The sequence below is a fragment of the Protopterus annectens genome, chromosome 10.part0 (genome assembly GCF_019279795.1).
Source record: "Protopterus annectens isolate FY-2018-M chromosome 10.part0, PAN1.0, whole genome shotgun sequence".
Taxonomy (NCBI): Eukaryota; Metazoa; Chordata; order Ceratodontiformes; family Protopteridae; genus Protopterus; species Protopterus annectens.
In genome coordinates this window covers 1,775,573,791-1,775,717,969 of record NC_056744.1, presented here as the reverse complement: position 1 = coordinate 1,775,717,969, position 144,179 = coordinate 1,775,573,791, and positions in this window count along the sequence as shown.

Here is a 144,179-nt window from a genome sequence, read left to right as displayed (position 1 = left end):
TCTAACTCAGCCTCTCTGTCTCCATTGTAACTCAATGGAATGTGGTCTATAACTGCAAAATAAAACTTGGTGTGTCCTTCCTGCAAACACATGTGCCTAACCAAGGCATTATCCATGTTTTTATTTTTAATGGCATAATAATGCTCATACATCCTATTTTTCAACTGCCTCTTAGTCTTGCCAATGTAAAAAGCCATGCAGGATGCAGACCTAACTAAATAAACAACAAAGGTAGAACTGCAAGTAAAATGACCTGATATCTGCCACATTTTATCACTGGTGCTAACCTCAAAAAAGGCCCTTCTTGTATGTGTCTGCAAAAATTACAATTTTGACACTTAAAAGTGCCTATATTCCGCCCTCCCCCTCACAAGCAGAATTTTCTTTCTCTAACAATTCTTTAAAATTCTTTGCCCCTTTGTTAATAAAATTCAGATTAGACCCTATAATAGACATCAAATCTCCATGTGCACCTAAAATTCTCCAATTGTTGCAAATAATGTTTCTAATTGCCCTAATATGGATAGTAAAAACCAGTGGCATACAAATGGACCACTCTTTCTGTTTAGAAACATCTTTTTCCCTTTCTACTGTTTGACATAATAAACTCTCAACAATTCAAGGAGGATAACCCCTGCATCTAAACCTGTTGTGCAATTCACCAACAAGATTGTCCAAAAAAGTAACTGTCCCTTCACTGTATTGTGCTTCATGTAGGTGAGGTGCATACTTGAATAGTGTAACAAACTGTTACTAGCAACATTTTTATAGCTAATAACTGACCCCAACTTAAATGTCTGACCACATTTAAATACTTCCCGAGACAAAAAAGTAATCTTAGTGGTGTCACTAACATGGGTGAAACTCAAAAAATTGGTACTGCCATTTAAATGCTTGATGAAATCCTCTAATTGTTCCATGTCCCCTCCCCAAACAAAAAATAAATCATCAATAAAACGATAATAATGCTTAACAAAGGAGAAGCCTGGTAGTTAAACCAAAACATACGTTTCCCAATAATTCATAACAAAGTTGGCATAATTAGGTGTCATTCTAGCTCCCATGGTCATCCCCTGGTCTGCAGAAAATACTCTCCATTAAAAATAAAAAAAATGTTACTCAAAATGTACTCAATACATTCAAGCATAAACTTGCATTCACCCAGTTCCAAAATGTTAATGTGAAGCAACATGTGTTCCACCCATTCTACACCTAAATCGTGTGGAATGCATGCGTATAAAGGTTTGACATCTACTGTAACTAATAAATCATTGGGACCTACCTCTCTATCCTTGATTTTAACTAAAAAATCAAAATAATCTTTAATAATGGAAGTACTGCTTGGACTAACTTGAGCAAAGCTCTGTCTATAAATTTAGACAATGGTTCCAATTTTGAAGCTGGAGTTGACACTATAGATCTATATGGTGGGTTTCGCTTGTCCTTGTGGATCTTGGGTATTCCGAATAAATTACTTATTCTCGGTTTTTCTACTTGAAGGAAAGCATAGTATTTGAAATAACCCCCCCCCCCAGCAGATTTTCATTTAACCACTATGAGTCTGTATGCCTTGAAAATAGTACTTTTGTTAACCTTCTTGTAATACATTTCGTCCCCAGTAATGAATGCATACAGTGCAGTCGAGGTCTGAGTGCAGACAATCTCTCTGGTTAACAACCATTGCCCTCCCCCCTCCTTTGTCCGCTTAGATAACTATGATGGATTTGTCTGATTGAAAGGATACAAAACATTTTTTTCTCTTGCTCAGACAAGTTATAATATTTATAACCACCACCTTTTTTACTTAACAATTCCCTAATCTCTCTTACACAAACCTCTTCAAAAGTCTTGATAAAGGGGGGTTAAATACACTGGGGACCACCAAATCATCCAGCTGCGATGAATGTTTGGACAGGTACATACCAAAAGGGGTGTTATACTCAATGATTGGACTAATGAGTCCTGAGTACAGAGGAACAATTATGTGCCTGGATCTAAATGCCATACCCTTCAATATAAGTTGTGTGATGGAAAAAGACTCCCTTACAATAATGGATACATGTTGATCTAAGGGCAGTTTGTTGTCAGCATAGGTTCCCAAACCTTAACTACGGGATCAGTTTCCAGGCGGATGTTATTAATGTGGTAGTTACAAGGGGAACCATCCACATACTTGGTCAGCTACAGTACCTTAACATTAGCTTTGACCTGCAAGAAGTAAATACTAAAGACATGTCCTTAGGACTAAAACTTGGGGCACAATGCTAGTGTCAGATCCTTTGGCAGAGGTAGAGCTGCCCACCCTTACTTCCTGTGCTGCATTTGTGGGTCAGTTTGTTATCCAATGAGTTTCATAAGAGTTCACATTTAGCTGGGAGAGTTTATATGTGATAGCCAAGTGTAGGATAGTGACAAATGCCTTTGTGAGGTTCGGATAGGCATTGTGCACAGATTTGCCCTTGTCCATTGCCTCAGTGGCTTTTTCAAAGAAGTCAACCAGGGTAAGTAAATAATATCTACCCTTAATGATGCTGAACTCAGTCGAGAGCCTTTAGGTTCAGAGGTAAGTACAGACGAACTGCCATTGTGGGTCACTGTAAGCCTAGCCACTTTTCCTTGTGGTGCTCAAATTAACCTACCCCATTTGGTGTTAGACTGGCCTTACCCATCCCATGCTTGATAATTATATATCAGCCCTAGTCAGAATAACTGGGATCTTACCATAGATAATTTAAAGGGATCCATGCACAGGATAAAGCATTGAGGAACTGTCTCTACCCATTAGAAGTACAGGAGTCAGTTTCTGGGGTAAATTTTCTATTACCCTTCCCCAGATAAAATTGAAGTTGAATATGGACAGAGATGAACTTTGCTTTATGTGACTGGGGAGTCTGTTCCAGAGCAGTGGTATCCCCTGCAAAGATATACCTTTCCCTTCAAACCATTCTATTGATGGTGCAGAAGAGATTTAGATTCTTAGACCAAGTATTTCTGATGCCATTTGACTTGCTGATGTGCAGTAAATCCATCAGTAATGGGTCAGAGGATGCCTTGTATGTCAAATCCAGGTTACCTTTTAGCAGTCTATAGGATACCAAGTATAGTGACAGAGCTTGGAGTCAGTTTATGTAGGACATATTGTTTAGACCTTCTATTTTTTTTAGTAAGGTATCTCTGTGGGAGTTCCAGTTATTGCATGAGTCTGGACAGATACATGGAAAGGAGGCATTACACTCAATGACTGGCCTAATGAGGGCTGAGTAAAGGTAACAATGACATACCTAGATCTACATACCTACATCCCTATTTATTAGTTTCATAATGATCCTTTCTTTAGCCTTGTGAATAAGCTGGCTAGGCTTATGAGTCTGTAATTACTTGGATCTGTTAAAGGCCTGCCTTTGTTCTGCTGTCCTCCATTCATCTGGCACAAAGCCTGCTTTGATGTTAATGTTGAATAGTCAGCGAAGGGGGTCTGACAATTCATGTTCTGTGGCTCACAACATGGGTGATACCTAGCAGGTACACGAGATGTTCACGTTCTGTGGCTCACAACATGATGATACCTACCAGGAGCACTAGATGTTCACGTTCTGTGGCTCACAACATGGTGATACCTAGAAGGAGCACTAGATATCCTACCCTATGAGGGGTCTATATTATCTGATCGAAGAATCTCTTCTTCGAACACAGAATAATCGACACATGTACAGCGAACGCTGCAAACTGCGAATGGCCACATTCTCGAATTTTTCCTCGGGAAAAAATTCAGTTGGCCGTTATTGGGAATTGTCCTTTTCTTCAATGTAGAGTGATCTCGGAGTTTGTATATTTAGTTGGGGGTGTGTGGGGGATGAAGCCCCCACTTAATTAGTGTTTTAAAGTTTGTTTTTTATTTTACGGCCACATGAATTTTTTTTCCCCAAGGAAAAAATTCGAGGATGTGGCCGTTCCCGGTTTACAGCATTTGCTGTATACATGTCAATTATTATGTGTTCAAAGAAGAGAATCTTTGATCACATAATATAAACCCCCCTGTCAGCTTCAGGCTAGAGAGCCTGTTCTGTCCTGTGCATGTCACGCAGTAATCTGAGGGGAATTTAGATTGTGGAGGCATGCTTCCACTCTGAGGGCAGTGAATAGCAGAGCACAAAAGAGCCACAGCAGGGTGGGGTGGGGTGGGGTGGGTGGAGAGTGCTGCATTATGGCAACAGTACACCACCCCATAGGATTAGTAATCTGACCCACTTTCTGCCACCTGACTCTTGCAGCTAAGTTGGTTAGGATCCCCAGACAGGACCAATCTTTTATTAGGCTTGTACCTAGCCCGGAGATTTCTAAGTCTTGTTAGAGTGAAACAAATGCGATAGAGACTAGGCTTAAAAAGACCCCAGTGGTCATTAACCTTTGAACCTATGCTGTTCTGGTACTCAAAATACCCCACCATCCCACCCACATATTCATTATCTGTTTTTGCAGTGTTTATTTTCAGCTTGATTTATATCTGCTTTGGATATGTTAGGGTTCTTAGAAAATCTCACTTCTGTGGATTTATTATGCACCACTTTGCAAGATGATTCAGTCTGACACAAGAGAGTTTGCTATTTGCTCTAGTTATCCTTAAGAAGAATTCTACAGCCATGATTTTCACTACATGAACTATTTTGTGGCCTTTTATATTTACTTATGTTTAGGATATTGTTGGGGTTCATAAGCACTGTACCCCATAGAATGGGACTGCTCTGCAGTTCTATGTGTGATTTATAATAAGTCCTACATGGACAAAGGCCTTGTACATGGTCTTATTCCATTTTCTAGCCACAGCAATCTATGCATGGAACACACACTCAAACAATGGACACTGCTTATTACCCAGAGTATGGCATGCTGGTCCACAGATGGGATAATTCCACTATATCCACGCATAGAACACACACTCAAACAATTGGTACCACTTATTACCCAGGGTATGGCATTCTGTTCCACAGATGGGATCATACCACTGTAACCATGCATGGAACACACACTCAAACAATCAACACTGCTTATTAACCAGAGTATGACATGCTGGTCCACAGATGGGACCATCCCACTGTATCCACGCATAGAACATACACTCAAACAATCGGCACCACTTATTACCCAGGGTATGGCATCCTGGTCCATGGATGGGATCATTCCACTGTATCCATGCATGGAACACACACTCAAACAATCGGCACCACTTATTACCCAGGGTATGGCATCCTGGTCCATGGATGGGATCATTCCACTGTATCCATGCATGGAACACACACTCAAACAATTGGCACCACTTATTACCCAGGGTATGGCATCCTGGTCCACAGATGGGATCATTCCACTGTATTTCTCATTCATCAGGCAGATCATTGAGTATATAGTCCCCTTTGATATGAACCTTCCCAAATATTTGAAACACACTAAGAAAATAATGGGTCTAAATAATAAAAACTAAGTAGACTGTCTCAAAGGCTAGACTCTCTCCATGGCCTGGTACTTAACTATATGAGGTAAGTATTCACATTTGTTGAGTACATGGCCCGGTGCTTAACTGTGTGAGGTAAGTATTCACATTTGTTGTGTGCATGGCCTGGTGCTTAACTATGTGAGGTAAGTATTCACATTTGTTGTGTACATGGCCTGGTGCTTAACTATGTGAGGTAAGCATTCACATTTGTTGTGTACATGGCCTGGTGCTTAACTATGCGAGGTAAGTATTCACATTTTTTGTGTACATGGCCTGGTGCTTAACTATGTGAGGTAAGTATTCACATTTGTTGTGTACATGGCCTGGTGCTTAACTATGTGAGGTAAGTATTCACATTTGTTGTGTACATGGCCTGGTGCTTAACTATGTGAGGTAAGTATTCAAATTTGTTGTGTAGTGTATAGGTGTAACCTGTGTCACTGCTTGTCAGGCTTTCGATTATCATTGGAGTAAGATCCGAAAACAGAATAAATGCTTTGAGGTACATGGCGGTATTGTTTTCTATGCAGATTAAAGCTAAAATATTGGTAAGACAACAGAAAAGTCTATGTGCCGTGTTAAAAATATGCACTGTCGACAGCAAAGATCCATCTTTTTAATTAAAAAATGGTAATAAGGTGTACATACTGAAGGTAAATATGGTTCTTGGTAGGAAACAAGATTTAGTAGCGTACACTACTGCCCATAGCAATGATCGTTTAACTTTTACCACCTATTTTATTTATTTTTAACTTGTAAATGAAGACAGATGATCTGATCTGCAGGATTGTGTGAGAGGGATTGCCTGATTAGCACACAGGGTCTGACTGATGACAACACATCAAAAGATACCTTCATTGAGAATGCAATGCATTGATTCGATGTAAGTGGGCAGATGTTCTAGATAATATTGTAACAAACACAAAGTGCTGTAGATTGTCTGATAATACCATAGGGGACAGATAATAACCCATGAAGGACATATTTTAGTGAAAAAGCAAAATACTTGCACTTTGTGAATTAGACAACCATCTCAGATTACACTGCAATAACTATAAGATACTACGGATTGCCTGATTGTTTGTGAAACCATAAAGGCTGAAAGCAAAAATAAAAATGTTTTGTGTGTACATGTAAGTATGTATGTGTTTGTGTATATGTGCATGTGAATGTGTGTGTGTGTGTGTGTGTGTGTGTATATACGTGTGTGCGTGTGTGCATGTGTGTATGTGTGTTTGTGTATGCGCGTGCACACGTGTGTGTGTGTTCAGAATATGTGCATGTGTGTGTGTGGATATTTATGTATGGAAGGTATAGTTGATGCATTGTAGCCATGGTTACAAGAAAAATTAAATCTTTCAAAGTACTGAAAAATTTGGCTATTAAGATGCAGGGTAGATAACTGCTACATGATGAAATTATGCTGGCTAGTGACTGCTGGAAGTATTCTGAAGTTTGATTATTTGTCTGACCCTTTCCTGGACTAAAACTGATCTCCTGGCTGCAACTCACCTGAAGCCACCAAATCTTGCCTGGTTTATGTCAGATGTAAAAAATGATTTGTTATTTCTCATTCTGAGGAAGCACCCTTCTAATATGGAACATCTCTATTAGGATGTATATGTGTGACTAGTTAAAAGTGCTTCCGTAATACATAAAGCATCACTTAAGATGGAATATTAATACTATTTTAAACAAATTCTGACAGTTATAGAAACCAACTTGCAATAAACAGTATTTCCCACCACTCAACTTTATTTAACAAAATGGATGCATTGTCATTACTTGTTATTTATCAGATAAAACAGTGATAAAATTTCAGTTCCACTACCAGCCATCTTAAGTTTTAAATGTGAATTTAACAGACATTTGTGCAATCTTTTTTAATTGTGTTGTGCTTGATGTAATTCAGCATTGAATACCACAGTGTTTTTGAACTGTATAGAGGCAAAACAGACTTCAAACACAATTCCTTTTGTTTATATTGTAGTTTCACCCATATTATCAGCTTACCCTATGCTTTGTTGTGTTGTTGACACAATAACATGGTTTGAGAGATAGATTCAGACTTCAGATAGAAGTGAAAAAACACGATCAACTCAGGATAAGTCAAATTGCCAAAAAAGGCATGAATTTCACTGAACACCAGCATAACTATGTTCAGTTAATGTAAACAGAGCATCTCAGACAGTGAAAATCAGATAAAGCTACTAAGTATCAAATTACCAAATACAGAATAACAAGTGAGTGATATAAAGTATGGGCCACACACAAACTCCAGAATCATTTTTTCAAACTTGTCAGCAAAACTCACAGTAAGCAGCAAATTAATTAAAGGAAAAAGATTTTTTTTTCAATAACAAATATTGGTTTGCAGGCCATTAATAATTTAGAGTTAGAATATTATGATGCAGTGTGCTTTTGGGAGGTTGACTATTATTTTGAATGAAAATATTATTGTGGTTGAGTCAGGAATATCATAAATGAAGAAGTTTGCATGCAACACAGAAAATAATGTTGGTGCATGCATTGATATCATATGGTGCATGGATGACATTTTGCATGAAAGAAAAAAAATATTTGTAAGTGATTATAGAAAGCACCATTTGGTATTGTATTAATTTCTCAAGTGAAGAGTATTTTACCAGAACTATAGAAATGAATGATTGACATTGCAAGTAAATAAAGTGAAAATGAAATGACATGCAGTGAATGCCAGCACAGTAAGGCATATTACCCTATACCATACTTAATAAAGGAGATTTTAATGTCAAAATACCTTTTAGCAAACCATCATGTTCTACAAGGTATTTTAACACTGTTATTTTAACTTTATTGTACATGTAGCACACCTTCACATTTTGACCATTAGCACCATTTTAACACAACAGTGAGTGATGTTCTTTTTGTTTATGTATTTTGTGTGTGTGTACTTACTCTAGAATGTACTTTACCCTTATGCAAATTTAGTTTTACCAATTAATTTCGACTCACCCAAACATTCAGTGAGCACTTCTACGAATACATTTCTCCCCATGGTAAAGACATACTTTATCAGGAGTTTTCATTTTGTAGGTATTATCTTATTGTGAGTTCGTTGTGATTGTTTTCCTTGAGTGTTAAGGCTACAGAAGAGCCTTGCTACAGGTCTTTACATTACTATGATGGAAAACAAATATCCAGCATTGTCAAATGTGTGCAAGAAGCAATCTTTGAATAAAAATATCAAATTTACCTTAAACAAAAACAAAATAAATGATCACAAGAAGCATACACATATTCATAAATCTATTTTATTTAATAAACTGTAGTAGCATTCTGTTTAGAAAAAAAATATTTGATTTATCATATCTGCACATCATCAGTGTCTATACAAACACATGCAATCCAGTCTTACATTTATTAACTAAATAAACATCCTCCACAGAAAATGGCAGTAACAGGTGTACCATCCTTAGTTCATAATTTTGATCAAGACAGTAATTTCAGATTAAGTTCAGATATAATTCTTCATCCAAAAGAACATTCTCTAAATTCACCTGATCAGTTCTTAATGGCAAACTTCATTTTTGAAAATGACCACCAGAAACTAAATCTTTATGTTAGTGTATCCTGAGACAAGGAGTCTCTCAGGTCATTGAAACTGAAAGGTCAAAGGTTGTTGATAGCCAATGTTTCTCTGTATCAGAACTTCCTGTATTCCTTATTGATGACAATGTTTATTTACTATGTATTTATTTAAATTTGTTATCCAGGGTATAGCACTGATCTGCATGTTGGGGAAGAAAGATATGGTGAGTTTTACTTTTATTTTAAATATCTTTTGTCTTCTTGATGAATGTGCAATCTAGGAGTAGCTTGTGGACTTGTCCCCATATTGGGGGGGGGGGGCAGGGGGCATCATGCCACTGTGTTGTTGATTTGTTACTTTCTAAAGACAATGACATTTAATCTTGAGTTTCTTTAAATTATATTTCCAGTGTGTGTGGTCAGCCCTGCAGCATCATTCTTTTTAAATATCATAACTTATTAAAATGGTTTATTTTTCTTTTATTTATAGTCATTATTTTGAAAATAGCAGTTAGAGGTTCTGTGAATATGGAAGCAGAGGTAGAAGAAGGCGTGTTTGTAAAGCATGGAGGCTTCAGTAACAGATATACAGTTGCTGTCACTTGTCTCTTTTTTTTTTAGAATTTTTTATTTGCTGTACCAGGTACTTGCCAGTTTCCTAAGTTTCTGGGTTTAAAAATCAAACAGGCTCAGTACTTGACATTATTGTGACATCCCTGCTCTGGGCCAGTGATCAAGGAGTCTCAATACCCACCACGGACAATGGTGAGCGACATTCACTTGGAACAAAAATAGACACACACAGTATTGCCAGATGTAGATCTCTGCACCAAGCACAATTTCCCATTAGAGCACACAGGGAACACACTGACTCCCCACTGACACAGCTGTAGAGTTGAATCCTCAGCCAAGTGTTCCATCCAAGTCCTCCACCACCCTCTCTATGAAACCAGTGCTCTGTGTCCATGCTCCAAGTAGCTGACACCCACACTCTTTGAGATTTGATTTTCACACACACATGCGCACTTAGGAAAGGCTCGTACAAATTTACCAGCTGTGCACCCTCTGCCCAGACTATAAGGTAGGTACTGCCACCAGAACACTTCAAAGGCAGGTACTCTAAGGCTCTTAAAGGGTACCCAATTATACAGAGTAAAATGAATGCTAATACAAATGGTAGTGTTTGACCAATGCAGCAAGGCTTTCAGAAGTGACCACAGTATCACCAAATAAATATAAGTACTCTCAGAGGTTAAAATATTTTCTAAAACACCAGCCACAATCTTCTTTCTTTTGGCTTATACCTTTTAGGGTTCACCACAGCGGAACTCCCGTCCGCAAATGTTTGGTAGTGGATTTTTATGTGCCGAGTTACCAGCCCTGATGCACAAACTTTAATGAAGGCACACCCATTCACGCATGCCTCCACACAGAAGATGCTCCAGCTGAGAATCGAATGGGACAACGTCTTGCTGTGAGGTGACAATGCTACCACAGCACCATTACCGCGGGACACCACAATGAAAAGTTTAAATATATTTAATAATAAATAGTAAAAGAACTTGAAAATACTAAATATCCATTTACAATAAACACCAGAGTTTCAATCACAGGAACACAGATGGAAATACTCACTCAGATACAGAAAAAAAATACCTAACTAATCTTACTATATTTTCCTGACTAATCTAAAGAATTACCATTTCCTACTTACTAAATAAAGCAAGGAAAGATACATTGGTTGAGTGGCCTTGTCAGCTCCAAAAACAAACTATTCTGAGACTTCTGTCTAATCTAGTATTAAAAGATCATTTCAGTGCTAGATTACAGAATGACATCACATACATCTGGTCATCTGACTTTTGATACCCACACTACCACGTTTGATAGAAATTGTGCCAGAATTTTGGAACTATGTGTTACCATACATACAGATAGAGCTTTGCTGAGATGTGTTATAGAATCTGGAAGCTATAAAATAATCTCAAAACTTCTACCCTTCCAGGGTAGCAATTAGTTCACTCCTTAGGACAATACGTTTTGTCTCTGGATCTGATTAGAACTGTAAGATACAGTTTTTATGGCCTAAACCAGGTAATTTAATTTTCAGACTATTTTTCAAAGTTATCTGGACTGAGATTGACCTCTTATCCTCCAGTATCCTCTGTTACAATATATTCATTTCAACAGTTAGAATACAGTCTGACATACAATTGTATTTCTTATCTGTCTAGCAGGACCAGCTGTTGGTACCTTTTTAACACAAGCAGCTTTACAAATACATTTTCAGCACAAGCACCTGTACAAATCAGTTTAATATACAAACTCCAGCTATCCATGCTGGCATATGTTACACATCCACTTCCCTACTTTTCCTGGCATAGCTGGAAATGCCTCACATCATCACACTTATAGAGAGGAAATTTCAAAGGTGAGTTATCCCTTTTTCTTGCAGTACAGCTCAGTGCTCCAAGGCAGTAAGTTTACCTCCTTTGAAGTATTAGAAGCTAAATTTTATGGTTCTCAAACATCTGTTAGCATCACTGATAAGGAGCTTTACATTTTTGGCATTATTAATTTGTTTAAACATCTCTTTCAGGGATAGAACTGCAGGTCCTTCTATTCCTCATGTTTTTTTCCTATAGTTTTGTTGCCATCATTTCCTTCACTGTATTAATTTCCACCCTATTTCTGGGGGCATCCCCTCCTGTACACAGAAATGTTACTTCCTCTTTCTCTCTTTATTTATTTATTTATGTTATCTTTTGCTGACCAGGTTAGTCCCACAAAGCTAATGGGTAGGTGGTATTTATACCTGTGGGAGAACTTTGGCCAGGGCATTGGAGAATTTTCCCTATTACTTTGGAAATGGTTATGTATGACCATTATGAGAAGGCTTTTTTATGATACAAACAAAGTTAATATATTCCTTTTAGGGGTTATATGGACTATATGTTTAACAAGATGTGAGTAATTATTTTATAAAAAGTTGTGGGACTAAATGTTTATGGGCAAAAAGGGTGGAAAAATGTTTGCATATATTTTCAAAAAATAGATTTGTACTGAGTTTTGTTTCTTCTTCTTCTTGTGTTTTTCTTTTTTTAGAAGTATATTGTATGCGTGGGAAAAATATCTGTAATATGTACATTCTTGTTTTGATGTTTCAGTAAAAGTCCCCTACTCCTTTTTTAATAAGTGTCTTGGGATCTTATACATTCACCGGAGCTACCACCAACTCAAATTGAGGGGATCTCAGTTTTACATCTCATCCAGAGGATGACACACTCCTATACATCTGCGAAATGAAATGTTCCACAATATATTAGAAGTGCCACTATATTCTTTGCATAAACCCAGTTTAATTTATTAATGTACACTAAGTTGTAAAAACAGTGCCATATTTAAACTATGTCTGTGTGACATCTGTAGTGTTTTCTTAATGTACTATGTACTATGCAAATTTGTACAACACATAAAATTGAATTGCTGTTGCTATATTTCTCTGAAGCCATGTGAGAAAAGTGAAATAAATGTCTTTTATCACTGCTGGAACAAATATATTACTGAAGTAATCATCACTTAATTAAAAAAAAAAATTACATCACTTTATTGGTAATAATATTTCCTAAATGCTTTTATATTCTTCCAATGTGCAGTAATTGAATTCAATATTGCACAATGTTTTGGAGCAGTAAAATTGAGTTATTTGTATAAATGGAATTTATTTCAGTACAACAGTAGTGATGTATTTGAAGTATTTCTTGTGCAATACTGTTAGCATGTCTATGAATGAAGTATATTTAATTATGCACTGTGCAAAAATTAAAATAGTGGTACTGTATGCTTACTGCAGCTGTGTTAGAAAACTGAAATAAGTGACATTGTATTCTTACTGTCACTGTGTTAGAAAACTGAAATACATGGCATCATATTCTTATTGCCACTGTATTAGAAAACTGAAATATGTGGCATTGTATTCTTACTGCCACTGTATTAGAAAACTGGAATATGTGGCATTGTATTCTCACTGCCACTGTATTAGAAAATTGAAATATGTGGCATTGTATTCTTACTGCCACTGTATTAGAAAACTGGAATATATGGCATTGTATTCTTATTGCCACTGTATTAGAAAACTGGAATATATGGCATTGTATTCTTACTGCCACTGTATTAGAAAACTGGAATATATGGCATTGTATTCTTACTGCCACTGTATTAGAAAACTGGAATATATGGCATTGTATTCTTACTGCCACTGTATTAGAAAACTGGAATATATGGCATTGTATTCTTACTGCCACTGTATTAGAAAACTGGAATATATGGCATTGTATTCGTACTGCCACTGTATTAGCAAACTGGAATATATGGCATTGTATTCTTACTGCCACTGTATTAGAAAACTGAAATATGTGGCATTGTATTCTTACTGCCACTGTATTAGAAAACTGGAATATATGGCATTGTATTCTTACTGCCACTGTATTAGAAAACTGGAATATATGGCATTGTATTCTTACTGCCACTGTATTAGAAAACTGAAATATGTGGCATTGTATTCTTACTGCCACTGTGTTAGAAAACTGAAATATGTGGCATTGTATTCTTACTGCCACTGTATTAGAAAACTGGAATATATGGCATTGTATTCTTACTGCCACTGTGTTAGAAAACTGAAATATGTGTCATTGTATTCTTACTGCCACTGTATTAGAAAACTGAAATATATGGCATTGTATTCTTACTGCCACTGTATTAGAAAACTGGAATATATGGCATTGTATTCTTACTGCCACTGTATTAGAAAACTGGAATACATGGCATTGTATTCTTACTGCCACTGTATTAGAAAACTGGAATATATGGCATTGTATTCTTGCTGCCACTGTATTAGAAAACTGGAATATATGGCATTGTATTCTTACTGCCACTGTGTTAGAAAACTGAAATATGTGGCATTGTATTCTTACTGCCACTGTATTAGAAAACTGAAATATATGGCATTGTATTCTTACTGCCACTGTATTAGAAAACTGGAATATATGGCATTGTATTCTTACTGCCATTGTATTAGAAAACTGAAATATGTGGAATTGTATTTTTACTGCCACTGTATTAGAAAACTGGAATATATGGCATTGTATTCTTACTGCCACTGTGTTAGAAAACTGAAATATGTGGCATTGTATTCTTACTGCCACTGTATTAGAAAACTGGAATATATGGCATTGTATTCTTACTGCCACTGTGTTAGAAAACTGAAATATGTGGCATTGTATTCTTACTGCCACTGTATTAGAAAACTGAAATATATGGCATTGTATTCTTACTGCCACTGTATTAGAAAACTGGAATATATGGCATTGTATTCTTACTGCCATTGTATTAGAAAACTGAAATATGTGGAATTGTATTTTTACTGTCACTGTACTATAAAACTGAAATACATATTTTCATCACAGGAGTAACAATTTAAACATAATTGTGTATAACACAATAAATCAAAATAGTGCCAATATGTTCTTATTGAAACATGTTTTCATCACAGATAGATTAACAAACATGTCCTTACAAAGTCTTACCACTAACTTGTTCCTATTTCTGTGGTGCAATGGTGCAAGGTTTGATTCTCTTACTCCCCCATTGTGTAACAGTGTGAGTCTGAGCAAGCCACTTAATGAGACACTGCTCCCAGGCTGAGTCTGAAAAGGTCCACAGAGATCAGTACTCTAACGTGAAAAACAAATACAAATAAAATTGTTATGTAGCTGCATAAAGTTATGACTGTACTGTGTATGATTATCTAAGCCTGGTGAGTTACGACGGGGAGGTCAGACTAAATACAATCCATTGCCAAAGGTAATGGCAATCTATTCCAATATTTTTTGCCAAGAAAATCCAGGGGACAGAAACAACTTGAGATCTGTCAAAATGGCACCAGAAGATAAGACCTTCAGGTCCCAGAATACTACAGGAGAAGCACAGAATGCAAGTATAAGTAGAGTTACTTATAGGTTATAATGTGGCTGAATTAATGCTGAGAGGACGCCCATCCGCTGCTGATGGGTTTGGAGATAAAAGGAAAAACCAATGTTAAAACAGTTGTGCACTATTTAGAATGTAAGAAATATGAATCAAGGAGAACATGGGATGGTTAAAGGTGAGATGACAAGAAAACATCAATATCCTGTGAAATAGTGAACTGAAATGGACGGGAATGGATCATTTTACACAAGATGGTCATCAGACTTTCTACTGTGGATAAGAATCCTATAGAAGAAATGGATTAGCCCCTATGGTCAATAAAATGGTACCAAAGTCAGAGCTCAGTTACAATCCAAAATGATAGAATGATCTCAGTCATAAACTTTGGCAAAGCTTTCAAAATTACAATGATGCACATCCGTTCTCCATCTACAGATACTGAAGAGGAAAAGCTGAGCAATTTTGTGATGATTTGCCACAACTTCAAAATATAACAACCAAAAACAATATTACATCCATCGTAGGTAACCAAAAGCAATGTTACATCCATCATAGGCAACCAAAAACAATATTACATCCATCATAGGCAACCAAAAACAATATTACATCCATCATAGGTAACCAAAAACAATATTACATCCATCATAGGCAACTGAAAACAATATTACATACATCATAGGCAACCAAAAACAATATTACATCCATCATAGGTAACCAAAAACAATATTGCATCCATCATAGGTAACCAAAAACAATATTACATCCATCATAGGTAACCAAAAACAATATTACATCCATCATATGTAACCAAAAACAATATTACATCCATCATAGGCAACCAAAAACAATATTACATCCATCATATGCAACTGAAAACAATATTACATCCATCATAGGTAACCGAAAACAATATTACATCCATCATAGGTAACCGAAAACAATATTACATCCATCATAGGCAACCAAAAACAATATTACATCCATCATAGGTAACCAAAAACAATATTACATCCATCATAGGTAACCAAAAACAATATTACATCCATCATAGGCAACCAAAAACAATATTACATCCATCATAGGTAACCGAAAACAATATTACATCCATCATAGGCAACCGAAAACAATATTACATCCATCATAGGTAACCGAAAACAATATTACATCCATCATAGGTAACCAAAAACAATATTACATCCATCATAGGCAACCAAAAACAATATTACATCCATCATAGGTAACCAAAAACAATATTACATCCATCATAGGCAACCGAAAACAATATTACATCCATCATAGGTAACCGAAAACAATATTACATCCATCATAGGTAACCAAAAACAATATTACATCCATCATAGGTAACCAAAAACAATATTACATCCATCATAGGCAACCAAAAACAATATTACATCCATCATAGGTAACCAAAAACAATATTACATCCATCATAGGTAACCAAAAACAATATTACATCCATCATAGGTAACCAAAAACAATATTACATCCATCATAGGTAACTAAAAACAATATTACATCCATCATAGGTAACCAAAAACAATATTACATCCATCATAGGTAACCAAAAACAATATTTCATCCATCATAGGTAACCAAAAACAATATTACATCCATCATAGGTAACCAAAAACAATATTACATCCATCATAGGCAACCAAAAACAATATTACATCCATCATAGGTAACCAAAAACAATATTACATCCATCACAGGTAACCAAAAACAATATTACATCCATCATAGGTAACCAAAAACAATATTACATCCATCATAGGTAACCAAAAACAATATTACATCCATCATAGGCAACCAAAAACAATATTACATCCATCACAGGTAACCAAAAACAATATTACATCCGTCATAGGCAACCAAAAACAATATTACATCCATCATAGGTAACCAAAAACAATATTACATCCATCATAGGTAACCAAAAACAATATTACATCCATCAATCATAGGCAACCAAAAACAATATTACATCCATCATAATTAACCAAAAACAATATTACATCCATCATAGGCAACCAAAAACAATATTACATCCATCATAGGTAACCAAAAACAATATTACATCCATCATAGGTGATTGGAGTGCTAAAGCTGGTAGCCAAAGAACAAATGGAATAATAATGTTACAACGTGGTGTAAGAAATGAAGCAGGAGCTAGATTAGTACAATTATGCCAAGATAATTTGCTGGTCATAGCAATAATGCGCTTTCACCAGCCGAGGAGAAGCTGAACAGTTGAGAGGTAGACCTATCACCAAATGGTCAGTATTGACATCCAACTGACTAGATACTTGGCAGTGAAAGAGTTAAAGCACAAAAAAAGACATTACAACGGAAAAAAGACATTCATTTGATTGTGGGTCAGACAATAAGCTTCTCATTTAAAGTTTAAAATCAAATTAAAGACAACAGGAAATTCTCCCATGCCAACTAGATATCAGTTTGATAATATTCTTTATGAAACTGTAGTGGAGGTAAACAGATTTAAGGTATTAGATATGGTAGATAGAGTGCCTGGAAAAATATGGATAGAAGTTTGAGTTGTAGTCTAAGAGATGGCAACAAAATAACAGTCCAAACTGAAAGATTAAAAATGGAAAATGGCAGTTTGTGGCAGTTTTAGAGCTGGCCGAGGAAAAAAGAAAAGCTAATTGCAGTGCACATGTAGAAAAATATGTTAAACTGAGTGCAAAGTTCAAGAGAATAGAAATAAGAGATTGCAGTGCAGAGAAATGAAAGAAGATAATATAACTGGAAAGACAAATCTCTTCAAGGAGATTGTAAATGTTAAGGGAAACTTACATGTAAAAAATGCGTAATAAAAGATAAATATGGGAACGACCCAAAAAAAACAGAAGATATTAAGAAGAGCTGTCAACCATATACAGAAGAAATATATATTAAAGAGCCTGATATCACTGATAAATCCAATGTTATGGCTTCTCAACTAGAGCAGACACTCTGGAGACAGACGGCAGATGAGACACCCCACTAATCACAATGCTACAGGAAGTGATAGGTGAGGTTTGGCTTGCGGAATGCTTGCTGTTGTGGGAGGGGCTTATTACAGAAGTCTTAAAGGGGGATCACCCTGTCTTTGTCAGATGGTGTTCTTGGATCTGAAATACTGAAACCAAGTGACTGATAGGATTTGAGGTTACCAAGTAACTGTAAGTTTTGGACTTGCTCAAAATCCAAATATGCTTGTATGACTAGAATTCAGCCTTGGCTATTTTTATGTCAGTCCTGCTATCTCTTTTGATGGTCTTTGGCCTGTTTTTTTTTTACTTTTGACTACTTCAAGGTTGTCTCCCTTTGGTTTGGTTTTCAGTTCATATGTAAACGCACAAAATGGAATGCAGTATCCACATCCCTCCATTAGCACATCATGGTGGGGTTGTTTTGGGTGTATTCATGGCTGATATGATGACGTGTTAAAGGATCTAGAAGTCTGCCATTCTAGCTCCTCAAATATCCAGGATCTCATACATCTAAAGTAAAACCCCTCTATAGCTCTTTTCAGCTGCAACATGAAAATTTAAAAAAATATGAAATCTGTGTGGTCACCTACATTGCTGTGCTACACTGAGATTTACGGGGGCAAGCAAACAGAAACTCTCCATACAAACATTTCCTAATAGTGAAACTCAAAGGCACACAGCAACAGCAAGATGAATTACTTGAATTGCGTGTATGTGTGTGTGTGTGTGTGTGTGTGTGTGTGTGTGTGTGTATATAAATATATATATATATATATATATATACATACCTTTAGGTTTTTACAACTTTCTGAAAAAACAAAATGAAGACATGATTTATAGGTAGATGCACAGAAGACCCAGAAAAGAGGACATCTGACATCTGCTATGTATTAGCACATTGCATGTGAATTCGTCTTTCTCAGATGCAAGCTAGGAAGGTTGCAGACATCACAGCAGACCAGACAGGATTTTTAAACTTCATGTTTTCACTGAAAATTGAATTTTTAAGCTAAAAATAGAAAAAAACAGCTCTCACACAAACTCAATCATGATGTGATAAAGAAGGAAACATAATGTGGTTTGTGCATTCGATTTCATGGCATTCCTCACTGTTTAAAGCCTCTTAGCCTTGGTGTGGTTATAGGGAAGATTTTTTTTCTGAACTGCAAATAATTCTGTTTTGAAAAGGTTAAGAGGTGCTCCAGCATTGTTGATTGAGATAATAGTCCAAGTAACAATCTCAGACTTCTAAAGTAGCCCTGGTTTATTTCAACTAATGAAAAAGCAAATAAACACAAATCAGGATGAAGTATCCCCTTCAAAAAGAAGCAAAAATGTCCAAAAGTCATATAAAGAGGATACACCAGGACAATCGAAGCCAACCAATATCCGAAAATAAACTTTTATTGAGACAAGTATAAAAATGAGTGAGCGCTTTCACATCTCCTGGACGCTTCATCAGACTTAATTAACCATCACTACAACACATCTTTATACAGTAGTAGGATAGCTCCTATTGGAGAACAGATACAATATTCAATCAGGAAGGTAATTAATTAATAAAAAACAAATGCAGGGTAAATAAAGCACTCTGTTGCTAGTAGGTGCTATACAACTTATGCAATCAACATTAAAAACATATGTAAAAAATACTAAAATATATATATATATATATATATATATATATATATATATATATATATATATATATATATATATATATATATATATATATATATATATATATATATATATAAGGTTCCCTATCAGAAGCCTGAAACACTATAAGCCTGAAAATCAAAATCCTGAAAACTATAGACTGAAAGTTCAAAATCCTGAAAGCCCAAAATCCTGAAACTCAAAATCCTGAAAACACAAATAATGCTAATATGTCACTATAAAGACACTAATATCTACCAACTGACCCTGACCCTAACCCTAACGCTAAGGTCCGTCACTGTCGCACACTCACCTGACCCGCGCCCTAACCCTAACTCACTTAAACCGCCCCTAACACTAACATAAAACCAACCGCACACTTACCTGAACCCAACGCATGACCCAACACCACAGGGCTAAGAATAGCAAAGCCACAATGACGTCAGTATGTCCATTTTGTGTTTTCAGGATTTTGAATTTCAGGATTTTGGGCTTTCAGGATTTTGAACTTTCAGTCTATAGTTTTCAGGATTTTGATTTTCAGGCTTATAGTGTTTCAGGCTTCTGATAGGGAACCATATATAATTACAAAAGTGCCTGTGCATATCAAAACTTAATACAGAAACATATAAATGTAAAAATGAGGAAATACACACACTAATAAAACACTCCAAAAAACTTTCAAAACCAATATATTATATAGGTTTAAAAGCTAATTACTTATGTTTAAAAGGCCTGTCTGCCAAGAAAGGTCTCAAAGAAATTTTATCATTAAGGCCATGTCCTCTATCCGCTGCTAGCTTAAATATCCATTTGATCTCTCTCTTCTCTACATTATTATGTATGCAGCCTAATCTCTCAGTCCTATAAACATGTTCCAACACTAGGAAAGTAAAAGTATGTGTACTGTCTCTATGTAGCACATGGTAGGCTAGTGCATTGGTCTCATCTTCTTTATTAATGGCATAAATATGTTCCCTAATGCGTTCCCTTAGAGTTCTAGTGGCCATGCCTACATAAAAACATTGACATTTATTACACTGAGCTAAATAAACCACATTCCTGGTTTTACAATCGGCATATTTAGCGAACTCATACCTTTTACCTGTATCTGGATGTATGAATTCATATGAATTCTTAATGTAACTACACTGATTACAGGTGCGACATGCTTGGGGACCTATCCTTTGTGATCTCAAACCATCATGTCTATTATGGTCATAGCATAGTAACCTCTTCAGAGACTTGGTGTTCTTATAACTAAATGAGGGTTTGTCTCCTACTATTCTCATAATATCTTCATCAAGTTGTAGAATATTCCAGTGTTTTTTAATAGTGTCAACTATAAAAGAATTATTATTGGTGTATGATATTGCTAACCTTCTTTTACTAGTGTCAACACGGTTATTATTAGTCCTGGCTGAGGGCATAGTCCTATTTATATATGGTTTATCCTTACCATCACGCTCTGTGCTAAATAGTCCACTGAGTTCTCTCTTATGATAGCCTCTACCTATGAATTCATCCTCCATATTTTTAATAGCTTATTATGAGAATAGTAGGACACAAACCCTCATTTAGTTATAAGAACACCAAGTCTCTGAAGAGGTTACTATGCTATGACCGTAATAGACATGATGGTTTGAGATCACAAAGGATAGGTACCCAAGCATGTCGCACCTGTAATCAGTGCAGTTACATTAAGAATTCATATGAATTCATACATCCAGATACAGGTAAAAGGTATGAGTTCACTAAATATGCCGATTGTAAAACCAGGAATGTGGTTTATTTAGCTCAGTGTAATAAATGTCAATGTTTTTATGTAGGCATGGCCACTAGAACTCTAAGGGAACGCATTAGGGAACATATTTATGCCATTAATAAAGAAGATGAGACCAATGCACTAGCCTTCCATGTGCTACATAGAGACAGTACACATACTTTTACTTTCCTAGGGCTGGAACATGTTTATAGGACTGAGAGATTAGGCTGCATACGTAATAATGTAGAGAAGAGAGAGATCAAATGGATACTTAAGCTAGCAGCGGATAGAGGACATGGCCTTAATGATAAAATTTCTTTGAGACCTTTCTTGGCAGACAGGCCTTTTAAACATAAGTAATTAGCTTTTAAACCTATATAATATATTGGTTTTGAAAGTTTTTTGGAGTGTTTTATTAGTGTGTGTATTTCCTCATTTTTACATTTATATGTTTCTGTATTAAGTTTTGATATGCACAGGCACTTTTGTAATTTTATATATATATATATATATATATATATATATATATATATATATATATATATATATATATTTTAGTATTTTTTACATATGTTTTTAATGTTGATTACATAAGTTGTATAGCACCTACTAGCAACAGAGCGCTTTATTTACCCTGCATTTGTTTTTTATTAATTAATTACCTTCCTGATTGAATATTGTATCAGTTTTCCAATAGGAGCTATCCTACTACTATATAAAGATGTGTTGTAGTGATGGTTAATTAAGTCTGATGAAGCGTCCAGGAGACGTGAAAGTGCTCACTCATTTTTATACTTGTCTCAATAAAAGTTTATTTTTGGATATTGGTTGGCTTCGATTGTCCTGGTGTATCCTCTTTATATGACTTTTGGACCTGGTTTATTTCAGACTAGTTTCGGCCTCTACCTAATTGATGTAGACTTAACTTTTAGTTTTATGAATGACTAGTAGAGAAAATGCAGACTGTGGTAAATTAAAACATTAGAGTGAACTAGCATCCTAAGACATCTGTCAGGTTTGTTGGTAAGATTTAAACAACTAATCATTCCTTGTTTGTATCTTAGACCTGGTAGCTAAGCTGACCAGCTAACGTGTCAGATAAGCAGATTGTTTAAGACAACAGCCTCCATGACTACACCACAATTACCAGCAACACCTGGACTAAACTAAATAAAAAATGTTATGGACCTTTGCCATTAAGGAAGCATTTGTTATTGTTTACTGATTATTTCTGGAGGTTTCTGGCCATTGAAAGAATACCACCCATTTAAATATCTACAGTTATCCCAGTCAGGGTTAAAGTGTTTTCCATTTTTAGCATTCTAGTTGCTTGAAAGACAGACAATGGTCTTCCATTTGTTAGGCAACAATTTACAAATTTCACTGCATACATATAAGAATTCTGAGAAAACATTCAGACTAGCTTGCATCAAAAACATTCTTTGGAAACACTATGTCCAGCTGTTAAGGGAATATAATACCAAGTATGTGCTACTACAGGACAGATGCCAACTTACTTGTTGCTCAGATTTGTATTCAAGTCTAAAATTCCATCTCTTCTACTACCAGTTCTTGAGATACAACTCCCCCAAGGAAAAAAACTTACCAAGCACAAGTGCTTGACACATCAACCCATAGAAAATATTAAATGTAAGCAGTTTTTTTTTGCAAGGGGGCAAACTCCTACACCCCTATGTGGAAGATAGGACCCTACATCAACTCAATGGTCGCACAAACATAAAGAAGGGAGAAATCTCTCAAAAGAAAGGAATAACTTCTGGTGCACACAGGAACTGTTCTGGCAGTGATTTTATATGAAAGATAGCTATCGCAAGACATTGTTTTTTTCAAGAAAGTTCTAGAAACATACTATAGGGTGATGCACTTTGATTTAAATGTTGATCCATTAACTAAGTCACTGTGGATACAGCATCAAATGCCAAGAAGGTCACCCATTAGAACCAGATGACTTCTGGTCAATCTCAAAGACAGCATATTATGAATGCCAATTGATTTTGAGTGTTCGCTGGTTTTAGAGTGTTGTCAATAATGTTATTCTTAATACCTCATAGTACAAAATTAAAACTGATTGGTGTTTGTCAAATGGTGAGGCCTGCCTCCATGGGAGGACCAAACTAATTAGAAAATGTTATGTACTTAGTTAAAAAATATTTAGTATTGTTTTTTATTTGTGTAAATGTAGAAGGTTAGTAATCAATGAATATATGTGTGTAGTAAAAAAAAAAACAATCTCATCATATCAAATATTTTAATCAATGTCAGATGGCTTCTATACAGTGCAGCATATCTGTTTTTAATGTGGAAATAATTTCTAGGGATGACTGAAAAACTTTTTTTTTTGGTATGAGGGATGATGATTGAGAATCTGTGGTTTATATTGGATTCTTGCATCCTCTTGATGACTTTTCCATGAAATGCATATGATGAAAACCAGCAGATCAAATAGGCATATCTTATTTTAGTTAGGAAGTATAGAGAACGACACCTCCTGTATTGAGCTTTTCTGCAATGTAAAATGCTTTCACATATTACGGAATCAATTTGCTGTTCCTGACTAAATGGACTTTGTGGAAAAGCAGTTCAGTTATATATACCATACTTTGTGCATACATCTATGTCAAAACTATTTTAAAGAGAAGAAAAGTTGTAAAAATTATTTATTTATTATTTTATTTATTTACTTAAGTTTGTTAAATGCAATGGTAACAGGCCCTTGGCCTTTTCAGCAGAGACCTGGGGGCATCTGTACAGTGCAATACACGGACTATATGTAACATCTCATTTTTACATTTTGTTGCTACTTCAGCAATACATGCTACAAGGACGGCATTGCACATTATTGGTAAATATGGAACAATGGCTGACCTTAGGGGATCAGTTCCAGACTTGTATATTGCTAGTTACCCCATTCAGAAAGAAGTTTGTGTATAAGCGTCAAGCAGAAAATCAAAGCCACAGGTTCACTAGGTATATAGTAACACACAAATCAGAGCCGGAGTAGGTTTTTTGAAGCAACATGTCCCTAGTATTGCCTGTATTCTATCATATTTTCATGGTGGTCCTTGATGAAGATTTTGTGTAAATGAATGAGAAAGAAGCAGTCAACCATTATGGTTTCCTATTCAGGTTCTACTTGAAATGCTGTTTGAGGGTCATATTGAAAGACTGAAGGATATTGTGCCGAGTTCGTTTATGAGGTGTAGAGTACATTATACCAGGCTTCTGTAATCATAATTGTGAGGATAATCCGATATAAATTTTGCAACCCCATGGCAGGCTGTTCTAACTTACTGTTAGGTGGAATTGGCAGTAATGAGGAACTTGAGCAGTTAAACAGACATGGAAGAAAGAAGGGTCTTGTGATTAAGCATATTTGCACCATCATGAATTGATGGTCACTATAAAGTGTACCTAGATTTTATTTGCTTATTTATCTGTTTATTTTTTCATTCCATGTACCTGCTGACAATCAAAACCCTACAATGACTGTCCACATTAATTTGCATAACCTTGGCAACAGCCATTCAAGGTTCAGCCATTGTCCGGGCAGTTTTCTGCCACAAACACCTCCACCTGGTGGCTGCTGAGTGCAGTTACAGACGTGAGGGCTTATTATCCTTTCCAAGTGAGTGAATGTTTGGATTCCAGTGCACGTTCATTAATACTATCATGCAGGCACAGCTTGGCAGAGCGTTGTCTATTTGCACACACCCACCTTCATTGACTGCTCAAGTTGCGATTTTGGGTCTGGATCATTTGGGTTACAGCAACGGCTTTATCCACCTGTATCATGAAGCCCACAAAGCTTGCCTAGCTTTTGATTTCACTGATGGACAGTTCTATTTATGTACTGGTCAAACCTTTAGGGTTGGGTCAATGGTTATATATAGTATTTTACAAACAAGAACTAATTCCAGCACACTGTTGTCTTCGTCAAGCGTGTGTGTGTGTGTGTGTGTGTGTGTGTGTGTGTGTGTGTGTGTGTGTGTGTGTGTGTGTGTGTGTGTGTGTGTGTGTGTGTGTGTGTATCTGTGCATATTGTGTGTGTCTGTGCCTATTGTGTAAGTACAGATGTATATTCTGCATTAACCAGACGCCAAGACATTAACATTTTCTACCCATTTTTCATAGGTTCATAGGTTCATAGGTTGGTACTAGGCTGCCGGCCCTAGGGCCTATACAAGCCTAGCCATAACAATTCCCTGGCTATTTCTTCCCACAGTATTTACTTCCCTGGACCCCTGTCTAGCAGGGTGACTGATGTGATCCCCGGGGTGAATTTCCTATCTCCCATCCAATCATCCAGGTTCCTTTTGAAGAGGGCCAAAGAGGCGCTCAGCTTGTCATGTATTGGCAGTCTATTCCAGAGTCTGGGGAGTCTCTGGATCAGGAACCTATCCCTTCAGCATGTTTTTCAGGGTTATGAATGCATTGTTGCAGAAACTGATTCATTTCAGAGATTGACTGCAGTAAGTATTGCAATGGAGTGTTATTTATCATTGAATGTTTGAAGTGCGTTCATAAAGTTTAAAGCGGAGATTATAATTTGGAAGTGATGGTGAGACCTGACCAGACCAATGAATGGACTAGCTTCTTTCAGAAGGATACCTATAGATCCATGTGGTTGCATTATCTCATATGCTGATGTGGCAGAGTTGTTGGAAAAGGATTTGATGATTTACCAAATCAAAAGTCTTCAATAATTTTAAGACGATAACAACACCATGTTTGCGTTAACCACTTTTGGTTGCATATGATTTGTAAAGTGAGAAAGACCGTTTTGATTCCATGCACAGGGCACAAGCCGTCTCGAGAGGGAGAGAGTAGGTAATAACCATTTAGGTGGATGTGAGCCTGCTGTGAATGCACTTTTCAGTAGTTTGGAGGGAGGTAAACTAAACACACACATAAAATGTTAATTTTATATAATAAAACAGACTGCGTCAAAAAGCTGCATAGCAACAATGTTGAAGTGTTGTGAGCTTTTAGTTTCTCCTACAAATGTGTATATTTCGGGAGGAGATGCGGCATATTGAAATCATATGATTTGATCATCCCCTTCCCAGACTCTGTCAAGTTTCCTGCAGCTTTCAGTTAGATAACAACTTCCAGTGCTCTTTAAGGTTTGGTTAGAATGCGCCTTCTCAAAAGAAAAGTTCAACAGTGAATTCTCAGGTCAAGGACGAACATGTGATGTAAGAGCTCTTGTTTATGAAATAGGGGAGCAGTAAGGTGATCTTCTGATTGGTTCAGGTGTAGTAGGAAATGCTGTGTGATTGGTTAAAGGATGCTTCTGAGCATCATGTTTTGCTCAGGATGGTCTGCTAATACAATTGTAAGCACAGTTGCTGATGTTGCTTTGTAAAATACAGAATGTAAGTAAATTGCACTGTGCTCATCATATTTATCACTGCTTCAGCAGCCTTAGCTATATGGGTTATATCCTGCAAAGGATACAATATAACAACTGGACAGCTTCCAAAGATTCAGGGCACCTGCCATGTACCCAAACCATCAGTCAGCTTGAGCTGGGCAGACTAGAGCTTTCCTGCCACTGAAGAAAGGGATCTCCTGTGCACTTTAGATGATTGACTGTCAGCTTGAGCAATTCCATTGCTGGGAAGATAAATTCCCTTTGGGGAAAAGCCTTCCACATTTAAAACATACTGTTTAATTGTACTTGCCTGTTTAAGAAAGTTAATTTTATGCTAAGAGTTTGTGTTTTAATGGACTGTCATGAGAGTTAACTGTACATTTAAAATGGAACTTCACTTTTTTCTGTCACTTTTAAAAGTTGTTTAAAATTTATTATTATTATTTATTTATTTAACATTTGTTTACCTGGAAAGTCCGACTGGACATACGTTCTTTTTCAGTGGAGGCCCGAGGAGAATACCTCCACATTGAAACATACAGAAATACAATATATAAGTCGAATACATAGGGCACAGAAGTTAAAATACTATCTAGATACAGTTTGGACAAGCAGTAATACAAACAGACTAGTTAAAGAATATCACAGTTTAGCTAATATACAGTAATTCTTAACCTAATCGATAGAATCAGAAGATTAACAGTAAGTGGGGAGACATTGCATCATTAAACCTTTCTGTATAAGAAAATAGAGAGACCAATACCACAATTACACAAATTCTGAACACAGTTTACTAAGAAATTGAACTAAGTCTTAATATGCCATCAGCTCTACAGTGTTATAGTGCTATGGAACATTAGTTTGCAGAGAGACATAGTCAACAGAATAAACAGAGGGGATGTATTTGTCAGTAAGTGAAACAAAGTAGCATCATAGTCAGAGGGAGAGCTTAGTCTGGTGCCGATCAAACACAGCCATTTATTGAATAAGTGGCTTTTTAGTCTTGTTTTAAACTGGGCTAGTGATGTAACCATTGTAATGTTTTATGGCAGTGCATTCCAGACTTTACCTATATAATTTGAGAAGAGAGAATCTCCAGTTTGGTTTTTGGTTATATTGATTTTTATGTGATGTTTGTTATTGGATCTTAGGGTTCTGTTAGTGGCATATGGTTGAAGAAATACTTGTAGGGCAGGTGTTTTCTCAGGTTCATAAAGTATTTTATGGGCCATTGTTAACAGGATGTAGTGAAGGAGATTGGGGGGCTCTAGCCAGATGAGTTGCTTGAGTGCTACATATGGTGAGCTCTAGCTGGTAGGTTTGTAGCATATCTAGCAATTTTGTTATTAACAACATTCAAGTTTTGCTAGCTCAGATTTTTTTAGATTTGTAAAATTGAACCACTTTTATTGTGGTGAAATAGCGTTTATTTTACATTTGGAAGATGGATTAGTGTTTTAAAGTGCCTTTTTATTGTATTTATGTGTGAAAAATGTGACATTTTAAATGTTACCAATAATTGCTACTTGTTCCCTGGGAAAGAGGCATCATTTTCAGCTTGACCATGGCACAAACTACTGGTCTTTTCTTCCAGCTACAAAAAGAAAAAGTTATGCAAATAACCTTTGCCCCCACAGCAAGCTAGCAATTTGCCTCAGCCACAGGTTGGTGACTCTGTTGTGGCCATAACTTGCACCTCAGGCCACCCATCTTTTATCCCAGATCTCTCTGGTGTAGCACCTACACCCATTAAAGACTGAGGCTTAGACATGTCCTCTGAAGCTGTTAGGGTCCCCTCAGTGGGCAAGAGAAAAGGCACTTATGTTGGTCCTTGTAGAGGGAACTGTTTAGTCAGAATCTTGTGCTCATTTGTGGCAAAGCTGCTTCCATTAATAACACTCAAAAAGAAACATTCAAATAAATCTCTATCTAATATTCCTCAAACTTCCTTAAATAGGAGGAGTTTGCTGGGTCTAGCTCAGGGTTTAACCCAGGCTATTGATCCTTCTTGTAAGGTGGTTTCTGGTAAAAGAAAGAGGGAAACCTTTTCCTGAAGAGATTCAAGATTCGGAATCTGGACAGGAAGTTGAAGGGAGGGTTTTCTCCTCAGTTTTCTGATTCAGACTCAGAGAAGAGTTCAGTTTCTGATCCTCCCTGTGGGGGGGGGGGGTCTCTTTATCTGAGACTATTTCTATAATGTGACAGTGTTTTCAGTGGGAGATCACTGGGGTTTATCAGTCCCTCAGAAAATACTATGAGCTTTTACTTCCCATCCCCCACTTCTATCAGCTGTTGAGGATGTGTGTGTGTGATTTTGTGTGTGTGTGTGTGTGTGTGTGTGTGTGTGTGTGTGTGTGTGTGTGTGTGTGTGTGTGTGTGTTCCTTACAGTTACCCTGTATGGTTGCCACCTATCTATTTTTCCCGGACTATCTGGTAATCAAATTGATTCTCCGGTAGTCTGGGAAACTGTACAAACTCTAGTATTCTATTTCAAAAAAAGAAACAGACTATCGGAGTTTATTAAATCAGCTGATTTACTACGCGTCTTTACAGAAAAGCATAGAAAATCGGCTAAAAGCAGTTATCAGGAATGGAAAAAGAGAGCGTTCCCATCCACTGATGTCATAGTGATGTCACAAAATGGGCGGAATGTGGGTGGGACAGGGGGTGGGAATGGGAGGGTTACAGGTAATGCAAGGGGTGTGGCCTTACTCCAATTTTAGCCACAATGAAAGGTGGCAACCCTATCGGCCTTCTGCCCCTAAAAAGGCAGCTAGACTGTATCAAGTTCCTTTGTCTTTTAAGTTTTTATATATTTTTCCCAAACCTGATGCAGCAGTTGGAGCTTCAGTTAATCCTCCTGCGGATAAACATTTGGTTAATTTCAATCCTCTTCTTTCTGACAAGGCTGAGAAGATTATTGATAAATATGGGAAAAAATGTATGCTTCTGCAACTTTGATTTTTAGAATTTTGAATTTTCTGTAAAAAAATAGCTCTGAATCTAGATCTATTCAAAAGGATTTGCACAAAGACTTGGTTTACTGTGAGGGAATACTTCAGGATTTTGAGTCTCATGGCATCTATGATTCTCAGGATACCCCTGGCAAGTCTCAACATGAGAAAGATACAATGGTATTTGATGTATCTTCGGTCCCAGCACCAACATCCTTTGTGTTTTCAAATCCCACTGCTGGAATTTGTCATACGATAAATCACTTGGTAAAGGCAGAACATTTCCCAAAATAAAGGTCTTCCCTTCTTCCTCCCTGTCCAAAGTAGTCAGTTGTCACACATGCCTCAAACTTTGCTTGGAGAGCAGTGTCAGGAGAGATAAAAGTGCATGGCATGTGGGACTCCAAGGACAGATGCAAGCACATAAATATGCTTACCTTGATCAAGTTACTCAACTCTGAATCATCCTTGGTCCTTGGGACCTCTTCAATTTGTTACAGACAATACCACAATCATGTGGTACATCAACAAGCAGGGGGGACTCAGATAATAACCCCTTTGCAGTCTAGCCATGTTAGCGTGGGATATGGCTTCCCAACACAAACTCACTCTAGAAGTTTCCCTATATTCTGTCAGAGCAAAACTATGTGGCAGACAAGCTGAGAAGGACAAAGGCAGACCCTCACAAATGGAAACTAGATCAGGGGTCTTCCAAAATTTGATCCATCTTTGGGGAGTTCCTTACACAGACCTATTTGCCTCCTCTCAGAACAATCAGCTGTCAAGATTCTGCCCTAGGACTCCATACAAGAAGGCCTGGATAACAGAGGCCTTTTCTTTTCCTTAGTCAGAAATGTTCCTGTATGATTTTTTTCACCCTAAAGATTTCAAAGAAATCCCCCAAGATCATTGTGGTGACTCCGTTCTGGCACAGGCAACAGTGGTTCACCCTTATTTTGGAAACAGCCAGGGGCAATTACCGCAAGCTTCCTCACAAAATGGATTTACTTACACAAGATCAGGGATGCCTGATATACCCTGACCCCAATCAACTTCAAATGAATGCCTGGATGACAGAATCTTACTTCCTTTTAGTTGCTTGTTTCCTGAGGACATGCAGCAGGTACTAATGGAGGCAAAAAGCCTGCTACTAGAAAGTCATATATTAGCAAATGGGAGATGTTTTCTAGTTGGTGCCAACAACATAACCAACACCCATTCAGGGCTATATGTTTTACAATATTACTGTTTACTACTATCCTATGGTGTTTCCCACTACTGAATCAAAGTTCATTTATCAGCCATTTCCGCAAATCTACCCTTGGATCCTCCTCGTTCAATGCATTCCCCATGTCAGGAAATATTTTTGAAAGATGTTTTGCATAATCGGCCTCAAAGAAAACTGGCGACCCCTTCTTGGAATCTTAATTTTGTGTTAAAGAAGATAACACTTGCCCAATTTGAACCAGCTAATCTGGCAGACTTGAGGTGCTTAACATGGAAAACAGTTTTACTGATTGCTATGACCTCTGACCTCTGCAAGAAGATTATATCAGTTGAAAGATCTTATAGTAAGTCAACCCTATCTCATCTTCCACAGAGAGAGAGACTCTTTGAGAACTAATCCTCCTTTTATCCTTAAATTTGTATCTACATTTACTTTAAGCCAAACTATCTACCTCCTCATTTTTCTTTCCGGAACCTAAAAGTGAGGGAGAAGAGATGTACCATACCTTGGCTGTCCATAGATAACTAAGGGACTATACTCACAACAACAAAACAATTCCAGGCAGGTCAAGACCCACTGGTAACCTAGAAGTGAGGGAGAAGAGATATACCATACCTTGGCTCTCCATAGATAACTAAGGGACTATACTCACAACAACAAAACAATTCCAGGCAGGGTCAAGGCCCACTGGTAACCTAGAAGTGAGGGAGAAGAGATATACCATACCTTGGCTTTCCATAGATAACTAAGGGACTATACTCACAACAACAAAACAATTCCAGGCAGGGTCAAGGCCCACTGGTAACCTAGAAGTGAGGGAGAAGAGATATACCATACCTTGGCTCTCCATAGATAACTAAGGGATTATACTCACAACAACAAAACAATTCCAGGCAGGGTCAAGGCCCACTGGTAACCTAGAAGTGAGGGAGAAGAGATATACCATACCTTGGCTGTCCATAGATAACTAAGGGACTATACTCACAACAACAAAACAATTCCAGGCAGGTCTAGGCCCACTGTACGAGGGCGTATACTCACAACAACAAAACAATTCCAGGCAGGTCAAGGCCCACTGTACTAGGGCGTTGGCTTCATCTATGACTTTTGGGAAGAGTTGGATTGCAGAAGTATTCCAGAAACAGCAACTTGGTCCTCTGTACATACTTTTACAACCCACTATAAGCTTGGTTTATCTCTCCTTGTTTAGACCAGGCTTTGCTAGGACCATTCTGCAGGGGATCCTAAACCCTTCTCCTTCCACCTCCCAAATGTAGTAAGCTAGGATAATCTAGCCATTTAGTTAAGGCTACTGCAGTACAGTTGTGTAAATAAACTTACTATAACAGTAAATGTTTGAATGATCACTGTTGCAGTAGCCACTCTATCTCTCCTTCCCTGTTGTTTTTTAGGTGTGGACATTTATTTTTTGTTGTTCCCACCATTGTCCTTTTAGGGTTTAGCCTCCTTCTCTCCATTGTCATGAAAGCTCAGAAGGGCTTGGTGCCCAAACCGGTCTTTTTAGTCGGCTCGGCTTAAGATGAATAATGGGTTGAGCACTTGGAAGGTGGTCTGTATCTTTGGAAGCTGTCCAGCTGTTATATTTTCTTAGCAGGATAGAACCCATATAGCCAAGGCTACTACAACAGTGATCATTCAAACAGCTACTGCTTATGATAAGTTTACTTACACAACTGTACTTTCCACCAATCTGTTTTATTTAAATAAGCTGCAGATTTTCTTATTTTTACATGGGAGCTATAACTTCTAGTGCTTTTGCTATGTTTCACAGTGTCATAAAGGTAAGTCTACTAAATCTGAAGCTAACGTGTTTGTATGTGCAGCCTTCTACTGCTGGTTTGTTTAGCGTGAACACAATGGAGTAAGCCTGTTATTTTGGGATGCTGAAGACAAATAACCAGGAAATAAAAAAATGTAGTCAGAGACAGCAATTTTAATTTGTAGTATTGTTTGCTAAGGTGACAGTTTCAGGAAGTAAACATTTTCAGGTGAGTCAGTGGTAGCAGAAAAAAAGAAAAGAAGACTTGAACTCAAACGTCAGGCAATAGTTTGGCACTGCACAAGAATGTGCCTTGGAAGAAGAGTCGTGCTTTAGATGCCACATGGCTGAGATGGTTTCAACAAGTGGGATCAAGGTTGTAGCAAGAGATAAATTTAAAATGCAGATGAACAGTAAAATAGAATCTGAAAATAAAGCTGGTACTGGTAAAAAGGGAAGCAAGGCTGCGTAGTACAGGAAATGTTTAAATGTGCTGCTTATAGGTTCATGGGTGAGTTCTAGGCCACCTGTCATTATGGGCCATTTTACACCTAGACATTTACCCTAACATTGGTGAGTTCTAGGCCATCTGTCATTATGGCCCATAATGACAGATAACATTGGTGAGTTCTAGGCTACCTGTCATTATGGGCCATTTTACACCTAGACATTTACCCTAACATTGGTGAGTTCTAGGCCATCTGTCATTATGGGCCATTTTACACCTAGACATTTACCCTAACATTGGTGAGTTCTAGGCTATCTGTCATTATGGGCCATTTTAAGCCTAGACATTTACCCTAACATTGGTGAGTTCTAGGCTATCTGTCATTATGGGCCATTTTACACCTAGACATTTACCCTAACATTGGTGAGTTCTAGGCTATCTGTCATTATGGGCCATTTTACACCTAGACATTTACCCTAACATTGGTGAGTTGTAAGCTACCTGTCATTATGGGCCATTTTACACCTAGACATTTACCCTAACATTGGTGAGTTCTAGGCTATCTGTCATTATGGGCCATTTTAAGCCTAGACATTTACCCTAACATTGGTGAGTTCTAGGCTACCTGTCATTATGGGCCATTTTAAGCCTAGACATTTACCCTAACATTGGTGAGTTCTAGGCTATCTGTCATTATGGGCCATTTTAAGCCTAGACATTTACCCTAACATTGGTGAGTTCTAGGCTACCTGTCATTATGGGCCATTTTAAGCCTAGACATTTACACTAACATTGGTGAGTTCTAGGCTACCTGTCATTATGGGCCATTTTAAGCCTAGACATTTACCCTAACATTGGTGAGTTCTAGGCTATCTGTCATTATGGGCCATTTTACACCTAGACATTTACTCTAACATTGGTGAGTTCTACGCTATCTGTCATTATGGGCCATTTTAAGCCTAGACATTTACCCTAACATTGGTGAGTTCTAGGCCATCTGTCATTATGGGCCATTTTACACCTAGACATTTACCCTAACATTGGTGAGTTCTAGGCTATCTGTCATTATGGGCCATTTTACACCTAGACATTTACCCTAACATTGGTGAGTTCTAGGCTATCTGTCATTATGGGCCATTTTAATCTGAGACGTTTACCCTAACATTGGGGAGTTCTAGGCTATCTGTCATTATGGGCCATTTTACACCTAGACATTTACCCTAACATTGGTGAGTTCTAGGCTATCTGTCATTATGGGCCATTTTAAGCCTAGACATTTACCCTAACATTGGTGAGTTCTAGGCTATCTGTCATTATGGGCCATTTTACACCTAGACATTTACCCTAACATTGGTGAGTTCTAGGCTATCTGTCATTATGGGCCATTTTAAGCCTAGACATTTACCCACACATTGGTGAGTTCTAGGCTATCTGTCATTATGGGCCATTTTACACCTAGACATTTACCCTAACATTGGTGAGTTCTAGGCTATCTGTCATTATGGGCCATTTTAAGCCTAGACATTTACCCTAACATTGGTGAGTTCTAGGCTATCTGTCATTATGGGCCATTTTAAGCCTAGACATTTACCCTAACATTGGTGAGTTCTAGGCTATCTGTCATTATGGGCCATTTTACACCTAGACATTTACCCTAACATTGGTGAGTTCTAGGCTATCTGTCATTATGGGCCATTTTAAGCCTAGACATTTACCCTAACATTGGTGAGTTCTAGGCTATCTGTCATTATGGGCCATTTTAAGCCTAGACATTTACCCTAACATTGGTGAGTTCTAGGCTATCTGTCATTATGGGCCATTTTACACCTAGACATTTACCCTAACATTGGTGAGTTCTAGGCTATCTGTCATTATGGGCCATTTTAAGCCTAGACGTTTATCCTAACATTGGTGAGTTCTAGGCTATCTGTCATTATGGGCCATTTTACACCTAGACATTTACCCTAACATTGGTGAGTTCTAGGCTATCTGTCATTATGGGCCATTTTACACCTAGACATTTACCCTAACATTGGTGAGTTCTAGGCTATCTGTCATTATGGGCCATTTTACACCTAGACATTTACCCTAACATTGGTGAGTTCTAGGCTATCTGTCATTATGGGCCATTTTAAGCCTAGACATTTATCCTAACACTGGTGAGTTCTAGGCTATCTGTCATTATGGGCCATTTTAAGCCTAGACATTTACCCTAACATTGGTGAGTTCTAGGCTACCTGTCATTATGGGCCATTTTAAGCCTAGACATTTACCCTAACATTGGTGAGTTCTAGGCTATCTGTCATTATGGGCCATTTTACACCTAGACATTTACCCTAACATTGGTGAGTTCTAGGCTACCTGTCATTATGGGCCATTTTAAGCCTAGACATTTACCCTAACATTGGTGAGTTCTAGGCTATCTTTCATTATGGGCCATTTTACACCTAGACATTTACCCTAACATTGGTGAGTTCTGGGCTATCTGTCATTATGGGCCATTTTAAGCCTAGACATTCACCCTAAATTACCTTGTCCATTTCCCCAGATCTATATTTATATACTGCCCATAAAATAGTGATTTTTGGGGGTTATGACATAGAGACTTTATAGAGGATACTATGGAGGGATTTAGATGATTCCCCTGTCCATAAATGGTATAGGGTTAGCCCTGGGGTAAATTTCCTTTTGCCCATCCGTAAATCCAAGTTGGGACTGAATAGGTTCAGGAAGTCCCTCCATACTACTCTGTTGATGTGACAGAAAAGATTCGGTTTCCTGAATCAGGTTTGTCTGATACCATTTTCTGTATTTTCTTCTTCATGTTGCCTGCCAACCATCTGCCCTCCCATGACATGACTGGCTCATTAGTTCACCATTTGCAAGAGTTGGCCATTAGAAGCCATCATCCATGCGGCTATCATGGTTTTATTTCTTTGTTTCCCCATCGTCCAGTTACGCGTACAATCCTACATTCTGCATCTCATGATATATATACATATATATATATATATATATATATATATATATATATATATATATATATATATATTTTTTTTTTTTCATCTCCATGCACCTAATTATGGTCACCATGCATGAATGTAGAATGTTCTAGACTCATCTCATAGCACCACTTGCTGCTCTACCAGTCCCTATGTAGTGTCAGCAGAGCAGGGGGTCTGTCTATCTCACTCCACCACCCCAGGATAGAACAGCCAGCATCAGCTGCTAATTACCACGCTGAACAGCTGGATTTTCTACTACTGAAGTCAATAGCTGACCCCAGCTCATCTGGGTTGTAGTCAGAGCTTAATCCATCTGTCCAATGGAGCAGGTGTGAAGTGGGAAAAGGTGTGGAATGGAAGTGGAATGTTGGAAAATGGGAAGGTGGTGCGGGATGGTATGAGAAATGTAAGTAATGAGACTAAACATCAACAGAAGAAGAATTTGTATATAATTTATAATAACATTGTACAATAACAATATTGCTCTCTGTGTGTGTGTGTGCGTGTGTGTGTGTGTGTGTGTGTGTGTGTGTGTGTGTGTGTGTGTGTGAGAGTGTGTGTGCATGTGTGTGTCTGTCCGCGTGCATGTGTGTGTGTTTGTGTTTGGGTGTGTGCGCGCGCGCATGTGTGCATGTGTGTGTCTGTGTGCGTGCATATGTGTGTGTGTGTGTGTGTGTGTGTGTGTGTGTGTGTGTGTGTGTGTGTGTGTGTGTGTGTGTGTGTGTGTGTGTGTGTGTGAAGGGGGTTGGGATGGTGTAGTCATTACTCTTTTTTAATTTTCCTCATGATAAAATCTCAGAGATGTACACAGGAGGCCTTTTAGTTTTTTGGGGTTGGGGCAGTGTAATAATTGTTTCTTTTGTTTTCCTCACAGATGCTAGAGGTGTGCAAACAAGGTTACTATAGCTTTTGTAAAGCTAGTGTACTATCTAGGAGCAACAAGCTGGAATACATTTCTGTGATTAATATTTTTTAATTTCATTATAATTAAACATCAGCCATATAAACATGTGGCTGCCTTTAGCAGTAGGGATAAGGGGATGTTGGGACATGCTATGTATATGCATGACAACAGTCAGTTAAAGTACAGGACTCTTGCCATTTGAACATCTGCCTTCATGCCACTCAAACATCAGAGGGATGCACAGGCAGTGACTTTTTTGGGGTGGGGGGATATGGAGGCCAGCATAAGAGAATGTAGTCATCCCCTCAAAGATTTCTCGTTAGTTTATTGAGAGCTAATATTTTGTCAGCTTTGAATATTTGGCCTTAGGCACAACTTGTGTCTTCTTTGAAAGAAAATAAAAATTAGACTGAAATTCTTTTCTTACTCATGTTTTTTGTTCAGGCCACCACTGGATCAAAAGGTTAAGAAAATGCTCTAAATGTTCCTGATAGCATTGTGACTCTGTGGCTTCTGGGGTACTGGTGGCCACACCTCCTCAACCACTTCACGGAGTTATTTTCTACATGGTTATTAATGAGCGGTCTTGGCCATGAAACGATTTAAGGAGAGCTAAAGCTGAAGGGCAGCACAGACGTTCTCTCCTTAATCATCATTTTCATTCAAGCCGTCATTGGAAGACAAAGTTGCAAAAAAAGATTTCAAAATGCACTTCAGAGCACATAGAAAGCCATAACTTTTTGAAAATGCTGAAATGCAAGTTAAAATGCGAAAAAAGGAAGAAAAAAGTAATGTTCATGGTATGGAGAGCCCTGGATATGGGGAAGACAGGATGGAACACTGGGTGATATGTGTGTGCATGTGTGTGTGTCTGTGTGTGTGTGTGTGTGTGTGTGTGTGTGTGTGTGTGTGTGTGTGTGTGTGTGTGTGTGTGTGTGTATGTGTGTGTGTGTGTGTGTGTATGTGTGTGTGTGTGTGTGTGTGTGTGTGTGTGTGTGTGTGTCTGTGTGTGTGTGTGTGTGTGTGTGTGTGTGTGTGTGTGTGTGTGTGTGTGTGTGTGTGTGTGTGTGTGTGTGTGTGTGTGTGTGTCTGTGTGTGTGTGTGTGTGTGTGTGTGTGTGTGTGTGTGTGTGTGTGTGTGTGTGTGTGTGTGTGTGTGTGTGTGTGTGTGTGTGTGTGTGTGTGTGTGTGTGTGTGTGTGCGTGTGTCTGTGTGTGTCTGTGTGTGTGTGTGTGTGTGTGTGTGTGTGTGTGTGTGTGTGTGTGTGTGTGTGTGTGTGTGTGTATGTGGAAGGGTGAAACAGTAAGCAGTGAGGTGGCGACATAGAACTCTTAACCTGTGACATCATTTTCCCTAAAGCCAGCTATTTAAATAGGGTTATTGTAATGTATCATCACTGCAAATAAATGTCAGCTACTCTCAATGCCCAGCTGTGAAATGGGACAACATATTGTTTTATGAAGACTAATCAAGTTGCAAGAGTATTGCAGCTACTGTTTATCTGTGTTTACTGCACATAAAACTCTGCAGAATTAACTAAAATGTTGCTTAGGAGGGTTGGCAGTGAAGGGGTGATTCTTAGATTGGAAGTGTCCTGGGGCCTCCAACTTGACATTTGCGGGACACCCCCAAAATGCTAACAATGGCCCTGGAGATTATCTACGGTTTCTCTTCTGCTTTCCTTGGTGTTTGTTATAACAGTGAGAGTGGACAGAAACCGCTATCAGTCGTTTACTGTCCTGCCATGAATTTCAGCCATCCAAAATAACTCTGAAGGAACCAATACTGGCTGCTTATACCTTGTTGTTGTATGCCTGCTGTGACAACATGTCCCTGCTGTCTTAAATTCTTAGGAGAAGCAGATCTATGGGATTCAGAGGTGGGTTATAGGCCCCTTCTCATCTTTTGCTGTCCCATTATTTTTCTTAGTTCCTGTTCCATCAGGCCTCTAAGAAATATCAGTCTTTCTTCTTTCTTCCCCCCCTCAATCTGATATCATCCCCCTCTGATCTCCAGTGGAATGTTCAAAAGACTATCCAGTATCAGTAAACAATAAGTCCGCTCGACCCAGTCTCAGCTGACCTGGTCTACTGTGATCCATGTATGACTCTGGTAAACAAACTGAATTAATAAAATAAATAAACTCATGCCTCCACCAGTCACTCAGTGGGACAGTGCACAATCATTACGGCAACACTTTAACCATCAACTAGCATTTATTTTGGGAATTGGATGGCGTTAGTTATTTGCTTGTTTGTTTAACTGGCTGCAGTTGTTTTGCTGGGTAAAAAGGGCTACCCTTGTAATCTTCTGTCTTAGCGACTGGTGGAAATCTTCTTTACAACAGTGCATTGGACTTTGTTCTGTCACTAACAGCTATCAAGTAACTTATGTATCTGTTGACATCAGCTCATGGCAAGTTATCTAGGGCATTCAAACTGTCTCTCTGAGCTGTAAATGCCAACTTTCTGATCCCCTATCTAAGCTATTGTTAGTAAACATTCTTGCATATAATTCATACTGTTTGTTCCTTATATAATGACTGAGTGTGCCCTGTTCTGTGCTCCTGTCTCACGCTGTTCAACATTTCTACATGGCTCACAGCTACACTTGGCTTGATTGTTTTATTGACAAAGTTTATGTAACTGGATATTTGGGTTGTGCTATTTAGATATTCAAATAAGCCCTTGTTTCTAGATAAATTCTGCAGTATCATTTATATCAAACTGTCATCCTAAATCCTTACAGCTATGGTTTAAAGACAATCAGTGTTATTTACCAAAAACAAATCTATACACATGAATGTCTTGTTAACACTACCTTTGTATGTTAGGAGTTTGTAAGTCAGTCCTACGATTGTTTCTGTTTTAAAAAGGTGTTACCAAGACTCCCATTAGCTAACAGTAATCAAACAAGTCTTAATATTGTACAGCATTTCCCTTTTCTATGTTGTTTTATAATGTATTAAAACCTAATGGACCTATCTAATCCTAACATTGCCCACAAAGACAAAATTTATTCTGGTGTAATTTGCCCTTTTTTCTGCTTAACTTAATGCTGCATAAATTCTTTGCACACTTTGAAAACAGTCATATTACACTGATCTCTGTCCCCACATTCTGAAGAGTTCCCGACTAAAGGGCTCTGCATATAATTATGTTTATGGCTCAACAAAACTTTTAACAGGATTTACCGAATTCAAAGCTATTGATTTCTGTATGGTGAAGCTGGTCTGTTTATTCAAACAGGTGTTAACTGAACCAAACAACAGCGCTAATGGAATTAGGCGTTCATGTATGCGACAATGATGATAATGGTGGGGAGGTGGAACATGAGCATACCTGGTAGGACCCGAAAGATGGTGAGCTATGTATGGGCAGGGCGAAGCCAGAGGAAACTCTGGTGGAGGTCCGTAGCGGTCCTGATGTGCAAATTGGTCATCCAACCTGGGTATAGGGATGAAAGACTAATCAAACCATCTAGATGATGATGGTGTGTACAGAAGCTTAATAAATGCAGAATATCTCAGCTCTTCAGTAAATTATCCTGATTGTCTAATCTGAAATGTGCAAAGTGCCATTCATTTTGTCAGGCCAACCCGCAACATATGTTTCCAGTAGTAATGCAAACCTTAGAGCCCCTAGCTGATGTGATATCTAATGCAAACTGATGGTAACATATCTTCAGCTCCTCTTTTCATAAGAAAACAGGCATCTTAGTTAAGCTATTTTAGATCTGGGACACTGGAGAAAGCTAATTTCAGAACTACTTTGGGAAAAAGAGTAAATCTGTATGGTAAATCTGAAACATGCACCTTTACCTACACCTGCAAAGATCTCTTTAAAAATAAAGATGGACATTAGTTATCATGGAAAATAATGTGCCTCAAGGGAAAACGAATCATATCTCCCCCCACTGACATTTTCTACAATATACTCTTAAAAGGTTTATCCAGACCATAGTTATTTATTAAAGTTTTCTGATGGTCATAGCTAGCAGCTCAGTTTTGGCCATGGCGCTGACCCTACCAGTCGTCATTATCACACTGACATTAATGGGTGTTTACCACTAGGGGTGGTATCACTCACACTGACTGTCTCTTCCCCAGCTGCTTAAGTCTGTTCCCATAGAGTACTCTGATGTGCTTGTGACTGGCAGTTTAGAATTTGTGTTTTCTTCTTGCACTTCATGCAGCTCAGGTCTGTTACCTGATACTATGTCAGCACACCTTCTGCTGATATCATTAAACTCCTTGTTCTGCAGCTACTGACCCAACCTGGCATGACAGGAGGCATCTAGATTATCCATCAATGACAGGCCATGGAGCATACAAAGCAATTTAGTTGATATCAGGACATGGGTATCTGTTTACTGGCCTGGCATTTTGGCACCAACAGTAGCCTTGATTAAAACAAGTGACCAGAATTAACATGTTTCTATTCCTGTGTATAAACTACTTGTGAAATGATAGGCAGCACAAAACAGGCCAAAAAGTAGCCCTGTGTTTAAGTGACTACAGCAGTTCTGAGCATGACTTGGAGCAACTGCTAAGCGAAGAGGAGATGGAGGTCGACCAGAATCATGTTAAGTGGTGAGAGTTTTCTGCATATATGTATTAAATATTAGATGCCTAAATTGTTGAATTTCTGCTGTCAAATTCTGTGTTTTAAAAGACTTTATAGGTGAAGCACTTCTGTGGCAAGTGTGGATTTGGTCTTGTTTAATGAAAGTGAACCATGTTATCAGTAAATCACTGTGTTTTGCATACTTTCGCATTTCCCCATGGAGTTGGCAGGGGGTGTGCGGGGGAGGGAGTATAGATACCCTGAAAAAAACATTGGGTGCGATATTTACATTTTATTCTGTTGTGAACTTTTTATTTTGCTATTTATTTTGTTTTTTTTTTTAGTTTCCCTGGCTTTCAAAGGCATTAGATTTCAGTAGCTTGGGTTCACATTATTTGACAATTAAATCAATAGTGTGACACTTCCTTGTATTTGAAGTAATCCTCACTTTACCCCCTCTCCCCTGCCAGACAGAGTGGAACACAAAATACTTGTGATGCCTTTCGGATATGTTTTATGTGCATTTACATTATACTTGGTCTGTACCTGTCTCTCATGCTACTAATAGCTCATGTCCATGCCCACTAGTGAAACAATTTCTAACTAGGCTATCACAGTCACAGGCAGTTCATATCAAGTCCCTTGGCATAAGAGTTAGTGATGTGAGTGACCACTCTCCAGCTTTGCACTCTGGTGCACTTCACTGCTCCTACTGCAAACTAAGTGCTCAGAGGTAGAATCTTGTCACTCGACCCAGCAGTCCTTCAGATCCTAGCCATGAGGCAGATAGACTGATATTACATCATCCCTTTTTGTATCTGATGCTGTCTTCCCCTTGTTTAATAAAACTTCCTGCTTCTACCACTGATGACGTCATCCCCTTGTTTAATAAAATCTCCCTGCTTCTATCACTAATGATGTCATCCACTTGTTTAATAAAACTTCCTTCTTCTATCATTGATGATGTCATCCCCTTCTTTATTAAGACCTCCTCCTTCTATCACTAATGATGTCACCACCTTTTTTAATAAACCTTCTGTTTCTATCACTAATGATGTCATGCCCTTGTTTAACAAAACTTCCTTTTATCACTTATGACGTCATACCCTTTTTAATTAAACCTTCCTGCTTCTATCACTGATTATGTCATTCTCTTGTTTAACATCACCTCCTGCTTCTATCATTGATGATGATGACATCAAGCTCTTGTTTAATAACACTTCCTGTTTCTATCACTGATGATGTCATCCCCTTGTTTAATAAGACCTCTTGCCTCTATTTCTAATGATGCCATAGTCTTGTTTAATAGAACCTCCCTCTTCTATCACTGATGATGTCATCTCCTTGTTTAATAAAAGCTCCTGCTTTTATTACTGATGATGTCACCCCCTTGTTTAATAAAACTTCCTGCGTTTCCATGATGATCTCTTCCCCTTGTTTAATAAAACCTTTGGAATGCTGAACTCTGTTGCCCCAGCTACGAAGCACAGGAGAAAGAAATGAATGGAGGAAGAATATTACCCACATTCAGGAACCCAAGAAAGAGAAAGACACACCATGGAGAGAACACAAGGTATGTAACACTTACCATTGGGAGTGGGTATTGCATGGAGTTAACACAAGGTATGTAACACCTGCCATTGGGAGCAGGTATTGCATGGAGAGAACACAAAGTATGTAACACCTGCCTTTGAGAACAGGTATTGCATGGAGTTAACACAAGGTATGTAACACCTGCCATTGGGAGAGGGTATTGCATGGAGAGAACACAAGGAATGTAACACCTGCCATTGGGAGCGGGTATCGCATGGAGTTAACACAAGGTATGTAACACCTGCCATTGGGAGTGGGTATTGCATGGAGAGAACACTAGGTATGTAACACCTGCCATTGGGAGTGGGTATTGCATGGAGAGAACACAAGGTATGTAACACCTGCCATTGGGAGCGGGTATTGCATGGAGTTAACACAAGGTATGTAACACCTGCCATTGGGAGTGGGTATTGCATGGAGTTAACACAAGGTATGTAACACCTGCCATTGGGAGCGGGTATTGCATGGAGAGAACACAAGGTATGTAACACCTGCCATTGGGAGTGGGTATTGCATGGAGTTAACACAAGGTATGTAACACCTGCCATTGGGAGCGGGTATTGCATGGAGAGAACACAAGATATGTAACACCTGCCTTTGAGAATGGGTATTGCATGGAGTTAACACAAGGTAGGTAACACCTGCCATTGGGAGTGGGTATTGCATGGAGAGAACACAAGGTATGTAACACCTGCCATTGGGAGCGGGTATTGCATGGAGTTAACACAAGGTATGTAACACCTGCCATTGGGAGTGGGTATTGCATGGAGTTAACACAAGGTATGTAACACCTGCCATTGGGAGCGGGTATTGCATGGACAGAACACAAGGTATGTAACACCTGCCATTGGGAGCGGGTATTGCATGGAGTTAACACAAGGTATGTAACACCTGCCATTGGGAGCGGGTATTGCATGGAGAGAACACAAGATATGTAACACCTGCCTTTGAGAACGGGTATTGCATGGAGTTAACACAAGGTAGGTAACACCTGCCATTGGGAGTGGGTATTGCATGGAGAGAACACAAGGTATGTAACACCTGCCATTGGGAGCGGGTATTGCATGGAGAGAACACATGTTATGTAACACCTGCCTTTGAGAGCGGGTATAGCATGGAGTTAACACAAGGTATGTAACACCTGCCATTGGGAGTGGGTATTGCATGGAGAGAACACAAGGTATGTAACACCTGCCATTGGGAGCAGGTATTGCATGGAGTTAACACAAGGTATGTAACACCTGCCATTGGGAGTGGGTATTGCATGGAGAGAACACAAGGTATGTAACACCTGCCATTGGGAGCGGGTATTGCATGGAGTTAACACAAGGTATGTAACACTTGCCATTGGGAGCAGGTATTGCATGGAGTTAACACAAGGTATGTAACACCTGCCATTGGGAGCGAGTATTGCATGGACAGAACACAAGGTATGTAATACCTGCCATTGGGAGCAGGTATTGCATGGAGTTAACACAAGGTATGTAACACCTGCCATTGGGAGCTGGTATTGCATGGACAGAACACAAGGTATGTAATACCTGCCATTGGGAGCAGGTATTGCATGGAGTTAACACAAGGTATGTAACACCTGCCATTGGGAGCGGGTATTGCATGGACAGAACACAAGGTATGTAATACCTGCCATTGGGAGCAGGTATTGGGATTAACATAGCAGTTACCAAGCTGCTGTTAGACAAAGAATGGCAACATACTTCTCAGGCAACAGTAGCAACTAGCTTCTTTAACCAACCCACAGCATGTTTAGTGCAGCATCAAACTTCACTAAAGGGAGAAGCAAAGACCCTATGCTCAGTTGATGACTGCCTTCCCCTTGGCTTTAGGGACATTGAATGCCAACACTATCAGTACCAGGTTTAGGAGAGTCTCTCTTTCAACAACACCCCTACTGATGTTCTTTTCTGCTTAGGACCAGCCCTCACCACAAGTCCCTAGACCTTCCTTCTATTTCTATTTACATGACTGAAGAAGCTCTAAAGTTCCTATTGAGGACAACAAAAGACACAACTGCACCTTGATGGATGGCCTTCTATTGAGAAAAGACATAACACCCTCAGTCCATGGCCTTCCCCTTAAAGTCCTCAGAGTACAAATAGATCCATTGACTTTTTTTGACATGTGTATTAAAAAGGACATGAAGGAAAGAGTGTGTTGTAAAGGGCTAAAAGGAATACTGAATATTTTTGGTGCACAAGAATAGGCCTAAATCAGAAGTTTAACTACAATACTGTGACCTTCCTTTATCCTTTAGCTAAGGTGTGTGAGAAGCTTCTCCACAGACATCTCTTGTGTATAGTCTATCATATACTGCCCTATAACTGGCAGCTTGGCTGCAGAAATGACCGAGAGGAAGATGTAGCCCTAATTAAAATAACATGGATGAGGTAGAGGCCTATGAAGCTATCTTCTTGGATCTTTTCAAGGCATTTGTGGCAGTTTATCATGGTTGCTTTCTTTCAACCCTCAGTCTCCATAACTTATTACAGTCTTCAATCCAGTGTATCATATTTCTCTTCCATTTACTGACTTTGATATACATAACATAGACAGCAGTCTACTTAACACAGAATTTGTGATAAGAGACCTTGGGACCCAGGTGGACAGTAGTCTGTCCTTTGATAGTCACATCTCCAGAGTAGTCAGGAAGTCCTTCTACATGGCACACCTCATCATAAAAGGGTTCTCATGCAGGAAAAAAAGAGGTAATTGTTCCCCTCTACTCGACACTCATTAAACCATTATAGAGTACAATGCCCCTTTTGGAATGTACATCACAAGACATATACAGCAGCTGGAAAGGCCACAGAAGTACCTCACAAGGAGGATTACTGGCCTCAAACAGATACCCTACACTGGCCGTCCCAAAAACTCCAGCTTTACTCCGTAGCATATCACCTACTCAGAGGTGATCTCTGCCTAACATATAAAGCTATGTCAAACCCAGAGCTGTTGGACATGCTACACCTAAAGAAATCCCAATCCCTCTGAGCTACATGGTCTAGGGACCTAAACCTTGTCACCACAATAAACAGGACATGCTGGAGGGATAGATTCCTGTCCCAGAGACTTCCCATACTCTGGAACAGGCTACCCATCTATGTCAAGCAAAGTTCTTCATTAGCACTCTTCAAGAAAAATCTTGATGATTGGATGGGAAATAGGAAATACACCCTGGGAATCACTTCTGTGTCTCTGCTCAACAGTGGCACAGGAAAATAACTTTCTTGAGTGGCGTAAGCCAGGGAACCTTGTTGACTAGGCTTACATAGGCCCTTGGGCCGATAGCCTAGTACCTACCTATGAACCTATGAACCTATAAAGCTAAGAAAGGAGCCACAGATCTTTTGTAATAATTAATGATATCAGTATAATGTCAGGATTTTTTATTCACTTTTTTGTTCTGGTAACACCTTTCCTTCATGCAAAACAAATTTCCCCGAAAGCTTTTCTATGTAGCTGCAAAATGATATTTTACTTTATTATATTTTATTTTCCATTTGTAAATCTAGGTCACTTCTCTACACAGTCATAAACAACTGCTAAACATGATTGACTTCAGAAAGCAAAGTCATCACAAGTACTTTCCTTTTTTGTAGAAACAAATTATTAAATATGTGAGCATGCAATTATGATGACAAAAGAGGTCAATGTAATATGTCCATATGTGGCAACCATTTCATTTCTATTTATATTTCACCTATCTTTAAACTGAAGTTATTTTTCGTGGTCTACTCAGATAACATTCTATTTTTCCCAGGACCTTCTCTTTGAAATAATACTTTCTTACAGTCGTTCTAAATCTATTTCTATGTACCACCCATGCCTTTTCTAAATCTAGTTCTATGTACCATCCATGCCTTTTCTAAATCTAGTTCTATGTACCATCCATGCCTTTTCTAAATCTAGTTCTATGTACCATCCATGCCTTTTCTAAATCTAGTTCTATGTACCATCCATGCCTTTTCTAAATCTAGTTCTATGTACCACCCATGCCTTTTCTAAATCTAGTTCTATGTACCACCCATGCCTTTTCTAAATCTAGTTCTATGTTCCATCCATGCCTTTTCCAAATCTAGTTCTATGTACCACCCATGCCTTTTCTAAATCTAGTTCTATGTTCCATCGATGCCTTTTCTAAATCTAGTTCTATGTACCACCCATGCCTTTTCTAAATCTAGTTCTATGTACCATCCATGCCTTTTCTAAATCTAGTTCTATGTACCATCCATGCCTTTTCTAAATCTAGTTCTATGTACCACCCATGCCTTTTCTAAATCTAGTTCTATGTTCCATCCATGCCTTTTCTAAATCCAGTTCTATGTGCCACCCATGCCTTTTCTAAATCTAGTTCTATGTTCCATCTATGCCTTTTCTAAATCTAGTTCTATGTACCACCCATGCCTTTTCTAAATCTAGTTCTATGTACCACCCATGCCTTTTCTAAATCTAGTTCTATGTTCCATCCATGCCTTTTCTAAATCTAGTTCTATGTACCACCCATGTCTTTTCTAAATCTAGTTCTATGTACCACCCATGCCTTTTCTAAATCTAGTTCTATGTATCACCCATGCCTTTTCTAAATCTAGTTCTATGTACCATCCATGCCTTTTCTAAATCTAGTTCTATGTACCACCCATGCCTTTTCCTCCTTCACTGTTCTCCCTGAAAATGTGTAATCCTTTTACACTTTACCTCATTATCTTATATCTCTTTATTATATCCCCTTTCCTCCAAAGTGAATAATAACCTGTCTTCATATGAATGCTGATCCTTACAATATAGTGGTTTATTCCAACACTATGTTTCCTTTGTCACCTTAACTTCTTCTGAACAATCTTCAGAACTGAGCACACTCTTCCAGACATAGCCTCACCAATGCCCAATCAATGGAATTATGTCATTCCTGCATCCCACCCCCCATCTATGCATCCCAGCATTCCTTTGGTCTTTAGCACTGCTATCTCTCCCATTAATCATAGTAATTCATTTTAGGCATGTACTAATCCCCCAGCCCTTTCCTACTTGGCCTCCTACTTGGATGGAGCAGTGGTGCAGCTGTAGCATTGCTGCCTCACAGCAAGAGGTTCTCCAGTTCGATTCTCAGCTGGAGTGCCTTCTGTGTGGAGTCTGCATGTTCTCCTTGTGTTCGTGTGGATTTTCTAAGGGTACTCCGGTTTCCTCCCATGTTGTAAAGCCATGTATCTAGAGCATTTCTCCCTGGGCTCTGCTGAAAATTGGCTTTATTCCAAGTAAGACTTTCCCAGTAAACAAGTGTTAAAATAAAAAAAAAAATACTTCATGGTTTCCAATACATTCCCATCTGTATTGTACATTTTTGAATGTTGTAACTAAAGCACATAACCTTCCACTAATCCATAATATATTGTCTTCTTTTTCTTTGTCTGTTTCAATGTACTACATTAGCAAATGGCTTTACATATAGAGTTATGATCACATCACCAATCATAGCTGTAACAGCTTGGCCCTTGCTGAAACACAGCATGTGCTTGGCAAATGGATTTCAAAAAATCCATATCCAGAGCAAAGATCAAATGGTAAATCCTGAAATACATTTCAAGAACAAATAACAAACTGTGGTTATGACTGAAGACCCAGTTATAATTCTTTGTAATACTTTGAGCATTAGCTGGTGTTTGTGTGGTAGACAGTTGTGTACTACAGCTCTTAAAGCTGCTATATTTCTGGTGCACTTCCCTGGTGATTTTATTTTGTAGCTCTGAGATGCTGCAGCTTTTAAAGCTGTTAGTTAATTGCTGGTGCAACCCGTTGTTGCAATTTAGTGCAGAATATTAAGGCTGTGCACTGTCAATGAACTCTGTTTTGTAGTCCAAAGTTTCATTTTTCTCAGTTTGCATTTGCATATTTGTATTACATTGAGCAAATCTTTTAAAAAGACAATGCCCCAGATCACCCCTGAGATGGGTGATTGAGCCTAGCATGTTTACTTAGTTAAAAGAAGACACTACTTGTTGCAAGTTGTTCTGTGTTTCAGCAAGGGTCAGGCTGTTACAGCTTTTAAATTTGTCAGCTGAGTCTTGATATAGCTTGTTTCAAACTGCTGTCTGTTCAGTAGTTCAAAACTACATAATAATAACCTTGATATGTGCATTGCAACGTTGGTACAGATTTTTTATCATCACAAAGTAATCTCCACATTCCATGTAGTATATTTTCTTTAGAAGGCATTTAGCTGCAGAGTTCTTGCTGCACACGCTGTTCACATATACATATACATATACATATACATATACATATACATATACATATACAGTAACCTAAAGTAAACTAGGTATGTTAAAATTCTGTTTTTCCTTAACTGCAATTTAGATTTTTGATGCTTGCTTTGTTCTGTTGTAATTGCAAAATCCCTAGCTCGTGTTCACATTTTGCACAACAGAAAGGGTACCGCAGAACAGCTGGAACCGGGCAAGGGGCAAACCACCCTGAGAGAAATGGCTGGTAAGAATGCAAAACTAAATGGCCGAGCAGTAACTGTGGTTTAGATGCCTTATGATTTTAACACTAGTTTGCCACACCTGCCTCGTCTCAATGAAACTGTGTTTGTTTGGAGGGAAAAATAAAGATACAAAATACTGAGAATCTAATACTTTTGCTTTTCTATTCCAGTGTTGATGTCATTATATACATAGAGTGCTTTTATATTTTCTTGCAACACTTTTGGTTAAATGTTATTTTTGGCATATGATTTACAGAAATACAAAAAAATAATACTTAGTCAACCAAAATCAATATTCTGCTTATCTTCTATGTGAAGTTCAAGTCTTACAGATGTGATTTAGACAAACCTGTATGGCAAAATTTATGATGTAGCTTGCTGGTGTTGAAACGTTTTGGGTTCTGTTTTACATTAGCTATTAACTTCATACATGACTTTTATTTTTCACAGGATGTTTGCATAATTCCCATGATGCACTGCAAACAAAGGATAGCTACATTTTTTCTACCTCCTTTGTGAAACATTTGACCAGGTTTTGTTCTGGTACCAGCTATTGAAGCAATTGCACTGGGCTTGTATTTATTGTTTCTCATTTGCATATTTGCTTTGAGACATTTCCTATGAAGCTTGTATGTAACATCTGCATGCACCACAGTTTCTGTACTTAACAGAAGTTGCACACCTTGAAAAACTGATAAGTTATGAGTCAATGAAATGTGTATTTGATAATATTTATGACTTGATGAAAAGTGTGTTGGACTCTTTGTTAACTTAGATCCTTTTCATATATAGGTATTACCTTTCATGGGAAATGTGTTAAAAGGAAGTATGTATAATTATTACCCTGTGGTTTAACAAGAATGACTGCAGATGTGTAGCATTTTTTTCCTTTGCCAAATTCTTTAGAAACAGTTTTATTTCATACCCACTTTTGGCACTGGGGCAAAGAATGTGTTTTTTTTGCTTTTTTGTTATAAAAACTGCTTTGAGATGCTCTTCTGTAAAGTTTCTTAAATATTTTCTGGTGTCCAGTTTCATTTTTTGCATTTTTTATTTCAGTTATATGTATAAATGCAGATAATATGACAGCTGTCATTCAGCAGAATGGGTCTGTGCCAGGTATTCTTTCTGATTTTGCCTGGTTTTACTGATCTACAAAAGAGGCAAATCTGTACCATCATGGTCCAGGGAAAAGTCACTTTAATAAGAATAATAAATATAAAAATAGCATAGAAACACTTAAAGCAGGTGGAGCGCTTTTGTCCGTTATTCATCAGACTTCATTAGAAAAAAATACTCAAAGTAAACCAGTACCTTTATAACCTCTAATAAGAACTCTAGCCAATCAAAAACCTGACGAGTCACGTGACTAAACTTAACTGTTACTGACAATCACATAAATAAACTTCCTAAAGTGATGTCAGCGCTGAAATAATACCAGATAATTAAGTGTAAATATCAAAAACATAATTAAAAACAATACTAGAACACAATTATGTCAGCCATGATTGTGATAAAATATTACAATAATTATAATTTAGCTGCCCTGCTCTTTAAAACACTGGAGATAGAAATATTGTCATTTAGTCCAGGGGGCTTGCCCATGTTTATTTTGAGTTGCCATAACAACTCCTTAAATTCTAATCTAGTTTCCCAGGATCCATCCCTGGGATTGCAAGACACTTGCTCCAAATTAAAAAAGCAATACCTGCAGGCAGAACATGAGGTGGAATGCCAATAAAGCACATTAACCTCTTTAAAATGTAAGTCACATTGTACATGTGCTCATAAATGCACTTCCTCAAAGTTCTCTCCATTTTGCCTGTGTAAAAACTAGCGCAGGCTATACACTTAGCCAAGTAAACAACCCCCCTGCTATTACAATTAAAATGTCCAGTGGACTTGATAGTAACATCCCTAGCCTCCAAATACAATTCATGGGAATCACAGGAATCAAACATAAATTCACACTGGTTACAAAAAACACACCTAAAAAAGCCTGACCTTTTGCTACTTTTGAGAGGATTCACATAAACAGGGTGGTTATGAATAATTTCTTTTAAATTTCTACCCCTCTTCCTTACAAAAAATGGGCCTACAGGAATGGTGTTCTTTAACTCAGGGATGTGAGTTAGAACCCCCAATATTTTTTTGGCAATCCTCTCAATGTCCCTAGATTTGGAATTAAAGGTATAAACAAAAGCATAGCTAAAAGAATTGTTCCCTGGGAGATGAATTGGCTAGATATTTAAATCCACCCCCAAAATGGGGCAAAACGTACTGTTCCGATTATCCAATTACATTGTAATGTTTGAAAGTGTGTGGTTTGTGTGTTAGTACTACCGATTTCTTTCCCAATGGCTAGCTGATCAATCAAATTAATAGGGTAACCCCTGTCCTTAAATAACTGTTTGATGAAATTCATCTCCTGGACAAAGGACTCCTGGTCAGAGGTCATTCCAGATGCCCTGATCATCTGGCCCTTTACAATACCGTTCTTCTGATAGAAGGGATGTTCACTAGAATAATGCAAGTATGAATCTGAAAAAGTGCCCTTCTGGTAAACCTTAGAATGGAACCTGCAATTAGTAAAGTCCTTGTAAACAGTCACATCCAGATAATTAACACTCTCTGTGGAATAAATGTGAGTAAATCTCAAAAATGTGGTCATGTTTTCAATTTATTTATTTATTTATTTATTGCATTTGTTAACCGGGGAAAGTCTACTGGGCCTAGGTGAGCCCATTTTCAATTGAGGCCCTGGATGAAAAGCTCCACATAGAATAATGGTACATACAAGAAACAACACAATGTACATTGTATATACAGTCCCAGTGCATGAAAATAAATATAAGCCTAGTGGTACAAGTTGTTCACAAACATTACACACAGTCATTATGTACAATTGGATCTTTGAAGATGGAGTTAGGTAGGATTACAGTTTTGATTGTTAATTGTTGGAGTTTTGTAGGCACAGGCAGTTGCACTGAGCAGGTCAGAGAGAGCTCAGAGACCAGTGGTATTGTAGAGGGTTGCAGTAGTGAATCAGGTAAATTCATGTAATCTGTCCAGAGACCCCTTCCATATCGAAAACATATCATCCAAAAATGTATATAAGTGAAGGTACAAAATTAGAATATGAAAATAAAAATGCTGAAAAATATTTAACGAATGAATAAATAAAATATGTGCTCAAGAAAATAATGTCTTTCATGCATTTCTCTGCATGTAAGTTACACTTTTTGTGCTAAAATAGTGGAGGTAGCATTGTACAACTCCACTGCCTGGGCAATTTGTAGCAACTAGAGCAGGCCCCAGTAACTGTAACATTTTGAACATTAAGCCGACGATCTGAACTTGTTAAAATTCAGTAGTTATCTTCAGTGTGATTATTGAAAGTGACACAAAATTGTAAAGAATGTTTGAAAACAAAAGGCAAACAGAAAAAAAATACCTTTATTCAGCTGCGTTTACTGTAATTGTGTTCTTCCTACTTTATTACCTTATTTTGCTTTGCTGCTTGCTCTTAAGTGTTCAAGTGCTTTTATTCTGCATTTATTAGTGCTTGTTAATAGCCTGATTATATTTGTCTGTTATTCTAAGTCTCTTAGTTTTGGTTTTAGCACTTGGGCTTCAGGCCAATTATTTTACATTTAAGAAGGTTTTTGTAGTCTATACTCTTGTGGACAGACCCTTATCAAAACCCTCTCTCCATAAGTCCGCCCAAGTTTTCAGAACACTATGTCTGGGCAATTTCCATCAGTTTCTCCTGCCAGCCTGGTTGACATGGACATACTGAGACAGTGTAGCAACTGCCTCGTGTTTACTGACATCCCCCTTCTCCTAGCACATAATTCTTCTACTTGTGAGAAATACATGTACATCAGTAACCTGGAAACCATGCTCTCTTGTGCCGCAGTCTGTACTCCTGACAATGATAAGATTGCCAGCACAAACACCACACCACTCACATCACATAGCCAAGCATAACACACACCCACCTATGCAGAGGTCCTCAACAAAAACTTACCTAAACAGCAGAGACCTCCAAAACACATTCACAAACATTTCATACACAACATCAAACATCTCACATTGCAGACAACATGCCAGTGTCTCACAAACACAGCCCATAATGCAAAACAATAAGCCATCACAGCCCACAAGACATAACAATAAACCAAACATACTAGTCATTGGTGACTCAGTTGTGAGACACACCAATGTACCCCTCACCAGGCTCAACAAGGAGAAGGCCACAGTCAGTTATCTGTCTGGTGCCAGAATACGCCACATCACGCATACACTTAAGTCTCTCCACAACAGGTACAAGTATGACTCTGTCATTGTCTATGTTGGTGTGAATGACTTGAAATGTACCTCCCTGGACTACATGAAGAGAGACATGATTCAGCTCTCAGAGTACTTGTCCCAGGCAGGTATGACCCTAGCCCTAAGCAGCATCCTACCTTCACCAAGAATGATACCACAATAACAACAAAAAATAATTGACTTCAACAATTGGATTAGGTTCTGGTGTCATTCCAAGGGGATCCAGTATCTGTCTGCCTGGGATGACATGGTTGGCAGATCTTGATGCTTTGCCAGAGGTGGCCTCCACCTGTCATCACTGGGATTCCGGATACTGGCCAAGGCTCTCACCTTCCCCATTGTGTCTTTTTTAGGCAATGTCACAAAGACAACTCGTCCAACATAAAAGATCTGTCAAAAAGCAAATTGAAGGTCATGCTGCTTAATGCTAGGAGCCTTAACCTGAAAATGCACTCAGTGGAGGCTCTCCTTGCACTGGAAGATGCTGATGTTGGTGCAGTCACGGAAACTTGGTTCAGGGCTGCAGAGAGCACCCCTGCCTTACCAGGCTATACCTCATTCCACATATTCAGACCCCAAATTGAGGTCGGGAAGACTAAGGGTGGTGGAGTCTCCATCTTCATTAAGGACAGGCACACCTCCAGGCTGGTTTGCCAGCATGTTGCACTGGATCACTCCAGGTGCAACATGACAGTTGGCAAGACATCCATCCAAGTTATAACCAGCATTAGACCCCCTCCATGACTCAGGACACCCATTCCTCTTACCTGGATCTACTTGACTTCATCAAGTTACCTCCTAAAACCCTGATCCTTGGGGACTTCAACTACTCCACCATAGACTGGGTGAACTATTCCTGCACTAATGCACTCACTCAATGATTCCTTGACTTCATCAATTCTAATGCACTAGACCAGCTTAGTCTCATCCCTCACAAGGGGAGATAACATTCTGGACTTGGTTCTCACCAACATGGGTGACCGCTGCACCACTCCCATAGTATGTTTCTCCCAGGTGAGATCAGAACATCAGACTGTCTCATTCGAAGTTTCTATCCCATCCAACCCCTGCCCAGTCATAATCAAGCTAAAAAATGTCTCAAAAGCTGACTAAAACCTCCTAAGGGAGGGTATTAGTAACATCACACCACCACCACCCTCAGAGGATGCAGATATCTATGCTGAACAGTATGCCAATGCAGTATACAAGCACCTGTACACAACAGAACTAAAACCTGCTCCTCAAAGAGAAACAAACCTGTTTGGTAGACATCCTCTATCAACAGGCTTTACAACAAAAGGAAGAAACTGTTAGCCTCAACAAGCAAATTAGATCACTAGTGAAAACCTCCAAAGCCAATTATGAATCGAAACTAGCCTCCAAAACAAAGGGAAACAACAAAGCCTTCCTCGGTTATGTCAGGAACCTCCATGGCAAAGCCCAAGTTTGTTCCAAATTACTACTTAACAGTAACCCTTACACTGATACTGTTGACTTAGCCAACCTGCTAACAGATAGGTTCAGTGCAAACTTCACCCCCCCGTCCCTCCCAAAGGCCCTTTTGACATCCCTGATACTTGTCCCACACCTCGCATCTCCATAGATCAAGTGTTACAGGCCCTATCCAAGGCAAGGAACACAGCTTCTATGGGACCTGATAGCATCCCAGGCTGCATTCTGCACCATCTTCAGCAAGAACTGGCTTTGCCATTGAGCACCCTATTCAACCACAGCCTAATTGCAGGCTTCATTCCAGCAGAGTGAAGAACAGCCATTGTCATCCCCTTGCATAAAGGTGGTGCCACTACTGACCCCGGAAACTATTGCCTCATTAGCTTGACAAGTCTGATCTGTAAAGCCATTGAGCATATTATTATGGATCTCACAAACAAGAAAATAGGCAATCTCCAAGCACTTGACCCCACCCAGTTTGGATTTCTCAAGGGCAGATCTTGCCTGTTGAACCTGGTTGACTTCTTTGAGACTATCACCAAAGCCGTGGATGAGGGAAAGTCAGTACATACAGCTTACCTTGACTTGGCCAAGGCCTTTGACACAATCCCCCACTTGGGCATCATCAAAAAGCTAAAACAACTTGGCATAAATTCCTATCTAATCAGGTGGGTGGCCAACTGGCTCACTGACAGGACCCTCACACTCAAAATAGGCACCTCTACCTCTGGTAGGAGATCTGTCACTAGTGGAGTTCCCCAAGGATCTCTCCTGGGACCCCTCTGTTTGGCATCTACTTCTCAGAGGTCAAGGCAAAGACAAAAGGCCTGTGGCTGACCAAGTTTGTGGGTGACTGTAAGTTAGGTACTGTCATTGACTCCCCAGATGATGTTAACATACTGCAAGAAGGTCTCACAGCAACAAAGAACTGGTGTCAAAGTCATGGCCTTAAGTTAAATGCAAAAAAATTTATTATTATTTCATTTGGCAAAAACATGGACCCTACTGATTACCACATCAACGGTACCTACCTAAGCAAAAAATATGTGATGAGAGACCTAGGTATTCAGGTTGATAACAATCTCACATTCAACCATCATGTAGTGACAGTGGTCAGAAAAGCCTTTACTTGGTTCATTTCATAAGCAAAGGGATTGCATCCAGAAAAAAGGAGGTTATTACCTCTCTATACTCCTCTCTCAATGTACCAGTAATTGAGTAAAACATCCCGTTTGGTATGTACCTCTCCAAACATCTGCACCAACTGGAAAGGCCACAGAAATACCTAAAAAAGAGAATCCATGGCCTCCAACACGTGTCTTATGGGGACAGGCTCAAATCACTATCACTCGACTCGGTATTGTACAGATTGCTCAGAGTTGATCTGTGTCTCGTCTACAAGGCAGTCTTAGACCCTGCCATACTAGAGATGTTCCATACCTGTAACACTAACTTCTCACACATTATCCACTTGAAAGGCCTGAATGTAATATGCAGCATCAACAAAACCTGCTTGAGAGACAGGTTTGTCTCCCTGAGGCTGCCCCGTTTCTGGAATCGACTTCCCATACATGTCAGACAGAGTAACTCACTGACCCTCTTCAAGTGCAACCTTGATGAGTGAATGGGAAACCATTACACTTCCACCTGTGTCCCTCATTGACAGGGTGACAGGCGCTGACTGAGGTTTCTTTTTGGGAATAAACTCTTGGCTAGGCTTGTAAGGGCCCCAGGGCCATTAGCCTAGTAACCTCCTATGATCCTACGATCCTATGAGAGGATGATATTCAGGAATATTTGTATTCAGTACAACTAAGATAATCTTGAGTAATGCTGCTTAGTAGAAAAGCATTATACTGGACTAATTCACATTGAGCTTAACTGTGAAAATTTTGGTTTGAATGAGCTGACCAAACTTTGAAAAGGGACATTAAAATAATTATAAAGTTATATAAAACTAGGAAATTATGAAATAAAAGCATTTAACTTAAAAGTATGAAAAAATACAAGCAGTGAGAATAACAACATTATATAGTAAAATAAATGAATAAACTTTAAAAATGATATAAATGGAATTCTAAGGCAGCTAAGATGGATAAAGCTCTGGCTCTGGCCTTGAGAACTGGGATTTGATTAACCAGTATAGTATCTGGAGGCACTGGCTGGGAGATGGGGGGATGTGTGGCAACTGCAGGTGAACTCAGCTGAGGGAGGGGATGAGGCTGATTCCCTCCTGCACCAGTCTTGTCCCACAGATTAACATGTACAGCTGAATGCGTACTCACTTCTCCCAAGCAGGCATTAGCAGACATCACAAACACAGCAAGGGAGGAGACATTAAGAAGTACCATTTCTACGGCCAACTCTCTCTCCCCAGTGAATAAGGAATGGGTGCATTTGCATATGCCTGGACAGCAAAACAAATAAGCTACAGGCTCTTGTCATGGTCTGGGAAGGGTTTCACAGCAAAAGTGTGCACTGATGGATATGGAAAGGGGTCTAGAAGATGGTCAGGACTTTGGAGAAATATAAAAAAGTGGAATTTCAGTATATCTGAGGGTTGTTATCTGGGATAATAGATAGAGCAGAGTAAGAATACACAAGCATTTAAAATATAAGAAGTAGACAAAATGTGTATTGGAGAATATTGCAGTGTATAGAAAGAATTATTGAGATCATAGTTTTGCACATCTGGAAAAAAATGTAGAATGAAGCCAGAAATTTTGTTGAAAGAAATGAACTAATAAAATATTACTATCTGGTCAGTTGTAGAATAGCAGATGAGAAGCATTCTTTATGTTACATACATTAATTATTAGAAGAGAGAAAGAGAGATTGGAAGGGCGTAAGGAGACAGAGACAGATAATGATCTATATAAATGTTCAACAGTTTGGAAAGATAAAGGGACACAAAATAAGAAAAGCTGGTTGAATTTAACTGTGATATAAAAGTATAACAGAAAATGCAAAAAGAGGATATGATATTCTTCTGTAGAGGTAAAAACAAAGAGATATGTTTTGTTCAAACTAGCAGATTTTTTTTTTAATTTAATCGTAGTTAATTTTATTTAACATTTGTTTACTGGGAAAGTCCAACTTGGAACTAAGCCAATTTTCAGCGGAGGCCTGGGGAGTAAAGCTCCAGGCGCATGTCTTTGCAATGAGGGAGGAAACCGGAGTACCCAGAGAAAACTCACATGAATGAGGGAGGGCATGCAAACTCTGCTCAGAAGGCACTCGAGCCAAGAATCGAACTAAAGAACCTCTTGCTGTGAGGCAACAGTGCTACTGCTGCACCAGTGCACCAACCACTGCAATGTAAACATTCATATTTTTATGGAAAACAGGACATTCTGAGAGGCAGTGAGTGGGGTTGCCTGTCATTTGATGATGGAAAATAGTTCAATGACTATGCAAAACTCTTGAGTGGCTATTATCCAGACCAAATTTAAACACGAAGATGGGTTTCCTTATACTACTGAAAATGATATTTGTAATATGGAGTATGGATACACTGATATAGCAGTAATATGGAGTATGGATACACTGATATAGCTGTAATATGGAGTATGGATACACTGATATAGCGGTAATATGGAGTATGGCTACACTGATATATTTGTAATACGGAGTATGGCTACACTGATATATTTGTAATACGGAGTATGGATACACTGCTATATTTGTAATACGGAGTATGGATACACTGATATATTTGTAATATGGAGTATGGCTACACTGATACATTTGTAAAATGGAGTATGGATACACAGATATATTTGCAATATGGAGTATGGCTACACTGATATATTTGTAATATGGAGTATGGATACACTGATATAGCTGTAATATGGAGTATGGATACACTGATATATCTGTAATATGGAGTATGGATACACTGATATAGCGGTAATATGGAGTATGGCTACACTGATATATTTGTAATACGGAGTATGGCTACACTGATATATTTGTAATACGGAGTATGGATACACTGCTATATTTGTAATACGGAGTATGGATACACTGATATATTTGTAATATGGAGTATGGCTACACTGATACATTTGTAAAATGGAGTATGGATACACAGATATATTTGCAATATGGAGTATGGCTACACTGATATATTTGTAATATGGAGTATGGATACACTGATATATTTGCAATATGGAGTATGGCTACACTGATACATTTGTAAAATGGAGTATGGATACACAGATATATTTGCAATATGGAGTATGGCTACACTGATATATTTGTAATATGGAGTATGGCTACACTGATATATTTGTAATATGGAGCATGGATACACTGATATATCTGTAATATGGATTATGGCTACACTGATATATTTGTAATACGGAGTATGGCTACACTGATATATTTGTAATATGGAGTATGGATGCACTGACATATTTCTAATATGGAGTATGGATACACTGATATATTTGTAATTCAGAGTATGGATACACTGATATATTTGTAATATGGAGTATGGTTACACTGATATATTTGTAATATGGAGTATGGCTACACTGATATATTTGTAATATGGAGTATGGATACACTAATATATTTGTAATATGTAGTATGGATACACTGATATATTTGTAATACAGAGTATGGCTACACTGATATATTTGTAATACGGAGTATGGATACACTGCTATATTTGTAATATGGACTATGGATACACTTATATATTTGTAATATGGAGTATGGATACACTGATATATTTGTAATACGGAGTATGTTTACACTGATATATTTGTAATACAGAGTATGGATACACTGATATATTTGCAATATGGAGTATGGCTACACTGATATATTTGTCATATGGAGTATGGATACACAGATATATTTGCAACATGGAGTATGGATACACTGATATATTTGTAATACGGAGTATGGCTACAGTGATATATTTGTAATACGGAGTATGGCTACACTGATATATTTGTAATATGGAGTATGGCTACACTGATATATTTGTCATATGGAGTATGGATACACAGATATATTTGTAATACAGAGTATGGCTACACTGATATATTTGTAACACGGAGTATGGCTACACTGATATATTTGTAATATGGAGTATGGATACACTGATATATTTGTAATACGGAGTATGGCTACACTGATATAGCTGTAATATGGAGTATGGATACACTGATATATCTGTAATACGGAGTATGGCTACACTGATATATTTGTAATACGGAGTATGGCTACACTGATATATCTGTAATATGGAATATGGATACACTGATATATTTGTAATACGGAGTATGGATACACAGATATATTTGCAACATGGAGTATGGATACACTGATATATCTGTAATATGGAGTATGGATACACTGATATATCTGTAATATGGAGTATGGATACACTGATATATTTGTAATATGGATTATGGCTACACTGATATATTTGTCATATGGAGTATGGATACACAGATATATTTGCAACATGGAGTATGGATACACTGATATATCTGTAATATGGAGTATGGATACACTGATATATCTATAATATGGAGTATGGATACACTGATATATTTGTAATATGGATTATGGCTACACTGATATATTTGTAATACGGAGTATGGATACACTGATATATTTGTAATACAGAGTATGGATACACTGATATATTTGTAATATGGAGTATGGATACACTGATATATTTGTAATACGGAGTATGGCTACAGTGATATATTTGTAATACGGAGTATGGCTACACTGATATATTTGTAATATGGAGTATGGCTACACTGATATATTTGTCATATGGAGTATGGATACACAGATATATTTGCAACATGGAGTATGGATACACTGATATATTTGTAATACGGAGTATGGCTACAGTGATATATTTGTAATACGGAGTATGGCTACACTGATATATTTGTAATATGGAGTATGGCTACACTGATATATTTGTCATATGGAGTATGGATACACAGATATATTTGCAACATGGAGTATGGATACACTGATATATTTGTAATACGGAGTATGGATACACTGATATATTTGTAATATGGAGTATGGATACACTGATATATTTGTGATACGGAGTATGGATACACTGATATATTTGTAATACAGAGTATGGATACACTGATATATTTGTAATATGGAGTAACGATACACTGATATATTTGTAATACAGAGTATGGACACACTGATATATTTGTAATACAGAGTATGGATACACTGATATAATTGTAATATGGAGTATGGAGTATGGATACACTGACATATTTGTAATACAGAGTATGGATACACTGATATATTTGTAATATGGAGTATGGATACACTGACATATTTGTAATACAGAGTATGGCTACACTGATATATTTGTAATACGGAGTATGGATACACTGACATATTTCTAATATGGAGTATGGATAACTGATATATTTGCAAAACAGAGTATGGATACACTGATATATTTGTAATATGGAGTATGGATACACTGATATATTTGTAATATGGATTATGGCTACACTGATATATTTGTAATACGGAGTATGGATACACTGATATATTTGTAATACAGAGTATGGTTACACTGATATATTTGTAATACAGAGTTTGGTTACACTGATATATTTGTAATATGGAGTATGGATACACTGATATATTTGTAATATGGAGTATGGCTACACCAATATATTTGTAATACGGAGTTTGGATACACTGATATATTTGTAATACAGAGTATGGATTCACTGGTATATTTGTAATACAGAGTATGGTTACACTGATATATTTGTAATATGGAGTATGGATACACTGATATATTTGTAATACAGAGTATGGCTACAGTGATATATTTGTAATACAGAGTATGGATACACTGATATATTTGTAATATGGAGTATGGATACACTGACATATTTCTAATATGGAGTATGGATACACTGATATATTTGTAATACGGAGTATGGATACACTGGTATATTTGTAATATGGAGTATAAATACAATGATATATTTGTAAAATGGAGTATGGCTACAATGATATATTTGTAATATGGAGTATGGATACACCGGTATATTAGTAATATGGAATATGGCTACACTGATATATTTGTAATACAGAGTATGGCTACACTGATTTATTTGTGATATGGAGTATGGATACACTGATATATTTGCAATATGGAGTATGGCTACACTGATACATTTGTAATATGGAGTATGGATACACTGATATATTTGTAATACGGAGTATGGCTACACTGACATATTTGTAATACGGAGTATGGATACACTGATATATTTGTAATATGGATTATGGCTACACTGATATATTTGTAATACGGGGTATGGATACACTGATATATTTGTAATATGGAGTATGGATACACTGATATATTTGTAATTTGGAGTATGGATACATTGATATATTTGTAATACAGAGTATGGATACACTGATATATTTGAAATATGGAGTATGGTTACACTGATATATTTGTAATACAGAGTATGGCTACACTGATATATTTGTAATACCTAGTATGGCTACACTGATATATTTGTAATATGGAGTATGGATACACTGATATATTTGTAATACGGAGTATGGATACACTGATATATTTGTAATATGTAGTATGGATACACTGATATATTTGTAATACGGAGAATGGCTACACTGATAAATTTGTAATACGTAGTATGGATACACTGCTATATTTGTAATATGGAGTATGGATACACTGATATATTTGTAATACGGAGTATGGTTACACTGATATATTTGTAATATGGAGTATGGATACACTGATATATTTGCAATATGGAGTATGGATACACTGATATATTTGTAATATGGAGTATGGATACACTGATATATTTGTAATATGGAGTATGGATACACTGATATGTTTGTAATATGGAGTATGGATACACTGATATATTTGTAATATGGAGTATGGATACACTGATATATTTGTAATATGGAGTATGTTTACACTGATATATTTGTAATACAGAGTATGGATACACTGATATATTTGTAATACGGAGTATGGCTACACTGATATATTTGTAATATGGAATATGGATACACTGATATATTTGTAATACGGAGTATGGCTACACTGATATATTTGTAATACAGAGTATGGATACATTGATATATTTGTAATATGGAGTATGGATACACTGGTATATTTGTAATACAGAGTATGGCTACACTGATATATTTGTAATATGGACTATGGATACACTGGACATATTTCTAATATGGAGTATGGATACAGTACTATATATGTAATACGGAGTATGGATACAGTGATATATTTGTAATATGGAGTATGGCTACACTGATATATTTGTAATATGGAGTATGGATACACCGATATATTTGTAATATGGAGTATGGCTACACTGATATATTTGTAATATAGAGTATGGCTACACTGATATATTTGCAATATGGAGTATGGCTATACTGATACATTTGTAAAATGGAGTATGGATACACAGATATATTTGCAATATGGAGTATGGCTACACTGATATATTTGTAATATGGAGTATGGATACACTGATATATTTGTAATACGGAGTATGGCTACGCTGACATATTTGTAATACGGAGTATGGATACACTGATATATTTGTAATATGGATTATGGCTACACTGATATATTTGTAATATGGAGTATGGCTACACTGATATATTTGTAATATGGAGTATGGATGCACTGACATATTTCTAATATGTAGTATGGATACACTGATATATTTGTAATACAGAGTATGGATACACTGATATATTTGTAATATGGAGTATGGTTACACTGATATATTTGTAATATGGAGTATGGCTACACTGATATATTTGTAATATGGAGTATGGATACACTAATATATTTGTAATATGTAGTATGGATACACTGATATATTTGTAATACGGAGTATGGCTACACTGATATATTTGTAATACGGAGTATGGATACACTGCTATATTTGTAATACGGAGTATGGATACACTGATATATTTGTAATATGGAGTATGGATACACTGATATATTTGTAATACGGAGTATGTTTACACTGATATATTTGTAATACAGAGTATGGATACACTGATATATTTGTAATACGGAGTATTGCTACACTGATATATTTTTAATACGGAGTATGGATACATTGATATATTTGTAATACGTAGTATGGATACACTGCTATATTTGTAATACAGAGTATGGATACACTGATATATTTGTAATACGGAGTATGGATACACTGATATATTTGTAATACTGAGTATAGTTACACTGATATATTTGTAATACAGAGTATGGCTACACTGATATATTTGTAATACGGAATATGGCTACACTGATATATTTGTAATACGGAGTATGGATACACTGATATATTTGTAATATGGAGAATGGATACACTGATATATTTGTAATACAGAGTATGGATACACTGATATATTTGTAATGCAGAGTATGGATACACTGATATATTTGTAATATGGAGTATGGATACACTGATATATTTGTAATACAGAGTATGGATACACTGATATATTTGTAATATGGAGTATGGATACACTGATATATTTGTAATACGGAGTATGGCTACACTGATATATTTGTAATATGGAGTATGGATGCACTGACATATTTCTAATATGGAGTATGGATACACTGATATATTTGTAATACAGAGTATGGATACACTGATATATTTGTAATATGGAGTATGGTTACGCTGATATATTTGTAGTATGGAGTATGGATACAGTGATATATTTGTAATATGGAGTATGGATACACTGATATATTTGTAATACGGAGTATGGATACACTGATATATTTGTAATATGGAGTATGGATACACTGATATATTTGTAATACAGAGTATGGCTAAAATGATATATTTGTAATACAGAGTATGGCTACAATGATATATTTGTAATATGGAGTATGGATACACTGATATGTTTGTAATATGGAGTATGGATACACTGATATATTTTTAATATGGAGTATGGATACACTGATATATTTGTAATATGGAGTATGTTTACACTGATATATTTGTAATACAGAGTATGGATACACTGATATATTTGTAATACGGAGTATGGCTACACTGATATATTTGTAATATGGAATATGGATACACTGATATATTTGTAATACGGAGTATGGCTACACTGATATATTTGTAATACAGAGTATGGATACATTGATATATTTGTAATATGGAGTATGGATACACTGGTATATTTGTAATACAGAGTATGGCTACACTGATATATTTGTAATATGGAGTATGGATACACTGGACATATTTCTAATATGGAGTATGGATACAGTACTATATATGTAATACGGAGTATGGATACAGTGATATATTTGTAATATGGAGTATGGCTACACTGATATATTTGTAATATGGAGTATGGATACACCGATATATTTGTAATATGGAGTATGGCTACACTGATATATTTGTAATATAGAGTATGGCTACACTGATATATTTGCAATATGGAGTATGGCTATACTGATACATTTGTAAAATGGAGTATGGATACACAGATATATTTGCAATATGGAGTATGGCTACACTGATATATTTGTAATATGGAGTATGGATACACTGATATATTTGTAATACGGAGTATGGCTACACTGACATATTTGTAATACGGAGTATGGATACACTGATATATTTGTAATATGAATTATGGCTACACTGATATGTTTGTAATATGGAGTATGGCTACACTGATATATTTGTAATATGGAGTATGGATGCACTGACATATTTCTAATATGTAGTATGGATACACTGATATATTTGTAATACAGAGCATGGATACACTGATATATTTGTAATATGGAGTATGGTTACACTGATATACTTGTAATATGGAGTATGGCTACACTGATATATTTGTAATATGGAGTATGGATACACTAATATATTTGTAATATGTAGTATGGATACACTGATATATTTGTAATACAGAGTATGGCTACACTGATATATTTGTAATACGGAGTATGGATACACTGCTATATTTGTAATATGGACTATGGATACACTTATATATTTGTAATATGGAGTATGGATACACTGATATATTTGTAATACGGAGTATGTTTACACTGATATATTTGTAATACAGAGTATGGATACACTGATATATTTGCAATATGGAGTATGGCTACACTGATATATTTGTCATATGGAGTATGGATACACAGATATATTTGCAACATGGAGTATGGATACACTGATATATTTGTAATACGAAGTATGGCTACAGTGATATATTTGTAATACGGAGTATGGCTACACTGATATATTTATAATATGGAGTATGGCTACACTGATATATTTGTCATATGGAGTATGGATACACAGATATATTTGTAATACGGAGTATGGCTACACTGATATATTTGTAACACGGAGTATGGCTACACTGATATATTTGTAATATGGAGTATGGATACACTGATATATTTGTAATACGGAGTATGGCTACACTGATATAGCTGTAATATGGAGTATGGATACACTGATATATCTGTAATATGGAGTATGGATACACTGATATATTTGTAATACGGAGTATGGCTACACTGATATATTTGTAATACGGAGTATGGCTGCACTGATATATCTGTAATATGGAATATGGATACACTGATATATTTGTAATACGGAGTATGGATACACAGATATATTTGCAACATGGAGTATGGATACACTGATATATCTGTAATATGGAGTATGGATACACTGATATATCTGTAATATGGAGTATGGATACACTGATATATTTGTAATATGGATTATGGCTACACTGATATATTTGTCATATGGAGTATGGATACACAGATATATTTGCAACATGGAGTATGGATACACTGATATATCTGTAATATGGAGTATGGATACACTAATATATCTGTAATATGGAGTATGGATACACTGATATATTTGTAATATGGATTATGGCTACACTGATATATTTGTAATACGGAGTATGGATACACTGATATATTTGTAATACAGAGTATGGATACACTGATATATTTGTAATATGGAGTATGGATACACTGATATATTTGTAATACGGAGTATGGCTACAGTGATATATTTGTAATACGGAGTATGGCTACACTGATATATTTGTAATATGGAGTATGGCTACACTGATATATTTGTCATATGGAGTATGGATACACAGATATATTTGCAACATGGAGTTTTGGCTACAGTGATATATTTGTAATACGGAGTATGGCTACACTGATATATTTGTAATATGGAGTATGGCTACACTGATATATTTGTCATATGGAGTATGGATACACTGATATATTTGTAATACGGAGTATGGATACACTGATATATTTGTAATATGGAGTATGGATACACTGATATATTTGTGATACGGAGTATGGATACACTGATATATTTGTAATACAGAGTATGGATACACTGATATATTTGTAATACAGAGTATGGACACACTGATATATTTGTAATACAGAGTATGGATACACTGATATAATTGTAATATGGAGTATGGAGTATGGATACACTGACATATTTGTAATACAGAGTATGGATACACTGATATATTTGTAATATGGAGTATGGATACACTGACATATTTGTAATACAGAGTATGGCTACACTGATATATTTGTAATACGGAGTATGGATACACTGACATATTTCTAATATGGAGTATGGATAACTGATATATTTGCAAAACGGAGTATGGATACACTGATATATTTGTAATACAGAGTATGGTTACACTGATATATTTGTAATACAGAGTTTGGTTACACTGATATATTTGTAATATGGAGTATGGATACACTGATATATTTGTAATATGGAGTATGGCTACACCAATATATTTGTAATACGGAGTTTGGATACACTGATATATTTGTAATACAGAGTATGGATTCACTGGTATATTTGTAATACAGAGTATGGTTACACTGATATATTTGTAATATGGAGTATGGATACACTGATATATTTGTAATACAGAGTATGGCTACAGTGATATATTTGTAATACAGAGTATGGATACACTGATATATTTGTAATATGGAGTATGGATACACTGACATATTTCTAATATGGAGTATGGATACACTGATATATTTGTAATACGGAGTATGGACACACTGGTATATTTGTAATATGGAGTATAAATATAATGATATATTTGTAAAATGGAGTATGGCTACACTGATATATTTGTAATATGGAGTATGGATACACCGGTATATTAGTAATATGGAATATGGCTACACTGATATATTTGTAATACAGAGTATGGCTACACTGATTTATTTGTGATATGGAGTATGGATACACTGATATATTTGCAATATGGAGTATGGCTACACTGATACATTTGTAATATGGAGTATGGATACACTGATATATTTGTAATACGGAGTATGGCTACACTGACATATTTGTAATAGGGAGTATGGATACACTGATATATTTGTAATATGGATTATGGCTACACTGATATATTTGTAATACGGGGTATGGCTACAGTGATATATTTTTAATATGGAGTATGGATACACTGATATATTTGTAATTTGGAGTATGGATACATTGATATATTTGTAATACAGAGTATGGATACACTGATATATTTGCAATATGGAGTATGGTTACACTGATATATTTGTAATACAGAGTATGGCTACACTGATATATTTGTAATATGGAGTATGGATACACTGATATATTTGTAATACGGAGTATGGATACACTGATATATTTGTAATACGGAGTATGGCTACACTGATATATTTGTAATATGGAGTATGGATACACTGATATATTTGTAATACGGAGTATGGATACACTGATATATTTGTAATATGTAGTATGGATACACTGATATATTTGTAATACGGAGAATGGCTACACTGATAAATTTGTAATACGTAGTATGGATACACTGCTATATTTGTAATATGGAGTATGGATACACTGATATATTTGTAATACGGAGTATGGCTACACTGATATATTTGTAATATGGAGTATGGATACACTGATATATTTGCAATATGGAGTATGGATACACTGATATATTTGTAATATGGAGTATGGATACACTGATATATTTGTAATATGGAGTATGGATACACTGATATGTTTGTAATATGGAGTATGGATACACTGATATATTTGTAATATGGAGTATGGATACACTGATATATTTGTAATATGGAGTATGTTTACACTGATATATTTGTAATACAGAGTATGGATACACTGATATATTTGTAATACGGAGTATGGCTACACTGATATATTTGTAATATGGAATATGGATACACTGATATATTTGTAATACGGTATGGCTACACTGATATATTTGTAATACAGAGTATGGATACATTGATATATTTGTAATATGGAGTATGGATACACTGGTATATTTGTAATACAGAGTATGGCTACACTGATATATTTGTAATATGGACTATGGATACACTGGACATATTTCTAATATGGAGTATGGATACAGTACTATATATGTAATACGGAGTATGGATACAGTGATATATTTGTAATATGGAGTATGGATACACTGATATATTTGTAATATGGAGTATGGATACACCGATATATTTGTAATATGGAGTATGGCTACACTGATATATTTGTAATATAGAGTATGGCTACACTGATATATTTGCAATATGGAGTATGGCTATACTGATACTTTTGTAAAATGGAGTACGGATACACAGATATATTTGCAATATGGAGTATGGCTACACTGATATATTTGTAATATGGAGTATGGATACACTGATATATTTGTAATACGGAGTATGGCTACGCTGACATATTTGTAATACGGAGTATGGATACACTGATATATTTGTAATATGGATTATGGCTACACTGATATATTTGTAATATGGAGTATGGCTACACTGATATATTTGTAATATGGAGTATGGATGCACTGACATATTTCTAATATGTAGTATGGATACACTGATATATTTGTAATACAGAGTATGGATACACTGATATATTTGTAATATGGAGTATGGTTACACTGATATATTTGTAATATGGAGTATGGCTACACTGATATATTTGTAATATGGAGTATGGATACACTAATATATTTGTAATATGTAGTATGGATACACTGATATATTTGTAATACGGAGTATGGCTACACTGATATATTTGTAACTGGAGTATGGATACACTGCTATATTTGTAATACGGAGTATGGATACACTGATATATTTGTAATATGGAGTATGGATACACTGATATATTTGTAATACGGAGTATGGATACACTGATATATTTGTAATACGGAGTATTGCTACACTGATATATTTGTAATATGGAGTATGGATACACTGCTATATTTGTAATACGGAGTATGGATACACTGATATATTTGTAATATGGAGTATGGATACACTGATATATTTGTAATACAGAGTATGGATACACTGATATATTTGTAATATGGAGTATGGATACACTGATATATTTGTAATACAGAGTATGGATACACTGATATATTTGTAATATGGAGTATGGATACACTGATATATTTGTAATACAGAGTATGGATACACTGATATATTTGTAATATGGAGTATGGATACACTGATATATTTGTAATATGGAGTATGGATACACTGATATATTTGTAATATGGAGTATGGATACACTGATATATTTGTAATATGTAGTATGGATACACTGATATATTTGTAATACAGAGTATGGATACACTGATATATTTGTAATATGGAGTATGGTTACACTGATATATTTGTAATATGGAGTATGGATACACTGATATATTTGTAATACAGAGTATGGATACACTGATATATTTGTAATATGGAGTATGGATACACTGATATATTTGTAATATGGAGTATGTTTACACTGATATATTTGTAATATGGAGTATGGATACACTGATATATTTGTAATATGGAGTATGTTTACACTGATATATTTGTAATACAGAGTATGGATACACTGTTATATTTGTAATACAGAGTATGGATACACTGATATATTTGTAATACAGAGTATGGCTACACTGATATATTTGTAATACAGAGTATGGATACATTGATATTTTTGTAATATGGAGTATGGATACACTGGTATATTTGTAATACAGAGTATGGATACACTGATATATTTGTAATATGGAGTATGGATACACTGATATATTTGTAATATGGAGTATGGATACACTGATATATTTGTAATACAGAGTATGGATACACTGATATATTTGTAATATGGAGTATGGATACACTGATATATTTGTAATATGGTATGGCTACACTGATATATTTGTAATATGGAGTATGGATACACTGATATATTTGTAATATGGAGTATGGATACACTGATATATTTGTAATATGGAGTATGGATACACTGATATATTTGTAATATGGAGTATGGATACACTGATATATTTGTAATATGGAGTATGGATACACTGATATATTTGTAATATGGAGTATGGATACACTGATATATTTGTAATATGGAGTATGGATACACTGATATATTTGTAATATGGAGTATGGATACACTGATATATTTGTAATATGGAGTATGGCTACACTGATATATTTGTAATACAGAGTATGGATACACTGATATATTTGTAATATGGAGTATGGATACACTGATATATTTGTAATATGGAGTATGGATACACTGATATATTTGTAATATGGAGTATGGATACACTGATATATTTGTAATATGGAGTATGGATACACTGATATATTTGTAATACATATGGAGTATGGATACACTGATATATTTGTAATATGGAGTATGGATACACTGATATATTTGTAATATGGAGTATGGATACACTGATATATTTGTAATATGGAGTATGGATACACTGATATATTTGTAATATGGAGTATGGATACACTGATATATTTGTAATATGGAGTATGGATACACTGATATATTTGTAATATGGAGTATGGCTACACTGATATATTTGTAATACAGAGTATGGATACACTGATATATTTGTAATATGGAGTATGGATACACTGATATATTTGTAATATGGAGTATGGATACACTGATATATTTGTAATATGGAGTATGGATACACTGATATATTTGTAATATGGAGTATGGATACACTGATATATTTGTAATATGGAGTATGGATACACTGATATATTTGTAATATGGAGTATGGATACACTGATATATTTGTAATATGGAGTATGGATACACTGATATATTTGTAATATGGAGTATGGATACACTGATATATTTGTAATATGGAGTATGGATACACTGATATATTTGTAATATGGAGTATGGATACACTGATATATTTGTAATATGGAGTATGGATACACTGATATATTTGTAATATGGAGTATGGATACACTGATATATTTGTAATATGGAGTATGGATACACTGATATATTTGTAATATGGAGTATGGATACACTGATATATTTGTAATACAGAGTATGGATACACTGATATATTTGTAATATGGAGTATGGATACACTGATATATTTGTAATACGGAGTATGGCTACACTGATATATTTGTAATATGGAGTATGGATGCACTGACATATTTCTAATATGGAGTATGGATACACTGATATATTTGTAATACAGAGTATGGATACACTGATATATTTGTAATATGGAGTATGGATACACTGATATATTTGTAATACGGAGTATGGATACACTGATATATTTGTAATATGGAGTATGGATACACTGATATATTTGTAATACAGAGTATGGATACACTGATATATTTGTAATATGGAGTATGGATACACTGATATATTTGTAATATGGAGTATGGATACACTGATATATTTGTAATATGGAGTATGGATACACTGATATATTTGTAATATGGAGTATGTTTCCACTGATATATTTGTAAAACAGAGTATGGATACACTGATATATTTGTAATATGGAGTATGGATACACTGATATATTTGTAATACGGAATATGGCTACACTGATATATTTGTAATACAGAGTATGGATACACTGATATATTTGTAATATGGAGTATGGATACACTGATATATTTGTAATATGGAGTATGGATACACTGATATATTTGTAATGCAGAGTATGGATACACTGATATATTTGTAATATGGAGTATGGATACACTGATATATTTGTAATACAGAGTATGGATACACTGATATATTTGTAATATGGAGTATGGATACACTGATATATTTGTAATACAGAGTATGGATACACTGATATATTTGTAATATGGAGTATGGATACACTGATATATTTGTAATATGGAGTATGTTTACACTGATATATTTGTAATATGGAGTATGGATACACTGATATATTTGTAATATGGAGTATGGATACACTGATATATTTGTAATATGGAGTATGGATACACTGATATATTTGTAATACGGAGTATGGCTACACTGATATATTTGTAATATGGAGTATGGATACACTGATATATTTCTAATATGGAGTATGGATACACTGATATATTTGTAATACAGAGTATGGATACACTGATATATTTGTAATATGGAGTATGGTTACGCTGATATATTTGTAATATGGAGTATGGATACACTGATATATTTGTAATATGGAGTATGGATACACTGATATATTTGTAATATGGAGTATGGCTACACTGATATATTTGTAATATGGAGTATGGCTACAGTGATATATTTGTAATATGGGGTATGGATACACTAATATATTTGTAATATGGAGTATGGATACACTGATATATTTGTAATACAGAGTATGGCTACACTGATATATTTGTAATATGGTGTATGGATAGACTGACATATTTGTAATATGGAGTATGGCTACATTGCTATAGTTGTAATATGCATTATGGATACACTGATATATTTGTAATATGGAGTATGGATACACTGATATATTTGTAATATGTATGGATACACTGATATATTTGTAATATGGAGTATGGATACACTGATATATTTGTAATATGGAGTATGGATACACTGATATATTTGTAATATGGAGTATGGATACACTGATATATTTGTAGTATGGATACACTGCTATATTTGTAATACAGAGTATGGATACACTGATATATTTGTAATATGGAGTAACGATACACTGATATATTTGTAATATGGAGTATGGATACACTGATATATTTGTAATATGGAGTATGGATACACTGATATATTTGTAATATGGAGTATGGATACACTGATATATTTGTAATATGGAGTATGGAGTATGGATACACTGATATATTTGTAATACGGAGTATGTTTACACTGATATATTTGTAATACAGAGTATGGATACACTGATATATTTGTAATACGGAGTATGGATACACTGCTATATTTGTAATACGGAGTATGGATACACTGATATATTTGTAATATGGAGTATGGATACACTGATATATTTGTAATACGGAGTATGGATACACTGATATATTTGTAATATGGAGTATGGATACACTGATATATTTGTAATACAGAGTATGGATACACTGATATATTTGTAATACGGAGTATGGATACACTGATATATTTGTAATACTGAGTATGGCTACACTAATATATTTGTAATACAGAGTATGGCTACACTGATATATTTGTAATACTGAGTATAGTTACACTGATATATTTGTAATACGGAATATGGCTACACTGATATATTTGTAATACGGAGTATGGATACACTGATATATTTGTAATATGGAGAATGGATACACTGATATATTTGTAATACAGAGTATGGATACACTGATATATTTGTAATATGCAGTATGGATACACTGATATATTTGTAATATGGAGTATGGATACACTGATATATTTGTAATACAGAGTATGGATACACTGATATATTTGTAATATGGAGTATGGATACACTGATATATTTGTGTCTGAGTATGGCTACACTGATATATTTGTAATATGGAGTATGGATGCACTGACATATTTCTAATATGGAGTATGGATACACTGATATATTTGTAATACAGAGTATGGATACACTGATATATTTGTAATATGGAGTATGGATACACTGATATATTTGTAATACGGAGTATGGCTACACTGATATATTTGTAATACAGAGTATGGATGCACTGACATATTTGTAATATGGAGTATGGTTACACTGATATATTTGTAGTATGGAGTATGGATACAGTGATATATTTGTAATATGGAGTATGGATACACTGATATATTTGTAATACGGAGTATGGATACACTGATATATTTGCAATATGGAGTATGGATACACTGATATATTTGTAATACAGAGTATGGCTAAAATGATATATTTGTAATACAGAGTATGGCTACAATGATATATTTGTAATACAGAGTATGGCTAAAATGATATATTTGTAATACAGAGTATGGCTACAATGATATATTTGTAATACAGAGTATGGCTACACTGATATATTCATAATATGGAGTATGGATACACTGATATATTTGTAATATGGAGTATGGATACAGTGATATATTTGTAATATGGAGTATGGATACACTGATATATTTGTAATATGGAGTCTGGATACATGATATATTTGTAGTACAGAGTATGGTTACACTGATATATTTGTAATACGAAGTATGGATACATTGATATGTCTTTAATATGGAGTATGGATACATTGATATATCTGTTGTATGGCGTATGGATACACTGATATATTTGTAATATGGAGTATGGATAGACTGATATATTTGTAATATGGAGTATGGATACATTGATATATTTGTAATATGGAGTATGGATACAGTGATATATTTGTAATATGGAGTATGGATACACTGATATATTTGTAATATGGAGTCTGGATACATGATATAGTTGTAGTACAGAGTATGGTTACACTGATATATTTGTAATACGAAGTATGGATACATTGATATATCTTTAATATGGAGTATGGATACATTGATATATCTGTTGTATGGCGTATGGATACACTGATATATTTGTAATATGGAGTATGGATAGACTGATATATTTGTAATATGGAGTATGGATACATTGATATATTTGTAATATGGAGTATGGATACAGTGATATATTTGTAATATGGAGTATGGATACACTGATATATTTGTAATATGGAGTCTGGATACATTGATATATTTGTAGTACAGAGTATGGTTACACGGATATATTTGTAATATGGAGTATGGATACATTGATATATCTGTAATATGGAGTATGGCTACAGTGATATATTTGTAATATGGAGTATGGATCGATGGATATATTTGGAGTATGGATGCATTGATATATCTGTAATATGGAGTATGGCTACAGTGATATATTTGTAATATGGAGTATGGATAGACGGATATATTTGTAGTATGGAGTATGGATACATTGATATATCTGTTGTATGGAGTATGGATACATTGATAACATGGGACATTAATTGAAACAACAGGCACCTGTTGAAGGTTCTTAGTCACATTTCTCATACAGGTTGATTTATCTGGAAACAGGGAAAGATTAAAACTTTCATTAATAGCTCAGAAGCCCTTATTGATATGGGCTGGATGTAGCAGTTGACAAAACTTTTACATTGCAGATAATTTGCTTCACTCTGCAAACTCATGTTACCCAGAAACAGGCAAATAAACAACGCTGCGTCAGAACTGATTTTTTTTCCCATGTTGCCTAGCAGACAACATTTTTGGAATTAATCACCTTTATTAAGCAGTATGCTTGAGACATCAGGCAGAGCTAACAGTCATTAACAAGAGGGAATGTCAGTCTTGAGCTCCTGTTTCAAAAACATCAGATTTAGTTGTTGTTTGTCTTTCGGCTTTTTCCCGGTTAGGGGTTGCCACAGCGGAACTCCGGTCCGCTAATGACTGGCAGTAGATTTTTACGAACGCCGAGGTGCCAGCTCGACGTTCAACCTCGTCAGATTTAGTGTAATTTTTATTTATTATTATTATTATTTTATTATTATTATTTTTACTTGTGATAAAGTGTTTTAACAGTAGACTTTTTACTGCCTGCATATTATGCAAAGTCACTATAAAATAAAAATAAAATAAAAATGAAAACAACTGAAAGAGTTAAAAGATATCTAGACTGTAAATAAAGTGCTCTTGAAGTTTGTGTGTTTATGAGCATATGTTGGTTTCTCAAAACGTACATGCATCGAAACAAAGGTGATAAATACTGGCATTTTGAAAATCAGCATACTAAAAAGATCACAAGTCTGAAAAAAAGTTTATTTTTCAAGTCTGTTAACCAAAACCCTACCACAAATTCAGACATACTATGTCTGAATAGTGGTGGTGTTATGGAAAGGATTTTTCTAAGGTAAGGTTTAAGGTTTGTGTTATGTACAGGGCAGGGTTATCGATAGTGTTATCACATATTAATAAGGTGGTGTAGGGGAGTAAAAAACAATTTCTGTAACACTACCACTACACAAAACACTCACACACACACACACACACACACACACACACACACACACACACACACACACACACACACACACACACACACACACACACACACTACATACGGCAGTACACATGTACAACACTAATCTATCCTTTTACCTAGCTCTTACTCTAATCCTAACTCACACACACTCACACACACACACACACACACACACACACACACACACACACACACACACACACACACACACACACACACTACATACGGCAGTACACATGTACAACACTAATCTATCCTTTTACCTAGCTCTTACTCTAATCCTAACTCACACACACACACACACACACACACACACACACACACACACACACACACACACACACACACATACGGCAGTACACATGTACAACACTAATCTATCCTTTTACCTAGCTTACTCTAATCCTAACTCACACACACACACACACACACACACACACACACACACACACACACACACACACACACACACACACACACACACACACACACACACACACTACATACAGCAGTACACATGTACAACACTAATCTATCCTTTTACCTAGCTCTTACTCTAATCCTAACTCACACACACACACACACACACACACACACACACACACACACACACACACACACACACACACACACACACACACACACACAAACACTACATACGGCAGTACACATGTACAACACTAATCTATCCTTTTACCTAGCGCTTACTCTAATCCTAACTCACACACACACACACACACACACACACACACACACACACACACACACACACACACACACACACACACACATACGGCAGTACACATGTACAACACTAATCTATCCTTTTACCTAGCTTACTCTAATCCTAACTCACACACACACACACACACACACACACACACACACACACACACACACACACACACACACACTACATACAGCAGTACACATGTACAACACTAATCTATCCTTTTACCTAGCGCTTACTCTAATCCTAACTCACACACACACACACACACACACACACACACACACACACACACACACACACACACACACTACATATGGCAGTACACATGTACAACACTAATCTATCCTTTTACCTAGCTCTTACTCTAATCCTAACTCACAAACACTTACACACACACACACACACACACACACACACACACACACACACACACACACACACACACACACACACACACACACACACACTACATACAGCAGTACACATGTACAACACTAATCTATCCTTTTACCTAGCTCTTACTCTAATCCTAACTCACAAACACTCACACAAACACTCACCATTTAATGCTGAAACTTTCAGTATATTCAGAAAGTTTGGGCATTAAAACCCAGATCCCCACTTACCTTATCCATGCACACTTAGTCTTCCTTTTTTTTGATATCTGCAGCATTCAACAATATAAAACTCTTCATGTATTACTCCAGCATCTCACTCTGTTGATGAAGTGAGGATTCGACATGACACCCATTTCTGTCTCTATCTATCTATCTATCTATCTATCTATCTATCTATCTATCTATCTATCTATCTATCTATCTGTCTGTCTGTCTATCTATCTATCTATCTATCTATCTATCTATCTATCTATCTATCTATCTATCTATCTGTCTGTCTGTCTGTCTATCTATCTATCTATCTATCTATCTATCTATCTATCTATCTATCTGTCTGTCTATCTATCTATCTATCTATCTATCTATCTATCTATCTATCTATCTATCTATCTATCTGTCTATCTATCTATCTATCTATCTATCTATCTATCTATCTATCTATCTATCTATCTATCTCTCTGTCTGTCTGTCTATCTATCTATCTATCTGTCTGTCTATCTATCTATCTATCTATCTATCTATCTATCTATCTATCTATCTATCTATCTATCTATCTATCTATCTATCTATCTCTGTCTGTCTGTCTATCTATCTATCTGTCTGTCTATCTATCTATCTATCTATCTATCTATCTATCTATCTATCTATCATCTATCTATCTATCTATCTATCTATCTATCTGTCTATCTATCTATCTATCTATCATCTATCTATCTATCTATCTATCTGTCTCTGTCTATCTGTGTGTGTGTCTGTGTTTTTCTAAGAAATAAAGAAAATAAATGAATTGCTTAAGAGATTATTTTATAATCTGAAATGCTGTCAGAAAACCTTATGGATAGCTTTTATTTTTGGGATTATTATGCTCTTCTTGACCAATATAACTTTCAAAAGACAGTTTGCGCATTTTATTTAATTACTTACTGATTTGCTTTCTTTTTTGATAACCAGATTAGTGGGCTGATCACAAACTGACCTTCTTCTGCTACTGGCAGGGCACAAAACAATGATTAACTTTAAAAACTGACCATTTTCAGCCACAACCTTGGTACAAAACAAAAGTGAATATAAAACCTAAATTGGCTATTGAGCTATAGTCTGTTACTAAATTCTTGTGCAAAGGACTGACTTGGCATTTTACTTCCAAGCTAAAAGCACTATCACCTGCAGATATCTTGCCTTCTAATTTCTTATGGCATCTGTTAAAAGTGTATGAATCTCTGCTTGCCATAAAGTTAATAGCTTAAGGTATAAAACTGCTTTTGACTTAACTTGCTAGTATAGTCTGCAATCCACATCAGATAACAGCATGTTTGGGAACTGCTTTAGTGTTTCTTAGTAATTAATCTTTTTGTTGTTTTTGGAGGAACTATTACTTTGGAAATAGTTCAAAATGCAAACCAAGGTTTAAAGATGTAGGCCTACGGATTAGAGAACAGGAAAATAACTTTCCATATTACAGTGTGCTCTCTCATTGATTATACATTTTCCATCAGCCTTTTGGGTCATTAGTTCTTATCATTCTGAACACCTACAAATGCTAAGTTTTTAAAAAAAAGTTATGTTAAGAAAACATACATGAGCATGCGAAATAAAGTCAGCTATGGAATGTTAGCACTTAATTTAATTGACTCCATTAAGTCAACCATTCAGAAGCTCAGAACATCTTTTCACTGTGAGACTGCACAGCTGTAGAAAAGGGACTGGCCCTTTTCCAGAGGTGTGCCCTCTGTATTGGTGTCTAATGAGGTGTGGGAGTTGGGGGGGTATTTTTCTATTTTATTTTTAATATTTCAATGTTTTATTTGGTTAGGTTTCCAAATGGTCAGAGTAATAAATCTAATGTCATGAACAACTGATCATTTGACAGCTTTATAAAAATATCACATTGCAGATGCACTGGGAGGGGGGCACTGTCAGAAGTTCAACAGCACATTCTGCAAACTCCAGATCTGTTAAAAACAATGTGTTATTTTGGCAGCATAACTACAAATTATGAAATTCACTGTGATGCTGTGATGTCCCCACTCAGGGTTAGTAATCAAGGAGCCTGAATCCTCACCATCGTACTAATATCATCGGTCAACTCTATAAGTGATACCACCAACTATCCTCTGGAAAATCCTTAATGTCAAGTGGAAAAACCTCAGCACTTACAGTCTTCTGGACTTGGAACAAATGGATATGCCCAGTATTTCCAGATGCAGCTCTCTGCATCAAGCACAGTTTCCCTTAAGAGCACACAGGGAAAACACTGAGTCTGGTGGCTGGTTTCTCTCTCTCTCTCTCTCTCTCTCCCCAGCTCCCCAATAAGACTCCCCACTGGCACAGCTGCAGGGTTGAGTCCTCAGCCAAATGCCCAAGCTAAGTTCTCCAGCACCCTCTCTGTGAAACCATTGCTTCATGTCCCTGCTCCAAGCAGCTGACACAAACAATCTTTGAGATTTGATTTTCATATACACACACACACACACACACACACACACACACACACACACACACACACACACACACACACACACACACACACACACACACACACACACACACACACACACACACACACACCTGGTAAAGGCTGACACTGATTTACTAGCTATGCCCCCCTTCTGGCCAGACTATAAGGTAGCTGCACTGCCACCAGACACTCCAAGGCCAGCTACTGTAAGGCTCTTGCGAGGGTACCTAATTATTCTGAGTGCAATTAATATTAAGATAAATGGTAATGTTGACCAAACAGCAAGGTTTCAGGAGTGGCCACAGTGCCACTGTATAAATATAAGCACTCTCAAAGGTTAAAATATTCTGTAAAGGACCAGCCACAGTGAAAGTTTTAGTATATTTAATAATAAATAATAAAAAAACATGAAAATACTAAATATCTATTTACAATAAATATCAGAATTTCAGTCACAAGAAGTATTAAAAATAATACTGGCCCTCTTCAAGAGAAATCCTGACAAGTGGATGGAAAATAGAAAATTCACCCCAGGGATCACTCCAGTTGCTTTACTCGACAGAGGCACGGGGAACTAAGGTCGGGTGGCAAAGTACCAGGGTAATCCTATGGGCTAGGCTTGTAAAGGCTGCAGGGCCATTCGCCTAGTACTCACTTATGAACCTATAAACCTATGAACACAAATGGATAGGTTCACACAGTTACAGAAAAACAATACTTAACTAATCTCACTATATTTTCCTGACTGATCTAAAGAATTATCATTCCCTGGTTACTTACTAGAGCAAGGCAAGATTAAATAGATGAGGGGTCCTTCCTTGTCAGGTTACAAAAACAGACTTCCCTGAGACTTCAGTCTCATCTATTATTAAACATTATTTTAGTGATGGATTACAGAAGGACATCAAATGCATCTGGTCATTTGACTTCTGGTTCCCATGCAACCCCCCCATTGCTAGAAACTGCCAGGATTTAACACATATGTGTCAATAATACACACACACATAGAGCTTTGCTCAGATCTGTTGCAGCTTCTGAAAGTCATAAAACAATTTCAAACTTCGACCCTTCCAGAGTAGCAATTAATTCACTGCTGAAGACAATACAGAAGGCTTCCTAATGCTTGTTTTCCTAGACATTTTGTCTCTGGCTGCAATCAGAACTGTAAGATACAATCTTTATGGCCTAAATTAAGTAATTTTAATTTCTTGCTATTTTTCAAAGTTAGCTGTAGTGGAGCTTAACGTCTTCTCTTCCACTATTCTCTGTTACAATGTATATATTTAATCAGTTACAATATAGTATATATATATATATATATATATATATATATATATATATATATATATATATATATATATATATAGGTACATTTCTTTTCTGTCCAGCAGGGCACACTGTTGATGCATTTTAACACAAGCAACTTTACAAATACATTTTTCAAAACAATCATCTGTACAAATCAGCTCGATATACAAATGACATACAATTATTTACAAAATTACATGTAGCTGTGCTGACATATGTTACACATCCACTGCCCTACTTCTCCTGGCATAGCTGGCAATACCTTGCATCGTCACAGATGCTATGTAAGACAGAGGAGGTTTTGCCCCACACCCTTGCTAACTGCACTACTAACTCTAAGATGTCTTAGGAGGCATATTTCAAGACTTAGCTGCATTGCAACATCAGACTTTGTATCTATCCCTCAAATTTTCTATTAAACTTGCACTGGTCTGAGGATCACAATGACTATCCTTGGAATTAGAAGCCCACTAGAGTCTATGTGTATGCGCTGTTGTTGAACTGTAATTTTGTTGACATCTGTTTCGTCGATAGAATTTGGTTGACTAAACAGAATTTGGTCAACTAAACAGATGGATGACAGTTGTCAGCAGGTGTCTGAGATTAGATGATTCTCATGGTTGTATGCCCTTTCTCTGGGAACTGTGTGATCTTAGTACATATAATTATCAGGGAATGTGGGGGTGCAAGGGGCCCCCGGCAGAAAATGATGTTTTCAGTTTTTTTTGTTGTTTTTTATTTTGCGTGCATCGTGGTTGTTGTTCAACACTTGTGTAGTAGCATGTCAACATGTGCAGTGTTGTTGGTTTTGTGTCAGTATTGTGCTCGTCAACATCTGGGTCGGTTTGATATATTTAATTCAACACACCCACATGTATATTCAATTAACAGTGTGTTTGACTGACATCTTTTTAGTCAGCCAGATGTACACAATTTTGTGTGATGTTGGAGTTAGTATATATAATTTGTATGGGAGACACAGGCCCCCACATGGTGGGATCGAGGGGGGCAAATATTTTTTATGTTTTCTTTTTATTTTAAGTTTTGCATGTGCTGAGGTTGTTTCTTAGCGTATGCATAGTAACATGTTGCCATTGACATTTTCAACGTATTGTGGTATCTGTTTGTGAAGTGAATGTGGACCAAAGCAGTGTGTGTGTGTGTGTGTGTGTGTGTGTGTGTGTGTGTGTGTGTGTGTGTGTGTGTGTATACCTCCTTTTGGGAAAGTGCAGCCATATTTCTTTTATTACTGTGACATATGGGAAAGAATGCCAAAATCACATCTTCAGTCATATGGAAAAAGCATCAAAGTCCCAGCATACAGACTGATTATCACCCTTTCTGTTTACAGGTGTGAAACCTGGACACCTTACTAATATCATCGGTCAACTCTATAAGTGATACCACCAACTATCCTCTGGAAAATCCTTAATGTCAAGTGGGAAAACCCCGGCACTTGCAGTCTTCTTATAAATCTACTAGTGAATCAGTGAATCTTAGTCTAATTCTCACAATCTGCGATTTCTGTTAAAGAAAGGTGGAGAATCCTTAACTATATTAAGGGGTGCAGCTCTATGGTGAATGGTGGGGGTTCATTTGGAATGTTTTCAACTGGTTGGTAGACAGCCTTGGTCTTCCTGACATTGACCAGGAGTCGTTGACATCAGTAAGCTTCCCTAGGGATGTCTTGCATAGACTGGAGGACATTCTGGGTGGTCATATTTGGCATAATGGCAGTCAATGAGAGATAGCGTGGAAACTTAAAGGAGAGCTCTCTATCTGGTTTGCATTCCCTGGCAGCTCTAGTGGGAAGGCATTATTCATCAAAGACCTTGCTAGGATAGTGCAGCACAGAACTTTAACAATGATACACACATCTCCATTTTTGATAGGAATGTCTCTGTCTCTGAAACACAACTCTCAACTCTCCAGAGTATTTCAGAATGTCTACATTTTTATCTCATATTTTTGGTCTATTCCTAATAAAATTTGTGGTGTTCTATCAAATCATTGAAGATTTTAGTTGCTAAATAATGACAGACATTTGAGTTTTAAATTTCATATACTTCAGAAAATGCATGCTAATTCAAAGCCTACTGTTCTAGCAGCTTTCAAAATTTACAAGAGCAGCTTTTGAAATCTATCCATATTTTTGTATTCTTGGGCTTTTTTCCCCTCATTATTTTTGGTTTTGTCCCTGATTTTTACAATAAGAGTTTGTACATTCAGAAATATTAAACATAACACTAGCAGCCATGAGATAATGTAGAAATTTCTGGATCTTAACGAATTTTGTAAAGCATCCATATTACTGATTGTATAAGTCACGATCCCAGAAATGAGTTAGATATCTACCATTTGGTGTTGTTGATATGATAGTACAGGTTCAAGTGTCTAGACCTGCTGTTAGATTTACCACTGGTTTATTTATATCTGTTTTCTGGGGTAGGGCAGTGATCTCCATGGACCTTTTACACGCTCAGCCTGGGAGTGCTGTCTGCTTAAGTGACTTGTTCAGAGTCATGCAGTTAGACTATGGAGGATAAAGGAATCAAACCCTGCAGCTCTGGACCACAGGAAATGGCTCTTTAATTCTCTAAGCCAACCACCAGACATTAAGGTGGCTTAATGCCAGTTTTATTAAGGTGAAGGAGTTTAAAACGTGATGGGATATTCATAGCACAAAAGACTAAGCACAGATCACCTGCAAAAGAGTATGTATAGCATGGAGTAGAGTGATAGGGCTTTTATTCTATTTAATCTTCTCCAAGTCTTTTGGGTTTATAATACTATGACTGGAATGGATCCCATTCCTAAGTCAAAGTTCATGAAATTAATATTGTTTAAGTCTTTGATGTTGGCTAGAAGTACTCTCAGCACCCACAATGTGCCCAGAATTGACTCCTTCTGCAGTTCGTATGGAGTTACATGTATTGATAGCATATGTAAATGCAGTTGTAGATTCTTTTTTTAAGACCCATTGTTCCTACTACTATTGGAACTGTCTGGGTATCCTTCTTCCACATTGCCTTCGTTTCTGCCTGCAAATCCTTGTATTTTATGACTTGGGTCTCTCTTTACATAAGACGCTGTAGTTATTGGGTGTAGCTATTTCAATGATCAATGTTACTTTTGTCTTTTTTCATGAACTATTATATCTGGTTTTCTCGGATCTATTTTTTCAACTGTTGGTAATGGGTGATTTCATGCGATGTAAATTTCGTTATTTTCTATAATGATTTGTGGCTCATGTTTCCAGTGCTTCCCATCTACTTCAATATTATGTTTGCACAATCCCCAATGCAACAGTCTTGCCACATTATTATGCCTTTCATTATACAGTCCTTATGCCATTAGTGTATCACACCAAACAACAGGATGTGTGACTGTTTCCTATTCTGTTTTACAAAACCTGTATTTGTCTGTTTCTCCCACGTGTTTAATGGAATTTGTAAACCAACATGTATGTAGTCCACTAAATTGGGCAACAATATTAACCTTTCGTCTTCTAGTTTAAAGCTCCCTCTCCTTAACCATTCCTGCGTTTGGTCCTGATCAATGTGAGGTTGTTCCAAGAGTTTTCTATATTTGCAACTATATTTATGCATTTTCCACATGTCTTGCTTTTTCATTTGATCCTTCACCTTATATCCTTTCTTTTATTTGGTTGCTGCCTGATTTTTATCTACTTCTGGTATTATTTCAGTTCCTGCTTGACACTGATGTGCTTCTGCTAAACTAAGCAGGGAAGTCATCTTAGACTTATTCTCCTCATGTTTCAAAACTTTCACTATATTTGGCTCTCGTGAGCTCAACAGATATGTATGCAGTCCTGTGGTTGCAGATCTATACATATAATCAGTTTCGAGGAGGCCCATACCTTCTTCAGAAGGAGGAATATATAATCTTGGTATACACTAATTTTTATAAATCATTTGATAAGCATGAAGCATTTTTCTTGCTTTCCTGTCCAACTGATGCAATACCATTTGGGGCCAGTCAGTCACTCCAAAATTGTAAGTTAGGACAGGAAGAGCAAATTGATTTATAGCTTGGAATTTGCTCCTAGATGTTAGAATGTTTTTTTGGTATTAGTTTTAGTCTTCTAAAATATTCCTTACTAAGTTTTATTTGCATTTGTTTATATGTTATTGTTGATCCTTCATCAATTCCCAAATATTTATATACTCTCTCTTGCTCAAGTTTATGTTACATTTTATATCACATTCCTGTCCCAGGCTGATTTTATTTTGTACTGCAGCTTTCCTGCTTTTAAGGTCGCTTTTGCACATTTATCAAGACCAAATGACATTCTTTTATCATCTGAGAAAGTTTTGACCACTTGCAGTTGTGTTTTTGTGGTAAGACTTTTTCTGTTATTAATTTAGTTGCACAGAAGTATATCTTACTTCTGTTGTATCACATGAATTTCCGTGGACAGTCCTGATTATTCTGTTCATTTGTTTTATCAAACTTCTAACATTTTGGTGTTATTGACTTTCTGTAGTTTATTTCTTTCACTGATCTTAATATGTCTATCCATCTCTGTTAAAGTAAGGAAGTCTTCCCTTAGATCATTTTCTTCTAAATTGGGTCACATTCTTTGTTCTCCATTTCCTGTGGGCATTCTACAGAAAGTTCCAGAGCATCTTCCTGTGCCGCATTCCCTTCAGTTTGACCCTGTGTCATCCATTGCTCTTTCATATGGGAACACACTGGCCTATCAGTCCACAACACTAACTGTCAGAGTTGCACAGTTTCCTGTTCCTTCCCTTGCTGTGCAATTCCAATGTGTCAAATATTAGAAGAGCGAAGCAACTTAAGTATTGATTAGTTTAGCTTTTTGCTTCGCATAAATATTGCACCATATTAAATCTCTTTTTCTTTCCCATGTGCATGTTTCTTCTCCAGATGTCTCCTGATCCTCCTGTTTCTCCTTACTTGGGGGACTCGTTGATCCATCATGCTGCGATATAACTTGTGCTAGACTTTCTACAGTAAATCTTTCAGTTTGCACATATTCCATAATTCAGCTTCTAATTTTTTTCTAACTTCAACTTTACTAATCTTCTGTTTTACACTCCCCCTTTGTGATCTTATTTTTGTATTGTGAAATTTTCCATGTCTGGGTACATTTGCCTATATTTCTCTTCGAATATCTTTGGGGCTGCTTTTTTTGTATTGATTAATTTGTTTTTCTCCTTTGCATAAATATTGGACCATATCACATCTCCCTTTCTTTACCATGTCCATGTTTCTTTTTCATACCTTTCAAAAATCTCTAGATTTTGTTCTTTATGTTTTCACACTTCCTCAATCACGTCTTTTTCCAAATGACCCAAGGTTTCTTAGTCTTTATAATGTTTTTCATGAATCCATTGTATTAATGAAGGCAAATATTTGAAGCTTTTGACACTTTTTCTTGTGTAGGTATTTTTCTTTCCTCCAATTTCTCTCAATCTTTTTGTATAGCTTCCGTGTGGAAATTCTGGGCTTCTTGCATAACAGTAGCAATACACCATGTCTTTCTTATCTGCGGTAGTCCACTGTATCATCTTTATGGCTCTTTTCTGGCTTATCAGCTTTATGATTTTTGGAAATACTACATCCTTTTACAAGAAGGGGGGCCATCCTCCCCTTGAGCCTGGCCTAACCCCATTGTAGGAATGTTTCCGTGTCTTGAGGATTCTACACAGTCATTTTTCCATTCCTGGCTGCAGTGCACCTACCAGGATTGGACACTTTTTTATCCTGGGACTTCTGCACCTAGCTGTCTTTTTTATTTTTAACCTATTTTTGTACATGATATATTCTATATAAAATGCCGTCTATATATCAGTGTCGTCTTGCTGAGATTTTGTGAAGAACAAGGTCTGCCTTGTGAAGGCACTCACCAAGACTTGAGGATGAATTAATTTCTAGCAATACTACTCACCTTTGCTTGCTGATTTTATCATCTCTCAATTTGGACCCCTTTTAATCTAATGCAGTAGTTACATTACTGAGACCTGAGAGTTTTTGGGTGAAGAAACATTGAGGTCTTTCAAATTGATTTAGGTGCTTAGGAAAGTACATGCTGAAGGGTGTATTATATTCAACAATGGGTCTGATAAGGGATGAATAAAGTAGGACGATAAAGGTACATGTTGAAGGGTGTATTATATTCAACAATGGGCCTGATAAGGGATGAATAAAATAGGATGGTAAAGGTACATGCTGAAGGGTGTATTATATTCAACAAAGGCCCTGATAAGGGATGAATAAAGTAGGACGGTAAAAGTACATGCTGGGGTCTATATTACATCAGCGAACGTTTAAAAAAGCGAAAGCTGATTGATCAAACTTATGTAAACGAAAGCTTACAATCTCGAACTGTCAGATCAGCGATTTTTTTTCCCATGGAAAAAAATTGCCGATCCAAAACACATACACACAACACAAGCACACCAAACAAACAGCAATCCACACACATACACCTAAAATCTGACACCTAACCCTACACTAAACTATACACACACCACTAACTATCCACTTACCTTAACCCAAACTCACCTCACCCGCTCCCTAACCCTAACTCACCTAACCCGCCCTAACCCTCACGTCCACATAATCGCACACGTACCAAACCCTTGCCCTAACCCTAACTCACCTAACCCACCCTAACACTCACATCCACACAATCGCACATTTACCTGAATCCGACCTATAACTTTCCACTACAGCACTGAAAATACTGAAGCAACACAAACAGAAAACCAAACTCTTTCCCTAGGAAAAAATTAGTGTTTCCGTTGCTTCCATATTTTAAACATTCGCTCACATAAGTTCGATCAATCAGTGTTCACTTTTTTACGTGTTCGCTAATCTAATATAGACCCACATGCTGAAGGGTGTATTATATTCAACAATGGGCCTGATAAGGGATGAATAAAGTAGGATGGTAAAGGTACATGCTGAAGGGTGTATTATATTCAACAATGGGCCTGATAAGGGATGAATAATGTAGGATGATAAAGGTACATGCTGAAGGGCGTATTATATTCAGCAATGGGTCTGATAAGGGATGAATAAAGTAGGACGGTAAAGGTACATGCTGAAGGGTGTATTATATTCAACAATGGGCCTGATAAGGGATGAATAAAGTTTTACGGTAAAGGTACATGCTGAAGTGTGTATTATATTCAACAGTGGGCCTGATAAGGGATGAATAAAGTTGGACGTTAAAGGTACATGCTGAAGGGTGTATTATATTCAACAATGGGCCTGATAAGGGATGAATAAAGGTTTACGGTAAAGGTACATGCTGAAGGGTGTATTATATTCAACAATGGGCCTGATAAGGGATGAATAAAGTAGGACGGTAAAGGTTCATGCTGAAGGGTGTATTATATTCAACAATGGGCCTGATAAGGGATGAATAAAGTAGGACAGTAAAGGTACATGCTGAAGGGTGTATTATATTCAACAATGGGCCTGATAAGGGATGAATAAAGTAGGACAGTAAAGGTACATGCTGAAGTGTGTATTATATTCAACAATGGGCCTGATAAGGGATGAATAAAGTAGGACAGTAAAGGTACATGCTGAAGGGTGTATTATATTCAACAATGGGCCTGATAAGGGATGAATAAAGTAGGACAGTAAAGGTACATGCTGAAGGGTGTATTATATTCAACAATGGGCCTGATAAGGGATGAATAAAGTAGGACAGTAAAGGTACATGCTGAAGTGTGTATTATATTCAACAATGGGCCTGATAAGGGATGAATAAAGTAGGACAGTAAAGGTACATGCTGAAGGGTGTATTATATTCAACAATGGGCCTGATAAGGGATGAATAAAGTAGGACAGTAAAGGTACATGCTGAAGGGTGTATTATATTCAACAATGGGCCTGATAAGGGATGAATAAAGTAGGACAGTAAAGGTACATGCTGAAGGGTGTATTATATTCAACAATGGGCCTGATAAGGGATGAATAAAGTAGGACAGTAAAGGTACATGCTGAAGGGTGTATTATATTCAACAATAGGCCTGATAAGGGATAAATAACGCAGGACGATAAAGGTTCATGCTGAACGGTGTATTATATTCAACAATGGGGCTGAAAAGGGATGAATAAAGTAGGACGATAAAGGTACATGCTGAAGGGTGTATTATTTTTTATTTTATTTTTTATTTTACATTTGTTGACCGGGATAGTCTGACTGGATGCATGTCCATTTTCAGCAGAGGCCCAGGGAGAAAAGCTCCAAGGGTAAACAGATACAGCATTACATAATACCAGCATTACATTTTACAAACAGACTATTTACAGAGATTACATAAGTAAGCAAGTTAAACAAGTTCCACAGGTTACAGTTAATCCTGAGCACATCAGGATTAAATTAAATTACACAGTAAACTGGTTAACAGATTTTTACACATTCTAGAGAGAGTTAGCCAGGCTTGATACATTGACATAGCCAGTTAAGTGACAAATGTTGTTTGAGTCTAGTTTTAAATTGACCTAAGGTGGAAAGTAAGTTAATATCAGCTGGAAGAGAGTTCCAGGATCTACTTACAGAGTTTGCAAAGAGAGAATCACCGGCTGTGTTATTAATTTTGCTAGTCTGAATTAGTAGTTTGTTAGAGGATCGAAGCGGTCTAGGATTGTTATAGGGGGTGATAATGTTTTTAAGTGCAGGAGTATTGTCCGGATTATAGAGGATTTTATAGGCCATAATCAGTTGGTTATACTGGATTAGGCTGGGTAGTTCAAGCCACCCAAGCTGATTTAGATGGATGCAATGATGTGTCCTAAAAGGCAGCCCAGTGGCAAACCTGGCAATGTGGTTGTAGCAACTTGAGAGTTTGTTAAGGACAGTCTTGTTTAAATTAGAGAGTAGAGGGGATGCATACAGAAGGGTTGAAAGAAGGTGAGAGCGAGCTATGGCAATTTTAGCTGGAGGGGTTAGGAAGGCTTTTATTCTGTAAAGTGACCCTAGCTTTTTATTGATGGTTTTGATAGTTTGGTTAACGTGTAGGTCAAATTTTAGATTATTGTCTATGATGACACCTAATAGTTTTGTAGATGGGTCAGGGGAGATTATTGTGCCATCATTTGATTTTATGGTAAAGGTGAAAGTGGTAGACCTACCTGTTGGTGAAAATAACAGCATTTTAGTTTTTTTGGGATTTAGGATCAGACGATGTTCAAAAAGTCAGTTTTCTATTGTATTAAAGGTGGTCTGGGTAGCTGACCATAACTCTACTGGAGATGTGACTGAAGAAATCAGAGTAGAGTCATCAGCATATTGGATACAGCTGACTTTTGGGATGACAGTATAAAGGTCGTTAATGAAGATGGAGAACAGCAAGGGCCCTAGTATAGATCCTTGTGGTACTCTGAGGGTGTTCAGTAGAAGGTTAGAGAGTTTGTTCTGCCAGAGGACAGCCTGCTGTCGACCATTCAGGTAGGATTGAAACCATTGGAGGGCTCCAATATCTAGACAGAATGTTTGCAGGGTGTGGGTTAAAATTGGTGATCAACCATATCGAATGCCTTGGAAAGAAACAAAAAGAGGGCTGAGGATATATAATTATTGTTGCGATTATGGTTTATGGTGTTAGTAAAGGCTAGGAGGGCTGAAGTAGTGCTGTGATGAGGACGGAAGCCATTCTGAGTGTCTGCCATAAGCATGTTATACATATTATATTCAACAATGGGCCTGATAAGGGATGAATAAAGTAGGACAATAAAGGTACATGCTGAAGGGTGTATTATATTCAACAATGGGCCTGATAAGGGATGAATAAAGTAGGACAATAAAGGTACATGCTGAAAGGTGTATTATATTCAACAATGGGCCTGATAAGGGATGAATAAAGTAGGACGATAAAGGTACATGCTGAAGGGTGTATTATATTCAACAATGGGCCTGATAATGGATAAATAACGTAGGACGATAAAGGTACATGCTGAAGGGTGTATTATATTCAACAATGGGCCTGATAAGGGATGAATAATGTAGGACGGTAAAGGTACATGCTGAAGGGTGTATTATATTCAACAATGGGCCTGATAAGGGATGTATAATGTAGGATGGTAAAGGTACATGTTGAGGGGTGTATTATATTCAACAATGGGCCTGATAAGCGATGAATAAAGTAGGACGATAAAGGTACATGCTGAAGGGTGTATTATATTCAACAATGGGCCTGATAAGGGATGAATAATGTAGGACGATAAAGGTACATGCTGAAGGGTGTATTATATTCAACAATGGGCCTGATAAGGGATGTATAATGTAGGATGGTAAAGGTACATGTTGAAGGGTGTATTATATTCAACAATGGGCATGATAAGGGATGAATAAAGTAGGATGGTAAAGGTACATGTTGAAGGGTGTATTATATTCAACAATGGGCCTGATAAGGGATAAATAATGTAGGACGATAAAGGTACATGCTGAAGGGTGTATTATATTCAACAATGGGTCTGATAAGGGATGAATAAAGTAGGGCGATAAAGGTACATGCTGAAGGGTGTATTATATTCAACAATGGGCCTGATAAGGGATAAATAAAGTAGGACAATAAAGGTACATGCTGAAGGGTGTATTATATTCAACAATGGGCCTGATAAGGGATGAATAATGTAGGGCGATAAAGGTGCATGCTGAAGGGTGTATTATATTCAACAATGGGCCTGATAAGGGATGAATAAAGTAGGACAGTAAAGGTACATGCTGAAGGGTGTATTATATTCAACAATGGGCCTGATAAGGGATGAATAAAGTAGGATGGTAAAGGTGCATGCTGAAGGGTGCATTATATTCAGCAATGGGTCTGATAAGGGATGAATAAAGTTTTACAGTAAAGGTACATGTTGAAGGGTGTATTATATTCAACAATGGGCCTGATAAGGGATGAATAAAGTAGGGCGATAAAGGTACATGCTGAAGGGTGTATTATATTCAACAATGGGCCTGATAAGGGATGAATAAAGTAGGACAGTAAAGGTATATGCTGAAGGGTGTATTATATTCAACAATGGGCCTGATAAGGGATGAATAATGTAGGACGGTAAAGGTACATGCTGAAGGGTGTATTATATTCAACAATGGGGCTGAAAAGGGATGAATAAAGTAGGACGATAAAGGTACATGCTGAAGGGTGTATTATTTTTTCTTTTACATTTGTTGACCGGGATAGTCTGACTGGATGCATGTCCATTTTCAGCAGAGGCCCAGGGAGAAAAGCTCCAAGGGTAAACAGATACAGCATTACATAATGCCAGCATTACATATTACAAACAGACTATTTACAGAGATTACATAAGTAAGCAAGTTAAACAAGTTCCACAGGTTACAGTTAATCCTGAGCACGTCAGGATTAAATTAAATTACACAGTAAACTGGGTAACAGATTTTTACACATTCTAGAGAGAGTTAGCCAGGCTTGATACATTGACATAGCCAGTTAAATGACAAATGTTATTTGAGTCTAGTTTTAAATTGACCTAAGGTGGAAAGTAAGGTAATATCAGCTGGAAGAGAGTTCCAGGATCTACTTACAGAGTTTGCAAAGAGAGAATCACCGGCTGTGTTATTAATTTTGCTGGTCTGAATTAGTAGTTTGTTAGAGGATCGAAGCGGTCTAGGATTGTTATAGGGGGTGATAATATTTTTAAGTGCAGAAGTATTGTCCGGATTATAGAGGATTTTATAGTCCATAATCAGTTGGTTATACTGGATTAGGCTGGGTAGTTCAAGCCACCCAAACTGATTTAGATGGATGCAATGATGTGTCCTAAAAGGCAGCCCAGTGGCAAACCTGGCAATGTGGTTGTAGCAACTTGAGAGTTTGCTAAGGACAGTCTTGTTTAAATTCGAGAGTAGAGGGGATGCATACAGAAGGGTTGAAAGAAGGTGAGAGCGAGCTGTGGCAATTTTAGCTGGAGGGGTTAGGAAGGCTTTTATTCTGTAAAGTGACCCTAGTTTTTTATTGATGGTTTTGATAGTTTGGTTAACATGTAGGTCAAATTTTAGATTATTGTCTATGATGACACCTAATAGTTTTGTAGATGGGTCAGGGGAGATTATTGTGCCATCATTTGATTTTATGGTAAAGGTGAAAGTAGTAGACCTACGTGTTGGTAAAAATAACAGCATTTTAGTTTTTTTGGGATTTAGGATCAGACGATGTTCAGAAAGCCAGTTTTCTATTGTATTAAAGGTGGTCTGGGTAGCTGACCATAACTCTACTGGAGATGTGACTGAAGAAATCAGAGTAGAGTCATCAGCATATTGGATACAGCTGACTTTTGGGATGACAGTATAAAAGTCGTTAATGAAGATAGAGAACAGCGAGGGCCCTAGTATAGATCCTTGTGGTACTCCAAGGGTGCTAGGTAGAAGGTTAGAGAGTTTGTTCTGCCAGAGGACAGCCTGCTGTCGACCATTCAGGTAGGATTGAAACCATTGGAGGGCTGCAGTATCTAGACAGAATGTTTGCAGGGTGTGGGTTAAAACTGGTGATCAACCATATCGAATGCCTTGGAAAGAAACAAAAAGAGGGCTGAGGATATATAATTATTGTTGCAATTATGGTTTATGGTGTTAGTAAAGGCTAGGAGGGCTGAAGTAGTGCTGTGATGAGGACGGAAGCCATTCTGAGTGTCTGCCATAAGCATGTTATACATATTATATTCAACAATGGGCCTGATAAGGGATGAATAAAGTAGGACAATAAAGGTACATGCTGAAGGGTGTATTATATTCAACAATGGGCCTGATAAGGGATAAATAATGTAGGACGATAAAGGTACATGCTGAAGGGTGTATTATATTCAACAATGGGTCTGATAAGGGATGAATAAAGTAGGGCGATAAAGGTACATGCTGAAGGGTGTATTATATTCAACAATGGGCCTGATAAGGGATGAATAATGTAGGACGATAAAGGTACATGTTGAAGGGTGTAGTATATTCAACAATGGGCCTGATAAGGGATGAATAAAGTAGGATGGTAAAGGTTCATGCTGAAGGGTGTATTATATTCAACAATGTGCCTGATAAGGGATGAATAATGTAGGACGATAAAGGTACATGCTGAAGGGTGTATTATATTCAACAATGGGCCTGATAAGGGATGAATAAAGTAGGACAGTAAAGGTACATGCTGAAGGGTGTATTATATTCAACAATGGGCCTGATAAGGTATGAATAAAGTAGGATGGCAAAGGTACATGCTGAAGGGTGCATTATATTCAGCAATGAGTCTGATAAGGGACGAATAATGTAGGACGGTATAGGTACATGCTGAAGGGTATATTATATTCAACAATGGGCCTGATAAGGGATGAGTAATGTTGAACAGTAAAGGTACGTGCTGAAGGGTGTATTATATTCAACAATGGGCCTGATAAGGGATGAATAATGTAGGACGATAAAGGTACATGCTAAAGGGTGTGTTATATTCAACAATGGGTCTGATAAGGGATGAATAATGTAGGACGATAAAGGTACATGCTGAAGGGAGTATTATATTCAACAATGCACCTGATAAGGGATGAATAATGTAGGACGATAAAGGTACATTTTGAAGGGTGTATTATATTCAACAATGGGCCTGAAAAGGGATGAATAAAGTAGGACGGTAAAGGTTCATGCTGAAGGGTGTATTGTATTCAACAATGGGTCTGATAAGGGATAAATAAAGAAGGACAGTAAAGGTACATGCTGAAGGGTGTATTATATTCAACAATGGATCTGATAAGGGATGAATAAAGTAGGATGATAAAGGTACATGCTGAAGGGTGTATTATATTCAACAATGGGCCTGATAAAGGATGAATAAAGCAGACGGTAAAGGTACATGCTGAAGGGTGTATTATATTCAACAATTGGCCTGATAAGGGATGAATAAATTAGACGGTAAAGGTACATGCTGAAGGGTGTATTATATTCAACAATGGGCCTGATAAGGGATAAATAATGTAGGACGATAAAGGTACATGCTGAAGGGTGTATTATATTCAGCAATGGGCCTGATAAGGGATGAATAATGTAGGACGATAAAGGTACATGTTGAAGGGTGTAGTATATTCAACAATGGGCCTGATAAGGGATGAATAAAGTAGGATGGTAAAGGTTCATGCTGAAGGGTGTATTATATTCAACAATGTGCCTGATAAGGGATGAATAATGTAGGACGATAAAGGTACATGCTGAAGGGTGTATTATATTCAACAATGGGCCTGATAAGGGATAAATAATGTAGGACGATAAAGGTACATGCTGAAGGGTGTATTATATTCAACAATGGGCCTGATAAGGGATTTATAAAGTAGGACAGTAAAGGTATATGCTGAAGGGTGTATTATATTCAACAATGGGCCTGATAAGGGATAAATAATGTTGGACGATAAAGGTACATGCTGAAGGGTGTATTATATTCAACAATGGGCCTGATAAGGGATGGATAAAGTAGGACGGTAAAGGTACATGTTGAAGGGTATATTATATTCAACAATGGGCCTGATAAGCGAAGAATAAAGTAGGACAGTAAAGGTACATGCTGAAGGGTGTATTATATTCAACAATGGGCCTGATAAGGGATGAATAATGTAGGACGATAAAGGTACATGCTGAAGGGTGTATTATATTCAACAATGGGCCTGATAAGGGATGAATAACTTAGGATGATAAAGGTACATGCTGAAGGGTGTATTATATTCAGCAATGGGCCTGATAAGGGATAAATAACGTAGGATGATAAAGGTACATGCTGAAGGGTGTATTATATTCAACAATGGGCATGATAAGGGATAAATAACGTAGGACAGTAAAGGTTCATGCTGAAGGGTGTATTATAATCAGCAATGGTCCTGATAAGGGATTTATAAAGTAGGATGATAAAGGTACATGCTGAAGGGTGTATTATATTCAACAATGGGCCTGATAAGGAATGAATAATGTAGGACGATAAAGGTACATGCTGAAAGGTGTATTATATTCAACAATGGGCCTGATAAGGGATGAATAAGGTAGGACGGTAAAGGTACATGCTGAAGGGTGTATTATATTCAACAATGGGCCTGATAAGGGATGAATAAAGTAGGACAATAAAGGTTCATGCTGAAGGGTGTATTATATTCAACAATGGGCCTGATAAGGGATGAATAATGTAGGACGATAAAGGTACATGTTGAAGGATGTATTATATTCAACAATGGGCCTGATAAGGGATGAATAATGTAGGACGATAAAGGTACATGCTAAAGGGTGTATTATATTCAACAATGGGCCTCATAACAGATGAAAAATGTAGGATGGTAAAGGTACATGCTGAAGGGTGTATTATATTCAACAATGGGCCTGATAAGGGATGAATAATGTATGACGATAAAGTTACATGCTGAAGGGTGTTTTATATTCAACAATGGCCCTGATAAGGGATGAATAAAGTAGGATGGTAAAGGTTCATGCTGAAGGGTGTATTATATTCAACAATGGGCCTGATAAGGGATAAATAATGTAGGACGATAAAGGTACATGCTGAAGGGTGTATTATATTCAACAGTGGGCCTGATAATGGATGAATAAAATAGGACAGTAAAGGTACATGCTGAAGTGTGAATTATATTCAGCAATGGGCCTGATAAGGGTTGAATAATGTAGGATGATAAAGGTACATACTGGAGGGTGTATTATATTCAACAATGGGCCTGATAAGCGATGAATAAAGTAGGACGATAAAGGTACATGCTGAAGGGTGTATTATATTCAACAATGGGCCTGATAAGGGATGAATAATGTAGGACGATAAAGGTACATGCTGAAGGGTGTATTATATTCAACAATGGGCCTGATAAGGGATGAATAATGTAGGACGATAAAGGTACATACTGGAGGGTGTATTATATTCAACAATGGGCCTCATAACAGATGAAAAATGTAGGATGGTAAAGGTACATGCTGAAGGGTGTATTATATTCAACAATGGGCCTGATAAGGGATGAATAATGTATGACGATAAAGTTACATGCTGAAGGGTGTTTTATATTCAACAATGGCCCTGATAAGGGATGAATAAAGTAGGATGGTAAAGGTTCATGCTGAAGGGTGTATTATATTCAACAATGGGCCTGATAAGGGATAAATAATGTAGGACGATAAAGGTACATGCTGAAGGGTGTATTATATTCAACAGTGGGCCTGATAATGGATGAATAAAATAGGACAGTAAAGGTACATGCTGAAGTGTGAATTATATTCAGCAATGGGCCTGATAAGGGTTGAATAATGTAGGATGATAAAGGTACATACTGGAGGGTGTATTATATTCAACAATGGGCCTGATAAGCGATGAATAAAGTAGGGCGATAAAGGTACATGCTGAAGGGTGTATTATATTCAACAATGGGCCTGATAAGGGATGAATAATGTAGGACGATAAAGGTACATGCTGAAGGGTGTATTATATTCAACAATGGGCCTGATAAGGGATGAATAATGTAGGACGATAAAGGTACATGCTGAAGGGTGTATTATATTCAACAATGGGCCTGATAAGGGATGAATAATGTAGGATGATAAAGGTACATACTGGAGGGTGTATTATATTCAACAATGGGCCTGATAAGCGATGAATAAAGTAGGACGATAAAGGTACATGCTGAAGGGTGTATTATATTCAACAATGGGCCTGATAAGGGATGAATAATGTAGGATGGTAAAGGTACATGTTGAAGGGTGTATTATATTCAACAATGGGCCTGATAAGGGATGAATGAAGTTGGATGGTAAACGTACATGCTGAAGGGTGTATTATATTCAACAATGGGCCTGATAAGGGATGAATAATGTAGGACGATAAAGGTACATGTTGAAGGGTGTATTATATTCAACAATGGGCCTGATAAGGGATGAATGAAGTTGGATGGTAAAGGTACATGCTGAAGGGTGTATTATATTCAACAATGGGCCTGATAAGGGATGAATAATGTAGGACGATAAAGGTACATGCTGAAGGGTGTATTATATTCAACAATGGGACTGATAAGGGATGAATAATGTAGGACGATAAAGGTACAGTTTGAAGGGTGTATTATATTCAACAATGGGCCTGATAAGGGATGAATAATGTAGAACGTTAAAGGTACATGCTGAAGGGTGTATTATATTCAACAACGGCCCTGATAAGGGATGAATAATGTAGGTTGATAAAGGTACATGCTGAAGGGTGTATTATATTCAACAATGGGCCTGATAAGGGATGAATAAAGTAGGACGATAAAGGTACATGATGAAGGGTGTATTATATTCAGCAATGGGCCTGATAGGGGATAAATAACGTAGGGCGATAAAGGTACATGCTGAAGGGTGTATTATATTCAGCAATGGGCCTGATAGGGGATAAATAACATAGGACGATACAGGTACATGCTGAAGGGTGTATTATATTCAACAATGGGCCTGATAAGGGATAAATAATGTAGGACGATAAAGATACATGCTGAAGGGTGTATTATATTCAACAATGGGCCTGATAAGGGATGAATAAAGTAGGACGATAAAGGTACATGCTGAAGGGTGTATTATATTCAGCAATGGGCCTGATAGGGGATAAATAACGTAGGACGATAAAAGTACATGCTGAAGGGTGTATTATATTCAGCAATGGGCCTGATAAGGGATAAATAACATAGGACGATAAAGGTACATGCTGAAGGGTGTATTATATTCAGCAATGGGCCTGGAGGATGGCCTAATGGTTAAGGTGCTTGCCTTGCAAGCACAAGGTGCAGGGTTTGAGTCTCACAATTGATATTTGGCTAGGCTTAAAATGGCTCGCAAGGGCAGTTAGCTTAGTACTAATCTATGAACCTATGAACCTATATAATGTAGGACGATAAAGGTACATGCTGAAGGGTGTATTATATTCAACAATGGGCCTGATAAGGGATAAATAATGTAGGACGATAAAGGTACATGCTGAAGGGTGTATTATATTCAACAATGGGCCTGATAAGGGATGAATCAAGAAGGATGATAAAGGTACATGCTGAAGGGTGTATTATATTCAACAATTGGCCTGATAAGGGATGAATAAATTAGACGGTAAAGGTACATGCTGAAGGGTGTATTATATTCAACAATGGGCCTGATAAGGGATAAATAATGTTGGACGATAAAGGTACATGCTGAAGGGTGTATTATATTCAACAATGGGCCTGATAAGGGATGGATAAAGTAGGACGGTAAAGGTACATGTTGAAGGGTGTATTATATTCAACAATGGGCCTGATAAGCGAAGAATAAAGTAGGACAGTACAGGTACATGCTGAAGGGTGTATTATATTCAACAATGGGCCTGATAAGGGATGAATAACTTAGGACGATAAAGGTACATGCTGAAGGGTGTATTATATTCAGCAATGGGCCTGATAAGGGATAAATAACGTAGGATGATAAAGGTACATGCTGAAGGGTGTATTATATTCAACAATGGGCATGATAAGGGATAAATAACGTAGGACAGTAAAGGTTCATGCTGAAGGGTGTATTATAATCAGCAATGGTCCTGATAAGGGATTTATAAAGTAGGATGATAAAGGTACATGCTGAAGGGTGTATTATATTCAACAATGGGCCTGATAAGGGATGAATAATGTAGGACGTTAAAGGTACATGCTGAAGGGTGTATTATATTCAACAATGGGCCTGATAAGGGATGAATAAGGTAGGACGGTAAAGGTACATGCTGAAGGGTGTATTATATTCAACAATGGGCCTGATAAGGGATGAATAAAGTAGGACAATAAAGGTTCATGCTGAAGGGTGTATTATATTCAACAATGGGCCTGATAAGGGATGAATAATGTAGGACGATAAAGGTACATGTTGAAGGATGTATTATATTCAACAATGGGCCTGATAAGGGATGAATAATGTAGGACGATAAAAGTACATGCTAAAGGGTGTATTATATTCAACAATGGGCCTCATAACAGATGAAAAATGTAGGATGGTAAAGGTACATGCTGAAGGGTGTATTATATTCAACAATGGGCCTGATAAGGGATGAATAATGTATGACGATAAAGTTACATGCTGAAGGGTGTTTTATATTCAACAATGGCCCTGATAAGGGATGAATAAAGTAGGATGGTAAAGGTTCATGCTGAAGGGTGTATTATATTCAACAATGGGCCTGATAAGGGATAAATAATGTAGGACGATAAAGGTACATGCTGAAGGGTGTATTATATTCAACAGTGGGCCTGATAATGGATGAATAAAATAGGACAGTAAAGGTACATGCTGAAGTGTGAATTATATTCAGCAATGGGCCTGATAAGGGTTGAATAATGTAGGATGATAAAGGTACATACTGGAGGGTGTATTATATTCAACAATGGGCCTGATAAGCGATGAATAAAGTAGGACGATAAAGGTACATGCTGAAGGGTGTATTATATTCAACAATGGGCCTGATAAGGGATGAATAATGTAGGACGATAAAGGTACATGCTGAAGGGTGTATTATATTCAACAATGGGCCTGATAAGGGATGAATAATGTAGGACGATAAAGGTACATACTGGAGGGTGTATTATATTCAACAATGGGCCTGATAAGGGATGAATAATGTAGGACGATAAAGGTACATGCTGAAGGGTGTATTATATTCAACAATGGGCCTGATAAGGGATGAATAATGTAGGACGATAAAGGTACATACTGGAGGGTGTATTATATTCAACAATGGGCCTGATAAGCGATGAATAAAGTAGGACGATAAAGGTACATGCTGAAGGGTGTATTATATTCAACAATGGGCCTGATAAGGGATGAATAATGTATGACGATAAAGTTACATGCTGAAGGGTGTTTTATATTCAACAATGGGCCTGATAAGCGATGAATAAAGTAGGATGATAAAGGTACATGCTGAAGGGTGTATTATATTCAACAATGGGCCTGATAAGGGATGAATAATGTAGGATGGTAAAGGTACATGTTGAAGGGTGTATTATATTCAACAATGGGCCTGATAAGGGATGAATGAAGTTGGATGGTAAACGTACATGCTGAAGGGTGTATTATATTCAACAATGGGCCTGATAAGGGATGAATAATGTAGGACGATAAAGGTACATTCTGAAGGGTGTATTATATTCAACAATGGGCCTGATAAGGGATGAATGAAGATGGATGGTAAAGGTACATGCTGAAGGGTGTATTATATTCAACAATGGGCCTGATAAGGGATGAATAATGTAGGACGATAAAGGTACATGTTGAAGGGTGTATTATATTCAACAATGGGCCTGATAAGGGATGAATAATGTAGGACGATAAAAGTACATGCTAAAGGGTGTATTATATTCAACAATGGGCCTCATAACAGATGAAAAATGTAGGATGGTAAAGGTACATGCTGAAGGGTGTATTATATTCAACAATGGGCCTGATAAGGGATGAATAATGTATGACGATAAAGTTACATGCTGAAGGGTGTTTTATATTCAACAATGGCCCTGATAAGGGATGAATAAAGTAGGATGGTAAAGGTTCATGCTGAAGGGTGTATTATATTCAACAATGGGCCTGATAAGGGATAAATAATGTAGGACGATAAAGGTACATGCTGAAGGGTGTATTATATTCAACAGTGGGCCTGATAATGGATGAATAAAATAGGACAGTAAAGGTACATGCTGAAGTGTGAATTATATTCAGCAATGGGCCTGATAAGGGTTGAATAATGTAGGATGATAAAGGTACATACTGGAGGGTGTATTATATTCAACAATGGGCCTGATAAGCGATGAATAAAGTAGGACGATAAAGGTACATGCTGAAGGGTGTATTATATTCAACAATGGGCCTGATAAGGGATGAATAATGTAGGACGATAAAGGTACATGCTGAAGGGTGTATTATATTCAACAATGGGCCTGATAAGGGATGAATAATGTAGGACGATAAAGGTACATACTGGAGGGTGTATTATATTCAACAATGGGCCTGATAAGGGATGAATAATGTAGGACGATAAAGGTACATACTGGAGGGTGTATTATATTCAACAATGGGCCTGATAAGGGATGAATAATGTAGGACGATAAAGGTACATGCTGAAGGGTGTATTATATTCAACAATGGGCCTGATAAGGGATGAATAATGTAGGACGATAAAGGTACATACTGGAGGGTGTATTATATTCAACAATGGGCCTGATAAGCGATGAATAAAGTAGGACGATAAAGGTACATGCTGAAGGGTGTATTATATTCAACAATGGGCCTGATAAGCGATGAATAAAGTAGGACGATAAAGGTACATGCTGAAGGGTGTATTATATTCAACAATGGGCCTGATAAGGGATGAATAATGTAGGATGGTAAAGGTACATGTTGAAGGGTGTATTATATTCAACAATGGGCCTGATAAGGGATGAATGAAGTTGGATGGTAAACGTACATGCTGAAGGGTGTATTATATTCAACAATGGGCCTGATAAGGGATGAATAATGTAGGACGATAAAGGTACATTCTGAAGGGTGTATTATATTCAACAATGGGCCTGATAAGGGATGAATGAAGATGGATGGTAAAGGTACATGCTGAAGGGTGTATTATATTCAACAATGGGCCTGATAAGGGATGAATAATGTAGGACGATAAAGGTACATGTTGAAGGGTGTATTATATTCAACAATGGGCCTGATAAGGGATGAATAATATAGGACGATAAAGGTACATGCTGAAGGGTGTATTATATTCAACAATGGGTCTGATAAGGGATGAATAATGTAGGACGATAAAGGTACATGCTGAAGGGTGTATTATATTCAACAATGGGCCTGATAAGGGATGAATAAAGTAGGACGGTAAAGGTACATGCTGAAGGGTGTATTATATTCAACAATGGGCCTGATAAGCGATGAATAATGTAGGACGGTAAAGGTACATGCTGAAGGGTGTATTATATTCAACAATGGGCCTGATAAGGGATGAGTAATGTAGGACGGTAAAGGTACATGCTGAAGGGTGTATTATATTCAACAATGGGCCTGATAAGGGATGAATAATGTATGACGATAAAGGTACATGTTGAAGGGTGTATTATATTCAACAATGGGCCTGATAAGGGATGAGTAATGTAGGACGGTAAAGGTACATGCTGAAGGGTGTATTATATTCAACAATGGGCCTGATAAGGGATGAATAAAGTAGGACGGTAGAGGTACATGCTGAAGGGTGCATTATATTCAACAATGAGCCTGATAAGGGATGAATAAAGTTTTACTGTAAAGGCACATGATGCCGCGTGTATTATATTCAACAAAAGGCTTGATAGAGGATGAATAAAGTGGAACTTTAACTTCTTTGGATCTTGAGGACATACCATAAATGATATGTTTTAAAAGATAGAGGGATATTGTAACACACATACGCACGTCTCTGATCCCTGTGTCAGATTTAAGTGGAAGGTTATCGATATGGTACACACATACGCACGTCCCTGATCCCTGTGTCAGATTTAAGTGGAAGGTTATCGATATGGTACACATACCATGCGTCCCTGATCCCTGTGTCAGATTTAAGTGGAAGGTTATCGATATGGTACACACATACGCACGTCCCTGATCCCTGTGTCAGATTTAAGTGGAAGGTTATCGATATGGTACACACATACGCACGTCCCTGATCCCTGTGTCAGATTTAAGTGGAAGGTTATCGATATGGTACACACATACGCACGTCCCTGATCCCTGTGTCAGATTTAAGTGGAAGGTTATCGATATGGTACACACATACGCACGTCCCTGATCCCTGTGTCAGATTTAAGTGGACGGTTATCGATATGGTAAACTGTAGTGATACTGTGCTGCATTTCATGGTGTTGATTCTAAGCCCATGATAATACACTAAGCATTTGTTTGGTCTACCCCTTGCTCTAGAATTTGAACATTAGAATGGGGTTTGTTAACAGCCCCCAGTTTGCAATCACCATCAAACATGCCTTCTGTGCTATGAATAACCCCCACCCTTTGAACTTGTTCACCTAAACAGAACCAATGGTAAATCTAACAGCCGGTCTAAAGACTTGAACCTGTACTATCACAACAACAACAACAACACCAGATAGCATGGCAGAAACCTACCTCATTTCTGGGATAGCTGCCCGTCCCAATCACCTTTTAAAGTAATCTGTATGACTACATGGGTGATCAAATTTTCTCCAGGGATATGTGGTGAAAGTTTACTTAACGGGGGACATTGTTAGTCTCCTGCCAGTACTGGGTGATGTGGCTGAGTTTCATGATGGTCTGCTTTGCTGTAAGCTTGGTTAAAACCTATGAACCTGAGTACCTGAGGAAGCAGACTTGCTCAGGTGTTCAGTGCATCAAACACCATATAAACTATTATTCTAAAGATGCAAAGCAGCTCTGTTGCCAATATCACATGGAAAATTCAGGCCAAGGAAGACAAAAAAAAAAAATGGCTAAAAACTGAATGACTTGAAGAAGGGATACTTCAACTGAAAAAATGTTTATTTTTTCACAAAAACAAACAATCAAAAAGTGTCCATATGAATAACTTATTTGATGTATTGTTAATGTTTTTTTTTATTTTTATTATTACTACATCCTTCATTTTGTATGTACTACTGTACCACACATTTATGGTGTGCTTCTTTCATGGGCACCCACAGGCAGGTACAAGGGGGTGCACTTTAACCCCCCTGGATTTTGACTTCAACAAAATGTTTGTGGCGTAATATCTAGAGTCAGAGTCAGCACTAGGTGACATAGGCAGTCGCATAGGGTCCCGTGGCTGGGGGAGGTTCCCACTCTGGTCAGGATGCTTAAACATTTATTTTAATTATATATTAAAACTTGTTTGCGTGTGTGTGTGTGGGTGTGTGTGTGTGTATATGTGTGTGTGTGTGTGTGTGTGTGTGTGTGTGTGTGTGTGTGTGTGTGTGTGTGTGTGTGTGTGTGTGTAAACAATTTGAACTAGAGAGAAAGTGTTTGTTTTTGTGTGTGTGTGTGTGTGTGTGTGTGTGTGTGTGTGTGTGTGTGTAAGAAATTTAATCTAGAGAGAAAGTGTTTGTGTGTGTGTGTGTGTGTGTGTGTGTGTGTGTGTGTGTGTGTGTGTGTGTGTGTGTGTGTGTGTGTGTGTGTGTGTAAGTGAGAGAGAGACTAGGGGTGTGTATGTGTGTGTGTTGCTGTGTGAGAGTAGAGAGAAGGTAGAGAGAAGGTAGGTTAGTGTTTTTCTGAGAAGTCACTGAGTATTCTTATTATTATTCTTCCGGCTTTTCCCGGTTAGGGGTCGCCACAGTGGATCACCTGTCCACTCATGATTGGCAGTGGAGTTTTATGGTGTCGAGTTGCTAGCCCGGTGCCCAACCTTCCACAGAAGGCACATACATGCACGCACTCACACCTAGGGCCAATTTAGAGTGTCCAATCCACCTACAGCATGTCTTTGGGATGTGGGAGGAAACCGGAGCACCCGGAGGAAACCCACGTGACCACAGGGAGGACATGCAGACTCTGCACAAAAGACAAATCACTGAGGATTAAAGTCAGTAAATAATGACATATGAATTTCAGACTTCATATCCTTCAGAAAATGCATGCTAACACAAATCCTGTTATTCTAGCAACTTTCTAAGATAAGAAGAGCAATATTTAAAATCTATCCCTGTATTTGACCCCACTCCCCAATTATTTTAGGTTTTGCCCAGATTTCTTGTGCTAAGAGGTTGAGAGGTATGGAGGTATTGTATGTAATGTGTAAACATAAAAATAATGAAAAAACAGTCACCAGAGAAAAAAATCGATGGTCTTCCACTTTTAATATGCCAACAAACACAGAAATACCAAACGACTAAGCGCTTTCAAACCACTGGCTTCTTCAGAGTCATTTGGTTTAACATCCACAGTTCATTATATACAAACATTTAATTGGTTAATTGGTTACATCACCACTTAACCCAATAGTTTAACTAACTTCATTAATAAGTTCAATTCATGTCTTTTCACCTTTCCTCAAAACTTAAAAAGCTCCACACTGATGTGACAGTAGAACGGAGGGAAGTGAGCAATAACAGCCCTACCGACTCCCAGATGGAACTCTTTACTCTGCATTCACCTATTAACAGTGGAGCATTGAATGGCAATGTTCCATCTACTTCTTATTGTGGCAAGGCAACAAAATCAGAACGGAATACCACCGGCAGGGAACGTAAATCAGGGTGGTGCTATGGGACCACGTGATTTCAAACAGTGGTTTCAGGAACCGGCGTTTGAGGCTAACTTCTCAGGCCTGAAGGAGGCGAGAAGATTGTTACCCACTCTTAGAGAACAAATCTTCAATTTTGAAAAACTATGTATTAAATTCAGAGCCATTCAACTTGATAACTTGTTTTTGAAAAAATCATTGGCTTTGAATCAAGTACCGCAAGGTTTGCGGTTGTGGAAACTCCTGATGAGAATAGAAATAGGTACTGCAGCACACCGTGAACTGATTTACCTGTTTAATAAAACAGGTATAGAAATATTGACTATTATTATTAACAACGAGACTAAACTTGTAAAATTGCAGGAAGAAATTAATAGCCTCAATGTTAGTATTACAAGTGATTTACTGTTTTCTCAACAAAAAGACAGTTTTGACAAAGTGTTAAAGAGTGTAGAGACCTTTGCAAATAAAAAAATCTTATTACTAAACATAAAAAGCTCAACAGAGACACTCTTGACTACAAGAATAATTGTGCCTATCCACCGGGCACTAAACAACAGAAAACTAACATTTCTATGATTGACAATCGAGCTGATTTTGTTGAACACAATAAGGAAGATGACAATACTGACTGTGATGAATGTTTTTTAGAACACCAGACCGAATTGAGGAGATCAGAGAGACTGTTAAACAAGGGACAAAGAGGCAGGAATGTTCAACACCAGCATTGGAAAGGTCGTGGGGGGAGGGGGTACAGAAGGGGTTATTAACGCCTATGATGGAGAGAGATGTTCCTTTAAATAAACTGATAAAAGTGTCTTCCAAAGAAGCTTTAAATGTTTGTAATGGCAGTATTGTTAAGCTTACAGGAGTGAATGTTAATGAAATACATGATTTGGTACATGAGCAACAATTTTTGGAAGTTATCTACACAAGGAACGTTCAACTGATAAGAGTTTTTGGTCGATTTTTAGTGACTTTGAGGAAATTACATTTCCCACTATCAACAACACATTAGAGTGTTATAAAGTGTGCAAGAGAAATGTTTTTTTTATTTACAATTATACTGATATGGAGATAGGAGATGTTCACTTTGATTTATTAAGTAAGGGCATAAATTTCATATCAACCTATAGGTTAGACATTGCACAAGTTCTGATTGATCTTAAAATGTATATGAGACAGTTAAATTTGAAAATGTTTTTTTCTTATGACAAAGGAAACGCAATTGAGACAGGAATGAATATGCCCCTTAAGAAAGGTAGCACATTCATCCCCCACCAAACTCCGAGGTTTCTATTTTAGAGAGATGTCTGGAAACAGACTTTAGAAGAATATTATCACAGGAAAAGAATGTGAAGGATAATTTATCAAAGGAAGAAAGGTTGTTTCTGAAAAATTTATCTCAAAACAGCCAATATAGGTTTATGAAACCGGACAAGGGAGGGGGGATGGTGATTATGACTAGAATGGACTACTCTTGTAGGATGACTAATATCCTTAATGATGAGACAACTTACAGGATAATATCAAAAAATGAACTACATAGAGCTTATCTAAAGATAGACCTATATCTTCAGGATGCGCTTTTCCAGGGGGTGATTAATGAAATAGAATTCAACTACTTATTAGTAAAATTTCCAACTTTGCCAGTCATGTTTGGCATTCCCAAGGTCCACAAAGAGGTGAGCAACCCTCCATTTAGACCGATAGTTGCAGCTAGGGGCTCTAAGACAGAGCCCCTTGCTTCCTTTGTGGACACGTGCTCTAAAATAGTAGTTGAAGAAGCTGGACATATTTTGAGAGATTCATGGCACTGTCTTGAGAGGCTCAGACAAGTTAAAGACAACAACAACTTTGTTTTTTTAACAGTGGATGTAGTTAATTTATTCACAGTTATTCCCCATGAGCAAGGGCTTACTATGTTTTACGAGAGTCTCTCAAAAAGTAAGAAGATGGAGAAAAATAGAATCAATTTGCTCATAGACCTTATGGAAATGGTCTTGAAGAACAATTTCATCAGTTTTGAAGGAGAAATTTACCAGCAACTAATGGGTGTAGCAATGGGAGCCAAATGTGCCCCAGTATTTGCTAATTTAGTATTACTTGCCTGGGAGGAATTGTACATTTTTTCATCTGAATATAAAGACAAGATACCATCATACAATAGATTTTTAGATGATATATTAATATTATGGAAAGGGGATGGAACCTCTATTATAGAATTTATTGATTATTTAAACACTACAACAGATTTTTTTAAATTTACACACGTATGGCATAATGAGGAGATTCATTTTTTGGATATAACTATCAAAAAACAAGTCAAGGTTTATGTAGTAATATTTATAGAAAGGAATCATATTCCAACTCATTACTACACTTTGATAGTTGTCACCCCTATCACCAAAGGAAAGGCATTATTAAGGGCCAAATGGTGAGAACATCCAGACTGGCCAGTGGCAACTCAACCTTTAAAAATGAATTATACAAGTTAATAGGAATATTCTTGGACAGGGGGTACTCACTCAAACTATTATTAAACATCAAAAGAGAGATTATGAGAAGAAGGGAAACCTGTTACATCCCCATTATACGGAACACGGCACCTATCACAAAGAGTGATAACAACTTAGAAAAGTTTGGTGCCAACCTTATACTTAAATATAATGACAGAGCTCAGGAATTGGTGACAAGTTTGAGAAATGCCTGGAAGTTTTGCCTTAGTGACAACATTAAAGTTATTTTAGGACCTGAACCATCAATAGTTTATAGCAGGGGAAACAACATAAAGGGTACACTTGAAAGAAAAATCAACACTGGAAGAAAATCTTGTATGAAGAAATGTGCCATGTGTAAATATTGTAGATATATAAATGAGGGACCATACTTATGTGTTTATGGTTTTAAATACACAATTCCATGTCCAGGGATATGTAATTGCAACACCAAAAATATTGTTTATGTTGCGTCATGAATTTCATGTGATGGATTTTATGTGGGTAAAACCATTAGGAGGTTGCGTGATAGAATTTCAGAACATCTGAGATGTATTAATAGAAAGGATGAACACAATGCACTTTTTTTACTTTCAAAAATGTGTAAGAATTTTAAGAAGTTTACATTCTTTATTATAGGCCGGGTAACCATGGGTGAAAGGGGTTGTGATATTAACAACAAGGTTGGAGCTCTAGAGACAACCTGGCAATTAAGATTAAATGCCTTGAAGTTACCTGGCTTAAATGATGTTATTTCTCTGATGCCCATTTTAAAATTAAAGTCAAATCAAGTGTATCTGAAAAAAATATATTATCAGTTATTATGGCGAATAGAGTTTGGTAAACACCAGTAGGTTTAAAAAGTTAATGAAAGACACTTTTTAGTGTAACCATGTAGATGTACTACAAGTTAAGGGGTACGATAGTAGTAATAAGTTGAACATCTTGCCTATAAATTTGTATGTTTTTTAAAATAACATGTCTGTTTCAAGTCAGTTTTAACTTTGACATGAACAAAAAATTCTGTTTAATATTAAAGTGTTTTAGTTTTTAAATTTTAGGTGTAGGAAAGGTGAAAAGACATGAATTGAGCTTATTATTGACGTTAGTTAAACCATTGGGTTAAGTGGTGATGTAACCAATTCACCAATTAAATGTTTGTATATAATGAACTGTGGATGTTAAACCAAATGACTCTGAAGAAGCCAATGGTTTGTAGCCTGGTGAAAGTGTTTAGCCGTTTGGTATTTCTGTGTTTGTTGGCGTATTAAAAGTGGAAGACCATCGATTTTTTCTCTGGTGACTGTTTTTTCATTATTTTTATGTTTACAAGTTTGCTTTTTCCGTTTGGAGTACCTTACTTTTATTGTATGTAATGCCCTAGTTGGGGGGGAGGCAGGTTAGTCTATTAAGTTGATCAGGCTTGACCCTGTAATTTGGTTACAGGAGACAAGAGCCTGAATACTGTACACTGACTACCAGACTGCTGACAGAATTGTGAGTTTGAGTTAAGGTACATTTTCAGGGAATTATAAGTCTCGGTGCATTTTCAACGGATTATGAGTTTAGTGCATTTTCACTGAATTGTGAGTTTCAAGGGAAGAGAAGTTTATTGTTGCTCATGTTAAATCTGTTTTCAATGTGCAACTAACATTTTGTTTATCAAATGGCAGTCACTGCACTGTAGAATTTGAAAGCAGTGTTATTAGCATAATTGCCTTTGCTGCAGGAGGATCTGGATTCTACTTCCACACCATGTATACGGAGAGCTGATATTGCAGCGCCCTTTCGCTTGCTGATTATTTGGTGCATTTTAAGGAGAGATAGGGGTTCTGCACTCCTGAGTGTGTCCTCCTTTGTATGAGATGCCTTGCAACTATGAACATTTTGGTTTGTCAGTCATTCCCTATTGCAATATTACCAGCTTACCAATTTTTTTAATGTTACATAGGCAATTAACTCTTCAAGGGCTGCAGGCACTGAATTTGTAGATGAAACACTGAAATGCAAAGTGTTTGCCAGTAGCAATCTCTTCATTACATAAACTGGGAAAATTACTCAAGTACTAACTCACTTGCTCAACGATTCCTGGAATTCATAAATTCCAATGCCCTGGACCAACTTGTTCTTACACCCACTAGGGGTAACAACATCCTTTTTTTTTTCTCAAAAATTTTTTTATTAATTATATGAATAGCAAGACAATTAAAAGATTATACATAACAAGAAGGCATAAATGAACATATAACAATTCATCTAGTGATAACAACCTTCATGAGATTTTGATAAGTTATTTAGAAATAAAACATACACCATATGTACACTATATACAAGTTAGGCAACCTGAGAGAAAAAAAAATATTTAACATTAACTATTTAATATGTTTAGAACCTTTTCTAACACAACCTTTCTAATAGCTTTTTTTTTGGACTTCCACCTAAGTATCTTTGAGCATCAATAAATTTAAAAGCCATTTTCTGGAAAGTAACCCATTTTAATTGAGAACGATCAATCCAATTTTGTATTATATAAAGTTTTAGTAATGAGCAAATAAAAATGATAACATGAATATCAACTTTTGAAAGATGAATCAATGGAATATGTAGAATAGCAAATTCCCACGTCAACGTGGATTTTGATATCCCATTTTCTGCAGTCTGACTTTCAAAGATGTCCACAATCTGTGAGAAAAATGACAATACCATAGAATATGAAGGAGGTCTGCTTGGGGATGAGAACAGCATGAACACGAAGGGGACTTATTTGGGTTAAATTTGTTTAATTTGATTGGGGTAAAGTAGGCATCATTATTAATCATTAATTGTGTGTATGATAATTTTTAAAAGGGATAAATTCCTTAGTGTGTCTAATAGCCAGGACTTTCTGAGATTCTGACAATTGGGAATTATAATTCAACCAAACATTAGATAAAAGACAGTTGTGGTCCATCATTAAAGAATTAATTAATTTATATGAGTTTGAGAGCATTTTATCAGATGATGAAAGTATTTTGATAATCGTGTTAAGGTTTTTCAATTGTGAGTCTATGGGGACCAGAGATACAAATTTGTTTTTAATTATTGCTCTTAGTTGTGTAAGAATTGGTGAGTAATTCCAGTTTACTTTCAATAACTAAAGGCAAGTCAAGATATTTCAAAACATCTCCTACTTTTAGATTTTTAATTAAAGGATAGTTTGTTAAGTTCAAAAGTTTATTGTCCAATAATATATTTGGGTTTAGATGAATTGGCTGAACATGGTGCGAGATCTTTTCTAGTTTACACATTTTGAGTAAGGTTTGGAAATCTCTAATCTTTTGTTTAAATACTGTAGATATATTTTTAATAAATAAACTATCCAGAGAGATAAAGGGAATAGCTTCAGGATTTAACTTATTAGAAATGACATAATTATACCATAATTTTATCCATAAAGAGTGATTTGGATAAGAAGTGTTATTGAATTTAGAGATAGTAAGAAGTTTATTGGATGAGACAATCAAATAATAGAGATAAAGATTAGGTAAACCCAAACCTCCCTTGTCCTTGAAAATGCCAATCTAGAATAGGAAATTCTAACAGATTTAGGGAACCATATGAATTTTGCCAAAGCTTTATTTACAGACTCAAAAATTTTTGAAATTCTCTGATCAGATGATGAGAATTGGTAAAGAAATTTAGGCAGAATATTCATTTTAATAATGGCCACCCTTGAAAGAAATGAAAGGTTTAGATGCTTCCATCTGTCCATATCAGACAATATAGAGTTCCATAATTTATTAATATTATTTTGAAAGGAAGATTTATTATTGTGTTCTAAATTGATTCCTAAATATTTTATATTATAAGTAAACTGAAAATGATCATCTGGAAACAAAAAAGATTTGTGTGCTAAATGATTTAAGGGAAAAATATGAGTTTTTGTAGAATTTAAAAGATAGTTGGAAACCAAAGAAAAATAATCAATAGAATTCATTATTTTTCTGTAATCAGATAATGGAGTTTGAAAGTAGATTACTAAATCATCCACAAAAGCAGAGAAATGAATATTAGTATTAAGAATTCTAGGGATGTTATGAAAAGTATTTTGAGTAATAAACAATAGCAAAGGTTCTAAGTAAATGTTGAAAAGAAAAGGGGACAATGGACAACCCTGTCTTGTTCCTTTAGTGATCTTTATCGGAGCAGAAAATTGACCATTAATGTATAGTCTAGTAAACATATTCTTGTATAAAACTTTTTAAAAATTTATAAAGAATAAGGGAATATTAAAACATAACATAGTTTGAAATAGAAAGTTCCAACATACTCTGTCAAAGGCATTTGATGCATCTATAATCAAAGCATATATAGGGTTTGGATTTTTCTTAATGAGATGAAGTATAGTCTCTAAAGATAGAGTATTATCCCAAGCATGTCTCTGAGACATAAAACCTGATTGATCTGACGAGATAATTGAGGGTAAAATCCATTTCAATCTGTTAGCCAGAATAGATGACAGAATCTTAATATCCACGTTAATTAAAGAAATGGGTCTATAATTTACTGGGTCAGATTTATCTTTATTATTTTTAGAATTAGAATGGTTTTGGATGTGTTCCAATGAATATCAGAGATATCATTAACTCTTATATGATTGTAAACTTTAAATAGAAAGGGAAGAACTACCAATTTGAAAGTTTTGAAAAATTCTGGAGTAAAACCATCAGGTCCCGGAGATTTACCCAATTTAAGATTATCTATTGAATCCGAGATTTCTTGTACCGATATAGGGGTAGAAAGTAGTTTTTGCTGATTATCATTAAGTTTAGGGAACTGCAAAGAGTCTAAAAAGAGTTTTGAGTGATTATCTTTAACAGAATTAGAAGAACCTGAATATAACTCAGTGTAAAGAGAGGTGAAAAGTTGAATAATCTCTTCATCAGTATTATATAATCTGTTATTATAAGATAAAGATGTAATATTTGGATTTCTGAAGTTAACTTTAATAATTCTCGCTAACAATTTAGATGGAACCTGGGCCCACTCTGAATATGAAGCAAGTAGCTTTTGTTCAGCTAAGGAGAGGTTATTTTGGTGAAGCAGAATTAAATCTTTCTGACAATCAAAAATTTGTTTTTCTAAAGTAGCATCATAGTTCAGACTAAGATGATTTTCCAACGAAGAAATTCTTGATTTTAAGAATTCCTCTTTCTTAAAGTATTGTTTTTGAAAAAGCAGCTTTACTAATAAATAAACCTCTTAATCTTGCTTTACATGCAGCCCATTGTATGTCATAAGGAATGTCTGATGATTCAAGACTATTCACCATTTCATTTAGGATTTCTGAAGCTTGTTTGCAAATATCTTCATTTGACAATAAGTTATTATTTAAGGTCCACTTATTAAACATAGTTTTATTTTTGATATTGGGTTTTATGTTCAATTTTAGTGAAATTCTTGAGTGATCCGAAAAGAATCTGGGTTCTGTAGTAAAGTCCACAATATATTTTGAAATATAATCTGAAATTAGAAAGAAGTCTAATCTGGACCACGAATGATAGCACTTAGAATAATAAGTATATATATCATTCTTGTTTATATTTTTAACAGTGCGGAGGGGATCTATTAAATTATATTCTGTCATCAAATCATTTATAGCCAGAGTAGATTGAAGATTATAGGTGACAGTGGAGCTGAACGATCAATTACAGGGTTTATAACTGCATTCCAGTCACCACCCACTATAATATGATGATCCTTATAGGATGCAAGAATATTGTAAATTTTAAAATGAACAAATGTTGTGAATTACATGGGCCATATAGATTTAAAATTAATAAGGGTTTGTCCAAACCAGCAATAGAAGCGGTAAATAAGCACCACCTCCCTCATCATCAAATTTCTCATCAATAATATTCCCAATGAATTTTTGTTTAATGATTATAGCTACACCTCTGGAGTTAGATGAGTCACCTGAAGCTATAATCTTTTGATCCATTTTTTTAACTCTTTATTCCAATCAATACGTGAAATATGGGTCTCTTGAATAAAACAAATGTTAGCCTGTGATTTAAAGATCATATGAAATAATAGTGACTTTTTCGCTTTATCTTGAATGCCTCTAACATTCCAAGAATCTAAAATTATGTCAACAGGCATATTCTACAAGTATAATCATTATTGATGCTATAAAAGTGAACTCAAGGTGCAAATCCAACACAACATTAAAAGAAGAAGAAAAAATAAAAGAAAAAACAGTCTTTAAGTATTCAAGCAAGTCATCAAATAACATTTGTTGAAAAAAAGAAAAAGTTTTTAAGAACCATGAAATGTATAATAATAACCTTTATCCTAACCCTAGTGCCTACCCACCAATCCCCCTGTGATAAAGGAAGAGCAGAAGAACATGAAAAAAACATTGTAATTATAGATAATAATAACCTCGAATTAGAATACAAATTACTCAAAGGAAGCCTAACATAACATAAAGTCCGAGTAATACTACTAAAAATATATACAAAATTAACTAATTTCAAAACGTCCAACATGCTTAATCCCTACTTCTAATACTAATCTAAAGCTCCTATCCTTAAATTGAAATTTATAGTGATTAAATGTATTTCCTCAAGTATTTCAAGAGAAAGAGAAACAAGTAAATAATAAATAAATCACACTCTGCTTAACTAGAACACTCTATCATAAGAAGTAATACAATTAAAACTGAAAGATATGTAAGATAACATATATAAGTATAACAAAACCAACTGGCAACATTATAATATAAGTAAATAAGCATAGCATTACTGAACTAAAGATAATAGTCATGCACTATCTACTGAACCTTCTTTAGTACTTTAGTGATAATTTCATTAATCAACATGACCATTAGTATGATAAAAGCACTAATACCTGTAGAATGAGTATTTAGTTATAGTTCAAATAAAGCAAAAACAACTACCAAGCAACCATATCTCAAAATGAAAAACAATTCAGTCTGGAGATGCATCTATTAACTAGATAATAATAGTACAGGAACTATTCAAAATGAAATATTATAAGCTGTAAGGTTTTAACACTAGTTAATATACATGAATAAAGTATAATTATATTATTAAATAGTAACTTAAACAGCATCATATATATTGGACTGAATGTACAACAATGTGCATATATATAATTTTAAATCTACTTTTGAATATTTTACTAATGACTCTGTTAGGTTATGTAGCCATACTATTCTTCTAAGCTATAGATGTAACATAGCAAAACAGCATGAAAAGACAAGGCTTTTAAAGTAAACATTTTGAACATCTAATTAAAACAGAAACAAGCAAGCTAAATGCAGTAAATCTAAGGGCTTAAATATATACATGTAGATTCAGCTAATCATATTAAAGATAGTTATTTCAAACCTTTCAAATAAGTAAAGGCTTTCTTAAACATAAACTACTAATCATAAATATCACATCCAGCCTCTGAGAAGAGAGAGAGCAGAGAATAGAAAGAACATGAAACGTTCATATGAACAGGTATACTTTGTAACATTTGTCAAATTAAACACTTCAGTATAATATAAAATATTGTATGAAAAAATATTCTGAATAGGAAAATATGTTCATTTCTTTACACATCCTTTAGAATTTTAATATATAAAACTAACCTGTTCATTTGTTTCCAGAAACATTTTCACTCTGCTTTATGAAAGTAGCAGCTTGCTTTGAAGTCATGCAGACACACTAAAAGTCACTGAATATATTATGTGACATGAATCTGTTTAAATTTAAAAGCAACCTTCATTTATGAAGAGAAAACACTTTAAATAATAGCCAGATCTATTAAAAAGTTAGTGCTATTGAATACTTGTTGAAAACAAGCAGACTTGTGTATCTGAAACTGTCCTTCTTTCCTCACAAATGATGACATCACCATCCATCTCAGAGATACTGTAGTGCGCATGTTCATGCAGAGCATCAGCTGGAACTCTGAGGGGAAGATTTTCTTGCTAGAATGTTGAGATGGAATGTTTTTCCCTCCAAAAATCATTTAGCTTACACAGAAGGCTGTAACTCCAAAGCTTGTAGTAAAATTAACATATTATCTATTTACACAGCAAGTATATGTGAGAGAAAGAGAAAAAGTAAATACAGGAATTTAAATGCTTCTATTAATCCACACAAATCTAACAAGCATATATCCTGTCACTGCACACTGTCACACCAAATCCATCATGTGTAAATTACATGACAAGTTCTTAAGGTAATATAATTATGTCACACCAGAATTACAAATCATGTAACACAAATACTGTCAGATTAAAGAAAAGAAAAGATCAAACCTTATTGTAGTTCTTTAACAGTAGAATATTAAGATACAGTGTCAGGAAGCTTTTTAAATGTTTTAAGAAAAATGTCTTTTGCATCTTTAGGATCTGAACATACAAATCTTTTGTCATTAGCTGTGAAAGACAAGGTATTAGGATATGCCATTCAAAATCTAATCCCTCTTTTATCAAGTCAGCACAATAGGGGCTAGTTTTTGTCTATTTAATTTGATCTGTGCAGGAAGATCTTGGGAAAATGATAGTTTGTGAGACTTCCATATGAATTGATTCTTTGTTTTAGCAGTTTCTAGGATCTGGAAAGTGTCTTGAAAGTTTAGTAACTTAGTATAAATTAACCTTGGTGTGGAAGAATCTTGCTTTGTATGCAGTGCTCTGTGTGCTCTCTCTACAATTATAGATTTTGAAGAAGCTTCACAATTTAACAGTGTTTCAAAGATATTTTTAGTCACAGATAACAAGTTTTTATTGTCATAAGATTCAGGTAAACCACGAATAATTATGTTATTTCTTCCACTCCTGGCTTCCAGATCCAATATTTTAGCTTGTAAATCTGAAACAGTTTTATCTCTAGATTTAAAGTCACTTTCCAATAAGTCTGTTTTAACCTCCAAAGCTAAGATTTTATTTTCAATAGTAACAATACTATTGTTTATTTGCTTTAAAGATTTACTAAAGTCTGCAAACTGTTCTGAAAAGTTTTGTATAGCACTTTGGATTGGTTTTAATGCTATTTTTAGTTCTTCTAAAAGGAAATTTGAGCCATTTAAATCTTTATTACTTACATTAAAAGTTTCTGTAGGTTGTCTAGATGATTTCAGTCTTTTGAACCTGAATCTTTTCAGGAGAGAGCATTGAAGTATATTTGGCCTTTGTAGGCTGAGTCTCCATGGAGTCAGATTTTGTAGCCATGCCCAGAAATGGAATGCAGTTAACAGGATACCAGGAACCAGGAACAGACTGGAGCAGTAGGAGTCCCAGCAGCAGAGAGACCAAGAATGTTCTGAGGTAAAATAAATCCCAGGTTAATAATTCCAGAAGAAAAAATAATCCAAATGCGTAGAAAAAGATTTATAAAATCTTTTAGTATAAAAATTTGAGGAAAAAGGTTGATGTAAAGTTGTAAAAAAAAACAAAAGTTAAATAGCTGTGAGGAGCTCAGAGAGTAAGGACTAGACTAGTCGGCGGCCATCTTGGAATCGGGTAACAACATCCTTGATCTGGTGAGATCTGACCACAAGCTAATCACCATGGATATCCACACCCCCCTCTCCCACCATAAAGGAAACCACTATAAAAAACTTCTCCAAAGCAAACTTTGGGCTCCTAAAAACGGAGGTGGCAAACTTTACGATGCCCATGCAGTTGGAAAATAGCTGCTCAACTGCTGAATCACACACCATTGTGCTGTATGAACACATTCACAAGTGCATGAATAGAGCCATCCCAAACAGAACCAAGATGCTTACCTCCAAAAAAAGGAAGCCATTCTGGTGGTCCCCTTCCATAAACAAATTCTACAACAGAAGGAAGAAAATGTTGCAGAAAAGGGTAAAGTCCCAAGAAAGGAAAAAATCCTTAGCTAACCTTAGCAAAAAATTGAGATACCTCATCAAATCCTCTAAATCTAGCTATGAAAACAAAATAACAGCAAATGCTAAAGACAACCACAAGGCACTCTATAGTTATGCCAAGAATCTTCAGGGCAACACTCAGGCCTGCTCTGAGCTACAGCACAATGGCAACACATATACCAACCCAGCTGACATTGCTAATATATTGGCTGATAGGTTCAGTGCAAACTTTACCCTCCTTTCATCCCCCCAAAGGCCAATCGCAATTCCCGAGGAGTGTCAAGTTCCTAATAGTACTTCTGCTCAGGTTAAAACTGCATTGTCTAAAGCCAAGAACACAGCTTCCATGGGACCTGATAAAATCCCTGGATGCATCCTACATGAGCTACAAAATGAACTGGCACCACACCTGAGTGCCCAGTTTAATCAGCCTCACTTCAGGCTTTGTACCCACCGAATGGCGAGTGGCCACAGTCATTCAACTCCACAAAAGGGGAGTGACTACAGACCCCAGAAACTACTACCCCATTAGCCTGACTCGTCTGATATGCAAGACTATGGGGCGTATCATTGTGGACCTTATAAATAGGGATATAGGAAGCCTCCAAACTCTGGACCCCACACAGTTCAGATTTGTGAAGGGTAGATCATGCCTGCTCATTGTGGTAGACTTCTTTGAGTCCGTCACCAGAGCTGTGGACGAGGGCAAGGTGGTACGCGCAGCCTATCTCGACCTTGCCAAGCCCCTTGATACCATTCCCCACTCGGGAATCATTGATAGACTCACTAATCTAGGCATTAACCCCAATGTCACAAGCTGGGTTGCTAACTGGCTCATGGATACAACTCACACTGTGAAGGTTGCAGACTCCAAATCAGACTACCGACCAGTCACAGGTGGTGTCCCACAGGATCTGTCCTGGGTCCCCTTCTGTTTGGCATCTACTTCTCAGCAATTCAAGCCAACACAAAAAGAATCTGGCTGACCAAGTTTGCAGATGATTGCAAACTGGGAGAGATTATAGAATCCCCAACTGACATAGACACCCTAGAAAGGGGCCTCACGGACACCAATGACTGATGCCTGAACCACGGCCTTAAACTAAATGCCAAAAAATGCATTGTTATTCCTTTTGGGAAAAACTCTGTGCCCATGAACTACCACATCAATGGTGTTCCACTTAACTCAGAAGGTGTAATAAGAGATCTGGGAACACAGGTTGATAACAACCTCTCCTTTGACAACCACATTGCCACTGTGGTTAGAAAATCCTTTTATGTGGCACATCTTATCACAAAGGGTTTCTCATCTAGGAAGAAAGAGGTCATTGTCCCTCTCTACTCATCCCTCATTAGACCTATTATAGAATACAATGCCCCTTTTTGGCATGTACCTCATAAGACACCTGCAACAGCTGGAAAGGCCACAAAAATACCTCACGAAGAAGATTCTAGGCCTTCATGCCCTATATTGACAGACTCAAAAAACTCCAGCTATACTCAGTCTCATATCGCCTCCTTACAGGTGATCTCTGCTTAACCTACAAAGCCATGTCTGACCTGGGTCTATATTATAACATCGAATTCTGCAAAGATCGAATGTTATAATATCGAACCCTAAACACCGAAATCCAAAAACATCGAATAGTCAGAATAGCAAATTTTTTCCCAGGGAAAAAATTTGCCATTCTGAGAAACATACACACAACACAAACACACACAAAAAAACAGCAATCCACACACATACACTTAAAATCCTACACCTAAACCTAAACTAAACTATACATACACTACTAGCTATCCACTTACCTTAACCCAACCCTGACCCTAAGGTCCGTCACTATCACACACTCACCTCACCAGCGCCCTAGCCCTAACTCACCTAACCCACCCCCTAACTCTAACCTACACACAACCGCACACTTACCTGATCCGCGCCCATGGCCGGCCTTAGGCATAGCCCAACTAGGTGGCTGCCTAGGGCGCCGTTCTAGTAGGGGCACTTTTCCAGTATTTATTTGGTGTAGGTAGACTAGGATGGGGGCACCAGATGTTGTGGTGGGGGGCACCGTGGAGCCCTTTTGCCTAGGGCACCAGTTGACCTAAGGCCGCTCCTGTCTGCGCCCTAACCCTAAATCACCTAACCTGCCCCCTAACCCTAACCTACACACAATTGCACACTTACCTGAACCCGACCAGTAATGTTCCAACATATCGAACGCTGAAAAAAGCAAAGCCACAGCAACGGCCCACCGAATTCTTTCCCTGGGAAAGAATTTGGTGTCCTGCACCTTAGCTGTTTTCAGCATTCGACATTACGGGGTCGATATTATAACATTCGATCTTTGTAGAATTTGATGTTATAATATAGACCCGTCTGACCCAGAGCTGATAGACATGCTACATCTAAACAAAAAACTATCCTGCCATGCCACATGCTCCAGGGACCTCAGTCTTGTTACCACATTAAATAGAACATGCTGGAAGGATAGGTTCCTTATTCAGAGACTGCCCATGCTCTGGAACAGAATCCCCATCCACGTCAAGCAGAGTTCCTCTATGACCCTCTTCAAAAGAAATCTTGACGAGTGGATGGGAAATAGAAAATTCACCCCGGGGATCACCTCAGCTGCCCTGCTAGATAGAGGCAATGGGAGCAAACATCTGTTGACATGATACTAGGGATTCTTATTGGCTAGGCTTACATAGGCCCCAGGGCCATTAGCTTAGTACACACCTATGAACATTTGTGTACTAAGCTAATGGCCCTGGGGCCTATGTACAGATCTCTTTAATGTGGAATTATTCAAATGACTTTTACTTCTACAGAGATTGTGCTTATTGACTGATATTGGTGGATTGTAATGACAAATGTCTGAGTGGTCTTTTATGGCTGAAATTTTCTAAAATGCATAGTTTTGGCATTATTGGTTCAGACATTTTGTTTCATTGCTTATTGGAAGAGTGTTCAAAACTACAAATTTAAAACACATTCTAACAAGTGGTGCTGTATTATACAAGTTGTTGTTGTTGTATCTTTCGGCTTTTCCCGGTTAGGGGTCGCCACAGTGGAATTCCGGTCCACTAATGATTTACAGTAGATTACGTACCGAGTTGCCAGCCCTGACGCACAACCTTCAATGAAGGTACGCCCATTCATGCATGTCTCCACACAGAAGACACTTTAGCTGAGAATCGAACAGGACAACGTCTTACTGTGAGGCGACAATGCTACCGCAGCACCACCACCGCTATAATTTAATACAATCAGGAAGGTGAATCAAAGAACACATGCATGTATGCATGGTCCTAAAAATGTGTGCAAGGAGCCTATGGTTTGAAAATGGCCCAAAGGTAAACTTAATCCTCCACTGGCCAGATGCATTTTCTTTTAATGTAGGTTTTATGCCATTTCAATGAATGTGAGTTTCAAGGACAGTGAAGTTTACTGCTCATGCTAAGTCTATTTTCACTGTCAGACTGTATTATTTGTTTAGCAAATGGTTGTTAGTGTTTGTGTTATTTCATTTCACTATCTGTAATCATTGTAGAAGTAAATAAGAAAGCAGTATGCACACTGACAGGTTTGAACAGTGTTTATGGTAACTGGAGAGAAATAAAGTAGTGGAACACTGGAATGGCTGGGGAGAGGGCTGCTGCGTGGGAGTGGACAGGGAGTTTCCACAGGTGGGGCTGCTCTGGGGGTCCCCGATTTATTACCCTACCAAGGGCCCCATTTGATCTTGATCTGGCTCTGGTAATACTATCACAATAATCAATACGTGATTTAAATCACTATTCTTTGCTCAATTATTGGTGTCAAGTATTCTATGCGATTGACATAATATTACGAGTGTGTACGACTAGCCCAGATATAACAAGTGATTAGAAACTGGTCCTTTGCTTTCTCATGTTATGAGTGGGCATGAATGAATTAACCAAAAAGCAACACTCGGTGTGTTTGTGTGTTTGCTGGACAAGTGCAGTGCGCTGCGGGGCGGCATTATACCTGCCTGCAATAATGAGTATGTGCATTTATTTTCTCATGAGTGTCTCGCTGTAGAGGAACGGTTGTTGTGGAAGTCTGTTACTCACACATATCTTGGACATCTGTGTAGCAGGTGAGTACAATCTCTGAAACAGCTACTTTTTTTTAACCTTCTAGTTTCTATTTTACAGAAAGATTATTGCCATTCTTTGTTGTACGGAAAGTAATAAGGCAAATGCAAGAGGCATTTGAGAACTGTATCTATTACTCCCAGGGTTGGAGGACAGTAGTTATAGGTTTGATGGGGACAAGTCGCTGCCAGCTACCTGCTGACCTACAAAATGCTATTTGCTTGGACTTAGGTGAACTGCCTTCTGTATGGATCATTCACATGTTGCTGTTTTGCATTGTTGATAATAGGTTGCTGTTTTGCATTGTTGATAATAGGCAGGCTGATGAGTATCAGTTTTGCTTAAAATTTCTGTGTGTATGCAATTGTTTAGGTAGGACATATGCATATTTTGACTTTAGCTGTGTGAAATTCAATACCTCTCAACTTCTTTGCTCAGCAATTGGAGATAAAGACCCAAAATCAGAGACTATTTTCAATATTATTCCAGTTCTCTCAGTAAGTTAATAGAACAGCAGGTGTAGCAGGTGCAACGTGTCTTTTCTGAACAATTACTGACTGACTGTAATCCACAGTGACTTACTCAAAAATAGACAATTTTACGAACGGCAGGATAAAATATGGGGCCAAGCAAGGGATGTTCTTTAAAAACTTACAACAGTATAGTACATTCAGTTTTTGTTTTTAAAAGTTACAATTACGCAGAAACTTTATAATTTTTACATGAACGAGTTCAATATTAAGATTTCATTGGGGTCTTATTTTATAACACTATAAATCCACAGAGATGCCGTCAGTTTCTGTACTAAAGTGTGGAATACAGTAGGAGTTCTTGGTTATCCACAAGTAAACAGATATACCCTAGAGCTGTGGCTGTTGGGTTTGCACCCCCCTGCAAAAAGTCCTTCAAGTGCACATGGATTCTTTCTAATTGTATTGTTGTATCTACCCTCCCAAGGGCTGAACCTGAAATAGGTACCCATGGATCAATGTTCTGTTCTGGCTGACAAATATAAAAAAATAAGTATATAAAAAGTCTATTTAGGCAAAGAACATAAAGGAGAGTGTCAATGAAAACAATTTACAGACACACTAACACTCCTAATTATCTTTAACCTCTCTTCAGGTTGTTTTGTGTTTTATAATTTGTTCTATCACAAAACAACCTGAAGGGAGGTTGCAATACTGACATTATTTTTTTTTTATCTAAAGGTTCTTTTTTTCTAGAGGGCACGCTGTTGTCTCCATAATGTACCATTTTCATGCCGTTCTTTCTTTTTTTCTAGAGGGCACGCTGTTGTCTCCATAATGTACCATTTTCATGCCGTTCTTTCTTTTTTTCTAGAGGGCATGCTGTTGTCTCCATAATGTACCATTTGCATGCCGTTCTTTCTTTTTTTCTAGAGGGCACGCTGTTGTCTCCATAATGTACCATTTTCATGCCGTTCTTTCTTTCTTTTTAGAGGGCATGCTGTTGTCTTCATAATGTCCCATTTTTATGCTTTTCTTTTTGTTTCTAGAGGGCACGCTGTTGTGTCCATAATGTACCATTTTCATGCTGTTCTTTCTTTTTTTCTAGAGGGCATGCTGTTGTCTCCATAATGTACAATTTTCATGCCGTTCTTTCTTTTTTTCTAGAGGGAACGCTGTTGTCTACATAATGTACCATTTTCATGCCATTCTTTTTGTTTCTAGAGGGCACGCTGTTGTCTTCATAATGTACCATTTTTATGCTTTTCTTTTTGTTTCTAGAGGGCACACTGTTGTCTCCATAATGTACCATTTTCATGCCGTTGTTTCTTTTTTTCTAGAGGGCATGCTGTTGTCTTCATAATGTCCCATTTTCATGCCGTTCTTTCTTTTTTTCTAGAGGGCATGCTGTTGTCTTCATAATGTACCATTTTCATGCCGTTCTTTCTTTTTTTCTAGAGGGCACGCTGTTGTCTCCATAATGTACCATTTTCATGCTGTTCTTTCTTTTTTTCTAGAGGGCATGATGTTGTCTCCATAATGTACCATTTTCATGCCGTTCTTTCTTTTTTTCTAGAGGGCATGCTGTTGTCTCCATAATGTACCATTTGCATGCCGTTCTTTCTTTTTTTCTAGAGGGCATGCTGTTGTCTCCATAATGTACCATTTTCATGCCGTTCTTTTTGTTTCTAGAGGGCATGCTGTTGTCTCCATAATGTACCATTTTCATGCCGTTCTTTCTTTTTTTCTAGAGGGCACGCTGTTGTCTCCATAATGTACCATTTTCATGCCGTTCTTTCTTTTTTTCTAGAGGGCATGCTGTTGTCTCCATAATGTACCATTTTCATGCCATTCTTTTTGTTTCTAGAGGGCACGGTGTTGTCTTCATAATGTACCATTTTTATGCTTTTCTTTTTGTTTCTAGAGGGCACGCTGTTGTCTCCATAATGTACCATTTTCATGCCGTTGTTTCTTTTTTTCTAGAGGGCATGCTGTTGTCTTCATAATGTCCCATTTTCATGCCGTTCTTTCTTTTTTTCTAGAGGGCATGCTGTTGTCTTCATAATGTACCATTTTCATGCCGTTCTTTCTTTTTTTCTAGAGGGCACGCTGTTGTCTCCATAATGTACCATTTTCATGCCGTTCTTTTTGTTTCTGCTTTTTTCTCTCATTAGTGAATTAGAATAGGCTCACTCAGAGCTGCTACATTATTTAAAAATAACCAGAGTCCTGCAGGGAGTTTGTAACCGAGAAACATTCAGTTAAATGTGTTCCATTTATTTGCAATATAAACTCTGTAGCCAGGGCCATTGTTAGCATTTTGGGGCCTACAGCAAGTGTCACAACTGGGGGCCCCTGGACACTTTCAATCTATTGAATCACCCCATTCACTGCCTACCCTCATAAGCAACATTTTAGTTCATGCTGAAGAGTTTTTTGGGTAGTACACACAGATAAACAGTAGCTCCAATACTCTTACAATCTGATAAATCTACATACAACAATATGCTAACCCATTTCACAGATGGACATTGACAGTGGCTGACATTTATTTGCAGTGATGATACATTACAATAATCCTATTTACATAGCTGGCCTTAAGCGAAATGATGTCACAGGCAACACAGGAAAAGAGTTCCATGGCGCTTACTGTTTCACCACACACACACACACACACACACACACACACACACACACACACACACACACACACACACACACACACACACACACACACACACACACACACACACCCTCCAGTGTTCCTTTCTATCTTTGCCCTATCAAGGGCTCCCCACACCATGCACATTACTTTTATCTTCCTTTCCTCACATTTTACCTTGCTTGTCAGCATTTTCAAGTTTTCTATGTGTTCTGTAGTACATTTTAAAGTCTTTTTTTGCAACCTTTGTTTCCAGTGATGGCTTGAATGAAAATTATGTTTAAGTAAAGAAATTACATTTTGCTCTTCAACTTTACTTTTCCATGCATTCTTTCCTTGACAAGACAGCACAGTAATAACCATGTAGAACATAACTCAATTAAGTGGGTGGGTGGTCTGGGGGCCACCAATGACTCAGAAGCCATAGAGTTACAGATGCTATCAGGAACATTTAGAACATTTTCTAAACCTTTTGATCCAGTAGTGGCCTGAACAAAAATCATAAGTTTGAAAAGAATTTCAGTCTAATTTTTATTTTCTTTCAAAGAAGACACAAGTTGTGCCTAAGGCCAAATGTTCAAAGCTGACAAAATATTAGCTCTCAATAAACTAACGAGAAATCTTTGACAGTATGAATACATTCTCTCTGGGAATAATGCCCGCCTCCATCCCCCATAGAAAAAAAAAACAGTCACTGCCTGTGCATCTCTCTGGAGTTAGAGTGGCTTGAAAGCTGATGTTCAAATGGCCACAGTCATGTATTTCAACTGACTGTTGTCATACATATACATATTCATAGCATGCCCCTACATCCCCTCATCCCTGCGGCTAAATGCAGCCACCTGTATACATGCCTGATGTTTAATTGTAGTGAAAGTAAAAAATAATAATCACAGAAATGTATTCCAGCTCGTTGCTCCCTTACACAAGCTATAGTAACCTTGTTTGCACACCTCGGACATCTGTGAGGGAAAACAAAAGAAACAATGATTACACTGTCCCCAGCTCCAACACAAATTATAGTGACATCCTGTGTACATCTCTGAGATTTCATTGCGAGGAAAATTAAAAAAAAAAAGTAATGACCACACCATCCAACCCCCCCCCCCCCACACACACACACACACACAAGCTACAGCTACAGCATCTGTACACACCTCTGAGTAGGTCTAGTTTTAGTAAGGGTGCAGCTGAAGTTAGACACCACCATTATGTCCATGTCAAAATCTAGTTATACAATCTAGGGTGTATGGGCCTAGAAGTTGTAAAGGTTGAATGTTCTGTGATGCATTTTATGCCTTATTTTTAAAAGATAATTACTTGTTAACAGCATTTTTATCATTGTCCAAAAGAGTTATGCATATGCCCAGCATTATTATGTGTGCACAGAAAAAATCAGTGATATTTTGCACACACACACACACACACACACACACACACACACACACACACACACACACACACACACACACACACACACACACACACACACACAACACACACACACAGCACATTCAACATCAGGGAATATGGAGGAATGTCATTTCACCTAATAGGTTCGTAGGTTCATAGGTGTGAACTACACTAATGCCCCTGGAGCCTTTACAAGCCTAACCCATAGAAGTGCCCTGGCATCGTGCCACCCAACGTTAGTTTCCAGTGCCTCTATCAAGTAGAACCGCTGGAGTGATCCCCAGGCTGAACTTTCTATTGCCCAACCACACATCAAGATTACTCTTTAAGAGGGACAGCAAGGTGCTCTGCTTGACAGGTATGGGAAGTCTATTCCATAGGATGGACAGTATGTGGGTGAGGAACCTGTACCTACAGCCAGTTCTGTTGATTGTTGTAATGATGTTCAGGTCTCTAGAGTGTGTGTGGTGCAGATGGATTGGGATTTAAATGTCGTTAATGCATGTCTTTAATGTGCTGGAGGAAAGCAGAGAACATGGATCAACACACACAAAGCCAGTGAGGGCTTGCAGACTTCACATACACAAAGCCACAGCCAAGCCCTCAACCAGAGCAAAGCATGTGAAATGGCAATGCTACTCTCTGTACCACTGTAACAATGAACAGCTACTTTCACACACATCGTCTTCCTGCTAAGCCACTAAATATTGCCACCTATCATGTGTAAGGACTATGTTTATGATGGTAAATGAAAGAAGTTATGGCCAACTTTTTACTCAGAAATGCATTGCATCCCCCCCCACACACACACACACAATTGATAACATTATCAGTTTTATGCTGATTTCAGCCAATACCAGTACATTGTGTGACACTAGTACTGCCACATCAGATCACTAGTACTGCCACAACAGATCGTTAGTACTGCCACGTCAGATCACTAGTACTGCCACATCAGATCACCAGTACTGCCACAGCACTGCCATGTCAGATCACTAGTACTGCCACGTCAGATCAGTGATTGTTGTTTAACACTTGTCAGGAGTAATACATACCTGTCACTGTCCCTGTCCCTGACTTTGCCTGATATGTTTGCCCTGTCCATCATAAAAAAAAAATTCTGATTTGCTGGTAAATCATTCTGAATTACAGATACTCAATAATGCTAGATATTCCAGTTGTATACATCTTACTGTCCAAAAAAGGCATGTTGATGCAAAACATGAAATTTAATTAACCTTAGGTGAATTAGAGCAATATGTAAAAAGTGTTCTTGATTTGGAACATTTATTCTGCCATTATTTTTGGCTTGATCAAGAATTCTTGAGCAAAGAAGTTGAACGTTTTAGTATCTGGTGTCCTGCCAGTACTTATAAAACTCCCTGAAAGAGAAAACTATCCCTGAAGATTGGTAACATCTGTTCTTAAAATCCCTGGTAAGCACTGAGATTGGTCAATCTGATTGATCTGGTGATCTCTAAGGCTTACCTCGCTCATGTTCATTTACTGATTACTGGCTTTAGCCTGACAAGGTCGTATCACAAATCTGTTTAGGATGAAGCATGTTATCGGAGAACAAATGTTCCTTTTTTTTTCATCATTTTCTCCTCAACCAGCAGCTGCTTTTGTGGGGCCCACACAGAGTTAAGGATGAAGAGGGGGTTCCTCACAGCAGCAAGTATTGCTGGTGCCTAAAAACAAGTATGACGTTAGTTTTAGGAAAAAGTGCCCACCAGCAGGATTTAACTAAGTCATAAACATTGTGTCTGTATCAAAACATTTAATGAAATTATGTAACTTGACAAAACACTGATATTACAACCAGATAAATCTTTGAATTTTAAAGGGGTAGAAATGGTGCTAGTCCTTAGGATTCATCATTCTAAGTGTTGTCATTACCCACCTGACATATTAAGTACACGGGATTGCTGTACTAGGTTTTGTTGGTTTAACAAACATGTAACAAAATGTCAACATAACATATGCTGTGGTTGGGGGCCCCCAGGACTAGGGGGCCCCCAGCGATCGCAGAGTTCGCTGGTGCCTAAAGCCGGCTCTGTCTGTAGCTTATATGTCTTTGACACTGTGTTTCCCTGGAGCAAGATTTTAAATGTGTTTTCCTGTAAAATATACTAAGCACATGATGTGTGAGAGGGGGAGCAAAAAAAAAGATCTACTTGATTAAGGGGCAGCATATCAGTGTGTGTGTGTGTGTGTGTGTGTGTGTGTGTGTGTGTGTGTGTGTGTGTGTGTGTGTGTGTGTGTGTGTGTGTGTGTGAGTGTGTGTTCTGCAATACACCAATACCTAGTCCAGAACAAGTTTCATTGTCTTGTGCTAATTAACGTCTGGCTCCGGCTTCCCCATGACCATGTAGCGGGCAGTTTATTTCATTTACATTTATTTACTGTGTACATGCATTGGTCTAGTATTATCCAGGCCTTAGATAAGGTAACGTTGAAGAAGTAAATGGTTACAAGTATAAGGACTACTCATTGGAATTAACACATACAGTGGCTATACAATGATGAAAAGTTTTGAAAAAAAAAAAAAGCAATTACCATAAATTCAAGTGTAACATTCTTTCAGTATATTTACAAGCAGAGTAACCAGAAAGTGAGGACTTTATAATCTAAGCTTGCAAATGTGACTGTTACATTTTCTAATTACCAGTACCTGGCTAGTACTAGTGGTGCATTTCAAGGACTTAAATTAAAAAGTGGGGTTAGCAAAATGAAGTAAGAAAGGTGATTGAAGAAGAAAGGAAAAAAAAAAACAAGAAAGTTTGCAGTAAAACAGTAAGAATAAAATTAAACCAATTAGTCAAAATGTAAATGCTGGAAAATGCAGGAGTATTACAAATGGGGAAGTGAGTGATAGCGTGGGAGGCTGCAGTGTATGTATAGAGAACTACATTAACAGGGTCAGGATATTCTGTAGAAGCATTAGGACGGAGGAATATTAAATCAGTGGAGAGAGAGTGGGCAGTAGAACTTGTTTCAACAGAAAGGCTGAGGTAAGATTTAAATTAGGAGAAAGAAAATAGTTGGTTAGAGTGTAGTAAGTAAAGTAAATCCTTGAAACATTATAGCTATTAATAGCATGAAGATGCTTGTTGAATTTAGACTGGAAAGCTGAATATTCTGTTCTACTTTTCCAAAAATCCAGTTCTGAAAAGTCGATTGAATTTTCAGAAACTCAGAATTCATATCGGCGAGATGATATGACTGAATTTCTAAAAACTTGAACATTACAAAAAAAAACACGGAAATCTATCTTTTTTATCCCCCTATGTGGGGGGGCTGCGCCCCCACACCTCCTGCTAATTATATATATCAAGTCTAAGATCGTACTACATTGAGGAAGATTATAAATTTCTTAATCCTCATTGTACTGCGATCTCCATTCAAAAGCTTCGGAAATTCGATCATATCGTCTCGCCGATATGAATTTTGAGTTTTTGAAAACTCAATCAGCTGCTAGGGATATATATATAACCTTTTCTTTTTTTTTATTTTCCAGGGGGCAAACTTGCTGCAGGCTCACACCCCTAAATAATATCATTCAACTCTATGCTCACCCTACAGTAGAGAAAAAAGGAAAAATCCCAAGAAAGTGTACCACCTGTTTGCACAATACAACAGGCAAGGTTGCAAGATCCCAAACTTCAATAGCTTACTTTATAAAGAAGGTGAATCAAGGGCATTTATTTTTCCTAACCTTCTGTCCTAACCCTTCCTTCTGACAGACTAAAGGGTTAGGGCAGTTATTCTCTCTAACTCCTCAGTTTGTCAGGGGCAAGACTTTATCAAAGGTGTGCGTGAATGTATTTGTAAGCAGTTCTAAAGCTACATTAGGATGACTTACAAAGCAAAGAGCAGACCAGTTAATGGAGGTTCCTGTGTTAGGATGACTTACAAAGCAAAGAGCAGACCAGTTAATGGAGGATCCCGTGTTAGGATGACTTACAAAGCGAAAAGCAGACCAGTTAATGGAGGATCCTGTGTTAGGATGACTTACAAAGCAAAGAGCAGACCAGTTAATGGGGGTTCCTGTGTTAGGATGACTTACAAAGCAAAGAGCAGACCAGTTAATGGAGGATCCCATGTTAGGATGACTTACAAAGTAAAAAGCAGACCAGTTAATGGAGGTTCCTGTGTTAGGATGACTTACAAAGCAAAGAGCAGACCAGTTAATGGAGGATCCCGTGTTAGGATGACTTACAAAGTAAAAAGCAGACCAGTTAATGGAGGTTCCTGTGTTAGGATGACTTACAAAGCAAAGAGCAGACCAGTTAATGGAGGATCCCGTGTTAGGATGACTTACAAAGTAAAAAGCAGACCAGTTAATGGAGGATCCCGTGTTAGGATGACTTACAAAGTAAAAAGCAGACCAGTTAATGGAGGATCCCGTGTTAGGATGACATACAAAGCAAAGAGCAGACCAGTTAATGGAGGATTCAGTGTAGAATATTAGCAAGTAGTGGGTTTAGGTGAGAGTGTTTATTAGAGTTTGCATTGTACTTGTTAGGTGATGTTACTAGCTGGGAGGGATCATACTGGGAGATCAGTTTAGAAATGTGTGCCCTTTTTTAACCTAGTTGGTCTAAGTTAAAGTTACCTGGAAAAATGAGTTTGTTATTACTGGACAGGTTTAGTATGCTCTGTAAAGTGTCTTCACGAGTGGTAAGGTTGACTGGGGGAAAGGAAGTCTGAAGTGGCTACATTTAATTTTACTGAGTTGCTAACTTGTAACTGAATGACTAACCATGCTGGAGAATTCCTGTACCGGTTTTTACTTTGGCCAGTGAGTGACATTTAAATGCTGTCATGCTTTTTGATGTAGTATCTTCACTCCTACACCTTGAGACTTGCCTGTTTTATTGTTCAAGAACTGTGAGTAATTAGAGTAATTAATATGAATAAAAGATAATAAGCAGGTATCATTTTAGCCAGGATTCTGGGATACAAATAATATCTGTAAGGGCTTAGTTTAAGCCAAGCCTCATATGTGCCCCATTTTTATTAATACTTTGTATATTAATATGCCAGGACCTTAAACCCTTGTTTGCTGTTTCTCTGCGGGATTGTCAGGAAAGATGGAATTATTATGGAAGACTGGGCATGGATTCGGATCATACCCTCCAGCACTAAGCAGTCTGCTTGTGGCTAATAATAACGGTCGTGCAGGGAGGGGTGATGAACCTGTCTTTTCCCTGTTCATTCAGACCTTAGAAATAATGGAGATTAATCTACACTTTATGGCCAGCTGTCACTTATTCAGGAAGGGACTGAAGGCACTAAGGTTTTCAGCGTCAAGGAGGGATTTGCACATGGCTGGTTTTAGCATGAGCCTTCAGGACTGCATCTTTGTCTGAAAGGTTATTTGAAGCGATTGAGAGGCACAATTGTCTACCAACAGTAAAGTGGATAGGAGGGATGTAGGAACAGTAAAGAAATAGGGTGTATAGTCTGAAATGGAAATAGGAATATGGGGGTTGTTCTATAACATTATATAAGGTGTTATAATGGGGAAGCCTATGAGTTAAGGAGTACAGAGCATTAGTAAATACTACAACATACCTCTCAACTGTTCAGATTTTCTCAGAATGTCCTGATTTTTAGCTTATATTTTTGGTCTGTTCCTTATAATTGTGATTTTCTGGCAAACCACTGGAATGATCTGAGGACTGAAGTCACTAAATAATGACATACATTTGAGTTTCAGATTTCAAATCCTTCAGAAAATATATGTTGAAACGAACCCTGCTACTCTAGCAACTTTCTAAATTTATAAGAGCAATATTTAAAATATCTCCCTATTTTGGGGCCTTTGTCCCCCCCATTTTGTCAGGTCTTGTCTATGTTAAAACAACAAAAAGTATAAATATCGAACTGTCGGATGAGCGAAAACGCATGTGATCGACATTGCTATTGTGAGATCACGGTACAGTGAAGATCGGAACATTTGCCCTTTCCTCACTGTAGTGCGATCTCAGAATTGGAATATATTTTTAAGGGGGAGTGGGGGGGATGCAACCCTCCACAATAGCAATTTCGATCATATGCATTTTCGGTCATCTGAGCGTTCAATATTTAAACTTTTTGTTGTTTTAACATAGACTCATTTTGTCGAGCTTTGTCCCCATTTCTTGCACTAAGGGGTTGAGAGGTAAGACTTAGATGAGGAATTCTGTTTGTGATGTATGGTGAGTCATTGCAAAGAAGACAGGGTAATATTAACCAGCTAAATTGTGGAAATATGTATCTTTTTGTTACAGACTGTGAATAAAGACACTGCTAAGCAGTACAGAGAGATAAAGGGACAGAGTACTATTACCTGGACAAGATGTGTGACATTATGGCATTATGTCAGCACTAGTTAATTGACATATTTATGTATTTATGTATGTATGTATGTATTTATTTAATTAGGTTTGCACTGCTCTCACAGGACCAATTTCAGGCCCAGACTGCTGGTACCAAAGTACCAGCAAATTTAACGAACAGTACAAATAAATAATAACAGAGACATTGTGAGAGTAAAACTGTAGTGAGAAAAATACAAAGATAAGCTGCTGGTGAATGAGCGATGCACGATAACAGCACATAGTATAAATATACTGTTTATAATGTGGTTGTTGCTCACTTAGCTGAAAACTGATATGACTGACAAGATTTGAGCAACAACACAAATTGACTACACATTTGAGTGAATCACATTTGGTTGAATTCAAGCTTTATATAGTGTAGCTATGTAGCTGTGTGCAAGAAAATGAGTGTTTGACTGAAAAGATAGTATTTGTGAAAATGTGCAAGATTTTGTTATAGCAGGTAGTGCGTATGTGTGAGTGTTCATGGGTTACAGTTAGGGTTATGTAAGGGGACAGATTTAGTGTTGTGCCGCTTGGTGTTGTAGGTGTTCTGTTTTTTTCTCTGTGTTAGTGGTACTGTTAGGGATAGGGTTTTAGTAATGTAATATGTAGGCTTAGGTTTAGGGTTATGGGCAGGGTTAGCAGATATATGAGTAACTTGGTGTAAGGGGTAAATTAAGGTAGACTATGCTAGGCAAACAAACATCTGATTGATGAAGGTAACATGAGCATGGCTTTACATAAATATATTTTTCATCAAGTCCTGATTTATCAGTGTAAAGTAGTTGTTTCCTAGCTCTTTAAACATGTTATTAGCATTAAGTGCAAGTCGGATGAAGTCTGAGGGTAAGGGCATTTGAGGGTAAGGGCATTTGAGGGTAAGGGCGTTTGAGGGTAAGGGCGTTTGAGGGTAAGGGCATTTTCCCCTTGTTGAGGTTCTGCAGGCTTGGAGTTACTATATATAGAGTTGTAGGGCTGAGGTGTTTAGTGGGGCTTGTCTCTTTGCAAACTGTATTTTTAAAGGTCTTGCTTTAGTTTAAGTAGTGCAGTAGTCAATTGGTTTGTTTTGACTACTGAGAACTCAGTTAACTTTGGACTGTTGTGAAGCCACAAATATGAACATCACAACCCACAGCACTGAAAAAAGTATTAATAAAGCAACGGTCAATAATGAAACTAGGTAACCCATATTAAAAGTGTTTTAACAGTGCGGAAAACTCTTCTCCCCATGGGTGGGACTATGCCCCCTTACCCTTGTTACTCCAAATATGCTATCTTTAAGATAATTTAACCTTGGGGTAAGGGAATACTTGCTTTTAAAAATAAAACTACCTTAGTTCTGAAATTCTATGATGTTTTGAAACCCATCTCAAAAAAATAAATAAAAATAAATGAAACTGATGACTCACATGTTGATGAATTCTCAGTGACATTTCAAGGCATGATGAAACTGCTGTCAGCAGCATTGCAATATGCCCCTTTCATTCACTGCAACCGTCCAATGCTGACCGCTGAAATTTGTTTTCTTTTTTTGTCAGTCAGACATAATGTGACGTGGACAAAACCTGAATTAAATAATTATGTCTATAGTATATGTGTTACTACTACTGATATACAGTGGTACCTTGTCACCAGATTATCAATTACTTGCCAATAGTAGCATAAGTCAATAAACTGATGATTGGGTAAGACAACAAATAACGACAAAGATAGATATTTGACAATGTTGTCCATTAACCTTTCATTATTCGCTTTCTCTCAGGATCTCATGTTAGGATATTTGTTTCTGCTCAGATTTCATTGGGATAATAAAGAGTTTTTTTTTAATCAGTTGCATATGCAGATGGTATTACCTTTAGTACAAAATAGCCGTCTGACAACTTTGTTGTTTAACATTTTTCAAAAATAGCTTACTATTTCAGGATCTATCATAAATAAAACCAAACATTTGGCAATACAAATTATTTTAGGCATGCACAGCTGTGAGACACAGGGTTTGCGGTGATCACATTTATGCAAAAAGTTATTAGGAGTTTATTTTGATGTACGGAATCCTACTTATTATGGTCAGCTTTAAGTTAAAACAGGCTGAAGTCACTATCAAGAAAAAGCTCTGTCCTTAAAATAAAGAAATACGAGTAATGAAAATGTATTTACTGTGTTTACTTAGCATCTGCCTTTAAAGCAGAAGTTGAGATGTACTGTTTATTTTTAAGATAATATTGAGTATGTGGATTTAATCCCTTACTGTGGTATACAGCAGGCCTGGAAAAAAGGATCCCATTACCTCTTAAATGCTAAATTCTGTTTCTGAAATATAAATACCACTATTACGAAAATCAGGGAGTATGTTTCTGTATGTAACGGCATAAAATGAAGTCTGAGATGTTGCAATAGGACATGTGCATATATGTGTGTGTGCGCGTGTGTGTTTGTGTGTGTGAGAGTGTGTGCACAGCACATTATGTTTCATTGTTTTTTACCTCCCCAGGTCTTCAAATTGTGATACATTTTGTATCCAGGTCATGTTTCTCTGTGTGGGCAGCAGTTATGAGCATTGTTTCTTCTGCAGCTGTTACTTCAATCCTGGTTTTCAAGCCCAGTGCCTTCCTGTCATGGCATCAGGCATGAGTTCACCTCTTTTTCCATCTCTCCCATAGTGCCAGGTAGGCATCTTACTTTCCTCTACCCCTTTCAAATGACAATAATCAGGTACATTACCTCCCTCTCCCTAAGTACCATGATACAAGGCATGCACCCTATTTCCCAGACATGGCAACAGGCAAGTGACTTACCTCCCTTTTACCTCTCTACACTTGCAATAAGCAGGCAAATGACTTGCCTCTCTCTCTAAATGCCATAATACAAAGCATATAGCCTACTTCCCAAGCATTGTTAGAGGCATGTGACTTACTTCCCTGCCCTTCCATATGATGCTACCAGAAAAAACCTTTAACCCCATGTCCCTACTTGTCATGACAATGAGTAGGTAGCTGACCTCCCTGTCCCTCTGTGATGCGGAACCAGGCAGGTTCTTTAAATCCCTACATTCCCTTCACAGTACTTGACATGCACTACTTAAGCCATTTTATTCCTAACTACAAATGGGTCTTTACTGAAGCCTCTTCACTGAACCATTGAATCACTGAAAGCTGCCCAAGAAGATTAAACTCCTCCGCTAGAGACCATGAAGAAGGATATATATCCCACACACTTACTGTACTTAATTCTGAAGTCTTAGAACCTTAATGAAGGTCATATTTCATTTTAGTGCACATTTTATTATTTAGAAGATTCCCCCAAAATTAATACAGATAGCCAATTTTTATTGGCTCTTGTACTGGCCAATCATCATGCTCCCAACATAAGTACCTATTTTCATGGGTAAGCTGATGATCTGGGAGAACCTTCTAGTTAAGTCATTTTTTGACTGAATAACTCAAACCCGGGACTACAGCTTTTTGCTGGCTCATACCCTTCACCCTTGGCGCTAAACTGCCACATTGTATCTCCCTAAAGCACCAGTGGCCTCACTGGGTCATTTATAGTCCAGACCTAGAAACTGAAGGACTTACAAAACAGAAAGAGAGACTTGTTGGGGATGGTGGTGGTGGGGGGGTAATGGAGAAAAACATTCTAGCGAGTGCATACCGTAGAGACCCTACTCAATGATAGGCCAACAACACTCATCCGAAATATGAAAACTTGGACTAATGCTGAGAGGGAGAGAAGGGGGTTCTTATAGGGAAACCAGTACATGAACTGGAATAGACATTCTGTGGTGTGCCTGCTCTACCTGAAGGAGGCAGCATGCCCATTATCACTGATTTATTGACAGTACACAATGGAATAGTCTGACACTCCTATCAACTGTCCAGATTTTTGCAGAATGTCCAGATTTATGCCTCATATTATTTGCCTGTTCCTCATAAAATTTGTGGTTTTCTGGAAAATCACACAGGATTGGTCACTGAATAATGACATATATTTGAGTTTTAGACTTATTATCCCTCAGAAAATGTATGCTAACACAAAACCTGTTATTCTAGCGATTGTTTAAGTTTATAAGGGCGATATTTAAAATCAGTTCCTGTTTTTGGGCATTGGTCCTGCCATTATCTTGGCTTTGTACAGATTTCTTGAACTAAGAGGTTGAGCGATATGAATAGACACCATTACAGTATCAGGACATGAAAAACAGATACTCATGGACTCCGTTTTTGCTATGTGGGGCTCATTTGTCTGTCTTGCATGTAGAATGGAACAACGCATTCACCAGGTGCGACAGAGAGGGAGACATCTAGAGCTGTGGAGGGTCTAGTGTATAATTCCTACAGTGGATAGTGAAGAGACTACATCAAGCATATATATGGCCTTTCACAGCAGTATTGATGGCATCCAGACAGGCAGACAGTGTACTTCCCTTGGAGATCATGTACCAGTTTTAGTATCAAAAGTCAGTCAGTATGGCTGTTTAAGTGAGACCAGTCTTATGGAGAAAAAGGATGGATTTCAGACAAATGGCTAACAGTTAAGTTCTGTTGCTGATGTCGTACTCACTGGTTCACTGGTTTAAAAGCTGAATGCACTGATGGCCGAGGCTCAGCAAGTAGTTTTACTGCCAAATGGCAAGCCAGGTAAGGTGAGTCGACCAGGTAAACGTTAGCCCCTCCAGCTCCAGTGAAGAGGGACGGCTTAGCTGCTCAGTGTCTGCCCTCTAGGTGTGAATGGAGGTGCTGCTGTTGCACTGGAACATAGGGTAGAACTTACTGCCAATGCTTAGATAGTTAGTGGTGAAAGGGACATGAAACTGTACCCTAATCATCACTGCAACATCCATGCATACCCATACCTTACCTTACTGGACAATACTGGTCTACTGCACTATGTGCTTGCATAATACCCTGTGGGTTAAGCTGTGATGCCCCATAAGGGTTCTGACGAAAAGCCAAAAGGATTAGAATATGAGACAGAACAATGTTGGGTCGAGACAGGGAGCCTGAGCATAGAGGCAAGCATAGAAACACCCAGAAAAGTTGGTGCTTTTCAATTTACAAATGGGCTAATCATTTGACATCTCCCACATGTAACTAAGCTGCAGTGTTGTTAACCTTGTAAGACTTAGGACTGATGGAAACCAACCCATATACTCAGACACTTATGACCATGGCTGCATAGCATTGCACAGGTCTCAAACCAAGTCCTCTGTCATATCCAGACATCCTTGTGACAGAGAGGTTGTGCTACTCTAATACAAGAAAGACGGTGAATGTGTGCACTGTCATTTGTGATGTGCCTGGACAATAGCAAGAGGAAAGAAAAACACTCAAAAAATGTATTTATTTATTTATTGCACTTTGTTAACCAAGTTGGCCAAAACAGGTCTCTATCAGTTCAATGAAACAGCACATCATCGAATACAACAACCCCGAACTCTAACCAAAAAATCCTAAACATCGAAAGCTCAGAACAGCGAAGTTTTTCCCTGGGAAAAATTCACTGTTCTGAGAAACACACACACAACACAAGCACACCAAAAAAACAGCAATCCATACACATACACTTAAAATCCTTCATCTAACCCTACACTAAACTGTACATACAGTACTATCTATCCACTATCCTTAACCCAAACCTTAACCCTAAGGTCCGTCACTATTGCACACTCACCTCACCCGCTCCCTAACCCTAACTCACATACCCCACCCTAACTCTACAGTATATCACTATCGCACACTCACCTCACCTGTGCCCTAACCTTAACTCACATACCCCGCCCTAACCCTAAAGTCTGTCACTATCGCACGCTCACCTCACCCGCGCCCTAACCCTAACTGACATACCCCGCCCTAACCCTAAGGTCTATCACTATCACACAATCACCTCACCAGTGTCCTAACCCTAACTCACATACCCCACCCTAACTCTAACATCCACACAATCGCACACTTACCTGAACCTAACCCATCACTTTCCACCACAGTGCTGAAAATAGCGAAGCCACAGAAAAGGACAACCGAATTCTTTCCTTAGGAAAAAATTTGCTTATCTGCATCTTTGCTATTTTCAGCATTCGCTGTTTTCTGGTCAATATTAGACCATTTGAAGTATTAACACTTCAACCCGGCCAAAACTGGGTATAGTCAATTTACAAGAGAAGAGCTGGCAAGAAAGGTTCCATTAAACTTTTTAAATATGCCTTTCCAATCATTCATTGCTAAACAATCTGGTGTACTGCACTATATCCTTTTCTGTTTCCTCTGTTCACATTTGTATGTCTTGTTTAATCTCGCATTTTATTTATTTATTTTTATTTATTTATTTATTTAAATTTGTTGACCGGGAGTGTCCGACTGGACGTGGGTCCATTTTCAGCGGAGGCCCGGGGAGAAAAGCTCCACAGTAAAATAAACAGACAGTAGTTACATTGGATTACATAGTGATTAACAATTTAACATAGAAATTACTTACAACATATTTACAGATGAAGAACATAGTACATCAGTAGACAACTAGAATCTTTATCTGTGAAGTACATAACAGGCATTAACAAATGTTACAATGAGAAGTTCCTGCTGTATAATAAGTACTAGGCTTATGAGCATCTGAGCTTGCTATCATCAAGGTAGTTAGTGGAGTGGAAAGAAAGGTAGTAGTTGGATGGGGTGGGTGATATTAGAGTGAGAGTTGCAAGGGCATAGCCAGCATGTAATTTTGATTGTTATTAACTACATAGCTATATTGTAATTTTAAGAGATACCTTTAGTATTGTGCCTGAGACACCTTCACTAATGAGACAAATTCATTGAAAAGAGACGCATCAAAAATACATGTACTGACTCACAATTCATTAAAGTATATAAAACAAATACTTTGGCAAGGGGGCAAGGCTTCCTGCACTCCATCATCCTCACATCTTAATATATACTAACTCCAAGACTGAACAATAGAGAAGGTAAGTCAAAGTTACCCTTCCTATGATGTTCCCTGACCACAATGAATTTCACCCACAGCAAAAGGAACCCCCTGAACTACAGTTCAAATCCATCTTAGAACACCCTTGAGCTCTCCAAATGTATCACTATATTAAAATAAATAAAATACATTGCATGATGAAACAGGAACTTTACACCAGTATTTCATTTACTCAAACTTTGCCCCTACTATCCATACCTAAAGAACATCACTGAACCATACTACAAAAACAAAGCTTAGTGTTCTAGTGATAAATCACTTTTCACTATCACTAAGACATAGAATAGAGTAGGGGATGCCCTGTATTCAGCTAAGTCTGGAACCACATCTCATTAACACTAAAATCAGTAGAAGAGTTAAGCTCTTCAAAAACCAATTCAAATCTTATCTGATGGACAAATGGCTCTGCTCCTGCATTCCCCACAGGCTAGCACGGTAACTTCTATCTATTTTTTACTACAGACTGGTCGCACTACTAGTCTTTCTCTGTGTACATAGCTTGTAACTTTCCCAACCTACTCCCAACCCCAGATGTTTTCTACCTCTCACTTTTCTTCCACTGTCAATTTCACTTTTGCATAGCTCTTCCTAAGTTTCACTCACTGCTCCCACCCACCTCTATTCCTCTACGAGTACCCCCTCCCTTCTTATCTCTATTCCCACACACTTGTCCTATGCAGTCTTTCTACATTCACCCCCTACTGCTAACCTTCTCACCCTCCTTTCTGCCTACACACCTATTATTCAGCCCTTTTCACCATCTTTCTGCCTGCATACCTGTTGTTATTCACCCCTTCTCAGCCACCTTTCTGCCTACACATGTTACTATTCATCCCTTCTCACCCTCCTTTCTGCTTACACTCCCATTATTATTCATCCCTTCTCACCCTCCTTTCTGCCTACACACCTATTATTCAGCCCTTCTCACCATCTTTCTGCCTGCATACCTGTTGCTATTCACTCCTTCTCAGCTGCCTTTCTGCCTACACACGTGTTACCATTCACCTCATCACCATCCTTTCTGCTTACACACCTGTTAATATTCAGCCCTTCTCCCCATCCTTTCTGCCTGCACACCTGTAACTATTCACCCCTTCTCAGCCTCCTTTCTGCCTACACACCTGTTACTATTCACCCTAGTCCCCCTGCTTT